This window comes from Pinus tabuliformis, chromosome 5_1, assembly GCF_031772625.1.
Source record: "Pinus tabuliformis cultivar Carrire ecotype Pingquan chromosome 5_1, CPIR1, whole genome shotgun sequence".
NCBI classification, from domain to species: Eukaryota; Viridiplantae; Streptophyta; class Pinopsida; order Pinales; family Pinaceae; genus Pinus; species Pinus tabuliformis.
In genome coordinates this window covers 410680263-410824441 of record NC_142305.1, presented here as the reverse complement: position 1 = coordinate 410824441, position 144179 = coordinate 410680263, and the positions used below count along the sequence as shown (strand labels likewise).

General features: G+C 36.5%; 1 protein-coding gene across 1 annotated transcript; it reads left to right on the top strand.

Moving 5' to 3' along the window:
* The first annotated feature begins 34516 nt into the window (after positions 1-34516).
* On the top strand, positions 34517-118995 carry LOC149165224 (uncharacterized). The gene is made up of 4 exons (XM_089429750.1): positions 34517-34546; positions 116260-116381; positions 116464-117853; positions 118021-118995. Exons 1-4 carry the CDS (start codon positions 34517-34519, stop codon positions 118993-118995), a joined length of 2517 nt encoding a protein of 838 aa, XP_089285876.1.
* Positions 118996-144179: the final 25184 nt, after the last annotated feature.

The window sequence follows — 144179 nt, the reverse complement described above, 5'->3', positions numbered from 1 at the left end:
AATGCTCCTTGTATTGGATGGCGGCACAACTTCTGTCGAAGTTGTTGTCGAACTGCCTAATCGACCCTTTTTCTCGCCATTCAACAACTGCGGGTTCCCATAATTTTTGTTCATTGTCAAAGTTAAAGCATTGTTTGGTTGCTTAGCACTTGACAACATTAGAACTTGGCACCCGGAAGTGTTTCCACTATCAACCAGATTTTGACTTGGGTCGGGAAAAGGATCAGTCAACACAGCTGGAGTATGCGGATTCTTTACGAATCTTTTAAACTCAGCTTTGTACGGGCAATCTGCCGTCCAATGATCATCGTCACATATGTGACATCTCCTAGGTGTTTTCTCCTTTCTACGAGGAGTTTTTCGAGGAGATGACTTTCTTTGATCTTTCTTCCCTTTGTTTTGATTCTTCTTGCTTCCTGGTTGATTGGTTTCTTTGCCCTTATCTGTCAATACGGCATCTACTTCCGAAGCGAGAACTTCTTCATGCGCATTTTGATTCGAATCCTTACGGGCCTTCTTTTGATTGGTCCTTTTCGGATTCGTGTTTGCCGTGCCAATCACGCCATCGCCGGCATGAGAGTCACTATTTGATTTAGGAGGAGGAGGGATTGAAAATTCAGGTCTAGGGGCGTCTGGTATTTTGTCATAGAGCATGCCGGACTGAGTATATACTAAGTCCAAATATTGTGCACGAGCGATAACCTGCTCTTCTGTTACGACACCCCCCTTTGCCACATCTTCCGTTATGGCTGGAAGTAACGACTTTATAAACCACTCAGCTAAAAGCTGATCAGGAACGTATGTTTTAACCATTCTTCGTCGACGTCGCCACTCATGTATATGATCTGATATATGAGTTGCGGTGGTCTGTTTGAAGTTGGTCAATATCTCTGTTCCCATTTCATACCTTATTGGTAATTGAAAGTGGGTTAAGAATGTCGTGGCAAGGGAGCTAAAATTGTCGAACGAAGCTCTAGGCAATTCTATATACCATTTTGCCGCTGGACCTGTCAATGTCCTCTGAAAGAGGCGAAGCCTTATCGAATCGTCATTTAAAGTGTTCGACGAACACCATAGATGAAATGTCATCACATGATTCGACGGGTCTTCACCTGGATTTCCATTGAATTTAGGAATGTCGGATGGAAGTTTGTGCGGAATCACTGGCCACCATGGGGCGTAAGCAATTGGATCATTGGTTAACCGATGTAAATCAGGCAACTCTAAAGTCGCCACGAATGGTAACTGTTGATTCAAGTTAGGTGAAGCGTAACCAGGGTACGATGGAATCGCTTGAACAGTTGGTCTTTGCATACCAGCATAATGGAGTTGATGTTGGTATGACTGATACGGTTGATGGACTTGACCACTATAAAGTGGTTGATTTTGACCATTTTGGATATATGGTTGTCCCGTATTCGCAAAGATTTGCTGTTCAGAACCCTGGTACACTTGTTGGAATTGCGGCTGTTGGTATTGTGCTATCCATGGTTGCGACACCATGGGTTGTTGCGCTATACTAACCATTGGACCAAGATGTGGGGTAGTTGTACCCGATTGTACTTGTGTTGCCCCACCAGTAGGCGATTGTGGTTAGGTCGCAGGGTCAAGGGGCTGTTGCATGAGAACCTGAGAAATCTGAGGTTGACATACAACAGGCATTGTTTGAACTTGCGACACGGTCACCATAGCCGGTGTAGTTGGGATGTTTGTCACAGGTACACACTGTTGCATAGAATATACAACTCTTGGTGGCTGGGATAGCATAGGTACCCAACTACTCGTTGCAATTCCACCATAACTTGAATAAGGTTGAGAACTCCCGTATGGGTACCCTCCCGGAGGGGGTAATGAAAGGGCATACTGCCCCCCATATGGTAGCAATCCAGAATTCAGGGCAATTGATTGTCCTGGAGGACTGGATGGCCTAATTAGATTCCCAAAAGGGTCAATTTGATGAGTCTCACCATGAGAGTTACCAGAAATTACTCCGGAACAAACAGGAACAGACCATACTGTCGAGATAGTCTCTTGGTGGACTCCTTCTAGCGACTGAGAGCTAGTTGGGACAGATGGTATGCCGGCGAACATTGTTGGATTTGCAGCAGGTAATTCTGTCGTCGCCGTGTCATTTGACACAGTCCTAGATGTCGACGGTTGTTCAGACATTTTTAGTCTATCCAATTGATTGCCTAGTGATTCTACAGGAACTTCCACTCGTGATGGACAAACTTCTGTTGTAGCAGGAAATAGAGTGACCCCTACTCCAAAATGAGTTGGAGTGGATACTTGCGGTTCCTCTATAATTTTCTCTATCGCAATCAGACCAGGTGGAAGAGGAAGACCGTCAGGTCCGTAAAAGGTTTCCGGTGCCGAAGAAGGGGTTGTATCGACAGCGACAGATGTTTGAGGAACAAAACTCTCTGGACCGGTTACAGATGGAACTGGTTCGGTCATACAAGTATTTGCCCCCAGACTAGGATCAGTATTACTGTCCCTCTATGGCGGTTGAACTTCTTCTATGGAGGCAGGGTTTCTGGAAATGTTTGGAGTAACCAGAATCTCAGAAGTTGTTGGAACACTTGTTCTAACTTTTAAAGGAGATTTTGAACTGGTTCGACGAGTTCGCTTTGCCCGGATTGTTTTCGATTCCGGAGACAAAGACGGTTGACTCGCCAGCCTCCGAGAACGACGGATATTCAATTGACTTTCTTCCACGATTGCGGATTACTCGATCAAATAAAATATAAAGGGGAAAATTTGTGTTTCCGATTTGAATGAATTTTATTAGACGCTTTTAAACATAACTTTGCTTTTTCATGTTTTAAGAGTCGAGAAAAAGCTAAAGATGACTCTAGTCTCCTTCGATGTATTAACGAGCCCGAAGTGACAAATGCTCGGTTGGACCTTTTCAGTTATAGAGTTTGAAAAGGGCCAAAAGAAACTGCTCTGGAGATCTAGGCAGAGGGTGTGCCAAACCTTTCGCGAAACCACAGAATACGTTTTACGGTACGGGTGGTCGATCTTCATGAATGTTGTGTTCATTGCATCGTGATCAGTAGGGCGGCCGACATGGCTTCCTATGGATAAAGGATAATTTCCTATAGGGGTCTCCCAATATATATGCGACGGTACGTGGGAGCACAAGTCCGTATTAGTGCCACTGACTCTCAGGAGGAATCACCCACCTTCGTAGAGATCGACAGTCACTATGTTTAACGACGCCGAAACACGTCTCTACCTAGACCTCTAGATGTTTGCGTTATGTTACAATGCATTTTTAGGTTCATTCAGTATATTTTAAGTTGATCTTTTTAAAGTTTGCCTTTCAAGGTTCACCACGAGATGTATATGACAAATTCCTAAATGCAGCCTAAGATGAGAAGCAAGCTTTTTCACATCTTTTTGACTGATGAAAATCTTAACTACTGAGGGAGAAGAAAGGCAAATTCTTTTCACACAGCTCATACAGCACAAACTAATGCACTTTCTCCTAAATCATCATGCAAACTTTTTCAAATGCAAAATGCACAATGCATGTATTTTCTTTTCCCTTTCTTAATGTTGATGGGTTACAAAAAGAAAGTTGTTATATAACTTTGATTTCGATTTAAAGTGAAAACAAACAAGCTTGTCCAAAATCAAAAGACACCTTAAGATTTACTTGCTTAATCACTGGAAATGCATGAAATCAAACCATAATGATGAAAGTAAAATGACTAATCAGCTATGGACAGCAAACAAGCTAACTCTTTAGACCAGCAAAATGGCTAACACAGGTTCAGATCTAAGAGGCCAAAAGCAAGACTAGTTTACTCTTTGTTATGGGAAATTGTAAATGATTAAGAAATACAAAAGAACAAGTACAATTTCGTTATATAACAGAGGCAGAATGATGGCAAGTAATGTTGGTTTCAGAACAGGTGCAAGACTGGTAACTGGCAGCCAAATCTATAGTGAAAACAGGCAAGAGAAAAGGAGGAAACCCCAACAGCACTAGGCAAAATTTGGCCAACGCAGGTGTTGCACAGCCAGTCTGGCTCTCAGCGCAGGTAGCCCCTTCGGGACCTGCGTTGCAAAGCAGGTAGCTTGTGTACTACCTGCTTTGGAAAACGAAAGTTGCGTTTTCACAGTTTCCGGGTCATAATTTTCTCAAAAATGCACAGTTTTTGCTCAAATCAGAAGCAATCAGTCAAGCACACTCAAAGGGATAATAAGGAAGGTGAAAAGCTATCACTAAGAGCTTACAAGGATCCTTGTAGATCAGCTCTTCAAATCATGAACTTGCTCAGAAATGAGCTAGAGTAGCTGCCCTCTACTTCGCTTTTGATATAGTCAAAAGCTTTTCGATTTGGTACTCTTTTGTTCAGGAAATGAATAGAAAAATACTACAAACACAATCAAACGGATACGATCCCCAGTGGAGTCGCCAGTTTGTTGTAGGGAAAAGTATCCGACTCGGATGACCCTATCCCACTCTAAGGGTGATAGTACCTCAGCAACAACTGTAAAGAAAACTACTTAAGGTTTACTTCTTTATGAAAGCAAAAGAGAGTGGATAAATGCACTAACCGTTGCCTTGCGCTTAATGTCGAATCCAAACTCTTCTCTTTGGCTGCTTGCTCCCAGCTCCTTGCTCTTTTGCTGGCCCAGCTACAATGAGATCCTGCAAAATAACAAAGAAGGAAACTACAAGAAGCATGCAATCATAACTGGTTCAAGGATTAGTGTAAACCAAACATGCAATTATCACAATATATTATTGAAACAAGAGCACATAGAAGAACCTCAATAGCTTTTATTAATGAAGAAGTAAAGGTTCTGAGAGTATTACAACCATTGAAGGCTCCAATCCAGCAACACCTCCCAGCATAAAGAATTTCTCCTCTTCACCTCTCTCAAACAATCACCCAATAGTTCTATAGTGAAACCAACAGCATATCATTACTTTGCACAAAATTCCAGCCTCCTAAGCTCATAGGAGAGAGCTCAATATATAGATGAATTGAGAAAGGATGAGTCAGCTTGCAACTGATGTGTAGCTGCCTTGTGTCCTCTCTCTCTTCAGTTAATCTTTAGTTGATCTTCAGTTCTTGAGTCCACTTGGAGAACCTTGCTTCCACTTGGAGAAACAGAGCCTCTGACTCATCACAAGGTGAAATCCCTGATCCAAGTGTCATTTTTGGAGCAATGACTCAGTGTGCCACTTGTCCCATCTCGCTCAGCGCAGGTGGCCTTTGTCCCACTTGCTTTGCAACGCAGGTACACCATGGAGGATCTGAGTTTCAGCGCAGAAGCCTAGTGGAGCACCTGCTTTGATTTCAGGATTGCTTGTTTTTTAGTGTTTTCAGGTGGAGAACTGATCTGAGAGCTGTTGGTTTGCTGACCTTGTTCCTGTAGGGGTAGGAACATCATGTTTAGGGAACTTTGGATCCCTTGGATTATTGACAATTCATGCCTGTTGCTGTAAGGCACAAAATTGTCTATAAGACATATCAAGAAGAAGAAGGTAATAGTGATGATTGTTTCAAGAAGTACCCATAATTTTATTCAATTTAAGATAACAAAGGAATTGAATTGCTTCCTATATCCAGCACTAGACTTTCAAGTGCATTGAAAATAATATTGCGGGGGTGTGAATCAGTATTAGCAAATCAATAACTTTTTCATTTTCGTACTCCAATTCATATATGCTACTTCAGTTCAGTGAACTAGTGTGTATACGCAACTGTGTTTAATGTAACTAGCGTATATCCCGTAAACTTATGATTCAGTTCATCCATTATATGTTGACCTTTAATCAAAGCATCAGAACTTCACTAATAATATAAACAGTAAATAGGTGTAGTAAAATAGAATAGATCATCACACATAAGAAGCACACATGAACACCATGATATAAGGTTGAAACCCAATGCAGGAAAAACCACTTGTTGTTGTTTTCTTTAAGATAAGCAAAACTTGTTTACAATCTTGTACTAGCATAGAATCATACCAGTACACAGGCACCCACCTGCAAAAAGCTACAACCTTCTCTCATTCTCTAGCTTCTCCTAGATGGGAGCTACAATCGCCTAGCTCTTGTACTAGCTGATATATTTACTAGTACGTAGGCGCCAGCCTACAGAAGGCTACGACCTTCTCTTTTCTTCAAGGGACCACATTTCATAAATTTTCAGACTAGATCGATCAATACGAAACAATCACCACTGCAATACAACCATCAACTATATCTGCAACATCAATCTCTGAATCACCCAACAACTAAATCACTGAAACCCTGTCATCAAAACACAGTCACGAGTACACAGAGCAGAACCTAGAATGCTGCAACAACCACTAGAACCAACATCAACCTCAAATATCAAATCTCATAATGTATATGCTACTTGGTTTTGTTGAACCAACGTGTATACGCTCTTTGACCAAAGGGAACATGCGTACAAATCTGAAAATAATTACTTATATATTCGCTGTAGTTTTTAACTTTAGATATACCCAGAACGTAAGATATAAAGGATAAGACATGCATCTGTATTTAGATATATTCATGATCATACCATATAATGATAATGCATTTTATTCTTCATGGTCCTGGTTCATCAACCTTCATTTGCCACATAGGTGCATCCTTAGCAATGAATCACGTACCCATAACGAGCATACTAGATCTCACACTTCATCATAGATTCATCACTTGCACACTTGTCATTTGGCCTAATGATCTTCTCCTCCTTATATAGGTTTAAGCCTCTCTCAATACCATGGTCCAAAACCACGTAGGACCAATACCTTCGACCCAATACTTGGGGTCAACACCTCGGACCAAATACCATGGATCAATAGCAAAATACCATGGACCAAATACCAAGAACCAAAACTTAGTTTTCTAACACGTACGTGCTTTCCATTCTATGAAACTATGTGTGTACAACATGTGCACCCTTTGTTCTGCTAACCCATATGTATACGCACCTTTGTCAAGGTGAACCAACATATACCTCTTTCTGATCATTAACTCTTTGCTCTTGACCTGTTGTACAATGATCTATCAACTGAGTGAGTTGCCATCAAGGACAACATTGTATCATGCTTATATCATAATTCCAACAATCTCCCGCTTTGGACTTGATGGAAACCACCACACCAAGTCACTCTCCCCCTTTGACATCAAGGGCAAAGGGTGGACCAAGAAATCCTTTCCCTTGATATACATTTTGCAGTCCATACTCCCCCTAAGTACATGCTGAAATTTCTGATTCAGCTCTCCCTTTCTACATGCCAAGATATAAAAATCCATCCACGCTCCCCCTAAGCACATGCAAGGTCTACAACAGAATAACATGACTCTATACATACATCGCTAGTGACCTTCCTAACACCAAAGACTCATACATACATCAATCTCCCAACCATGTGGGGATACACCATTTGCTCAAAAAAAGGAAACATTACATCATCCATCCCATGCATAGTGAGGTTACAAATCAAAGACCAGCAATCTAATCAAGACCATGATAGTCTTCACCAACTATCATACACCATATATGATCTGCACCATAAGCATCAACATCCAACCCTGTAACTTGCAATACCATTCTTTTGACCAACCAATAATAAGTAGCAAGATATATCATTTAGCCACATAAGCATCATGACCAAGGACTTCTAACCATAACGCCAAAAATGTATTATTTGAAGTATATGCTCCCCCTGAACCTATGCCATGCCATCATCAAAAAGTGACTGAACCATATTAGACTTCTGTACTGCTGCTTTTCTTCAGAACATCATATACGCGACTGTGCAATGTCTAACTCGAGTATATATGAAACTTTTCTTTATAAAAGTTGCATATGAAAATCAGAATACTAATGTTTTACACTTTCAGCTTCCCTTGGGTCTATTATGTCTGCAAATTGAGCTATGCCACATCTTTCTGGAAATAATTCCATATTTTTCAATACCTAGGATTGTGATGATGTATGCTCCTCTTGGTTTGGTGTCCGAATTTTGCTCCTTCATTCCTTTACTTTATGTCCAAACTTGTTACATGCATAACATCTTACATGTTTCATATTCCTTTTATTGCAACCAATAGCTTTGTGACCAAACATATTGCAAGCAAAAAAGTATCCCTCAAAGTACCTAGAACATGATGATCTTTCTGTGTGATCGTTTTGAACCATTCATCTTCTACATCTGGCTACAACATGTCCAAGATTATGACATTCATAACATTCAACATTACTCATCGGAGGAAATAAAGATCTATCCCTTCCATAGTTAGGAGCAAAAGATCTTCTTTGAAGAATTTCTTTCCTTGGTTGTTGCTGGGGTTGACCACTTATCTCCTTTTTGATCATTTCAGATTTTGCATTAGAATTACTTCCCTCACCCTGTGAGCTAGATTCACCTTCAACAGTTTCATAAAAGCCAATACCAGTTTTGATAGTAGGGGATCTTTGACTACTAAGAATATCATTCAAAATCCTAGTATTGTCTTCAATTTTTAACAGTTTATTCTTTTCTTCTAATTTACCTTCTAAGATATTTACCTCAACATGATGTTGTTCTTCCTTTTCCAAATATTGATTCTTTATGTTTTCTTTATGTTTTCTTCCTTCTTCCACTTGTTGCCTCAATTCGAGCACTTCATGTTCTTGTTCTTCAAGAGTTTCTTCATTCCGATTCTTTTATCTCCCAAGATCTTCTTTTAGAGAGAGGATCTTAGATTTGAGTCTCTGGATTTTTATGCTCTGATCTTTTACTACATCCTGTAGCTTCTCCCTTACTATGGTTACTGTCTCCAGTTGATCTTTTAATTTGGTAACTTCTTCTTTTTCTACGTCATTATTTTCGTATGCCATGAGAATTTTAATTTCCTGATTGTCTTCATCATTATTGGATGAGTCATTACTATTATCGTGAGTATAATAACTTCCATTACCTTCTTTAGACATCTTTCGTTTGTTATGAGGGCATCTAGCAGTGTAATGACCAACTCTACCACAAGAAAAACATTTGAATGGTAGCTTACCTTTGAACCTTCCAGATCCCCGTTGAAGATTATTGACAAAATTTACCTCATATTCTTCTTCTGAAATGTATCCTAATTCACTGAGTTTTTCTTCTGCCTTTGTTGATACTTTAAATGCGGCTTCTCTCATATCTGATGGTCCTCCTTTACCCATTTCACAGGTAGTTAAGATTCCGTGAAGCTGTGTCATAGTGATATTTTGCAGATCCTTCTTTTCTTCTATGGTAGACACTTTGGATTCAAATTTAGCAAACAAGGATATCAAAGATTTCTCAACTAAGACAACTTCCTTAATTTCTTCACCCAAATTCTTCAAACAATTTACAATCTCATCTATACGTAGGAAGCAATTAACTATGCTTTCATTACTATGCATCTTAAGAGTTTCATGCCATATTCTGAGGGTTTTAAGCTTAGCACATTTTTTTTATGTTTGTGGAAAGACCTGTGAACAATTTTTGAAACCAACATTTCTGACTAGCTTAGAATTATTTTGTCCCATATTTGTTTGGCTGATTTGAACTACATGACCTTGAAAAAATCTGATTTTGACAAACTTCCCAATAAGATAGTAACAACTTTGGCATTGAGTTCATATTGCTTTTTACCCACCATATCTGTTGGAATTGTTGATGGATAGGTATATCCTCCTTCCACGATTCCCCAAATATCTGTTCCAAGTGATTATAGATAGGCTAAAGTTCTTATCTTCCAGTAAGAAAAATTTCTCCCATCGAAGATTGGTTGTCGGATGGATCCCTCTATTTCTTGATTACTCATCCTAACAGATCTTCGTTCAAGTGACCAAGCTTCTTCTGAAGGACCTGCTCTGATACCAATTGTTGAAAATAATTCTAGGGGGGGTGAATCAGTATTATAAAATGAATAACTTTTTCATTTTCATACTCAGGTTCATATATGCTACTTCAGTTAAGGGAACCAGCATGTATACACAACTGTGTTTAATGCAATTGGCGTATATCCAGTAAACTTATGATTCAGTTTATCCATTATATGTTGACCTTTAATCAGAGCATCAGAACTTCATTAATCATATAAGTAGTAAATAGGTGTAGTAAAACAGAACAGATCATCACACATAAGAAGCACACATGAACACCATGATATAAGGTAGAAACCTAATGCGAGACCGAAACGACGTGCTGTTGTTTTCATTAAGATAAGAAAAACTTATTTACAACCTTCTCTCATTCTCCAGCTTCTCTTGCAAGAGAGCTACAACCCCCTAGCTCTTGTACCAGCTGATATATTTACTAGTATGTAGGCACTAGCCTATAGAAGGCTAAGACCTTCTCTTTTCTTCCTGGGACCACGTTTCATAAATTTTCAAACTGGATCCATAAATACAAAACAATCACCACTGCAATACAACCATCAACTATATATGCAACATTAATCTCTGAATCACCCAACAACTGAATCAATGAAACCTTGTCATCAAAACATAGTCACTAGTACACAGAGCAGAACATAGAACTCTGCAACAACCACTAGAACCAAAAGCCACCTCAAATATTAAATCTCATAATGTATAATCTACTTGGTTGTATCGAACCAGTGTGTATAAGCTCTTTCACCGAAGGGAACCTGCGTACAGATCAGAAAATAATTACTTATACCTTCACTGCAATTTTCACCTTTAGATATACCCAGAACATAAGATATAAAGGATAAGACATGTGTTAGTATTCAGATCTATTCATGATCATACCATATAATGATAATGCATTTTAGTCTTCATGATCCCGATTCATCAACCTTCATTCGCCACATAGGTGCATCCTTAACAATGCATCACATACCCATAACCAGCATAATAGATCTCACACTTCAATACCATGGTCCAAAACCACGTAGGAGGAATACCTTAGACCCAATACCTGGGGTTAATACCTCAGACCAATAACCAAGGATCAATACCAAAATACCAGGTACCAAATGCCACGAACCAAAACATAGTTTTCCAAAATGTACGCACTTTCCCTTCCGTGAAACTGTGTGTGTATGACATACATGCCTTTTGTTCTACTAACCCACTTGTATACACACCTTTGTCAAGGTGAACTAGCGTATGCCTCTTTCTGATCATTAATTCTTTGCTCTTGACCTGTTGTACTATGATCTGTCATCTGAGCAAGTTGCCATCAAGTGCAACACCTGTATCATAATGCCAACAAATTGATGGTTGCAAGTGGAGGAACCATTAATTTCTCTAGGAAGTTCGATAATATGAAGCTATCCATGGGAGAATATGTATTGAATATCCCAATGCTTTCTGTTCCAATAGGTGGTGCTGATGTTGTGCTAGGAGTCCAATGGCTTCAATCCTTGGGTACAATAGCTTTTAATTTTCAAGAAATTTTCATGAAATTTTGTGCAAAAGGAAAGGAAGTTGAATTAAAGGGTATTGTAGGGAAACGGGGAGATATAATCAGCTCTAACGGAATGACAAAGCTTCTAAAGAAGGAAAAATGAGGTGTAATTGCACAAATATGTTCGCTAGAGGTTCCCACATCAAAATCATCTATTTCTCTAGATATCAAAAAGGTCTTGGACAATCACTCTAAGGTATTTGAGACTTGCAAAGGTGTCCCACCTATTCATGATCATGATTCCAGGAAGTGTTCCTCCAAACATTAGGTTGTATAGATATCCCTATGCCCAAAAGAGTGAAATTGAACATATGGTTGCAGAAATGCTAGAGGCTGGTATAATTCAATCTAGTCAAAGTTCTTTCTCTACTCTAGTAGTATTGGTGCACAAGAAGGATGGATCATTGAGCATGTGTCTGGATTATAGGGAGCTCAACAAGCTCACTATTAAAGATAAATTTCCCATTCCTGTCATTGATGTATTATTAGATGAATTTCATGGATCAATTTACTACACCAAGTTGGATCTCCATTCAGGATATCATCAAATCAGAATGAAGACTAAAGACATTTCGTAAACAACATTTAGAACTCATGATGGTCATTATGAATTCTTGGTCATGCCTTTTGGCCTTACTAATGCACCTTATACATTTCAAGGTTTGATGAATTCCATTTTAAAACCCTTCCTTAGAAAATTTGTGTCGGTATTTTTTGATGATATACTAATCTACAACAATTCTTGGAAGGATCATGTTAAACGTGTTGAGAGGGTACTCAAACTATTGAAGGAGAAACAATTGTATGCAAAAAGCTCCAAATGTTTCTTTGGAGTACAAGAGGTGGAATATCTTGGTCATATTGTATCTCATGAAGGTTTTAAGGTAGACCCTAGCAAAATTAAAGCCATTAAGGAATGGAAAATCCCCACATCCATAAAGCATCTACGAGGATTTCTCATGTTCACAGGGTATTTTAGAAAGTTTTTTAATAATTATGGGAGAATAGCAGCACCTCTAACAACATTATTGAAGAAAGATGCATTTTCATGGACTCCAGAAGCAATAAAGGCCTTCAGACATCTTAAAAAGGTAATGTGCCATGCACCAGTCTTAGTTACGTCAAACTTCACAAAAACCTTTATTATGGAATGTGATGCTTCAAGGAATGGAATTGATTTTTTTTTAATGCAACATGAAAGACCCATTTCTTTCGAAAGTCATCGAATCAAGGGAAAGTATTTATAAAAATATATTTATGAGATGGAAATGTTGGCAATACTACATGCACTTAAGAAATGGTGACCCTACCTAATGGGAAGACACTTCAAGGTAAAAACAAATCATGATAGTCTTAAATAGTTTTTAGAACAATGATTATTCTCTGAAGATAAAAAAAATGGATCACAAAGATGTTGGGTTATGAATTTGAAATCATCTACAAAAAAGGGAAGCAAAATGTTGTGGCAGATGCACTCTGAAGAAAGGATGAGGAGGTGGAAGCATTGTTGTGTTTCATTTCTATTATCCAACTAGATTGGATAAACGAAGAAATGGAGGAATGGAAGAATAACTAAGAAGTGTGGGCACTCATTCGAAAGCTACAACAAGATCCTAGTACATCTCATACATTTAGCTGGAAGAATGATTCATTATGGTACAAAGATAACTTATACCTATGTAAGAATTCCCAACTCAAACAAAAGATCCTTGTGGAATTTCACACTTCTCACTTAGGAGGGCATCGAGGATTTTTAAAAACTTACCAAAGGGTTAAGAAGGATTTTTTTTGGATGGCCTTAAATCGGATATTCAAAAGTTTGTGGCAGAATGTTTGGTTTCCAACAAAATAAAGTTGAAACAATTAAGACCCTAGGTCTATTACAGGTTTCAATGGATTTTATCATAGGCTTATCCAAGTCCGAAGGAAAGAGTGTCATTGTGATGGTAGTTTACATACTTACCAAGTATGCATACTTTTGTGCATTATCACATCCACTTAAAGCCAGTACAGTTTCTACTACATTTATCAAAACAATTCAAAAGCTAAATGGAAACCCATAGGTTATTGTAAGTAATAGAGATCCCATTTTCATTGGAAATTTTTGGATAGAATTATTTTCTTGTCTCGGTACTCAATTAGCTCATAGCTCATCTTATCATCCTCAATTTTATGGGAAAACTGAGATAGTAAACAAATCTTTCGAAGGATATCTTCATTTCTTTGTATTTGATAAAGAGACAAAATCAGTCAAATGGTTGCCTCTGGCTGAATGGTGGTGTAATGCTTCCTTCCATATTAGAGAAAAAAGACCCGATTTATGGCACTTTATGGATATCATCCACCATCCATCACATTGAGCATCAACAACAAGTTATGCAACTCTTAAAGGATAACCTCACGTTGGCGCAAAATAGAATGAAACAACAGGCAGATCAATGTTGTAGTAAAATAAGTTTCAATGTAGGTGACTGGGTATTCCTACGGCTACAACCATATAAAAAAATGTCCCTCAAACAATCTAAGAAGGATAATAAATTATCACCAAATTATTATAGTCTATACAAGGTGTTGCAAAACATTGGTACTATGGCATACAAATTGGAGCTTTCTGCAGCTTCCCGAGTGCACCCAGATTTCCATATTTCATGTTTAAAGAAGGTTAGAGGTGACAAGCTCCCAGTTCAAACAATATTTCAAGAAATTGAAGAGGAAGGAAAAATCATACTGCAACCAAAAGTAGTCACAGAAACAAGAACTCGACATCTACAAAATCGATCAATTTTGGAGTATCTCATCAAGTGGAAGAACTTACCCGCTGAAGATTCCACATTGAAGGTTGAGAATTTTATTCAGAAGCATCTAGAATTACTCAAGCATTGAGGAAAATGCTTTTCGGAAGGAGAGGAGCATGTTAGGCCCCTATAATGCTAGTGATTCACCCATTACTATTGTCATTGTATACCTTATAGTTATTATTGTGTCCTTATGTTATTAGGTTTATGCTGGCTTGATTACATTGTGACCCCTTAGACTCCTATATATAGAAGGGAGGTTTAGTCATTTGTATCATCCAAAAATTGTTCATTGTGTAATGTAAAGGAGGTTGCCCTCTCGAAGAGGCTAAATTCTAAGTTATTGATCTATATTTTCTATCTTTGTGTGAGTTGGCTTCCTAACACAGGTACAAATCAAAACATGATGAGAGCCATACATTTTCATTATCATAAAACACATTCATAACCGACTCTTAAACAACAAAAATAAGGAGAATACAAAAACCATAAGGGCATCATATAATCCAATACATGTTCTCATAAAATACCAAGAAGAAATAGTTCTCATTAACGAATGAAAAATCCAACTGGGTATGAGACTAAAAGGTTCCACCCATATGTAGATTGGTTGAGCCAAGTCTCTTTTCATCCAATCGTCCCTGTGCCATATTCCAAGAATGATTGTGGTAATTATCACAAAAATCAACAAGTGCTTCTCGAGGCCCTACCACCTCACCATTAACAATAGAATGAGGCTTTACCGCAATCCCCACTAGATCACTAGGCCATAAACAATAAACATATAATATCAAGCTTTACTGCAATCATTAGTAGATCATTAGGACAAAACAAGCATGGATTCCACCAAATGTCTCCACCTACATAATGAAGAACATTTCCATCCCAATGTCTTTCCTTTACTGTGTATCCCGACATTACAAGTCAAGGGATTCCTAAGCCTACGAGGTCTCCACCCTCTGGGCTTTACCATGTATCCCAGGGTACTCAACACGTGTATCTTGCCATCATCGGTCAAGGGATTCCTACGCTCAATTGAGGTATTCACATTCATAGTTTACCATGTATTCCATCCCAAGACTCCTAGGTGTTGTGAATTACAATAGGACCGGCCCACTGAGCTCCAAGTCCATCCGGTAATCCATCTCAACTGCATACAAAAGAATCCACCACACCATTTTTATTTGAAAATGGTAACACTAGGCTGAAAAACATTGCCACACCTAGGAAAACCGACACCCATGACAACAAGATAACCAAGAACACACATGCATAGCCATGCATGCTAAATCTAGCAAGGAAATCACACATGCAAAGCATACACAATAGAAGATGTTGTTATGAAATTTTCTTTCACTAATTTATTTGAGATAAATCAATTAAAACAACGTAACTAAGTTGAAAATAAATTCGAACCTTTAATTTGTGTATGTTATTATGAATACACCAATAAATTCCAAAAACCCACCCTCCAAATAATCATAAATATGAAGAAAATAAAACTTTAATAACTATAATTTCAAGATACTTTATCCCTAACATATAATTGAATTATGAAAAACATATCCCAAAAACTTTTCGTGTGTTTTTGCTTCCCAAAAAACAATACACATTCTCATTATAACATAACCGCATACATCGCCTTCCAACCGGATGCCGAAAAAGTTGGCTCGTTCTCATTATGAGATTAGGACATATGTAGTTTTCCAATACAAACCCCTTAAAATCTACATCAAGTCATCAAACGTCAATCATTTGGGATTTCTCATGAATTTTAAGGGTATTTCTAACTCTTCAATAATTGGATCTAAAATTGTCCATATTGTCCACTACATAGAATATAAATCTATGATATTAACCCGAAACAAAATCATAAAGCTACCGGATTTTCAAATGTAAAATATCCGATACAATTCCCCACCGCACTAAAATCCTAAAGCTACCAAATTTTCAAATGTGAAAACTGTGGATACCCAGAAAGCGCAAAAAGATTAAAAATAAGAAGACATTGAGGCTATCTAACTCTGAAAGTACGCCTGCATAGAGGGCATTCGAGTTTAAAATGTGGTTGCAAGGCAGTCGACTCGCAATATCAGTGGAGAGCATATCATGACAAATGGTACATATGTCACCCTCGCCATCACCAGTACCCATGGATTCGACTGGAATGATAACTCTTCGGCAAGATTCAACAGCCGCCATAGCAGCAGCTGTGGGACAACTGTCATGGCGAGCAATATAATGCTTTCGCAAATGTGTATGAAGATCAAAACGGTCACCTCTCAATTGTATGGAATTACTATTGTCTTCCAACAGTTGCAGTACCCGACGACAATCCGCAAAACTTCCGCTCCATACGATTTGCTGGCTCCACACACTTCCATCTAGGCGGCTCCAATCTATGATAGTTCGCGACAAAACAACATTCGCGTCTTCAGCCATTGCAACGCAGATATTCCTTGGCCCACTGTAGTTCAAAGGATACCATTCATACCTGGCTTTCTCTCCAATGTCGTTTAAGCGACGAATCGACACATTATCCCAAACGTTCTCCAATTTCCACGTGTATCCGTCCTCTGTTTCAATCCTTGTAAACACCACGCTAGAGACCAAGTGTTGATTAACAGCACATTCAGCTGAAATATCATCCGTTTCCGTGGAATCCGCATATCTTTCCATACAGTCCCTCCATTTGTCCCGTTCCCGTTCAAATGACCGTTAATTCTCTGCAAAATTTCTGTGGCAAAAACCGTATTATCAGTTTGGCTTCCATTTCTTGATTGCTCCATCCTGTCGCTTTCTGAAAGATAGATATGTCAGCACGTGCCGCCAAGAAACCGAGAACACACGCCTTTGCTCCTAGCCCTTACGGTTTTATATACTCGTATAATTTTAAACTTAATATACTTACCACGGTGTTATTTTTGGCCAACCGACACGAAAAATCGTTACGTTTTTCTTTTTCTGTTTCGAAAAATATTCTAATTTTATTTTCTTCTAAAGCCGTACACAAATATATTTTTAGAATTTTTTTTAATTTTTCAAAGATTTACCATCAATTTCAAGAATCTCAGAAATAAAAAATAAAAAATTCTAACAATGTATTTTCAAATTCACACATAATTGTAATATTTTGGAAAAAAATTAGATTGTGTAATCAAAATTGATAAAAAATAAGTTTTGATGAGGTATATCATATAGGCAACAATAACTTAAGATCTATTTTATATTTTATTTTATAAAATAGAGTAAATAGAATAATGATTATGTAACCATATTTAAATTTAATTAATAAGCATGTAAACTTACAGTAAAAAAATATGTTTTAACAGTGGATATTCACGTCCACTTTCCACTTTGTGATAGATATTATTAACTTGTAAATAGGCGTGCTTACAATACTATGGGCCAATACCTTGCCTCATCAATACCACATGCCCAAAAACCATATCTCATTTCAACACAATACTTTATAAATAAATTGATATATCTACATCTCTATCCCATCAAAATATATAAGATATGAATAGTAGCTATAGATTAACATCCATTTCACCATATAAATTAGGATAATAATTTTCTAACCATATTTAAATTTCATTAATAAGCACCAAAAAAAATAATACTTACGATACAATGATATTTTTAACCATGGTTATTCATCACCAATTTACCATGGATATTATTAAGCATACCATACCATGGCCCAATATGATGACTCATCAATACCACATGCCCAAAAACCATCCCTCATTCCACAGTAAAAATAAACTCACCACACTTTATCATGGATATTATTAACCATACCATACCATGAGCCAATACCATGGCTCATCCATACCATATGTCCAAAATCCATTCTTAATTAACACTCAATATATTTTATAATTTCTTCTTATTTAATTCTATTACATTTCTGGGCCAAAAAATTTACCATACCATACCATTGAGCCAATACCATGGCTCATCCATACCATATTTTTTCTTGTTTTGCACTCAGAAAAAAAAATTGCACTTCCAAAAGAGATTTGCAAGACTAGAGATTTAATCCTTCTCAGTGGTTGATAAATCCAAAATTGGCAGCTTCAGAAATTTGATCCTCAAGTGCTAAATAAATATGAAATTAAAGTAAATCTCCAATAATTATATTATTTATGTAATATAAATATTTTTAAATTTACTTTTAACATATACATACTTTTACTTTTAATGTCATGTAATTTAATTTTATATATATTCACATATGATGAATTTGCTGATAATTTAGTTAAAACATTTCATTTATAAAAATATTTTTTAATCAAAATACTTTTTATTTTTTAATCAAAATACTTTTTCTGGATAGAAACTATTTTAAACTAGATTTGTAAATTTTATGGACGTATAGTAATTTGGTATTCATGTCTTCTCTTTGGCACTTTTCTTTGGTCTTTAGTCAATATTTTTCCTCGCTTAGACTTTTTGTACCGTGTTAAGAGACTCAACTATTTTTTGTTTGTGTGGTTTCAAGCGCCTTGTTAGCCTCATAGTTGGTTAGGATGCTTCATTAAGGTTGTCGTAGTCTTAGATCCATTTGGGAATGTAAAATAACGAGTTAACTTATTCAAGTTTCCATTTACCATTCCCATGGCATTCAATTGATGGATCACATTTATATGTTGGAGTTTTTGGAAATACGTGTAATATAGGATTCAGAACTCATAACTCCGTCTTGCCTGCTCTGGTCTAAGATCATTCGCTGCAAAACAATATTCGTTTGGCCTCCTGTCGAATGTCATCGGAGCGAATGTTATCCCAAACGTTCTCCAATTCCCACAGAAATCTGCTGTCGCGTAGAAAACAACGCTAGAGACCAAGTGTTGCTGAACAGCACCTTCATTTTCCAAGTGTTGCTGAACACTGGTATCGCTTCCATTTCTTGATTCCTCCATCCTCTCGCTTTCTGGACGTACCGCGGAGAAACTGTGAAGATAATAGCGCGACCACACAGCTTTCCTCCGATCACCTCAAATATTGATCCCTAAAAGGGTTTATATACTTCTGATACTTACGACGGTGTTATTTTTGGGGAGCCGACACTAAAAAGGATAAACGATTGGGTCTTCTTCTTTTCCCTTATAAAAATCTTACACAAATATATTTTTCTACGTGTTTTTTAATTACTTTTTCTTATTCAAAGCTCTAGCACTCATTTTAAGAATCCATTAATTACAAATAAGATACGGTTTTTCCTGATCATTACTCGATGGAAAAGAAAGTAGTAACATTCTAAAAGGTTCGATTTTTTTTTGTATTTATCGTTAATTAAAATTTTAGCTTTCCATACAAAATTAATTTTCATATTTTTGTTCATGTATATATGTTGAAGAGCAAGAAGTTTGAAAAACACAATCACGCTTTATGACATAATTCTTCAATATTCACTCATTTTATGACAATTTTATCTGTAAATTGTTAATTCTTTTTCATTTGTCATGGCACATTTTCAAATATCATCAATTCTGAACAATTATCTTATTCTTGTCCTAAAACAAAAAGATTGATCCCCTCTCTTTCCACGTACTTTAGAACCCCTTGTGATTCCCTATCAAAAAATATCCAAAGAAATCTCTTACCAATTTGTTTTAAACCACTACACTTAAAAATTGTACTCCTTATCATATAGGAAATCCCATTGGTTACAAATTTATTGGAGAAACAACCTCTTTCTTTGAGCATTGAAAGCTTCATGGCCATTCATATTCTCATGCCACAGTTAATGGAACAACGATAAAATACTTTGCTTGTGTATTACTTCCTCCATACCTAGATATGTTAGCCCATTGGCTACAAAATTTATTCGAACAATGTTATTTTTTATATAAATTAAATGCTACTAGCCATCCATATCACCCATACTAGTCTTAATGGAATAGCCTTGAAATTCTTTATTTGTGTATTTCCTACTCAATTCCTAAAGCTTACCTCAATAGAGTCCCCTGAACAAACATTTTCCAATCTTGTTACTACCTCCACTTCTACCACATTTTTTCTAATACTAAGAATCCATGATGAAATGACCATTTTTCTCATCAATGAGTCTTTAAAGAGCACATTTATGATGCCCTAGCCAATTCTCCTCAGTTAATACTTTGTCAATTAGTAAACACTACATAAAAATGTTTGTTTATAAAGGCATTTCAACATCGAGAGATAACATTAACACGTTGTAAGTTCTTTCCTTCCTTCTTTTAAGTTTAAAAACATATATCTAATGCTATGAATATTAACCCCCACAAGAGAAAAAAATAAATATAGTTTATCTTGATTTTCCTGGAATCAAACATGAATCATTCCTAAACATGATTGAAAATAATTCTTTGAAACTATTTCATTGCTTATTACGTCTGTCTTCTTTGTCGTAGGTCATCCCTGCCTTGATCTTGAAGTTGTAGGTGGATTTAAAATTTGTGAAACCTTGCAAGACACCATATGTATTAGTTATTAGATCATTTATGGTGGAATTATGTGGTTCCTTTAAATCCCATCGCATTCATCCTTTCCATCCTAGCGAATATGAATGCAACTCCCCACATGTACCTCTCAAACTAGAACCTAACACTTCAACCCACCACCTCTCACTTGCCCCCCCACCATCAAAGGAAAATCCTTCAAAATGGTCTTTCACATCACTAAAATATTGTGTTTACATTTGTCAATAATCCTTATCAAATATTTCATAGAATATTGATAAAATTAATTTTGAAGGACTAGTTGACAACACAACCCATCATCTCTAATAATCGTCCAAACACTCTTCACTACCAAAGATATTGGGAAAAGGAAAATGTTCTCAAGGAACCATTGTTTGAACAACATTCAGCAAAAAACATGAAAAAACACCCGAGAAAATGAAAAGTGTTGATGCTGTAACAACTTTGTTTTCTTTTTAAATTTAAAATTCCTTATTCTTTTTAGAAATGACATTAAAAACCAAAGTTTTATTCAATAAACAAAATACATGCAGAAAAATGAAATAAAATTGTTGATGTTGTATCAACGTTTTTTTAATGCTAAAATTTCTTTTTTTTCATAACGGTGACATTAAAAGCCAAATTTCTTGTGTAATGAACTTGAAAACCACCCCAAAACTAAAAAGTATTGATGTTGCATCAAGGTTTTTTTTGGTTAAAATTCTAACATTTTTAAGCAAGAACAAAATATCATGACTTTGAAAAACCTTAAAATTTCAATAATTTTGATCTATAACATCAAACATAAAATATCACAGTGCGAAGAGACTTAAAAATTACAATAACTTTCAACAATTAAACTTTTGATGTTTTTTAGCCATGGAATTAAAACCAAATCTCCTAAGCATAAAAGTCTCTAAATTTTCAACATATCTTAATTATATAATTTTAGAACAAATAGCGTGACTAATAAAAACATTAGAAATGAATACCTAAATCAAAGAGCTTATATTGAGGGTATTATTTTTTTAAATGTTGAAGAAATGCATATTTCAAAATCTTAACATAAGGTAACTTGATACATTGACAAATAGTGGGGGAAAGCTTGGACCATTGCAATGAAAACTTAAAATTGAACCATGAAAATGAAACACATTGGGAGCAAAATTGATCCATTGTAACAAAAACATAAAAATCAATTGTAAAATTGATACATAGTCGGGTCGTGTTGCTAATCGATCATCAACATAACCCTACAACCAAAAAAAGAAGTAAAAAAATAAATAAATAAATAAATTAAAATAGAAAAGAGGAAAGTTAAAATTGAAAAATAAAAAATTCAAGCATAGAGAATTTTAAGTAATAACCAATAATAATTAAAAAAACAAAAAGTGTCGCACTTAGAAATAAGTGTCGCTTTGTTGTCATTTCAAGGTGTGACTACTATTCATGATTCTTTTGTATTCCCTTAGCTTGTATTTATGGCTTTTATGCGTGTAATCCATGTTTGAATTGTATTTGGGTGCATTTCCATCTCATACTATATTGGTCTCACATTGTAACAACCATCCTAAAAATTCCATGTAATAAAAGTAAATAAAGGCAAAATAATAACCACAAATGATGTGACACTTATTCCAAGCTGAATTTCGGGAAGTATCCTAGTGATGGGGATCACTTATGATGTTTATGGCTAAGGAAATTGGAAAAATGGCATTTTTGGCAGATTTATTTATGAAAATAAAGGAAATTAGGAGAAAAGGGAGGCAAAATGTCACAGGTTGCAAGTGAGGTGGAAAATGTAGGAAAATAATGGAAAATTAAGAAAATAAAGGCCTCTTTCATACAAAGGCTTCTTAGGACCAATTTGTAACCTTTGGTCAGTTCATTTTTGGAGCTCTCTTTTTATTCTCTCTCTCTCTCTTTCATACTCTTGGAGACTTAGAGTTTTCTTGGGGCACTCTTGATGGGTGTAGCATACTTGGATTTTTGGAGCAAGAAGGCAAAGGAAGAGAACGAAAGTGCAAGAAGGCATTGAGATTAGTAGCTACATTAGATTTTCTTGCAAGAACCAAGTTGTGTGTATGTTTCCTTCACTAGTTTTGGCATTTATGGCACATGCATGCAATTTCTTGCTTATGATTTTTCATTGATATGGAGGATTGTTCAGATTGATAGTGGACTTCCTAGCCCTGCCATTTCATGGATAGCCACAGTGATGATGGATTTACTTTCATTATTTTCTTACCGTTGGTTCTCATGGTTATTTAGCTTGGGTTGAGTTATTCGTTCCTAGAAGCCCTAGTTGGACAATCACTCTAGAAGGCTTCTAACATCTTGGGTTGACTTACTAGTCTTGGAAGCCTTGGTTCGACAAATGCACTGGAAGCCATTTGTGGGTTGAGTTACTAGTCCTGGAAGCCTTTGCCAGATAAACAGTCTAGAAGTTCAATGAAAGTTGTGGGCTGTGTTGTGAATGTAATTCCTCTCTACGGACAGAGACAATCCATCTAGACCAATGAGTGGGTCTAGTAACATAAGTGACAATCAACTAGACATCTTCCTAGATTACAATTGTAAACAAGAACGAAGGACATGGCCAACCTTGTTCTGATGCTATTTTGATCTCCTTTGTTGAAGACCTTGAACCGCTTGTATCACGGGCTTGTTCTTGCTTCTCTCATTTTTTATGCACCTGCACAAATGATCAAGACACAACAAGGAATGCCAAAACAAATAGAAAATCCAATAGAAACCTACTTAATTGATCAAGGAATGTCAAGCTAAATGATACATGAACATATGCATTTTTGGAACATGAACCAACCATTATGTATTAATAGAAATTAAAGGGAATCTTACAACCAAAGTCTTGATGTTAATAGGCTCTCCTTGAGTGGTAATCCAAGTCCAAGCCAGGAAGTCTCCAGGAACTCGTTCTCTAAGTAAAATGAATAGCCTCTAGGTACAATCTTAGCATAAGGGTGCAAATAGACATCAACCAACCAACCACTAACCAGTTGGGAACGAGAGAGGATGAATTTAGGGGAGGAGAGGAAGTTAGGATCTGTGAAAAGAAAGGAGTAGGTGCTCATCTCAAGAAGTTATGTCATAGGGATAAGACCAAGAGGGCAGGTTGGGAGAATTTGACCTCATCTATGCCAAACAACCTCCATCTCGCTGCTCTGGATGCTTCTAGATGACGAAGCTTCTCATCCTCTTTGGGAAAATTACCTCTTTGGGATCATAGCGAGTATGCAAGGGAATAGAGTGATGCCATCATGGGTCAAGCATGATGCAATAAGTGACCATCGTAGTGTTTAACCTCATAATACCGATGAGTCTCAAAATTAGGGTTTTAGAGCTATTTCTCTAGGGGCAATCTGAAGGCATTTTCCAATCAATGTTCTAGGGAGGATATGAGTTGCATATTTGAATGAATACACTGCACAATGGTCATGTTTCGGGAACTTCAAGGTTTGTCACAAGGAAGTGCAGGAGTCGTGACAAAATAATATGTAATAGATGAAACCTAAAGCATGAAGGAAGAATGGGGAGTGATGACTGAGATGCTTTATGAGATTTTGGAAGGATGAGGTCACACACTGTTAAGAGACCTGCAAATCAAGGACACATATACGCAAGTTACATCCATCGCGCTATTTATATTTTGCACTGGCCTGAAGTCCTGTGTGCACCACGCAAGTTATATGCGCCGCATAGGTGAAATGGCGACCAATCCTCTCCAAAATGCACAAACACGACTTGCAATGATTTTCTCCAACTTTGGCATGCACAATGACTTGAAACTTCATTGAAAAACCTTTATATAGACACCAATTTGACTTTTGCCTCTTCCATAACCCACTTTGTTATGTTTTGCAATTGACACTTTTTCAGGATAAATAGAATTTTGACCTTTTTGTTTCCTCCTTAAATTTGGTTGAAATAATGAGTTTCTTTGATAATTTTTTGCAAGGATAGGTATGATATGATCTGGAAAAGGAGACCAGGGTTGCGCCTAGACATTTCAAGAACTGAATTTTTTGAAAATTTATTACAAAAATGAAATGTCGACTTATCTTCAAAACAGACTTTTGAAGAGAAGTCATAATCTATCCGTATAATGATAAAAATATCTGAGATAACAATCTAAGAAGGACCTCCCTCTGGCCTGCTGGCTTTATTAAACTTTGTCAAAGACCCATCGACTTAACCCTAGACCTAATGACCAAAAAAAATATTATGACCTAGAGACTGAAACAGGACTGCAAATGACTTTTCAAGACTTGATTTTTAAGAATAGACCTGAGCCAACAGTGCCAAGCATGAGGGGAATGAGTGACACAAACCTTTCCATCAGATTTATGTCATGCTTCTAATGAAATGCAACTGATCGAAACTGATGAGACACCTAAACATGAAATGCAAAAAAGAGTTTTGATCTGTGATGGAGGGATAACCAGACCGACTATAACATAGTGATAGCTGATAAATTAATAGGGGAAATATCCCTTTCAAGAGATTCTAATAAATGAGTAGGGGAAGTAGTCCATTTCACTCAAATACTAATAAATGAGCAAGAATATAATTTCCTTTGAGTAGGAACTATTAAACCTAGAAGTAGTAGCCTGTGTATATATCATGTGGTTGATGATTCTTATGCTTTACATGATTAAGTTTTGTTGTTCATCCAATACCAATTCCTAAAGTGGTTGAAAAGTATAATTTGTGAACAATTGTATAATATGGGTACAATACTGATTCACCCCCACACCCCCACTCTATGTAGTGTCATGGTTTCCATTACTTGTAACAATTGGTATCACAACCATTTTCCTTTATTAGATTACCTCAAATGGAGTTCCATTTTTGAATGGAGTAAGTTATACAGCATGAAAGGTACAAATGAGAATCTATTTGCAAGACCTTTATTTTGATGTATGGAAATCTATGGAGAATGGAGTAATATATGGTAAATTTGGTAACTAAGCCAAGAAGGAAATCATGCAAGGTTTGTCTAAGTCAAATATTGACAAGGTAATCTATTGTGATATTACCAAGGAGATATGGGATAAAGTGTAGTCCATATATGAAGTAGTCATGCAATTTTCATGTGACATCAAAAGGATTTCCTTAGATGATGAAGCAGAAAAAGATTGAAATAGAATTGAGGATCAACATTCAGAGAAGATGAAATCTACAAGAAAGTAATTGTCCTTTTATTATTATAGAATAATATGCCATTTTTGTTTGAACTACTTAGTTGCAATTACTAGTGAAAGTGAGTGTTTATTATCTAGTTTTGGTGAGGAAGGAGATACTTTAATAACACTCACAAATATGGACATTGGTCAAGAAGGAAATGAGTCCCACTTTCGTTGAATATGAAGAAAGGACATCTCATGTGTGAGAAAAAAACTCCCTAGATTCATGAATGGAACAAACTCGTTAACGAGATGTCAGTGAAATTGACAGTTGTTGTCAATCTAGTTTCTCCTCTATTGATTCAGAAGATTTTGAAGGAAATATTTATTTGCAGAGGCAACTCATATTAGCTGTTGAGGAGATCAATAAAATCGAACACCAATATGGATTTGGAGAAGGAGAATAAGATATTAGAATAGGAGTTGATGAATCTTTAGAAGAAATCAAATAATTATGAACCATTCTATGACATTGATACCATCCATTATTCCTCGCAAATTAAGATAATGTTTGAAGATGAAAAAAAATGAGCAACAACATTGAAGGGAGACACAAATTTGGTTAAAGGAAGATCTGATAGCATTGTAATGGTAGAGAAAAGAATGCAACATTAAGGATATAAAGAAACTTCGAGGGATCAAAATAAAGCTATGTGACCACTCATATGATTTCATTGTAATAATGGAGGGCACTTTCCATTCAATTGTCTAGAGAGGAAAAGGAAGGTGATGTCAGGCCACGGTAACTCCAGACTTGGCATAAGAAAACTGATTGATGGATTTCATTAGGTAACTATTGTTTATATATAGGAATGTGACTGATCAGTTCATCTACTTGATGACTGTTCACATTCCGGGTACACCCAACCGCTGAGGATTAGGTGTCCACAATTCCCCCCCTTAATCTGAAGGGATGTTGGTGATTCCAAGCATCGTTCTGAATCTTTCAATCTTTTCTGTTCCAAGCGCTTTGGTGAAGATGTCTGCAATTTTCTCATTTGTGGAACAATGACGGAGATGGATTGTTTTGGCCTCAACATGATGTCAGCTCAGATGATATTTAGTATTGATGTGCTTAGTACAATCATGGAACTTTGGGTTCTTCACCAACTTTATTGCAGAGGTGTTGTCAATCATGAGTGGAGTTGATTGTACTTGTTTTACCTACAAATCTTCAAGGATTTTCCTGAGCCACACAATTTCTTTCGTTGCTTCAGCTGCTGCCACGTATTCTGCTTCCGTTGTGGAATCTGCCGGAATTGATTGTTTGCGTGATCTCCAAGAGGCAGCTCCTGATCCAAGACTCATAGCATATCCTGAAGTAGATACTCCAGTTTCTTTGTCTCCATCGAAGTCTGAATCGGAGTATCCAATCAAGCTGAATTCGTCCACCTGTGTATACTTGATTCCAAGGTCTTGAGTTCCCTTCAAGTACCTTAGAACTCTTTTTGCAGCAGACCAATGTCCCTCACGAGGCTTTTGCATAAACATGGAGAGGATTCCAACAGCAAATGAAATGTCTGGTCTGGTAGTAGTGAGGTAGATGAGACTTCCTATAAGCTGTTTATACTTTGTTACATCCTCAAATTCCTTTCCTTCAATAGATGTGAGCTTTAAGTTTTGTTCCATTGGAGTAGAAAGAGGATTGCACTATGTCATGCCAAATCTGTTTAACAAATCTCCAATGTATTTCTTTTGAGAAAGAAATATGGATTTTGGATGTTGGGTTACTTCAATGCCAAGATAATAATGAACATAGCCCAAATCAGTCATTTCAAAACTTTTTCCTAATTCTTTCTTTATGGATGCAATATATCTTTCATTGTTCCCTGTCATTAAAAGATAATCTACATATACCACAAGATATACAACTGTTTTGCCAACTTTCTTGACAAATAAAGTTGCATCATCAAGATCAAAATGATTGAAGTTGAGTTTCAAAAGATGCTCTGTTATTTTTTCATACCAGGCTCGTGGTGCTTGTTTGAGGCCATACAAGGACTTCACAAGTTTGCATACTTTATGTTCATGTCCTTTCACAGCAAATCCTTCAGGCTGGGACATAAAAACATTCTCTTTTAGATCTCCATTCAAGAATGCAGTTTTTACATCCATTTGATGGACTTTCCAACCGTTCTGAGCAGCTAGTGCAAAGAGTGTCCGGATGGTGGCCCATTTTGTTGTGGGGGAAAAAGTTTCCTGATAATCGACCCCTTCCTTCTGTGCAAAACCTTTTGCCACAAGCCTAGCTTTGTGCTTGTCAAGTGAGCCATCAGCTTTGTATTTGTTCTTGTAGACCCACTTGCAGCCAATTGGTTTGGTTCCAAATGGAGGATCAACCAGCTTCCAAGTGCCATTCTTTATGAGGGCATCATACTCCTTTTGCATCGCTTCTTTCCATTCATCATGAGAAGCAGCTTCTTTGAAGGAAGTTGGTTCAAAATCTGTAGACAAGTTCAATTCACAATCATAAGTAACATCCATATCAACAGGTGAATTAGAGTCATCTACATCACCTCCATCTTGTCGGTTTGTATTTCTTGTTCCTGTTTTTCCAATTTCATCAGGATGAACACTTTCAAGTGTCTTTGTCAGCCACTTTGGGGGACCTTTCTGAGATGGTCCAGGCTGCTCTGTTGATTGAGTTGGGACTGAACCAAGATTGAGTCTCCCAATTCTATCAATTACATCACTTAAATCATCATCTGTTGTTGGAGTTTCATGCAAGGGAGATTGTTCTTCAGAAGACGATTCCACATGTTGTTCTAGTATAGGAATCCCCCCTTCAATATGTGGAATCTGATTATCAAATTCTTGAAATGATTTTGTTTTTGCGAATCTATCCAAGCAATCAAGTTGCCGCTTAACAACATTGTCAGATTTGGATGATTCGAGAAAAATGACATCTCTAGACAAAACAAACTTTTTATTTACTTCATCATAGAGACGGTATGATTTAGATTTGTTTGAATACCCCAAGAAGATACACTTACGACTTCTAGCAACAAGTTTGTTTCTATGTACCTTTGGTATTAAAGCATAACAGGTGGAACCAAGGATCCTGAGATGTTTTACCGAAGGAACATGTCCATACCACAATTCATAAGGAGTCTTGTTTCTTATAGCACTAGATGGACATCTATTCTTTATATATGCAACACATAGAACATCATCAGCCCAAAACATTATCTTTACATTTTTGAAGAAAAGCATGGATCGTACCATATTCAAGATTGTTCTATTCATTCTTTCTGCTACACCATTCTGTTGGGGATTATAAGGTACAGTTGTTTGATGTTTGATCCCATGTTGGCGAAGATAGTGTTCAAATTCATTTGATGTATATTCTTTTCCATTATTAGTGCGTATAGACCCAATATGAGATTGTGCATCATTTTCAATCCATTTATGAAAATTCTTGAATGTTTGAAAAGCATCAGATTTGTTCTTCAATAAATAAACCCAACACATTCTGGTGTAATCATCTATAAATGTCATGATATATTTATTTCCATTTGCAGAAGGAACAGGCATTGGACCACATAAATCTGAATGAATGAGTTCAAGCTTCCTATGTGCTCTTGAATGTGAATCATGAAAAGACTGTTTGCTATTCTTTCCTAGAATGCAAGCATCACATTGCTTATGTTTTCTAGGAATTGTAGGCAAACCAACAACACCATTTTGCTTCAATAAGTGGAGACTATCATAGTTTAAATGTCCAAATATAGCATGCCATAATAAACTTGATGGAAGTGTACCTTCTTCATGATGAGAAATATATGAGAAATGTTGTGCATGAACAGAGGTTCCTTGCAGTTTGAGAAGCCTTTCTTCTTCTATTCCCCTCATGACAAGTGAGTGGTCAGAAGATTTTCGTACCTCAAGCTTGCCATCAAACATATGAATGGAGTGACCTTGCTGGCGGATGTGGACCAAGGACAACAAGTTTCTCTTGAGCTGTGGGAGATATAGAACATGATCCAGAAGAAAGTTTGGAAGACCAGGCAGTTTAAGCCTGATTGTGCCAAGCCCTGATGGCTTGATTTTTGACTGATCTGCAAAGTATACTGCTCCATCAACATTGTCAGTGAAATCTTCAAAAAAATCTTTCATATGAGTCATATGACAGGTTGCTCCTGAATCAAGCAACCAATCATTTTTCGAAGAAGCAAGTGAAGCATTAAACAAATCTTCATTTACTCCAATGTTACATTGTGCCTCAATATAGTGAGCGGATTCAGGTGCTTTACCTTTGTCTGTATGATCAGTTTTACCTTTCTACTGGTTTCTTTTCTGCTCAATTTTGTCCCATGGTAGCTTGCATGTAGAAGCATCATGTGATCCATTTCGTTTGAAGCGAATGCAATGCAGATCTACTTTTTCTGCTTGAGAGTGTCTGCCCCCCTGCCTCTGAAGTATCTTCCTCTTCCTCTTCGTCCACCTCTTCCTCTTGTAGAATCATGAGCAGGATGCTTTTCTTTATGAGCAAGGTAGACAGTCTCTTCAGAAGATTCAGGGACTATCTTCTTTCCAAAGGCTTTCTCTCTTTCAGCAAACTTTTTCACAAGAGAGTCAAAGGTTATATATTTAAGATTTCCATTTGCTTGTAAAGACTCAAGATAATTGGAGTAATTAGGATAGAGTGCCTTGAGAAAAGCAATAAGAGGGATATCCAGCTCAACCTTAGTGGATTTGATATCATGCATTATGGATTTTACTTCAGATGCAAGAGCAAGAGGATCATTATTTTTTAGTTCAAGAGTGAAGAGTTTAATCATGAGCTGAACAACTTCAAGTGCAGAATGTGAGTCATAAAGTTCTTTCAGCTTTTGTAAGGCTTCAAAGGCAGTTGAATATGATGAAATATTGCAACTTACTTCTTCATTTACAGATGCTGCGATTAATGAATAGGTTTTGCTGTTCTTGTTTTCCCAAATGACGAGCTCTTTGTCTGATGTAGGCTGTACTGGGTCATTTTCTCATTCTCCGACACACACTCCCTTCCATAACTCATTGTAGATGAGGGTGTGTTTTACCATCCGGGACCATTCAGGATAGTTCTCCTTGCCAGTGAGAACTATTCCTACCATAGAAATGATTGAATGCATTCTGTAAAAAAAATTACTTCTGCTGATAAAAAAAAACTTCCTTACGTTACAGCCTTCAAATCCCTCTAACGTTTGCTAGAAGCATCAACATTGAAATGATAACTTTTCAATGCAGCATTATCATTCAAAAGAAAACTGTGCGCAATATCAAACACTTTGATTGATATATATAAACACTTTGAAGAACAACACAATACTTTGAATGATAAATAAACGCTTTGAAAACTGCACAATACTTTGACTTCTTTGAAATACTGCTTACATAAACTGCGTAATACTTTGACTCACAGCATTACCATTCGGACATTCACACTCTCACAGCATCAACGTATCTTGTCTGTCATATCTTGGGGTCTGTGTCACTTTGTCTCTTCACTCGTTTCTCCTAAAAAGACTGCTATTGTCGTGGGTTTGTCCCCCTTCCCAGTACAAATCCTCGAAACCTCCAATAATTTCAGGCAGAGATACATGCCAAATTGTGACTATTTTGGTCATCAATTAAACCCATTACATGGTATGCACTACCATAAGATCGAACGGGGTAATAAAGAGGTTGCATCGGGAAGTTTTAAATGGTCTGTCAGGGATAAATCTTCATTGACCGGTTTCATAACTTTCGGATACGAAGACCTCCTGGTATCAATCCATAAATCATATGTACATATTCTTCTGATAGCAGGCCCAGCTTTCTGGGTGTTGGGATCGATTTACAATGCGTTTGAATTAGACAAGAGGTACGAGGTTAATACAGTGATAACAATGGCTAATGGTTCTATCCCTCTCTCAACACTATCTTTTTGAGTCCCCTCAAACAGCAGTCGCTTTCCCTTCAACCGCCACAACGGATCTTTGGCATCGAAAGGTCAGTGGACAGATGCGTTAGTGGACAGAGCGCTGGCAGAGGCAGATTATTAAGAACAGAAGGGAATAAAGTAGAGGCGTTAACCAACAGATGCAATTACACTAACATCAGTAGGCAGATGCGTTATGGCAGAATATGGGATAGAGGAGTTACAAGGCACGCCAAAAAAAGGAACCTGGGACCTGTGCTCTGATACCATGTCAGGCTAGCGTAACTCCAGACTTGGCAGAAGAAAACTTATTGATGGATTTCATTAGGTAACTATTGTTTATATATAGGAATGTGACTGATCAGTTCATCTACTTGATGACTGTTCACATTCCGGGTACACCCAACCGCTAAGGATTAGGTGTCAACAGGTGAAACAATAGAGGTGGAATGCTCCATTTTAGCAAAATTAATCAGTTTCTAAGAGAAATTTAAATAACCAATCATCGAGAGGCTTTTCCCCTCAAAGGAGATATTTTCAGTGGCCCAAAACCCCAAGGAGAATGAGTATCACTTCCAAGAAGCTTGATAGACAATTTTTTTTGGTAATAAGGACAAGTACTTTGTCCCATTCTTGAGCAATTTTGAATGTCGCGATGTAAAATATATGGGAAAAAATCATTTACATGAAAATCTGGTAATAAAATGTATTTTCAAAATGCTGCAAACACATGTATGGATCATGAGGAGAGAAAGAGAAGAGAACTACGAAAGAGTTATTCTAGCACCCTTAAGAAAGGAAAATTAAATGGTTCATGGAGATAGTACATAACAATATTTTCTTTGGAGATAATTAGTATACATTTAACATATGAGAGTCCCAAATTCCTAGATTTGATCTTTCTCACACAACCTTTAGCGGGAAAACACTCGAATTAGTTAAAACATGCATCATCAACCTTGAGAGATCTCCAAAGGGACTCGATAAGAAAGAACAGAAAGAGGAAAATTTTATATTGGATTTAATGTGTGCTAAAAAATGGAACAGCTAGTGGTTTGTATGCTTAGGTAATTGTAGAAAGTCACTAAATCAGGAAAGCCACACAAGAAATGAACGAATATCTAGGTGTGCGATAAAAAGGAAGATAATCTACTTAGGGGGAGTACATAATTTGTTCCTCTTCATTGAAAATAAGAGTTTGGATTTAAGGAAGCCAAAAATGTAAGATGAAAGGACCAGAAAAAAAAACATACTAAAATGTTCATCTAAGGGCCAAGGGAAGTATTGAATGTTGTTGTCAAATCAGATTATGGATGACTTATTTACTATTGAATTTTATTTTGCAAGTATTAGTTGCATATTCCTAATGAAAATATGGATCATAGCCACAAGGGGAGTAATACTGAAGCAAATATTTTAGTAGCTTATTAGGCATTAACAATTAGTATCATTAATTGGTATCAGTTGTGTGTTGCAAATAAAAGGATAATGGCATTTGTTGCATATTATGTTTGAGTAATTACAGTGGATTATTGTTATGATGCCATTCTAAGTGGTAATTGGTATGGGTCATCAAATTTTTTGGTGAAAGGAGAATGACCAAAGGATGAGAACAATTAGTTATGAAGTGCTCAAAAAATGTTATCAGAAACATCACTCCAACCATTGACATCATTAATCACAAAGGTATTAATAGTTGGTATGAAAGGTACTATCAATTGGTATTTACTATAATTAGATTTGTTGTGCGAGTATAGTGTTCATGTTGTCAATATGAGATTGTAAGTATAAGTTTTGGTAAATTAGTATTGATTTATATGATTGGTTCTTGATGATTCAATTGTATCATGGTGATTCTATTTTCATTAGGTAGAAATACAAGATGAGTTGTTGGTCTATGCATGCATTGTTTAAAGTCCATCTATATTTGTAGAGTAAGAAGTTAAAAGTGTTGTAATTTATTATTTATCAATTTAAAAATTGATGGTGCCATGCATAGGAAAGGTTGTTCTTGTTCCTAGAGGTCAGGTGTATGTGTTTAGTTAGGCACTGTTATGAATGAAATCCTATTTGAGACTCAAAGTAATAGCGGTTTACTTCTTCAGTGACTCATTTGTACTAGCATGCATTGTCTTAGAAAGAGATCCCTCTTGATTACTTGAGGTAGAGATTGAGAGTAATTAATTCTTTTATTTAAAATCCATCTTCTATACAAGATAGAGAGAAAGCTCCTTAGAATATATCAAAGGTACCTACAGTTTTCAACATAACAAGAAGTAGGTGTTATATCCATAGGATTAAAAAGATAGAGGGAGATTGTCCAAACAGAGGAGCATCTTAAAATATTTCTCAATTATGTCAAAGGGGGAGAAGTTTTTTATCAAATAAGAGATGAAATCATAGAGAAGGACCCTAGGTAAAACTCACAGAGAAGCATCAACAAGGAAAAAGAGACAAATAAGCACACTTATATATATTTGGTTGATCACTGGTGATATATTTTTTTATCATGGTGTTGTCATCAATTTCAAAGAGGGAGATTGTTGGAAATATGTTTTAATTTTTGGTAAATGCAAATAATTTTTTAAAAGGAAAATCATGGAAACTTCAATTTAATTAATGATGGTGCTTCGATTGATGGTGTTAAATGGGCAATAGATGGAAAATGAGTAAAAGTATGCGTCAGAAGATTAGGTTCCAAGAAAAAGAAGAAGGATGAAGATGAACATGGATGATGAAGTTGCAAAGGCTTTGGAGGTATTTCATGTGTAGAATATCATGTTAGATGCAGAAGAAACCCATGAAGATGAGTAGAGATCTGAAAGAGCTTTCTAGTGGTATGTGGAAGTATGGAAACCACCTCCTAGTTTGAAAGATAGAGCCAGTCAAATTTAGGTAACTCCAAGGTCAAATTGTGTAGAGGTAAGGTTAGTTGGAGGTGCTTTGGAGCACATGGTTAGTTTAGCAGACCGCCAAATGTAGCGAAGTCCTTAGCAAAACCAAGAAAAAACATGATTGAGCTAACTTAGCATCACAACAATGTAGCAGCATCATTTTTTATTGGTGTAGGAGGAGCCCACATAATACATAAGCCCACTGTAATGACCCCAACGGGTGCACCTCGACTAAATAGTAAAGTACCCTACAAGATTTCAAAGCCCTTAATTTATTAAACATGATTCCTATAAGATGGGCATATGTCACCTGGCATATAGAAACGTAGGCTTATCATTAGGTTAGAGACATACGAGGGAGCCCCCCACATAATAGATCAACCTCTAAGTTCAAGCTTGGAGGAATGTACCCTAGAAGATTTGAGGGTAGAGTGAAAAAGGAGTGCCAACCTAGAGAATATTTAAGGAAAATAAGTTAAGAGCATTGAAAATTATAACAAAGGAAATATGGTGAAAAACTAGCCGCGAGACCCTTCTCTCTCCTCTTTGATAAAAGGGCAAAGGTGATATGGTCATTGGCTCTTAGGAGATACCAACGGCCAATGATGTCAGATGTGGTATAATCCGAGGTCAAAACATGGCAGAAATATTTGGTTTTTGTGGGTACCTGAATGGCCCATTTTTTAATGATAGGTGGGCCAATCATAGGTTGATATATGTCACATGTGATGTCAACATGACACCATCCTACTAGTCAAATCCTGGAAGGTTAAAGAGCAGTGCACTAGTGAAGTGTCAAGAAAGAGGCATTGGACTGATGAGGCTTTTCTTAGAGATGAGTAAGCCTAGGAGAAATGTTATTGGTTAACAGAGGTAGAAAAGGACCTTGCTAGGACAACTAATTCCACAAAATAAAATTTAGAGGACTTTTTAATGAGTTAAAGTGGAATCACATGGTAGTCGTAGTGGGTGTTGGTATATGTCAAATTGATAATAAGCATTCGACAAAAATTGAGATGGAAGTAATGCACACCATTCCTATAAATATGCCCACTAGGAGGAGATTAAAGATTTAAAAGGAGGAAGAAATGAAAATTCCAGATAAGAGGGCTATTGGCTTAGCGTGAGACACAAAAGCATATGTAGTAGTTAAAGACAAAGGGCACAAAGGAGTGATTAATGAAGAGAATAAGCCCTCGTAGGTGTTAAAAACGATAAGAACTTGAAGGCTTGAGCCAAAGCTCATGGGACATGGTACTAACGGGGAAAAGCAAACACGAGCCAAGAAAAAGGAGCTGAATATAAATATGATAGAATTGATAACAATTTTAATATAATTTAAAAAGAGGTCACACATAAATGTATTTGGAACATTACTAAGTGGTTGAGCTATAATTTAAATGAGGGTCATGAAGGTGTGTTGGCATTATTTTTAAAATTCTCAGCCTAGCTTGAAGTTTGTTTGGTGGTGGTTATTAATAAAATGCTTTGGGCCATTACCAATGGTCTTCTATGGCTGAGTCTATAGCTTAATGTTTTGCATGAATGAAATGATTTAGAAGCTTTTGATAAGTGATATTTTAGTGGTGGAGTTTGAGAGGTAAGAAAAACATAAAAGACAAAGCGTAAAATCCATGAAACAGTGAGAAACAATAAGAGGTATATTTTAATTTTTTAACAAATTTAGAGTCTCACTAAAAATATAAAATAACTGCTAAAACTTGTAACTCACCAAAATTCAAGAAGACAGTAGTTTAACTCATAATTTTTTGAAGTAAAAGGTGAGGAGTAAAAGAAGAGTTGAAGAGAAAAATTAGAACACTAAAGTGGAAAGGACAAAGGAAAAAATAAGAAATTGATGCAAGCATCAAAGAACAAGCTAACTAAAGATCAATTCCAAAAATATCAGTCTTGGAATATTTAAAAGTGTAATTCGAGTAGCAAATTTTTTTTGTGGATTGGTATGTGTAGAGGAGAGGTTGATTTTTTTTGTTGTAGCATGATGCATAAGGGTGGTATCCATAAAGGATTAATAAGAGATAAAATTTGATATCTAATATGTGGATGATGAATTTGTAATTATTTATTTTGGTGATTGATGATATTGTTGCATATAGTTTGGTGATTAGTTTAGTAATAATAATTTGCTAAAGGCGATGGTGTTTTTATCGATCTTCACAAATTGTCGAAGGTGTTTATAATGGGTCTTTTGATGAGAAGTTGTAGTAAAAAAAAATGTTTGGTTATGAGTTAAGAGGTCTATTTTCTATAGTTTCAAAATGTATCAAGGACGAATCAGGAAGGCCAGCAAGTGGTACCTTATATATTAAGGGTAGCAACTCCTTCTATTGGATGTGAGTAAATTCATAGGGTCAAGAGCCCCTTTCATTAGTAGTTGATAAATGAGCAGGGGTAAGAGTACATTTCAACAAAGATTGATAAAGGATCGGGGATAAAAGTTCCTTTCAGTAGCAGTTGATAAACCTACAAGTAGCGGATTGTGGGGAAATGATATATAGTCACAAATTTAAGCTCGTAATAAAAGGAAGATCGGTGTCTTATGTATGTGTTTCTCATGTGCTTGATTATTTTTGCTTTTACATGATTAAGTATTTTTTATTGATCCAAGAATAATTTTTAAAGTTATGGAAAAGTATAATTTATTAAGAATTGTATAATTTCATCACACTCCTGATTCACCCCTGCTCTTATTAGTGTCTTGGTTTCCATTGTTTCCAACATGTTCTTCAACCACTTAGAGAGGGTGAGCTATATTGTAAATTTAGTAAGTGTTCTTTCTATAGAGAAAAAATTCGATATTTGGTGAATGTAGTGTCTAAAAAGGGGTTGTTGTGGATGCATACAAGATTAAAGCGATTATTGAGTTTCTAGTGCCTAACAATGTAGTTGATGTTAGATCATTCATGGGGATGACAGGTTACTACAGAATATTTATAGAGGGATTTTCAATATGTTCATATCCTATTACCTTATTATAAAAAGGGGGGACAGAATCTAAATGAAGTAAAATGTTTTGGGATAGCTTTGAGGTACTAAAACAATTATTAACTATTACCACCATCATAAAACTAGCAGACCCCATTAAAGAATTTATTGTATGCACACATTCTTGTAAGGAAGGATTGGGAGGTGCTTAAATGAAATAGAGACATGTAATCGGTTATGGATCAAGAAAGCTAACGGAAAATGAAAATAATTATGCTACACATTACATAGAATTGGAAACTATAAGTCATGCCTTAAAAATGTGTAGACATTATCTGATTCAAAGTAAAATTCAATTAATGATAGATAACATTAGTGTCAAATATGTCTTTTCCCAACCAAACATAAATTTTAGGCAAGCTATATGGTTAGAATTTCTCAGTAGGTACGACTTTAAATATATATATATATATATATATATATATATATATATATATATATATATATATATATATATATATATATATATATATATATATATATATATATATATTAAAGGAAAGGAGAATAAAAGTGTTCATTCCTTAAGCAAAAAATTGCATTAAATATTCACATTTTCAACAAGAAATTATCAAACATATTTCATTCAAAGTATAAAAACAACAACATAATTTGATGAATAATAATGGTTGATCAAAAACAAATTATAGGAAAAGAAAGAATTAAGTGAAAAAAAAACTATTTTTCAATAAAACAATGTAGATTTGTTGTTGTTTAAAGACATAATTTACTTATCCAATGACCGAGAATTCAAAACAGTTGTGTTTGATGAATTACATAATAAACCTATAGTTGGTCATCATGGGTATCAAAGGTTGATAATTGTGGTAAGGAAGGATTATTATTGGCCTAATATTAAATCTCAGAGAACAAAACATGTGGTTATATGTTTATAATTCTAACAAGTGAAGGCTTCCATCAACATCCAACGTGATTGTTGCAAACATTGTGAATTCTAGAATGGAAACGAGAAACTATTTCCATGGATTTCACTACCGGATTTACAAGGACTAGAAAGCAGCATGAAAAAATTATGGTAGTAGTAGATAATACTAGCAAATATTCACATCCATATTAAATCTACAATTAAGCCTATCAACATAGCACAAAATTTTATGAAGGAAATATGTAAGCCTCATGGTATGCCCAAAATTGTAAATTTCAGACAATGATGTCAAATTCACTTCAAAAATTTGGAAGAGACTATTTGAAGTAATGGGGAAAATTTCAATTCAAGTACAACTTATCACCATCAAAGGCATGGGAAAACATAAATAACTAATGGAATTTTGGAAGATATGTTAAGAATGTATTTTATGGAAAAAACAACTAAGTCAAACAATTACATTCACATAGTTACATTTGTATATAATAATGGGTACCAAAATTCTTTAGAGATGAGTCCCTTTGAATTAATAGATGGAAAAAAATGCGAAGTACATATAAGTTGGGATATCCTAAAGATCAGTTAGTGTTATGACTAGATATGTTAAAGGAAATGGAAGAAGTGGTTAGATAGGCTAGACACATTTTTAAAAAAGCACAAGACCGCCAAAAGAGTTATGAAATTTTGAAAAAGGATTGAAAAATAATTCAATGTGGGAGAACATGTATGTTTGAAATTAAAATAAAAAAAAATTATGCTTATACATGGAAATTGTGTTGAGTTATCACTTATATAATATCAAACTTTCGAAGTCTTAGCCAGAATTTTACCAATGCCTTACCAACATGCCCTTCCAATAACCATAAAATTTCATAATACATTTTAGGTGTACTTATTAAAGTAGTATGTGCATGGACCTGCTCATACAATTTATTGGGATGTTGTATAAATTGAAATAGAGGGATAGTTCATAGCATAATCCTTATATATTATAGACTAGATGGAAGTCACTCTCCAAAATAGAGAAATAGTGCAATTGAAGATTCAATGGAAACATTTAAGTCCAGAAGAGGTAGCTTGGGAGTTTCAGGATTCTTTAAAATAAGCATACCCTTCTCTATTTTAATAAGTTGAAATGTATTCTACACGGTCAGTGATCATACACTGGGATGATGCCATGTTCATGTCGGAAAGGATATGATATCCCTTTGCTTTATGTTTTTATGTAATTAAATTGTGCATATGTGTTTTCCTTTTTAAATTTTTAAGTCTGCAAGACATTTGAATAATTCAATTATCAATAGATTGTTACTAATAATAATTTATTTTAAATATTTAATTGGGATGTTTTGTTTTTATGAATGAAGAAATATGGAAAATTAGATTTTGATTACATGTGCACGAAAGAGATGACGTTGCAAACTTTATTGGTGAATATTAATTACCCATCAATAAGTCATAGGAATCTAATATGGATGTTTATATTTATATACAAGTTTTGGAAATTCGTATATTAATTATTTCCTAAAAGACGAGATGTTGTCTTTAGGAGTGGGAAACAAAAGCTCATTAATGAGCTAGTAGCTACCTACGACGCGTCAGTGAGGTAGAGGTAGTTAGCAACCACCAAAGAGTGGTAGATGGGTAATTCATGAAACTCCTTTTATCTTCTTGTTTTTTCCCCATTCTCGAGAAAAGAGAAGAGAATGAAAAGAGGAAGGTTTGAAGGACACTAGCGGAAATTTGCAGACCTATTATGCTCGGAGTGATACTAGTTCGATGAAATATGACATTTGCAATGAGCCACATACTCACTATTAATTTTCTAGAATATTAATTTCAAGTCAATATTTTCTACCTACAAAGTTTATTTTCTTTCGAAAGAAAATAATTAGATATGTTTTATTTCAAGATTCTACACCTTGAAAACAAAAAGATAATTGGTTTTGTTTTTACTTGCAAACTATGAATTTGAAAATAAAGGAGCTAGTTGTATTCATAAGTATAGAATTTTTTACACTTGAAAAAGGAATACAAATTACCTATGCATTGACTTATAAATTATGTCCATCAAAAACAGAGAAATTTTCTATGTTTTCATTGACAAATCTGCATAGAGTATTGCAAAAGAATGAAAATTAGATATCGTGTTGAATATAGTATCACACTATAGCACATATGTTTATTTATATGTTTATATATACATATAAGTATAAACAATTAAGTAAGACTAGGCACTAGTCATGTTTAGAGAAAAGCTTTGTGTTCATATATATAACAAAGTTCAATAACATTGTCATATATATATATATATATATATATATATATATATTCCCATGGAAAATGTCGTAATTTCCTTTATTGATAAGAAAATTACATTTTGTAGATGCATAGCATTTTCGTATGGTAAGCCTACCTATCGATAAAAAAAAATAAAAACTGAAGTTCCACCTCAGAGATGGAGTTGTTCAAAAAATAAGCATTTGTAAATGCTTTTGTACTCTTCACAGAGAGACAAGTACTAAAGTAAAAACATGAAACTATGTGAATATTTACATATGATCATATAAATTAAGAGTCAGTTCCAAAAATTCTGATTATGCTTCAAGGTCTATGAATGGCATATGGTAATACTGATATGAGTTGTCATCTCTTTCCTCTTGAATTAACCAAGTAGCATCATTCCTGAGCATTGCTTCCTTCGATAGGTGGTCAGCAGCTGAGTTGTGTTCCCTGTAGATGTGGTGGCAAGAGGAGTCAAAATATGTTATGAGTATATGAGTTTCATCAAGAATATGCTTTAGAGAATATGCATTGCATTGTGATATTTTGTTTATCCAGTTGCATATTATTTTACAATCACCAAAAAGCTATAAATGCAGACACTATTTGATCAATGCATATTGAATAAGGTTTTTAGCTGCAAGAAGCCCGACGAAGCTATTTTTCCCCTTGCCCAGTCCCATTTGTATTTTGAAGTAGTGGGAATTAGATAGGTGAACTATTGTGCCTCCTCCACATCCAGTCTTCTGAGCCAAACCATCGAAAAAAGCCCATGGTTGGGAGGTATTGATAGATTCCGGGGTTATAATCCTATGAGATGGCTGGTTACCCTCATCAGGAATAGAGCTATAATCGGCTATGATTCTGGTAGATATGGAGGGCCTATGGGGGTCCTTTTGCTAGAAGATAATTTGATTTCTATCTATCCAGATGGCCCAAAAAATGAGGAGAGGGATATTCTTTTGATTATCTAATGCGATATTCCACCATTGGTTCCATGAGTCTACAAAATGAGTACCCTGTCATCAGTGTGAGGAAGGGAGCGAAGGAAGCATGTTGTTCCAAAGCTCTTGTGTGTGGGGACACGATAGGAAATGATGTTTTGTGTCTTCATTGTCGCTGCTATAAAGATGACGCCAAAAGTGGCCTACAAAGGATCACTTCATCGGGTTGGTGCTAGTTGGAACCTTGTTTCGGAGTATATACCACATAAGGAGTCTCGTTTGGGTTGTTGCTTTCAGCTTCCATAGATGCTTCCACCATTGCTCCAATGTTGGTGGATTATAAGGATCCATTAGCACCTGGTATCTGATCTTGGGTTAGTATACTCCATGTTTGGAAAATTCCAAAATAAGTTAATCATCCCCCTAAGTTATTCTTCTGTGGGCCTCAGATAATGCTTTTATGTAATCTCGCCACTCCTTGTGCGAACACCGCAGTAAATTTAGGACTACCCCTTATTTCCAGGCCTTGTGTAACAAAGAGGAGTGCACATCATCAGCAATGTGACTGATATGCGAGATCCATTGTTCCGATAGGTGTCTTCTGAGATCGCACGATAGCCTGTAGAGGTTGCCACACCCCACCTAGGGGTCTATGCCCAACCTCACCTGTGCACCTGACTGGATCCTCCAAGTCAATTCATTTCGAATGAGTTCCCTAGTGTTTATGACTGTTTTCTAGATGATGGATATGCTAGCAGTATTCCTGTTCTTGTCTAATCCAATCAATGGTATTTGAGGGTGATATATATTTAGAGAGGACCACCTTCGTCCATAAGTTGTGGTTGTTGAGTAATTGCCATCCTAACTTTGCTGCCAATTATTTTGAGAATATGTTCAGCCACTTGATCCGCCATCCTCCCCATCACTTTGGTAATGTCAAAGACTCCCAGTTTGACCATGCAAAAATTCTCTCGAACTATTTTCCTTTCCATAAGAAACGATAGCAAATGTTTTGTAAGTGGGCTAGAATGCCTCGAGGGATCCCTGCTAACGGCATCCATTATACCAGTGTTTCTTCCAGCACGAATTTAATAAGGACCAACCTCCCTACTCTAGACAAGTATTTGTGATACCGGATATTCAGTCTCCTCTTGAGTTTTTTTATGTGCCAAGTCCAATCTGCAATTTTATAGCCGTGAGGTTTAAGCCGGTAACCGAAATACCTTAGTCCTTCATCGAGTGATGCTTCTATAAAGGCAAATCTCTAGATGCCAAACTATAATTCATGTTTAGAGCACCCCATGGTGATGATGGTGGACTTTGCCTCATTTAAGACCATGCTTGTGGCTTTTATGAAAATTCCCATGGTACGATGGAAGGATGTGATGTCTCCTATCCCTCCATTAAGGAAGACAAGCACACTGTCCATAAATAGTAAATGGGTTTATGTGCATGAATCAATGATTTTGATTCCCCTTATTCATGCTTTCATATGTTCATCTGCAAGAGTTCTGATGAGACCCTCCATTAGGAGTAAAAAGAGTAGGGGAGAAAGAGGGCATCCTTGCCTCAGCCCTGTTATCAGGAAAACTAGTGTCCATTCAAAGCTGCTAGTTCCAATAAGACGGGTAGCTATCTTAGAAGCAAACAAACTAAAGTCACTTGTGTTTTCCTTTATGAGAGATAGATGAGAAAGAAGCAGAGACTACCAACCTCAGTCTTTCACTTGGTTCCTTGCTTGTTTCCTTTCCCCTTTGATAGAAATTCACCACTCTCTCCTCACTTGTCCTGCTTCAAAGAACACCTGTGGAGTCAAAGCAACATGATGCCATCAAATCATAGAGATCTATAACCATAAACAATATAGGATCAGATATATATATATATTGACCATACAAATGCATATATCAAGACAGGATTCAGACATACACAAACATCTGGAGGAAAACTCAAACAACTCTATTGATAGAAGTAGTAGAAGAGAGGATTACAACCCATTGGTCTAATCCAGCACCATCCTCCCAGCATGAAAGCCCTCTTCACCTCATGAAAAGCTTAGATCACCCAACAATGTTGTACAGAGAAACCAACAACACTTCCTTACAAAATACAAAGTTCCAGCCTCTCGATCTCTAAGCTGAGTGATCCATATATAGATGTTTGCAGGTGGGTGAGTCAGCTTCTGGGATTTTTATTAGTGTCCTCTCTCTGATAGTTCTTGGTTCCACTTGGAGATTAATGATCTCTTACTCATCCCTGGGCAAATTCAGAGAGGCAAGTGTCGAATGGGATGTTTCTAGAAGATTCTCTGGGTTTCCACCTAGTGAACTGCCTCTGCCATTTGTCTACTCTCGCTCATCACACCCCACATAAGGGATTTTCAGCATGCATCACACTTTTTGCATGTGGTAGGTGAGATGGATTCCACGCTTAGTACTGAGCAGTCTGTATGGTCTAGTTTTGACCAGTTCTGAGTAGTTTTTTAGGGAGAACTTATGGGAGATGATGTAATCAGCTTACCTTGCTCCTTTAGGGCATGAAACAACACTTTTAGGGACTTAGAAGACCTTGGTTTATGGACATATGTGATTGGGGTTGCAGTGCCAAAATATGTCTATAACAAATGCCCCCTAAAGCATGAGGTCATAAATCTTCAGATGTCGGGCGCAATTCTTTACCATGAGGATCTAAGGTTTTTCGAACTAGAAGGTGACCTGTAATAAGATACAACACAATACATTATCTTCATAATATTTTCATGGCTAGCTTAGGTGAGAGTTCCCATACTCAACTTTATAAATTCATTTTCATGTACATTGGACAAACAACTGTCTGTATGGCAGATTGATGATTTTGGTAGAGCCATCATCCTTTGGCTTGGATGATTATCTGTGTAGCTATGATGTACATTTGATGTGTTTATTTTCCTCAATATATCGTAGCCAGGATGGATAAAACTATATCCGGGGAATTCAAACTCATTCAATCTTCGCCCAAAGTACAAGTCGATCCATGTGAAAAGATGTTCTGAAGTTGAACATGGAAAGACATTTCCTAATTACCAGCCAATGATGTAAGCTGTTAATAGGTGCGAGAGGAATCAATGATAATGATAATGACCCTCAAGGTACTGTAGTACAATTCACGTGGTGTGAAAATGGGACTTGATGTCGAACACCATGCAAAATATTTCGGTCGAAGGCCATCGATGTAAACCTGTCACTGGAAGTGAGAAACTTTCCATTGAGGCATGCAAGCTTCAAAGTACTAAAAGGGTTGTTCCTAAGTCAACTTCTTGGATAATGAGCTGATGTCAACAAGAAGTGACCCATCATAGGAGGGCCCTAACGAATCCCACATCTACGACATGAAACGGAGCAAATGATTTTGTGGAGGTGAAATGAATCTGATGGTACAAGGTTCAGGGTGGCAGTCATGAAAGAGTGAAAGGTGAAGGTATTGCAGCGGATGAGACACAAGCTGGGTTGGTGAATTCTCTGAGCGACTTCTCTTGAACATATTGGTCACACTGAAATGGATTGGTAGCATTAACCCCAAAAATGGATGGTACGATGGACCAATGGTAATATGACCGGTGAATGAAATAACCAAACCCAACTCAATCATGGTGATGGAGTGAAAGTGTCATGTTCAAGACCGACCTGCTACCAATAAAGTTTCTTCAAGTTTTCTTCCCAATTTTTCCCGAGTCATTTCTGACGAGTACCTCTTTATTTTTTTCAAGCTTGAGGAGGATAACATATACTTGATCTATAATTTTCCCTTCAGGAAAACCCGTCGCTTTGTTTTAATGAGCCTAGTGATAGTGAAACTCGCTCTTGTCTGCATGGACAAGTTTGTCACTATTGTTTTAACGAGTTTAACAACAATGATAACTCAGTTTTTTTCAATTTTAGAGAGTCTGAAAAGAGACGGAAAGGAAACTCCAGTATTCCATTTTCGTAACGTAATACCTTAAGTCTGAAAAAGTGTAAAATAATATGAAAGGGATGACTTTTCGATAGTTTTAATGAGCCGAACAGGACAAATGCTTGATCTTTTTGTGTAATGATCCCTTAGGTCCATAAAGATTAAAATCTAGAGGAGGGATAGCACTTCCAATCACTTTAACGAGCCGAAGAGGCCAATTTCTCGGAAATATTTTCATATTTTACAAGTCAGATGAAAAGAGCTTAAAGGAGACTCGTTTTCTGAGGAACGAATGATATTTTCAGATAGCAGCTGGTTCCAGGTGAGGTTTGGAACTTTTCAATCACGGTAGTGTAAATAAGATGGCTAACAGAATCACTCGTCGTAGTTGTTCCTCAAAAGGGGTAAAAAATCAAATGGAGGCATATGATCAGCTAAAAAAGAGTGGAGGTGATGGTAAGAACACGACCAAGGTTTAAAAGCCAATAATTATGCGATCGCAATGGTTATTTACCAAAGGTGGGTTCGTTTTTTAATGAGCTTAAACTCTGGTGGAACACATGCTCATTGCTAGGTTTATTTTTTAACGAGCTTGAACTTTGAGTAAAATTGTTGATGTTCGGTTTCATGTTTACACAAGCTTAAAACAAAAAACTATGCTTGTTATAAGTTTGCATGCCCCCAGCATAATGAAACAAATTGAGGTGCATGCCCCCCAAGCTTCATTGCATTCAATGTGGTGGTTGGAATGAAGGTTTACCTTCAAGATTGAAATAATCGATTCGAAAAGGGAGTTGTTCCATTTTTTAATGAGGTTGACAAAGGATAGGAACCGTCCTTAGAATCCACTGTATTTACAATATTTGATAGAAAATAAAAAACTGAAGTATGATTAAGGTCACTAGAATAACCTTTGTGGTAATCGAAAAGATGGGAATGATGGTGGTAATATTCCCATGGTGCCTCTCCTATCATCATTGGCTAAATGATTCCTTTGTCTGTAGAATGTACATGTGACCAAGGATTTGAAGAGGTACCATATTCCTTAGACCTATCTATCCAAACACTTGATGATCATTGATTTGGATTTCCCCCCCAAGCCAAGAAAAATGATTGCCACAATATTTCTATTGGGCTTGGGGGAAATACTTGGCGATGATCCATGCTGACAAAATGTTCGAGAATCTTCTGAATCTTTTAGATATACAAGATATCATATTGCAGGTTTCCACTGTGGCCACTTCCGCCAGATTAATTGGAGGCAGTAGGGAAAAAGTACCAATTAAAGTAGGGTCTTTTAGGAGGCCTACTCTGATATTGTGAAGCAATTGAGAGCCTCCATGGATCATTGGGATGCTTCCCGTAACTTGTGAACTCTTGGGGAGAAAGTCATTTTGGTCAACGATTATAATTCCTCCTTGAAAAGGAAATGAAATCTTTCTAAAGTATGTTGAAACAACAACAACCATAGCATAAATCTAGGGCCTTCCCAGTAGGATCTTGTAATCGAGGTTTCCATCGATAACTTCGACATCAATTTCTACTGTTTTGTCACCCAGTTCAACTTGCAAGTTACTTAGAATCCCGCACGAGGTGTATGCCCATCCATCAAATGCTTTTAATGTCATTGATGATTGCGACAAGGGTGGTGAGCCTAATGTTTTCCAGCAACTCATTAACATAATGCATGTAGATATCCCCTCATCAATAATTGTTTGATGAACAGTTTTGTTGAGGGCTTTCACTTGGATGAGGAAAGCGACTTTAGCCAGTATGTGGGGTCATATCATTTATGATTAAAGGCCACAAGATTGGAATCCGCTGGGTCAATCCCACTTATTGCTGATAATAGAGCCTGCTTTTGGGAGGGGAAATTTTGCAATACTTCAAGTGTCAACAAAGCGGATGGCGATTGGGCCAAATCCTCCACTATATTATAATTATGTGTTGCTCTGGCATGAGGATTAAATGTCAATTTGTGTACTACTCCCTTTGGTGGCTTTATCGTTAGCTCAGGAATGATGGGTGGCACAACTTCGATCGAAGTTGTTGTCAAACTACTAGCTTGATCTGTAGCCTTGTTGCTCGACAATTATGGATTCCTGTAATCTTTATTCCTTGTCGATATCAAAGCATTATTTTGTTTCAAAATGGAAAATATTATCACTTGGGATGGGGAAGCATTGTTGCTAGCAACCAGATTGGTTTCTGGGTTTGGAAACAGATCAGTCAATACCGCTGAGGTTTTTGAGTTCTTGAAGAATTTCTTAACCTCAGCTTTATGTGGACAATCTTTCATCCAATGATCCTCATCTCATATAAAGCATGGATGACTAGATTTCTTTTTCCCAAAAGGGTTTGCAAAAAAAATTTCAGGAGACGAATCATCCTATTTCTTCTTTTTTATTTTCCCTTTCTTCTTGACCCCTGGTTGCTTCGGTTCTTTGCCTTTGTTGGTCGACACAGCATTAACATCCGAGGCAAGAAGTTATTCATTTTCATTATGAACAGAAACCGTACGGGCTTTCTTCGATGTAGCCTTTGTGGTTTTCGTGCTAGCTATACCTATCACACCATTGCTGACATGAGAGTCTTTGTTTGATTTAGGAGGAGGAGGAATGGAAAACTCTAGTCTAGGAGCATTATGGATTTTGTGACAGGGAGTGCCAGACTTAGTATAGATCAAGTCTAGATATTGCGCACAAGCAATGACTTTCTCTTCAATGAAAACCCATCCCTTAGCCACATCTTCTGTAATAGAAGGTAAAAATTACTTAAGAAACCATTCAGCTAGCAGCTGATCAGGAACATATGTTTTTACCATTCTACGATGACGTTGCCACTGATGAATATGATCAGATATGCTGTTGTCTGCTTGAAATTGATAAGAAGCTCCATTCTTTTTTCATACCTTATTGGTAACTGAAAATGGGTTAAAAAGGTGGTGGCAAGCATGTTGAAGTTATCGAATGAAGCTCTAGGTAATTTGATGTACAATTGTGTTGCCGGACTAGTTAACGTTGGTAGAAAGAGGCAAAGCCTAATCGAATCATAATTGAGAGTGTTAGATGAACACTACATATGAAAGGTCATCACATGATTCGATGGATCTTCACCTGGATTTCCATTGAATTTAGGAATATCTAATGGAATTTTATGAGGAATCGCCAGCCACCAAGGGTCGTAAGCAATTGGATCATTTTTTAGCCGATTTAGATCTGGTAATTTTAAAGTTGCAACAAAGGAAAATTATTGATTTAGGTTTAGCGAAGCATACCTAGGATAATATGGGATCGCCTGAGTAGTGGGTCTTTGCATACTAGCATAATGCATTTGATGCTGATAACTTTGATAAGGTTGATGAGCATAACCATTATGATATGTTTGATGGTGACTGTTTTGAATATATGGCTGCCCATTACCCGAAAAGCTTTGCTACTCAGGTCCTTGTTAAGATTGTTGGAATTGCGGTTGTTGATATTACACTAGACATGGTTGTGAAGCCATTTGTTGTTGTCCAATACTAGTCGTTTGACCAAGATGAGTGGTAATAGTACCCGTTTGAAGCTGAGTCGCTCCAGTTAAGGAGCCACTAATTGCCAATTGTGGTTGTGTCATGGAGACAAGAGGCTGTTGTATTATGACCTGAGAAAATTGAGGTTAGCATACAATAGGTAATGCTCGTACTTGTGGCACCACCACAATAGCTGGTGTAGTGGGGATATTCGACACAGGTAGACTTGGTTGCATTGAATATACAACTCTTTGTTGTTGAGGAAGTATTGACACCCAACCACTGGATGTGATTCCAGCTTGACTCGAATTCTGTTGTGAACTCTCATATGGTTATTCTCCCAAAGGGAACAATGAAAGAACATACTACCCCCCATATGGTAGTAATCTATTGTTCAAAGGAAAGATTCGCCTCTAGAGACAGGATTGCCCAAATTGATACTGCTGGGAAGGATCAATTTTCTGAGACTCAACATAAGAAATTCCAGATATTATTCCGGATGAACAAATGGGAATAGACTATACTGTTGAAATAGTCTCTGGGTGGACTTCATCTAGTGGTTGAGAGCAAGTTGGGACAGATGGTATACCAGCGAACATTGTCGCAGTGGCAGCAAGAGGTTCTACTGCTACTGTGTCAGATGACACAGTCCTAAATGTCGATGTTTGTTTATACATATCAAGTCTATCCAAAACATTTCCTAGCAATTCTACAGGAACTTGCGGTGAAGGATGACTAACTTCTGTCGTAGAAGGATATAGGTGGATCCCAATTCCAAAATGCAATGGGATATTGGATGGAAGATCCTCCCTAATCACTTCTATAGCAATCAATCCAGGTAGAAGAGGTAGAACATTAGGTCCGTAAAATATTTTTGGTGCTGAAGAAGGTGTAGACTCTGCAGTGACAGATGTTGGAGGGGTGACACCTTCCGAATTAGCCCTAAATGGAGCTGGTTCAGGAATAGAAGTGTTTACCATTACACTAGGATCAGTTCTAATGTCCTCTTGTAAATGAGGAATTTCTTCTGTAGAGGCAGGGATACCAGAAATAGGTGGAGTGACTGGAGTCTCTGAGGATGTTGAGACACAAGTTTCAAACAAACCAAGAGACTTTGACCCAGTTAAACAAGTTCACTTGACCTGGAATAGTTTCCTTTCTGGAGTCAAAGACGGTTGACTCATTAATCTCCACGAATGATGGAGTTTCGATTGAATTTCTTCCACGATTGTGGATTACTTGATCAACTCAAAATATGAAGGGGAAAATGTTATTCCGAATTAAATGAATTTTATGATGCTTTGACACAACTTGCTTTTTCAATTTTTAAGAGTCGAGAAAAAGCTAAAGATGACTCTAGTTGCATTCGATTTTTAATGAGCCTAAAGTGACAAGTGCTCAGATGGACCTTTTCTTCTAAGGAGTTTGAAAAGGAATGAAAGTGACTACTCTCGAAATCTAGACAGAGCGATTACTAAACCAATCGCAAAATTGTAGAATACTTTTTATGGTATGGTAGTCAATCTTGTTGAATGTTGTGTTCAGTGCATTGTGATCAATAGGGCACTAGACACAGATTCCTAAGGATAAAGGATATAGCCTATCGTGGTATCCCAATATATACTCGATGGTACATGGGAGCACAAGTCTGTATTGGCACTTGTCATCTCAAAGAGGAGGAATCGCCCAACCTACAATGGAAGCGATATTTACCAGGCTTTACGATGGCGGAATACGTCTCTAGCCTAGACTTCTAAATGTTGTGCGTTAGGTTCCAAAGAATTTTTATATTCATTGAAATTTATTTTATAGCTGATCTTTCTTAAAAAGTTTTCCCTTAAGGTTCATCGCGTGATGTAGATATACAATTCCTAAATATGCAATCTAGAATGATAAATAGACGTTTACTTTCTTTTTGCAACGAAAATCCTAGCTACTAAGGAAAGAGAAGTAAAATCCTTTCAACATAGAGCAGAGATCACACACTAAGATGCGTTGTCCTAAATCAATATCAGCAAGTAGTCTAAATGCAAATGCACATGCATGTATTTGTTTTCCGCTTTCTTAATGTGTGAATGACAAAAAGAACACTAAGTACAAATCTGAACTATCTTTTCTTTCAAAGCGACAGTACTGACACTTTTCTCTTCAAAAGATGAGAGAAAGATGAAGACGGCACTTTGCGATTTCAAATTCAAAAAACGAAAGGAAGACTAAGACGATACTTTGTGATTTCGAATTCAAAAAACAAAAGGAAGGCTAAGACGACACTTTGTGATTTCCAATTTGAAAAAAGAAACGAAGGCTAAGAGTGACAGTTTCAAGTTCAATTTGAAAACAGCTTTCGAGACTTGAAATACTATTAATTCAAATAAAATACAAGAGAAACAATGTAATCGTCTATCAAAAAGAGTAATACTCTTTTCTTTGACTTTAAACGACACTTGCGACACTTCCAAATCAAAAGACAACAGTTCGATTAAGCTACTTTTTGTAAAGGACAACTGTAAATGGCGAACAATACATAAAAAAATTCATAACTCTTTATACAATGGAGGCTGAATAATGCAAAGGAAGGGAGTTTCAGCAGTGGTATACTGATCACAGATAGCAAAACTCCTTAATAAAGCTGAATATAATGAAGGAAAACCTAAAATCTGGAGGCAGAAACAATATTATTTGATCATCGCACCTGTAACGCAGGGAAACAGGGATGCATCTCACCTACTACACATGGGAGGTGTGATGCTTCTAGACTGTCAAAAGGAGACAATGCAATGGTCCAGGGATGAGACTCGGCTTTGGTTTTTTCTCACAGTTTGCAGCTTAGTTCAAGGATTTAAGCTAGCCTAATGATAGTTAGTAAATACAAAGTGTAGGGGCTGATCTAATGAGGTTACTTGAGCTACCACCAGGGCATTTAAGATGTTTGCAAGTTGGTTGTTCAGTTTATAAACAAAACCTAAAGATGGGCTGAAGTAGCATTGATCTATTTTGAACTTGCATAGCAAATGCAGTTCGAAGGCTAGTTGGCTTAACTTAAGGCTCCGTCTGTAGTTTATAAAGCAAACAAATATAAACAAGCAAACAAGATATTTGTTCCCCAGTTGAGTCGCCATTTTGTTATCAAGAAAACTAGCGTCCATTCAGAGTTGCTATTCCCACTAAGATGGGTAGCTATCTTAGAAATAAGAAAACTAAAGTCACTTGTGTTTTCCTTTATGAGAGATAGATGGGAAAGAAGTAGAGAGTACCAACCTCAGTCTTTCGCTTGGCTCCTTGATTTTTTTCTTTCCCCTTTGACAGACATGCACCACCCTTTCCTCACTTATCCCACTTCAAAGAACACCTATGGAGTCAAAGCAGCATGATACCATCAAAGCATAGATACCTATAACCCTAAAAAATATAGGATCAGATATATATTAACCATACAAATGCATATATTAGGACAAGATTCAAAGATACATAAACATATGGAGGAAAACTCAAATAGCTTTATTGATATAAGTAGTAGAAGAGACGATTACAACCCATTGGTTTGACCCAACACCATCCTCCCAGCGTGAAAGCCCTCTTCACCTCACGAAAATCTTAGATCACCCAACAATGTTGTACAGATAAACCAACAACACTTCCTTACAAAATACAAAGTTCCAGCTTTTGGATCTCTAAGATGCAGGATCCATATATAGATATTTGCAGGTGGGTGAATCAGCTTCTAGGATTTTGATTAGTGTCCTCTCTCTGATAGTTCTTGGTTCCACTTGGAGATTCGTGATCTCTTACTCATCCCTGGGTGACTTCAGAGATGCAAGTGTCAAATGGGTGGTTTCTAGAAGATTCTCTAGGTTTGTACCTAGCCAGCTGCCTCTGCCATTTGTCTGCTCTCACTCATTGCACCCCGCAAAAGTGATTTTTAGTATGCATCACACTTTTTGCATGTGGAGTGTCAGATGCATCGCACCCTTAGCACTGAGCAGTCTGTATGGTCTAGTTTTGACCAGTTCTAAGTAGTTTTTTAGGGAGAACTTCTGGGAGATGATGTAACCAGTTGACCTTGCTCCTTTAGGGTATGAAACAACACTTTTAGGGACTTAGAAGCCCTTGGTTTGTGGACATATGTGATTGCGGTTGCAGTTCCCAAATATGTCTATAACAAGCCCCCTTTCTGCATGAAAGAAGAGGGATGCGGAGCCATTAATTAGCACACCGCAAGGGACGTTTGTAATGCAACACATGATCCACTTGATGAAGGAGTAGTGAAAGCCCAAGTGGGTTAATAGCATGTGGATGTAAAGCTAGTTGACTTTGTCAAAGGATTTAGAGAGGTTGATTTTCAAAATCATTCCTTTGAGACTTTTGGTCTGAACAGAGTGAAGGAGCTCCTAAGATTGCCTACTACCTCATGGATTTTTTTGTTCTGTAAAAACGAAAACTACTCAGGGGAAATGTGCAAAGACAAGGCAGGCCTAAGATAGTTGGTAATGATTTTTTCAATAATCTTCTATATGCAATTTCATAAGGAGATAGGTATGAAGTCATCAAAGGTCGAGGGGTTATCAGAGATAGGAGCTATGAACATGGAGTTCAGGCTTTCCCACATCCTTCCCTTCCTATGGCATTCCTCTATAAATTTTAAGAGATCCTACCCTACAATGTCGAAGAAAGCATTGTAGAATTCTACTATCCATCCGTCTAGTCCTAGGCTCTTATCCTTCTTTAGCCATTTAGGGCTTGCTTCCAGCTCTCCAAGGGATACCTCATTTGTTAGTTCTTGCTTTGCCACCTGATCTACAAACCTCAGGAAAGACTGTATAATGCACATGACTTCGGCTAGGGTAGCAGTGGGAGGCTTCTAGTATATACCCCTAAAGTGAGTATTTGCCAGGCTTGCCAATTCAATGGAGGATTTCACTGGGAGACCTTGAACATTTTTTAGCTCCAAAATTGTGTTGATCACATTTCTCCCATTTGGATTCTTGTGGAATAATTTGGTATTATCATCTCCTTCCTTGACCTCATGGCTCAGCTGTGGAGTATCCAACTCTCTTCTCTATCCTTTAGAATTTGTGACCTTTTTTGTAGGAGGGAGGCCATCTTGTCCTTTTGATCCGAGGATTATATGATTCCTCCAGTGCCATCTTCCCATGTGGCAATAGCCTCCTCTATTTTTTTGAGAAATTACTCTTCTCATTCTCTTTTCCTTTGTTTTTGAGAGGGATTTCAGTTCCTGCATCTTGTGTGCAAACCCTTTTGTTATGTGGCCCTCTGAGTCCACTGGGTGGGTTTTCTAGAAGTCACCCACTACCTTCATATAACCACCATCCTTTAACCAGGTGGAGTTGAATTTAAAGGGTGCCTTGGGTTTTTTGATGACATAGTGTATTTCCAGATAGATAGGTCCGTGGTCAGATAACACACCTGAGCCAACCCATTATCTAATGCGAGTGTCGTTGTTGGCTAGAGCTTCTTTAATGAGTAATCTATCTATTCTTCTGGCTAGGTTGGCCTCCCCCATTCTATTGTTTCTCCAAGTAGGCTGTAGTTTAGTAGAGGGGATACCTATACGGTTATGATCTTCCAGCAGATTCTCAAAAAATACAGATAGGGTGTCTACCTATGCCTATTGGCCCCATGATTCCACAAACCGCATAAAGAAATTCAGGTCCCCTCCAAGGATTATATTTTCATGTTGCAAGAGAGTTGAAGTCAACAACCTCCTCTAGAAGTCAGCCCTATCTCGGTAAGGGCCATAGATGTTAATGATCCTGAAACTGGCTTCCAAGGAAGATGAGAAGATATCCACAACCAGGTAGCAAATTCCCCCCCAGATATTAATCAGTTTGACGGAGTGAGTGTGGATGCCCAAGGCAACCCCTCCATATCAATTCGTGGCATCGAGTGAGTGAAAATCCCACCTTGGGAGCCAGGATTCAAGGAGAGCAGTGATAGAAAAATCAAGTCCAAGGGTTTCTTGGAGAAAGATGATTTCAATAGCTTCTGAAGAGAATAAATGTCTTAGGGCTAGTTTTTTCCTGGGACTGGCCAACCCATGGCAATTGAAGGAGAGTAGATTCCTTGGGGGGGGGGGGGAAGATAGGGTTTGCTCTGATCTAAGACCCCAGAAAATAGTTTTCTGTTTATCTGTGGTGATCTCCTCCCCAACTAGATTTTTAGCCTTGGTTAGAGAGGAGGGACAACCCCCAGGAAGTTTAGGAAGATAGGGAAAAGGCATCACTGCAAACCCTACCGCATCATGGCCTAGGTTTCGGAACATAGAGCATGTAGTATAGCTGTGGTCCACACAGGAAGGGGGAGTGGAGGAAGGGGGAGAGGGGGAGACCGGGATAGAAAGCTGATGTGAGGGGTAAACGAGGGGGAGGTAGCATGATTGAACAATGTCGATTGATGAGGGTTTGTTGGGAGGGTCTCGGTGTGGGGAGAGAGATCGAGGAATATGGAGATGTGCACAAGGAAGCATTCATGGGGAGAGGGACAAGAACAAGTGTATTTGAGAAAGAAGATGAAATCATTTTAGAAACAGAGAAAGCAAAAGAGGGAGAAGCGAATCTCGTACCCATGGTGGAAGCATCCCTTGAAGTCGCCCGGGCTCTCATCAATGGAGGAGAGGGTGGCTAGAGTGCAGCTTTTCCCCGCTTCTTCTTAGGACATTGTTCCATCTCCCAATTTTCCTCAACAACATCCTGCGTGGGCTGCTCCTCAAAACCCTTTGCATGTTGAGAGGGATCCTGAGAGATGTCAGTGTTTTGGGTGATTCCATGTGACCATCATCCCCCTTTGGCATTCAGTGGGTAGTCCCTAAACACATGGTCGACCTTGTGGCAGTGTCAACATCTATAGGGCACTGCTTCATAATCCATCATTTTCTTCCTGGTATAGGTCTGCCATTGAATGTTGATGTGCTCCTGCAATGCCTCTCTTGTGTCCATGTGCACCAAGACTATGGCATAAACCATCTTTCCATTAGATAGGTAGGATCGTTTGAAGCCCATATATTTAACGAGAGAATTGCCAATGCGCTAAAAAATTTCCTCCTACCAAAAATGAGGGGCGAGCCTTGGCAATTTGATCGAGATTGGGCCGACCCTTATCTGCTCTGCTTCAGGATCGAAGAGGGGTGACCGACGCTTCAAGAGAATGGGCACATGTTTAAAGTGCCAGTAGGAAGATAATACCTAGTTGGTGTGATCCAGCCTAGAAAACTTGAACACAAACCAGCCCCTCACAATGGTCTGAACAATAAGCAGGTCTACTAGGTGTTGCCCTTAGACCTCAATGGCCCAAGCTTTTAACCACTCCACTGAGTGTTTTCATCCCTAAATTCTTCCTAGCAGAACTCTATTAGCAATGTCCATGGAATCCACCTGTTGGATATCTTCCTCTAGCCATAGAAAGATTTCTTCAATTTTATATCTAAAGCACCGAGCCATCTTACAAGCCCTCAGTTCGACAAATAAGGTCTCCTCAGGATCAGTACTTAGCCGAAAGGTGGGGGGGTCCTCAGGATGAGGAGAGGGTGCAGATGGGAGGGTGTCGGATAGGGGAGGGATATTGGTGAAGCATCTAGAAGGTGGCGTGGGAAAACAAGACGAGGAAAGAGGCAACATATCAAGAGGAGTTGACAAGATGAGCACAACAGAGGAGGGTCCCCACGAAGGAGGATTGTGAGAAGGGTCAGCCTAGGACTTTGGGGGTTAGGCTTTAGGCAGCTGATAACAAAGCCTAACGAGGAAGGTGATACCGGTGGAGTGGAGAGGGACGGCCAAGTTGGGTGGTCATCTGACATGATTACTGGGTGGTTGAAAGGCCTAGAAATTAGAGGGAGGTCGGCGATGGCCTCATTCAGGTCACTACTGAATGGAACACAATCCTCCTTTATGGAATGTGGGGATGACTGAATATCTCCCTCCGGAAATGGGTCCTCCGAGTAATCAACAAGATCGAGGTCCATATCTATTGGGGGCTCAAAAATGCCAGCTGCCTATAACAACCAAAGAAACTACAGGGTGAAAGAAAAGGACGTCAAATCCTAGATAGAGGTTGCGAAGCAAAGATGGTAGAAACGACACAATAACAAGGTAAAAACACATAGCCGAAATGCTAAACTAGATTAGGGTTAGGACTTTAGCCTCGGACCATACATGCTAACATGGAACTGGACTGGTTTTCCATCTGCCACATAGTACTGCAACAACATCGAGTCATCCATATTCTCCATCTCATTACAGAGCCATCTTATATCTATATATATATATATATATATATATATATATATAATATTTTTGTAAGAAGAGTAGAAGGAGTATTATTATATTTTTAGAATAAATCTTGACTACTCTCATTTCTTAACTTAATAAAAAAGTATGACATCACAATACAAAGGTAATAGTATTTTACAATATATAATATCATAAAGATGGTTAAAATAGAATGAAAAACTAGAATACTAGGAAATATAAGTAAAAGACAAAAATTTAGCTTGCTAGTTAAACTTTTTACTAGAAACATTTTTTTAAATTTAACTATAGTTAGAACAAAAGAAATAGAAGTAAATGTAAACCATACTATAAAATATGGAAAATCAATATGATTAAGACCATGAGTATAATACAAGTATAAGATTTAATAGTAAATAGATCTCTCAAATTGTAATTAGAGATCAAATGAATGATAGTCATTACTCATACGTTTTAGAAACTAGTTTGAAAATAAACTCTTTGTGTGAGCTATATCTATCCTAAAAGAGTCTTTATAGTCAGAATAAAACACATAAAATTTTGAGCAATTCTACCTAGAAAATATTAATATAGAAAATATAATTATAAGAGGCTTGTAGCCTTAGATAAATATTCTTACATTTAGGAAGGAACATATATATTAATAAGAACTAAAAGAAAATTTTATGTTTAAGCGTAATTTAGAAAAAATCTGGAAACTTCCCTTGAAACATTGCAATCACAGTAGGCAATACGAAGGACCAAGGGTTGGAATGTCTGATCTAGAAAATATTTTCTGAAAGTTTAACGAGATGTAGAAGTAAATTGTGCTTGGAAACATCAAGGGAAAAGAAGCATCATGTTGAAGTATGTAAATGGTTACCTACATAAAATATGAATTTTGGATTAATAAATAACATGTTGGATTTTTTTAGAAGACAAAAGGGAAAAATAGAAAAGAGATGTTTATAATTACCTTCAAAGAAACTCATACTTTATAAAATCTCCAAGAAACTTACTCTATTAAAAATACAACCATGCTAATACATGTATTAGGAAATTTGAAAAAAAAAATTCAAACAATGACTATACATACGTATATAAAAATACATACGTTATCGATTTCAAAAAAAATTATGTTATACATATTCAAATAGTAATTTCAAAACTTAATGAAATATAGAAATGTACTAGGAGGACATTTCGCCTTGTCTTATGCAACTAATAGAGCAGAGCAAGGGAATAACTATCCCTATGAAAAATATCTACCACTGCAGGTGAAAGGCAAGTAACCTTATGTTAGAATAGGATCAAAGTAGCGTGACAACAGTAGGGGCGGAGCTCTCCTCCCTCCAATTGGAGTGTTCTGATTGACTGAGGAAAGAGTATGAAAGGGGGACCTAGGAACGTTTCCAAAAAATTGGAGGGATTGGTTCTGGAACCAATCAGGCTATGCAGTTGACACAAATCCTAATGTAGGAAAAGAAATAGAAACAGTGAAGGATAAATAGCCTGATTAGTCATTACTGAAAGGAAGATGCAAGCATATATTGGAAAACAAACCAAATGTGGTCATGAATGACCCAAAAACTGAGGCCCACGGGGATAACATGAAGACATATGCCTTGATCTACAAATTTATGAGGGTCTGGCCTAATGAGAAATTCCTCAGATCTTGGATAACATATGTTTGGAAGCCTAAAGGATAAGTGGGCCCTCACCTAGGCTCTAAAGGTTTTTTAACGACTGTAGGTTCCAACCTTAAAGACATGGATAAAATATTCAATGGAGGCCCCTATTTCTTGTCATCGATAGGATTATGCATGTGTGCCTAGAAGGAGAACTTCATAACAAAACAAGATACCTTCACCTATATCTCAGTGTGTATCAAGCTTTAATCACTACTGTTGGATTATTGGCTCCAAAAAAATATTCAAGCCATAGGTAACTCCTTGGGATGTTTTCTCAAGCTCATAAGGGTGACCCAACAAGGAAAATATGTAATACATCCCAGGATCTGTGTGGAAATGGACATCTATGGAGCCCCCTCTAAGGTAGTCCAACTCGAGTTCTAGGAAGATAGTTGGATTCAAAACATTGACTGTAAAAAAATCATGTTTTGATGCTGATGATGCCATGAACATGGGAACCTTATTAGGGAATTCCCCCTAAATTCCAAACCTGAGTAAACAAATCCTACTCCAAAAATATATGGCAATGGTTTCACAAAATTTGAAACAAGGGGGCAGGATGGAAGTAAGTCATAGAAATGAAACCATAGTGGGAACAAGGAGTCAAAAAATTTATATGAAGTGTTAGAAACTCCTCAAACAGAACCGAAGCAACAACTTGAGAAGGAGATCCTAGAGGAAGAAGCAAGAGAAAGTGATCTTCTCAAAAAATAAGAGATAGCAAAGTCACCTTTTTGGTTATGATTTGGGTTAACCCAGCTTCTATCTATACTACACACTAAAAAAACCCTCAATCATTGGTCCTTCCAGCAGTGACCTGCAAGCATATTATAGTTCACCCAAAGTGAGTATGGGAGGATGTATATTTGGGTTTCTACAACCTAGAGGGATGTGTAGATGTGTTAATTTTATATTATATTTTATTCTTAACATTCAAAAATTATTTCATCGCATTCGTTTAACCACTTAACATATGATATAAAGCCATAAATCATCACTGTACTAAAATAAAGTGCAATTGTAATAAATTTCTACAGTACAATAGATAATAAGAAAATATACACATGAAGGCACCAAATTACAATGGTTCACCCCAATGTGGGGCTATGTCCACATGAAATGTTGATAATATAATGATTTTTGCAAAACAAATAGTTCTTGACCTAGGTACTATGTTGCAAGTCATATGCGCACTTAGCTACAAACTGAGGCCTCTACGCACCTTACTACAGAGCCTCAACTTCTTTTCACAAAAAACATGTTACAAAAGTTCAACCATAGAATATATTTCAATCACAAATGATTATTTTGATATTATTTCACCCTATATATATTATTACATTCAGGGTCATATCATTACAATACGATGGTCCAAATACTATGAACTCCCTAAAAAAAGCAGATAAAACCATTGATACTTTACACTATCACATGTTTTCCCAAAAAGGAGGGGGTTTGACCCACTCTAATGCCCTTATACCATGTGGTATATTCCAACTGCTTCGCTACATGGTGTACATTGCACTATATGGCACTCTCCACTGCATGCTCCACCCCACAAAATTGGGATTCCTTGCCCAAAACTAAGCCAAGCTGGGTTCTGCCCAATAGACCCCAAACACTCACATGTGATTCATCCTGAGTCACTCAGTCGCTTCACCTCTAATTCTTTTTGCGATGTTCTTGTAGGCATTATTAAACCTATGAAAAATATTTATAAATTACTTTTATTCATTGTGTGCTTCGTCCAACAATGCTTATGTTACATCTTTTGTAGCCTTATGTACCATCCCTGTCTCCCTCTACAGAAGCTCTTGAAGCTTCTTATCTATAGCCTATGATAGTTGCAGAAACTCATCCTTCCATGGTTGATTCCTCTGTCTTAAAACATGTTCTTCCTTATTCAGTTCCTCAGTCTTCTTCTGGAGGGAATTCCCCTCATTGATGTTGGGGAGCTTCTACGAGATTGGTAAGTTCTTTGTAGAGGTGTGAATTTCTTTTAACTGTTGTTTCTTCTACTTAATGTCTTCCTGTAATTTATTCATATTGTTATTTTCCTACTGCGAAGTTTAAATATGTAAACTTTTATGCAATTTGTTTCATATTCTGGCACCCTTGCAAAGATATTGGCCACTGCAACCTTTAGGTTGCTCTCCCCCTTATCCCACACTTCCTCTAGCATGGTTGGTTTCACCTTCATTTGTAGCTCATTAATCTTAATTTCAAAATTAAATTTTACTGTAGTGATATTTGCCTTATATCCTTTCACTGCAAGGTCGGGCTTTGCGACCTTGTCCTCTATTGACTCTTCTTCTAGGATATCAAGGTCTGAAAGCTCTCTATATTTTTCTTCAATTACCTCCTTGATATTTTGTTTCTTCTGGAATTCTTGGTCCCTCTCCTAGATCATTTGGTCGAGCTTCTTCTGTTGTGAAGCATCCTCTTTTTCTACCTGAAGGTTCAACTACGAAGTGTGTTAGTTGTGAAACTTGCTCCTCTATTATTTCCAAGTTCAAGTTATGTAAAATCTACAATGGTACTACTGTGATGGCCATGGTGACATTACTCCACCCTTGTACTTGTTGTTGTACCTCAAATGGATTCAAACTGTAGGACTTCAACGTGTGTTGGCACTAACCTCGCTGCAAGTGTAGGCTCTATTATCCTTTCTTCTTCAATCCTTTCCTCTATCTCCACTAGATGTCTAACCGTCTGCACTTGTATCTTCAATTATGTGATGCACTCTTTGAAACCTATTAGAAGTATTTCATAAAGTTCTTCCAACTTATTTCATAGTTCTGATGTCACTTTCTCAATATTATCCCCAATATTCTTTAGGTCCCCATTAGTAAGGACCATTGGTGTTATATCCTTCATCTTATCTACCTTCTGATTCTTCTTGATCTTCATGGAATCATCCCCATATTCCTTCCTTTTTTCTATGATAGTTGGGTTTGTCTCTGTCTTTTCCAACTCCTTATTCTACAAATATCCTCCAGGAGGATCGAGGAGACCCTTGTCATATTTCTTCTCTTCCTATGATACATGCACATCCTTTTCTTTTTCCTTTCCATTCTCTTCGGCATGCTGCATTGTGTCCTCCTCTATCACATTATCTTCCTCCTATGTCTCTAGCATACCTATGCTAATAGTTCATCTTCTATCACTAAGTATGGTAGGGGATGCCATTTATTCTTCGTCTCCCTATGAGCCTATATATACTTTGTGGAAATCATCCTTAAAATTTGTGACAACTCTATACTGGTCATATAAGCTCGAAAAAAGGCAAGGAAATTGGTTTAGTAACATATGTATGTCCATATGATATAATATGAAAAATACCATGTTCTCCATTGCTCACATTAGTTTAGTGGTATACTGGAGTGAGGCATATTGCAGATCTTCACATACATCTGAAGCTAGTGGATGGAACTGTGAATCCTCCAACTCTCTCGATACCATCATTGCAATTATCAATATCAACCATTCATAACGGAATGTGGTACCTTTCTCCTGGACCTTGAAGTAGTTGTCTATGAAATTTTTGCAAAGGTAGTCCACCCAGTTGTCCTAAAAACGATTGGCACACTGCCTAACTAATGAAACTACCACAACAAGGACTTCATTAGCTCAACACTTTCTAATGATATTCCCAGCCAATATGTGTGTTGTGAGGTGAACTAGCTGGTCATTGATTGAGTTTATATTATATCCCCTCTTTCCTTTTGTCAAGCCAAACTTATTCTTCATGATGTCGACTATGGCGCATTCCAATGAATTCGTCTACAGGGTTCTTCCCTTGATATTTAAGTCTAGTGATTCTCCACAGAAAAATTGGATCTATAGGGATCCTATTTCCCATCCATAAGCATTCATTGTACACCAGCACAAGAAACTATCACCCAAAATCCATGCTCCCCAGACTTTTTTCAGAGTGTAGCACATTTAGAATGTTTGTCAATCCTAACTACAACAATCCATTTTCCCATTGTTATGTGTCTAAACTCATCACACCACTCTCCAGGTAGTTTACATGTTTCAAATATCCATCTGGTGCAAACTGTGGGTATTTCTTCCTGTCACTGAAGTCGCACTTTAGAAACTTGAGCTGCAAAATTTTCCCATGTATTTCCCTAGTAAATGGTACTTTATTTTGCAATAGGGGTGTGAAGGTGCCAAAATTTGCATCTTTTGAGTCATTTACATGTTTGGAATTTAGTTTTCTAAGTCAAATGTATGGTAGTAGACATGATGGAAATGTTGGGCCATCTATTTCCATTTGTACGTGCTTCATTTCTTCTTTGTTGTCATTGACTTGTTCAACTTCTTGTTCAGGCTTGACAGGTTTCTTATCGTGTTTATTGTTTGTTCTATGTTATTTGGTTGGTTTCTTTGGTGGATATCTCTATTTTTTTTCTGATGATGCTACCAAGGTCATACCAGTACTTATTGCAACTACTTCCATGATTCTAGGTAATCCCTTCTTATGAAAATTATGAACAATTTATTCCCAAGAATGCTCGGACGATATATGGCAATGAAAATTAATGTAACTTCTTCACACTATCAACACTCGAACTCAAAATCCAGAAAAGTTCCGAATCTAGGGAGAATGCAGATTTTTTTAGTAATTTTTAATATCTAACCCCATCATTAGCTTAGATTTTATCCAGATTATGTTAAAATTGTGTTCATTAATTGCATATCTATCCCTATATCTTGCCAATATGTCCTCATAAATGCAAATTTCAGTGAGTTTTAACGTTAGATTTCCCTTTTAATGGTCATATTTTTCCAACAAACTTTGACACATCCATACCATAGTGACCATCCCTTCTGATGTAGCGGTGACTACAAACTTTGACATAATCCAAGCTATAGCGGAACCCCCATCTTACATTGCAACTCCTATGAACTTTGACATAATCCAAACTGTAGTGAAGTAACTTCCTATGGCGAGGCTCTCTGCAATGTAGTTTATAGTTTAGTGCCCACTTTCAACTCCATGTGACACTAAGACCGTTCCCCTTTCTTCTTTAGAAAGAGGTTGTAAACATAGGTTTTTGCTTCTATAATTTCAACCTGCTTCCAGTTACTCTTCCCTGAATCAATTCTCCATCTAAATTTTCTAATTGAACTGTGCCTCCATCAGTTATATGCTTGATAATATATGGGCCCAACCAATGCATATTTAATTTTCCTGGAAATTTTACAAGCTTATTGTCATAGAGGAGAACAAGGTATCCTACCTAGATCTTCTTTTGCTTAATGTGTTTGTCATGCCAGGCCTTTTCTCTTGCTTTTTGTACCTATTCATGAAATCATGTTGTAAATCTGTCTTCCACCAAAGAAATCAACTATGACATTATTTCCTTCATTATGTTAGGGCCTTTCATATCTGGAAAATCTACAATCATCAAGCTAGGGATGATGTATTTCATGGGCATCATAACTTCTTTCGCATAAACTAATCTAAAGGGTGTTTGACCTATAAAAAATTTTCATGTGGTCCTATAATCCCATAAAATTGCTGGAATTCTAATGTCCCAATAATCTCTATTCACATTTCATAACTTACAAAGTGAATGTTCCAAAATCTTATTAAATTCTTCTACTATTCCATTGGCCCGAGGGTGATAAGGGATACTCTTTTGATTATAAACTTGTAATTCCTTAGGCAGTGCTTCAATAGTTTTATTAAGGATGTGGGAACCTTGGTCCCTTGTCAAAATGTTTGGACATCCAAATCTAGGCAATATATACTTAATAATAAACTTCATAGTAGTCTCTATAATGCAGTCCCTTACTAGTTGTGCCTTAACCGATATTGTCAAGTAATTAGTTGTTGTAATTATGTAGCTCGCACTAGTCCTCTTTCAAGGTGGGTGGACGTGTTCCAACAATATTAATAGCCCACTTATCAATGCCCCATAATGTAACTTGTGGTACCAATGGCATCTCATCACTCTTTGAAGGTTTTCCTCTTCTTTGACACATATCACATGATTTGTAATAATCCTTTGCATATTTATGTAGTGTAGGCAACCATCATCCTGCCCTAAGAAACTTCTGCACAATAGATTTTCCTAAATAATGCCCACCAGCTGTGCCACCATGATATTTCGCTAGAATCATCTGTATTTCATGTTCAGGGACATATCTATGAAGTCTTTCATCTCGTCCCATATTATATAACTGTCCTTCTATTAATGAAAATTCAACTTCCTTAACCACTAATTCCCTCTTTTACTGCACAATATACTCTGAAGGAGCCATCCCTGTGCTCAAAAACTGAATGATATCTGCAAAATGGTCATTCGGAACTCTAATTGAAAATAACTATGCATAAGGGATATTATCCTCTATGTTGGCTCATTCTTCTCCTGTTTCCAATATTGGTAGATGATCAAGTCCTTCATTCATTATTCCTAGTTTAACAATGATTTCAAAGTCATAATCCTAGAATAAAAATAGCCATCTACAAATGTTTCCTCCTACAACAATATTATTAACCAAATACTTCATTGCAAAATGATCTTGAAACATTTTGAAATCTGATCCCAGTAAATAGTGTCTAAACTTATGCAAAGCATACACCATGGCCAGTCCTTCCCTTTCTATAGTGGTGTAATTCTTTTCTGCTTTGGATAACTTTCTACTTGCAAAATGTATAGGATGATCAATATCTCTTTCACCAAATTGTGCCAGTAATACAGACAAATCTACACCAGAGGCATCCACATGGACATGGAATTACTGATTCCAATCAGAGAACACTAATATAGGCCAAACTGCCATTTTTTATTTCAATATGTCAAGCCTCTTATGACATTATTCATTCCACTAAAAAGTTACATCATTATTTAACAATTTCTCCATAGGCGCAGTGATTTATACATACCCCTTCATGAATTCCATGTAATATCGAGTATGTTCCAACGCAGTGCGAAGCTGTCTTACTCTCTTAGGTGGAGGTAAACTCACAATGATAACAATCTTAGTAGGGTCCACCATTAGTCCTTTCTTGCAAAAAACGTGTCCCAACAATATGCCTAAGAGTACACAAAATATGCACTTCTTTAAGTTCAAATAAATCTAATATTGGGTACATGTGTCAAGCATAAGTCTTAAAATTCCAATAGTTTTTCTTAACAATCCAAATACTGTCCAATCACCAAAATACACCTCTAAAAATTATGGATACTTTCCTTAAAAGATGCAACCACCACCCTAGATATTATAGCATGGGAATTATTGAATCCAAAATGGAATATCGTGTATTGATCTAAGCCCCATTCCATAGAAAATGTGCTCTTATGTTGATATTCAATTGAAATCCTAATGTGGTGATAACTTGAAAATCCATTTGTAAATGAGTAAGCTTCTTAAGCTACTACATTGTCTAGCACTTCATCTTTGAAAGGGGTAGGTAAGGGATCATGTAAAAATGCATCATTCAACTTCCTGAGATCAACATAGATCCTAATTTCTCTTTGAGGCATCTTCTCTTGCACAACCATAGAAATCACACATTCTGATTTTTCTACTGCTTGAATAATTCCAGCTACTATCATCTTATCAAGCTATATCTGTAATCTCTCCTATACTTTGGGTTCAACCTGTAAGGTCTTTGTTTGACTAGATTCTCATCATTCTTGAGGGGAATCTTCATAATTCCTACATCCCCTAGTACACCCTTAATCTCTGAAAACTTGGTGGGAAACAGTTGTTCCTATTCATGAAGTAACTTTGTAACATTACTAACTATCTCTTCATCTGAATAGTCTCCTATTGTTGCAAACTTAGGTTCCTTCTTTGATCCTATGTTCACCTTCTTAGCCTTTAGTGGCTTCGTTATACTTTGTATTTCTAGATCACGACCATTTACTTCATGGTATCCTTTTGATTCTACTACGTCGATGTTGTGAGGATCTTCTTCCCCATATGCAGTAAGGTTATAACATTCCAATGCATTTTATATCTCCACAACCCAATCAGGTTGTTGCCATGTGAATGGGGTTCCATTCTCATAAATCCTCTTCTTAATTGTCTAAAGGGCCAAATCTATGTATGGGCAATCGTCCTCGGAGTTGAATGTTAATATGAAGCCATCATCCACGTCTTCCTAGTTTATTGTACCATGTTGAAGTTGTGCTTCTAGGTACCAGTTCTTAAGGATTGTCTCTAATATATGGATGAACCCATGTACCCATTCTTGCTATGGAATCCCCTTTTGTGTTGTAGTGCACAGCTAGATATGCTTCCTAGGATTATTATAACCATCATATTTTATCTCCATCTCTGTATCTATTTGTCCAAATCTTATCCACGTCAATCTTGAAGATTCCTTCCACCTTATATCATCTTTTTGGGTGCATTCCACCATCTAGTAGGGATAGTTTTCATGGCTACATCCAAGGCTGATAACCTTTTATTTTCTGTAACTTGTTCTTCAAATTCACCAATAAAAGTATTTACAACACCTAAACCATTATAAGAAAGTAGGTTACATATCTTGGATATCATACAACAAATAGATTTAGTAACTCTAGTTTTCCAACTCTTCTTCTGAGTCTTAGGTACAAGAACTATCACGCTACCAACTAAATTTTCCCTCTACAGTAGGGTTAACAAAATCTTCTTCCTTTGTTTTCATTTAATATATATTCTCTATATCAACTGCATATTATTCTTATATAACTGGTTTTGTATATCTTACCCCTTATGTTGGATCTAAGGGAACAATTACTCTCACATTATTCCCTTCAAATATCATCTGTCCCTTCTTCACATTAATTATATCCATATTGTATAGATGCCCAATCAAGTCCAAGGAATTTAGGATAGGGTTTACTGTCATCAACAATCTCTATTAGTTCAAGATCAACAATAGTGTGAACTCCTTCAATTTCCATTGTTACACCTGGTAGTCTTCCTAAGGGGAAGATGTTTTGTCGATTTTCTGCCCTTAACTCAATAGGTGACCACTATAGCTTTGGCTCACCCATTAGCTCCCATGTCTACTTCGTTAAGAAATTAGCATGAGATCCTCAATTGAGGATAACTTGATCCATCTCATATACTATTATCTACGCACTAAACCTCATCTCTCTTCTAGTTCTTTTTTTTCAATGCAAGTTATTGACTACATGCATTTGACTTCGCAATGTTTTTTTGGATGCACGGGAATCTATCAATTCTTGAAGCCCTTCTACTACCCTTTAATCTCTTAATAATTTCATACATGTCTACAGAAAATTATTTAAAACACTTGCTTGATTTGCTAAATCTTTGTCTTGTTTCAAAGCTTTGTTTTTGTGTTGAAGTTGATTATGTGCGAAAGCTAATGAAGCATCATATCTAGTTCTCTACTTTGGCTGTGCACTAGAGGTTGATGCTCAAACATCCAGAAATCTTCACTTTGCCTCTATAAATACTTCTTTTTCCATACAAATATTAGAAACATAAACTTTCTCAACATTTTTTCTAACCCAAGTATATTCATATTGTTTCTTCTCATCTACTTGATCACTTCGGGTTGCAACTCCACTTCTAGTGACAATACTAATTTGAGGTTCGTCAGTCCTCCTTTCAATAGCCACCATTTGAATATTTTGTGTAAGTTTTTGGTTCCCTTTTTCTTGAATATTTTCCATAAGTGCAAGGCATTTTTCATGACATGGTCAAATGATTTACAGTACTTACATGTCGTTGTAGGGTTTTTACAATCTCTCGCAAAATGACTTGCCTGTCCACAATTATAGAAAATGATCTCCCCACGTCCTCAGCTAGCTCCAACACCTCAACCTCTTCCTTGGTAGCCTCCTCGACCCTCATGTTTTCCACTGCCATCATGTACATGTTCCTCTTCTTGCATTCCATAAGTGTGAGCACTGTACTCCATCAATAGTTCATAAGATCAATAATTATTCTCATCAAGTGCTACTAATTTACATAATTGGCAATATAGGTTCCTTAGACTATGTACATATTTATGTAACATGTAATAGACTTATGAGTGATGTTGGCCTCTAGTCTTACAGATATCACACCACAGGCTATTCAACTGTCACCTCCTCTCACCTGACTTTCTATGAACTTCTATGTAGAATTGGACTACAATCTTTGATGATTATCACATGCTCTCATCCCCTCAACCTCTATCCACTGTTTCCTTTAGTTCTCTTGATTTTTGTGTGTTGTGATGATCTATTCTAGACTTCACATGAAATTTATGGCCATCAAGTTATGGAAAGAGTTAGTGTGGGGTAGCCAACCTAAACTATCATTTTTTATTAGTATGCGTGGGAATCTGAACACCAATTTGTTGTGTATGATGACCTCTTTCTATCTGCACATTGTCGGCTTTATCCTGACATCTTCAGTGATTCTACCATTTCTGATTTTTCTGGTGAAAATTTACCCCCAGATATTTCCACTTCTGATCATTCACAGAAAATGAAATATGTATTTATGTCATTTGATTGTGGAGAGGATGAATCCTCCTTCCTGAATCCACTTTATCTCTCATTTTTTATTTCTATAAATTCAAAGGGTGAAAGTTTTTTCTCATCAACCCCTCTATATTACTCATCAGATCACGAGGATGTAGATGTATATCTCAAATTTTCTGATCGTGGTTTTCATGATCTTTTCACTCATTCATTTGTTCATAATCCTGATTCACCTACTCTATATTTTTCTAAGCCACCGGTATTTGATGTTCCATATTGTGATGAAGCAGAAACCCCTCAAGTTTTTGAGGCCTTTAGCCAAAGCTGATGGTTATGTCAAGTTCTTGCAGCCTTGAGTTCAGTTCCTCTTCCGATAAGAAATCAGTTGAATTTCCTCATGCTCCTCATCACTCTCTTGTTCACATTGAAAATCAAAATATTTTATATTTGTCACTTGCTCCACCAGAATCACACAATACTATCACTCATATATTAGAGAATTCATACGTAGGGAGCACTGTTGTGAAATGAAAATTTTCTTCCTTCTTCATGTTTGCTCATTTTTCATGTTCAAAAGAGTGTACATCCTTTCCATCCATGGGAAATGTGACACAACATCCTGATACGTCTGTTGGATGCCTTTCATGTGTTGGCATTATGATACATGTGTTTTCCTTCATGGAAACTCACTCAGATGGAAGATCATGGTGCAGCATGTCAAAAACAATGAATTACATATCAGACTACAAAGAATGAAGAAAGAGAGGTATGCGTAGGTTCACCTTGACCAAGCTGCATATACATGTAGGTTCCATGAACACAAGTAGCGTATACGTACACATGCACTTTCATAGAAGGAAAGGTGTGTATATGATGGAAAACTATGTTTTTGGTTTGAGGTATTTGGTCCAAGATATTTTGATCCATGGTAATGGTCCAAGGTATTTGGTCTGAGGTATTTACCCTAGGCATTTGGTCCAAGGCATTGGTCCTAAGTGGTTTTGATCCATGGTATTGAGAAGGGTCTAAAACTATATAAGGAGAAGAAGATCATTAGGCCAGTGTGCGCAAGTATCGAATATTTGATGAAGTGTGAGATCTAGTATGCAGGTTATTGGCTTATGGTGCTTTTCTTGATCTGAGCCAAGGATGAACCTTAGCAGTTGATGAGGGATAATATCTAATCGGGATCTTAAGGCTTGAAATGAATTATCATTATAAGGTTTGATCATGTGTAGTCTAGATCTGAATACTGATGCATGTGTTATTTTATAAATGTTATGATCTGGGTATAACTGAAGTATGGAATAGCTGAAAAATTATGAATTAATATTTACAGATGTGTACACTAGTTGGATTTGATACAAGCTTGTATACATGCTGATTTGACACAGAGAACCAACGTATAGATTATGAAGTATGTTTCAGTTGTTTCTATTTGTTGTTGTAGAGTTCTAGATTCTACTTTGGGTTCTGGTCACTGTATTCTAGTGACAGTGTTCTGAATGATCAAATTCAAGTTATGATGATTGAGTTTCAATGATTCGTTGTTTCAGATGTACTTGATGATTGTATTGCAGTTATGATGTTGTTGATGGGTCCAATATGAAAATTAAATGAAACGTGGCCTTTGGATTTTGGTGTTGTGTTCCAGGAGTATCCAGTGTGAAAATTCATGAAACATGGTCCCTGGAGGAGGAAAGAAGGTCGTAGCCTTCTACAGGTTGAAACTTATGTAATAGTAAAGATAACAACTATTACAAGAGCTAGGGAGTTGTAGCTACCTTCCAATATGAGCTGGAGAATGAGAGAAGGTTGCAACCCTCTACAGGTGGGTGCATGTGTACTGGTATAAGTCTACACCAGTACAAATTGTAAATATATTTTATTATTATTAAAAGAAGACAAAGACGATAGGAGCAGGTGGTTTTTACCCACATTGGGTTTCCACCTTATATCTTGGTGTTCATGTGTGTTGTTTATGTGTGATGATTTATTCTGCTTTTACTGCACTGTCTAATAAATCTTTGATATACTGGTTAAAGTTTGATACATGTTAAACTGCCTAAATCAAAAGTTCTCTCCATATAGGTTGGTTTCTTTAAGTATAGTCACGTGTACACACTAGTTCACTTAGCTGAAGTAGTGTATATAAATATGTTTGGGAAATAAAATTATTGGTCTGATAATACTGATTCACTCCCCTCTCAATATTATTTCCAACAATTGGTATCAAAGCAGGTAGTTCAGAAGAAGCTTGATCACTTGAAGGGAGATCCATCATCATGAGTAATCAAGAAAGCGTTGGATCCATCCAACTGGCAATATTTGATTGGAGAAACTTTGTTTATTGGAAAATAAGAACCACAACCTATCTACAGTCACTTGGAAAGAATGTCACCGAAATTGTGGAAGGAGGATATACATTTCCAACAGCAATTCCTACAGATACGTCAGGTAATAAGCAATATGAAATTAATACCAGAGATGTCAATTCCTTACTCTGATGTATGTCACATTCAGATTTTGTCAAAGTCATGCAGCTCAAATCATCAAAAGAAATATGGGACAAAATTATTCTGAGCTATGAAGGAGATTCTTAGGTAAAATGTGTTAAACTTCAAACACTTAGAATTCAGTATGAAACTCTTAAGATGCACCGTGATGAAAGTATAGCTAGTTACTTATGCATAGATGAGGTTGTTAATTGTATGAAGAATCTGGGTGAAGATATAAAGGAAGTTACCTTAGTTGAGAAAGTTTTGAGATCCTTGTCTGCTAAATTTGAATCAAAATTGTTTGCCAAATAAGAACAATAGGATCTGTAGACTATCACTATGACACAGCTTCACAGAATCTTAACTGCCTTTTAGATGAGGAAAGGAGGTCCATCAGATATGAGAGAAGCCACATTTAAATCTTCACCAAAAGGAAAGGAAGAACACAATTAATCAAGACATATTTCAAAAGAAGAAGATGAGGTAAACTTTGTCAAGAAGCTTCAACGGGGTTCCAGAAGATTTAGAGGTAAGCTACCCTTCAAATGCTTTTCTTGTGCTAGAGTCAGTCATTATCCTACCAAATGTCTTGATAAAGATAAATATGAAATATGGAAGGAATATAAAAAATGGAATAGAAAACAAGTTGTAAATAAAAGAAGTTACTATACTCGTGAAGATAGCGATGGTTTATCACATAGTGATGAAGATGAAAATAGTAATGACTATAGACTTCTAAAGGCTTATGAAAATGATAATTTTTGGGATGCTTCAGAAGAAGAAGACCTTCATGAAGAAATTTATAAACTCAAAATCTATTTAGAAGAAAAGAATATGATTATAGATACCTTGACATACCAACTTGCTGAAAAAGAAAAACAAAATGAAAAACTAGAATGTGAAATTGTGGGTATAAGAAAGGATGTTGAGAAAATGAAATATTTCAATATTATATTTGCTAAAGGATCAGAAACCTTAGATGAAATTATCAAAGTGCAACGTTCTCCTCTGATAAATACAAGTCCTAGATATATCGAAGAAGCATCCCAATTACAGAAGTCGTCAACCTCTACTGAAATCTATCTTGATGCATCAAAAACTAGTGAACAATATGACAATCATTAGCAAAGGCATAAAGAAGACCACCATGTAAATCAGACTCAATTTATTCCAAGGATGAACATAGGCCACAACCAATATGAGGTAAATCATACTCAATTTTCTCCAAAGATGAATATCAATAGAAACTATAATCACCAGGTAAATAGATTCGATAGTAATAGGAACTTCTTTAATGTGCCATGTCTTTCATGTCATAATTTTGGACACAAAGCTACTCAATGTGTTGATTACAAAACCATCATGACTAGAGAAGTATGAAATCAATGGAATGTAATAGGGGTCATGAAAATTTCCTATAATAACTTTTCTCTTCTTGAAAATGAAATATAATGCTCAATCTGTAACAACTTTGGTCAAGAAGAATCTGAATGCAGCAGCACATTTCGGCAATCATCTCAAAAGGAGAAAACTCCATTAAATCCCAAGATATAAAGAAGGAAAGAATCTCAAACATAAAGATGTAGTATAGCCTTTTATGTAGAAGGACAAGAAAATTAGTAGTATATCGACAGTCGATGCTAAAAACACATGACAGGTGGCAAAGAAAAACTCCTCTCATATAATGCCTTAGAAAAGGAAAAGAATGTCTCATTTGGAAACAACACTCCTACTGTCATAAAAGGTAAAGGATCTATTTTCTTGAAATAAAAGGTTAAAGATGGAAATGTTATGTATGTAGATGGTTTAAATCATAAGCTGTTGAGTGTCAGTCAAATGTGTGATCATGGAAATGAAGTGGTGTTTCAATCAAATGGATGTGTTGTTCGTGAAATTGATACAGGGAAGACTGTGATCAAAGGTACAAGAACTCCAAACAACTTATACATACTCAAGGGTGGACAACAAAAATGTTATCTAAGAAAAAGTGATGAAAAATGGTGGTGGCATAGAAGACTGGGACATCTAAGATTTTCTCAAATAAGAAAAGCATGCATATTAAGGCTGTTCGTGATCTTCTAGATATCAGTATCCCTAAAAATAAAATATACAAATCATGTCAATTTGGTAAGCATACTAGAGCTCACTTCATTGAAAAAGAAGGGTTAGCTAGTAAGCCTCTTGAACTTGTTCATACTGATTTATGTGGACCATCAATGAAAAAGTCATCTCATGGAGAATAACACTTTATTTTGTTCATTGACAATTTTTCCAGAATGTGTTGGATAGGTATGCTAAAGCACAAAGATGATTTGAAAAGTTCCAAGCCTCCAAAGCTTTGGTTGAAAATGAATCAGATTGAAAAATCAAATGCCTTAGATCTGATCGAGGAGGGGATTTTACCTCAGATGAATTCTTTTACTTTTGTGAACAACATGGAATAAAAAGGAAACTCTCCACTACAAGGACTCCTCAGCAAAATGGAGTGGTAGAAAAAATGAATAGAACTGTTCAACAAATGGCTTGAGCTATGCTAAATGAATCTGGAACTCTTGCAATCTTCTGGGGTGAAGCTGCATTCACCACTGTAACTATTCTCAACCAAGCAAATGTTCAGGTAAATAGCACTCAAACTCCACATGAACTTTGGTATGGTAAGACTCCTACTATAAAATAATTTAAAGTTTTTGGAAGAAAATGTTATATCAAAAGGACTGATGAAAAACTTGGTAAGTTTGAGCCCAAAGAAGATGAGGGTATTCTTCTTGGTTACTCTTCCCGAAGTAAAGGATATAAATGTTATAATAAAAGACTTGGGAAAATTGTTGAAATTATTGATGTTGTAGATGATGAAGCATGCAGAAATCCAAAAGAAACAGAAGATTGTGACAATGAAGAAGATGGGGAGTATTTTCCCACATCAAATCACGATGATATTAAAGAAGAAACAAATGAAGCACCAGAAGAAGAGATAAATATAGAAGAAAATACTCTGTCCAAGTATGTCCAGAAAAATCATCCAGAAACTCACATTTTAAGGGAAAAGGAGGCAGGTGTACACACAGGAAGAGATATTACAGAATCCTCAAGCTATCTAGCATTACTATCCTCCACCGAACCTCAAAACATAAATGAAGCATGCAAAGATTAATGTGGGCTCAAGGCCATGAATGAAGAACCAGAGAAAATTGAAAAAAATAATACTTGGGAATTAGTTGCTAGACCTCATGATAAAAATATTATAGGAACTAAATGGATATTCAAAAAAAAGCTGAATGAAAATGGAGAAGTCATTAGAAACAAGGTGTTATAGACATATTTGTTCATTATATTTCTGATTCCGTAATGATTATGATATAATAGTTAAAAGATGCTTTGACAGTTCTTTGTTACTTTGTTTCTACAGGTACTCTCCAAGCGGGATAAGTATAGAGACGAGTTTCAAGCTTTGTCAAGGGGCAGAGAGATCAAGCAAGGAGTTAAGCAGAAGATCGAGGTTGGTTCGTTTGTCTTTCTCTTATTTATTATACATATAAAAAATCCTGAATTTCCTTAAACTATTGTTTCTAGGGTAGCTGCCAAACCTAGAGGGCTAGTCGATTGAGAAGACACTAGTTTTCCCAGAAACAAAATGGAAACTCTGCTCTGGATCAAATATATGTTTGTGTGTTGTTGTTTTTTATTTTATAAACTATAGACAAAGCCTGAAGTCAGCTAGGTAGCCTTCGAACTGCTCTTGTTCTATAATTGAATAGTAGATGAATGTTGCTTCAATCAATCTCTGGTTTAGTTTATGAATTAAAAATTTGACTTACAAGCATTCTAGATCCCCTTTTGGTAGCTCAGTAACCTCTCAAGTCATTCCTCTGTAATTTGCTCTTTATTGTCCATCATAGCTCAACTTAACTCACTGAAATCAACTGCAAATTTGAGCCAAAACCCACTTTAGCTACACTCCCTGGCCCATCACACTGTATGTCACTGTGAACCAGTATGCATCACACTTCCCGAGTGTAGTAGGTGCGATACATCCTTGTTTCTATGAAGCGCAGGTGTGATCACTAACTGAACCTATTTCCATTCTTGAAATTGGGGGTTTTTGTCCTTGTTTTCAGTTTCATTTGGTTGTTTTGTTGCTTATGAACAATGCCTCCTTACTGAAGCCTATTTGCATCACATAGATCAACCTCCATTGATTAAGATTAATAATTTTTTTTATGTATTTGTCCATCATTTACAATCCTTTTTCGAAAACGTTTCTTAAATCGATCTCTCGCTTTGATACAAAAAGTGTCGTAACTGTCATTTCGTCTCAAAAAGAGATGTGTCGTTGATTCTTCCTTCCTTGAATAGTCAATTGAAATTTTCCTCATGTATTTGGTTTGATTTGTTGATACTTGAAGTGTCAAAAGAATTTTTTATTCAAAATTTAAAAGCATTGTTTAGTCTTCCTATCTATTTTGAAAAATAAATTGTCAAAATGTCACTTTGAGTAAAATATTTCATATCTTTACTACATTTTTTTTTCTTTTTGGCATTTTCCACATTAAGGAGAACGAAAAAAATACATGCATTTGCATTTTCATTTTGTTTGTGTGCAAAAAATGATTTAGGAAAGTGCATTAGTGTGTGCTCTTTTCTCTTTGTTTGAATGAAAATGTAATCTTCTTTCCCTAGTATCTAGGATTTTAGTTGATCAAAATAAACAACAATTGTTTATCATTGTAGATTGCATTTTCAGGAATTTCATATCAAAATCATGCGGTGAACCATTGAAAGGAAAATTTTAAAGAATATCAACTCTAAAATAAATCTCAATGAACCTAAGAACACTTTGGAACTTAACAGAACACATCTAGAGGTCTAGGCTAGAGACGTGTTCTGGTGTCGTAAAAACTAGTAATTATCATTTTCATCGAAGGTTGGGTGATTTTTCCTCCTCGATACAACAAGTCCTAGAATAGACTTGTGCTCCCCATACCATCATGTATATATTGGGAGACCAAAATAGGCATATATCCTTTATCCATAGCAAGTTGTGTCTGCCACCCTATCAATCGCAATGCACTAAACACAACATTCGAGAAGATTGATTACCGTACATAAGTCCTTGGTAATTTCTCTTTAGTTTATCACCAAGGTGTCTATCGCAGTTTTGCAATTGGTTTGGTAATCCCTTTGTCTATATTCTCCAGAGTAGTCACGTTTGTTCCTTTACGACTCTCTAAAAGAAGAGGTCCATCTAAGCACTTTTCACTTCAAGCTCATTAAAAATCGAAGGGGACTAGAGTCATCTTTAGCTTTTTCTCGACTCTTAAAAATTGAAAAAGGAAAGTTGTGTCAAAGCATCATTAAAATTAATTGAATTCAGAATAACATCTTTTTCCCCTTAGTTTTGAGTCGATCAAGTAATCTGTAATTGTGGATGAAAGTCAATCAAAACCCCATCGTTCGCGAAGACTGGCAAGTCAACCGTCTTTGACTCTGGAAACGAAGCCATTCTGAGCAAAACAATCTTGTTTAACTAAGTCCAATTCATCTGATTTATTTGAAACTTTTGTTTCAACATCGTCAGAGACTAAAGTTACTCCGATCATCTTTGGTACATCGGCCTTTAGAGGAGAAGTTCTGTAGTTACAAGAGGAAATTATAACTAATCCTAGTGTAATGGTAGACACTTCTATACCTGAAACGACTCCATCTAGAGGTTTTCCAGAGACTGAAGTTCACTTACCTGAACATCTGGAAGTTGAGTTTCAGAACTCGGAAGGTGTCACCCCTCTAGTATCTGCCACTGTAGAAGCTATATTTTCTTCGGCTCCAGAAATATTTTACGGACTTGACGGTCTACCTCTTCCACCTGGTCTGATTGCTATAGAAGAGATAGTAGAAGATCCTCCATCTAGTACCCCGTTATTGGGAACTGGGATTCATTTGTATCCTTCTACTCCTGAGTTTGGTTTTTCTAATCATCCCTCATCACAAGTTCCTGTCAAATCGCTAGGAAATCTTTTGGATAGACTAAACATATATGAGCAACCATCAACATCTAGGACTGTGTTAATTAATACAGCTATGGCAGAACTTCCTGCTGCCATTCCTACAACATTTGCTGGCATACCATCTATTCCAGCTAGTTATCAAACACTAGAGGGAGTCCACTTAGAGGCTACTTTAGCAACAGGGTCTGCTCCTATTGATTCATCTAGAGTCACATCTGGTATTTCTTAAGTTGAAACTTAATGAATTGATCATGCATGCCAGTATCCATTTGGGCAGACCAGTCTTCAAAGAACGATATATCCTTTGAACACTGGACTACCACCATATGGAGGGTAGTATGATCTTTCATTGTTTCCTCTTGGGGAACAACCATATGAGAGTTTACAACAAAATTTAGGTCAAACTAGAATTACATCTAGTGGTTGGGTACCAATACTGCCACAACAACCAAGGGTTGTTTATTCAATGCAACTTATCCAACCTGTGTCAAATATTCCCACTACACCTGTTATTCTGACTGTGTCACAAGTACAAGCAATGCATGTTGTGTCTCAACCTCAAGTCTCTCAGGTTGCAATACAATAGCCTCTTGTCTCCATGGCTAAATCACAACCTCATTTTAGTTCTTCCTTACCTAGAATGATTCAGGCTCAAATGGGTATTACCACTCCGCATCTTGGTCAATCTTCTAGTATTGGGAAACAGCAAATGGTCTAACAACCATGGCTGGTACAATACCAAAAATCAAAATTCCAGCAAACCCAACCTCAGTTTGGGCTTGGTCAATATCAAACCTACCGAGGACCTGAGAAACAAGGCTTTGTAGGTAATGGATAGCCGCATTTTCAAAATAATTATCAACAACCACATGATAATGGTTATGTTCAAAAACCTTATCAAAATTACCAACATCAGATACGTTATGCTGGTATGCAAAGATCTACTGCTCAGGCAATCCCATGTTATCCTGGGTATGCTTCACCTAACCTGAATTAGCAGTTGCCTTTTGTAGCAACTCTAGAATTACCAGATTTGAACTGGCTGACAAATGATCCAATTGCATACGCCCCCTTGGTGGCTAGCGATTCCTCATAAACTTCCCTATGATATTCCTAAATTCAGTGGAAATCCAGGAGAAGATCCATCGAATCACGTAATGACTTTTCATTTTTTGTGCTCATCTAACACCCTGAATGATGATTCAATTATGATTTTCCTTTTTTAGAGAAAGCTCACTTGTTCGGTAGCAAAATGGTATATTGAATTGCCTAGAGCTTCATTTGATAACTTCAGCACCCTCGCCACTACGTATCTAACCCACTTTTAGTTACCCATAAGGTATGAAATGAGAACAGAACTCCTTACCAATTTTAAACAGACCATAGCTACTCACATATCTAATCATATTCATGAGTGGTGGCATCATCGTCGAATGGTAAAGACGTACGTTCTCATTCATCTATTAGCTTAGTGGTTTATTAAGTCCTTATTACCATCTATCATTGAGGACGTGATGAAAGGAGGAGTTGTCACTTAAGAGCAAGTCATTGCTCATGCCTAATATTTGGACTTGATCTACACTCAGTCTGGCACAGTCTACGACAAAATTCTTGACGCTCCTAGACCAGAATTTTCCGTTTCCCCCTCCTCCTAAATTGAATAGGGACTTTCATGCCGATGTAGACATGATCGGTGCCTCAAGCACGCAAATCGAAGGGCTCCATCTGGTAAAGCTCTTATTGTTTCTAGTCAAAATAAAAATGAAAAACCTCTTTCCTCAGAGAGTAACGCTGTGTCATTTGACAAGGGAAAGAATCCAAAGCAACTAGGGGCAAGAAGAAAGGGAAAAATAATAAGAAGAAACAAGAGAATTCGACTCCTCAAAAATCTTCTAAGAACCCTACTGGGCCAAAGAAACCTCCTCATTATCCATGTTACATATGTAATGAGGATAATCATACGAAATATTGTCCACATCGAGCTGAGGTTGGGAAATTTTTAAAGACTTCAAGTACCTCAGTGGTGTTGACTGATTCATTTCCAAACCCAAAAACTAATCTGGCTGTTATCAATCATGCTTCCACATCCCAAGTGCTTATGCTATCCATATAAAACTAGAAAAATGATGCTTTGATATCAACAAGAAATAAATAGTATGGGAATCCATCATCATCAAACAACCAGGCTACAGATCAACCTAGTGGTTTGACAACAACTTTGCCAGAATTTTTTCCACCCATTAATCCTGAATTAACTATAAAGCTGCCAAAGGGAGTCATACATAAATCAACATTTAATCCTTGTGCTCAATTTACACAGAATTATAATATAGTGTAGTATCTCGCTCAGTCACCATCCGCTATGTCGACACTTGAGGTATTGTAGAATTTCCCCTCCCAAAAGCAGGCTTTGTTATCAGCAATAGGTGGGATTGATCTAGTGGATTCCAATCTTGTGGCCTTTAACCATAAAGGATATACACCTCAGTTATGGCACAACTCACTTTCCTTATACAGGTAAATCCCTCAATAAAACTATTCATCAAACGATCATTGATGAGGGGGAATCTACCTGTATTATGTCAATGAGTTACTAGAAAACTCTTGGTTCAGCACCCTTGTCACAACTCTCAACAACATTAAAAGCATTCGATGGAAGAACATACACTCTGTATGGGATTTTAAGTAACTTACAAGTTGAACTGGGGGACAAGATAGTAGCAATTGAAGTCGAGGTCATTGATGGAAATCTTGATTACAATATCTTACTGGGAAGGCCCTGGATTTATGCTATGGCTGCCTTGGTGTCTACGTATTTTAGAAAGATTGCATTTCCATTCCAAGGTGGAATTACAATCATTGACCAACTAGCCTTTTTTCCTAATAGTTCATAAGCTACTGGAAGCATTCCATTGATCCAAGGAAGTTCTCAATCACTTCAAAATGTTGGAGTAGGTCTCCTAAAAGACCCTTCCTTAATGGGTACTTTTTCCCTCCCACCTCCAATTGGTCTTGCGGAAGTGGAAACAGTGGAAACCTGTCATATGATATCTTCTACATGATTGGAGATAAGGAAGAGCTCTGACCATTTTGATAGTGTGGATCACCGTGAGGTTTTTCCCCCAAGCCCCATGGAATCTTGGTAGCAATCAATTTTCTGGGCTTGGGCAGCAAACCAAAATCAACATTCAACGAGTGTTTGGATATATAGGTCTCTAGAGTATGGTACACCTTCTTATCCTTGGTCTCGTATAGATTCCACAGATGGAATCATATGGTCAATGATGATAGGAGAGACATCATGGGAAGATTACCACTATTGTTCCCACCTTCAAGGTAACAATGAAGATTATTCAAGCGACCTTAATCATCTTTCAGTTTTTGATTTTTTAAATACTATAAATACAGTGGATTCTGAGCGAAATCTGTCTAATATTGAAGAAATTATCGCCATTAATATCTTGACCAAACCTAATGTTGTAGAGAATATTCAAATTGGCAAATCTTGTTCTCCATTAGAACTGGAAATTTACTGCGCTTTATTTCTCGAATTCAGAGATGTCTTTGCATGGTCATATGAAGAAATGCCATGCATTGACTCGAGAATCATTGAACATAAAATAAAGATGTATCTAGATGTCAATCCAGTATGAAAATGGCTTTGGTCTATCCATCTGATGAAATTCACTGCCATTAAAGTAGACGTTGAAAAAATTTTGCATGCTGGTTTCATTTACCCTATTCTTCTCACTGATTAGGTATCGAATATTGTTCCTGTAATGAAAAAACAAGGAACTGTTAGAGTGTGTGTCGATTATAGGGATGTAAATCCAAAGGACACTATCCTACACCCTTCACGACCAGATAATTGATGAATGTGGTGGATGTGAAATCTTCTCATTCATGGAGGGATTTTTTGGATACAATCAAATCAATATCTACCCATAGGACTAGTCGAAGACTGAATTTATATATCTGTGGGGCACATTTGCATATTGCAAATTACCTATCGTTTTGAAGAACGTAGGGGAAACCTTTCAGAAGGCAATGAATTATGCCTTCAATGACATCAAACACATCATTCAACCAAATCTCGACGATCTACTGGCTCATTCGTGAAAGCGGACTGATCATCTGCAGCATTTGAGAGCCATATTTCTACATTGCCGACACTACAGGATACGACTCAATCCACACAAGTGTGTGTTTTGTGTTGGTTCTAGTCGATTTCTTGGTTTTGTAGTTTCTAAGGATGGAATTTGAGTTGGTCCATTTAATGTTCAAGCAATACTTGACATGCCTCCACCTTCAAATTTGCTTCAAATTCAGAGACTCCAAGGGAAACCTAACTTTCTGAGGAGGTTCATTCCACTTTACACTGAACTCGCTAAAGGTTATACACGTCTTTTGAAAAAGGAGTACCCTTCCACTAGGATTAGGTTGGAAAAGGTTCCTTTGAAACTTTAAAAGATTCTCTAATAAAGGAATCATTAATGTACGCTCTTGACTATGAAGAAGACTTTAACCTGTATCTTGCCATTGTAGATACAACCATCGCCATGGTTTTAGTGCATGAAGTTAATGGAATAGAACATCCTATATATTTTTTAAGTCACAATCTTAATGGTATAGAAAGCGAGTACTCTTATGTTGAAAAGTTGGCTTCAGTAGCCTTTCAAGCGGTACAAAGGTTTTGACACTATGTTATCTTTCGCATAACTACCATTTTTTCAGATTGCAACCCTATGACCTACATTCTGTTGCGTAAATTACTAGGGGGAAAATATTCCAAATGGATAGACATTTTGCAAGAGTTTGAATTGGAATTCACCAAATCTAAATCAAAGAAATCTCTCATCTTTGTGGAGTTACTTTGTGACCTTCCCTCGTCATCCAATGATTTAACATCCAACACATCAATTGTGGATGAGTTTCTATTTTTGATATCATCAAGTGATCCATGGTATGGTGATATACTAGTCTATCTCCAAACCCAAACTTTTGGGCCTAACACCCTCTCCTCTGAACAAAGGCATAATCGATACCAAGCCAATGATTACCTGATCATTGGTGATACACTTTAATATCGTGGTGTCGATATAGTTCTACGAAGGTGCCTCACGCATGAGGAAGCCGAAAAAGTTTTTAATGATTATCAGGAAGGTGCTTATGGGGGTCATCTATCTGGTTATGCTACTGCACAAAAGATCTTACGAGTTGGTTACTTCTAACCCACTATATTCAAATATTGCGTAATTGTAGTTAAAAGTTGCCATGTTTGTCAGATTTTTTATCACAAAACTAGATTACCACCTGCACCACTGCATCCAGTAGTTGTTGTTAGGACATTTTCTAAATGGGGCATTGATTTCATGACATGTAACCCCACCTCGGCTAGGGGGCATTGGTATATTATAGTTGTTGTTGACTATTTTACAAAATGGGCTAAGGTCACGCCTACATTAAACAATAACAATGAAATGGCTGCTCTTTTCTTTTTTAATCATGTAATTTGTAGATTTGGTGTACCACAGGCTATAGTCACAGATCATGGGTCACATTTTCACAATCACATGATGATCGAATTAACTGCCAAGTCAGGATTGTCCCATGGTAGTTCTACTCCATATTATCCACGGGCTAACGGACAGGTTTAGGTAATCAAGAAAGTCCTTAAGCGCTTACTACAGAGAATGATTGGAGTCCACAAATGGAATTGGCATTTAATTATGTACTCAGCTTTGTGGGCATATAGGACTTCAGTGAGAAATGCAACTAGATTTACGCCCCTTCAGTTAGTGTATGGTCTGGAAGCTGCATTACCAATTCAGTGTGAAATCTTGTCCCTCAAGCTTGCAATTGATCTACTTCCCAAAACTTTGGAAGAAGAGGCTCGTTTCATGGAACTAATCCACTTGGATGAAACCCGTCATGATGTCACGCTGGCTAATGAAGCACATAAGAAATGTGTCAAGGTGCAATATGGCAAAAATGTCAAGCCTCATGTCTTCTCAGAAGGTGACCTGGTTTTACTTTATGATCAGGACTCGAACAAATTATGAGAAGGTAAATTCGAACCATTATGGATGGGCCCCTACATTGTTAAACAAGTATAGAGAAAATGAGCCTATGCGCTGGTTGATTACGATGGGATTGCACTATTGCAGCCTCAAACCAAGTTGTATCTTAAATGTTACTATGCTTGATTAAGTGTAGTAAACTCATTGTATAGATGCCTTTATTGCATTTTTTAGTGTGTTTTCTTTTAGAGTTGTCATTTTGGTTAGATAATCCACTTCGCATTTGTTGCAAATGTCAGACTTGTTGGAACCATTTGTTGGTTACACTAACGGAGGTAGTCGTAGTACACAAAACCTATCTTCTGTGGCCTAGGCCATTTTTGCTTTGAGCAGCGAGTTAGTGAGCTTCAGGGGGATATGTATTGGTCAATTGACAAACAACATTGTTGAATATAGTGCATTGATTGAACTTCTCTCTAATACCATTTCACATGGCTTACACTGACTCGTTGTCAGGCTAGATTCACAACTCATCATTCTACATCTTACTGGCGTTTATTCCATTCGGAACCTAGATATTAATCACATGTTCCTAAGAGTCAGGATTTTGGAAAGACAATTTGACTCCATTCAATATGAAAACATTTCTAGAAACTTAAACACATTGACTGATTCATCAGCAAACTATGTGTTAGATAGGCATTTACAACATTTGTAAAGAAAGCATTTTATATCAACATTTGCATCACGATTGCATAACTTAACCAAAAGAAAACTCTAAAAATCAGAAAATATATAGCTATTTATAGTCTTTTACAAAATGTTTTGTGTCCGGGACAAAATCGGTCGTCTGACCAAGAAACTAAAAGGAATGTAGAAAAGCATCCTAGACTAATGATGCTGGTGATAACATGTCACCGCCTGTGTGATCATGCGCAGGAGCCTAGTCCATCGACTTGGCATGCTAGTAGTATGGCGTTGTAACCTCAAAGGTAACTCATCGGTCCTGACATCTTGAATACCAAGAGTGAGGCCCTCGATCTGATCCTCCAGCACTGCCAGCATCTCCAATATGTCCAGATCCCGAAGGATGGCCCTCCCTACAACCTCTCCTACTAGAACATCATCGGATGGCTGTGGGCATGCCACTGATCGCACTTGTCCAATATCTGCACACACATATAAGTTTGATGAGCCTTGGTAACATTAAATAACAAAAAAACATTATAAAACTAATAAACAAAGATGTGGTCGAATCATTTTACCTATATCACTCCACTGCTCGACAGCTGGTTTGTGGGGTCCAGTATTGCAGAAATGATGTTGCAACTCCTGGAACTCCCTTCTTTACTTTTATCGACACAGTAGTTCATAACAAACTTGGAAGTGACGGTGCTATATGCACAAGTACTAGCTCTTGCTGTAGCTATCACTTGATTAGCTAGCACAAGTCTGCTAGGAGCTTAAGCCAACTTCTATGAGCTCTTACAAGAAGCTTTTAACTGTGATGGATGTAAGCTAACTCAAAATAGGCTAGTCTACTTGCAGAAAGAAGCTAAAAGCTGAAAGGAAATGCAAACCCTAGCAAACCCTAGTTTTACCGACTAACCCTACTGGTGCAAGAAAGAGATGGAAGCAGTGGAAATGGATGCCATTGACTTTTAGAAAGGTAAAATGCATGTGAATAAGCTACTTCTGTGGTAAAATCTGGAGAAAACATCTTTCTGTATTTTTGAGTAATCTTGTAGAATTATTATGTATGTACTTTAACTGTTTTTGACTTTGCATAGGTTGATTGGCGAAAGGAAATGGGGTAGGCACTTGCAGGAAGTTGGGAAGGTGATAAGAGGACCCAAGGGGTCCCTAAGACCCTTCTAGAGAGTTTCACAGTGATTAGATCTCAAAAAACCGCCCACGGGAACTTCTACAGGAAGTCTGCAGGGGTTCTACAGGATGTTCTACAAGAGGATCCAAAACAGGATTTTGGAGGGTTGATGGAGGAAAAACGGCACGAAAGTGGAAATGGAGGTTGGATAAGGATGTTAAGGAGTCTAGGACCTGGTGAATGAGGTTAAGGAGTGATTAAGGTGATTGGATTTGTTCAAGGATGGATGGAGAAATGATGCACAAGAATGTAGAAATTAGGGCAAAGTGGGAAAATGTGGTAAATGAAGGGAAAGAATCTGAGTTAGGGGACGGATCAGGTTGTATTGATGGAGGAAGGGTAGGCAGGGAGGTATCACAGGTGTTCTGCATGTTATTTTCCAAAACTGATCAAACGAAGACTAGGAAAACCAAAGATCTAGCTATTTGGACCTAATTTGACCTAAATACCAGAAATCATGATGGACAAGAGTTTATTGGCAGAAAATCATGTAAAAAAAATTATGAAAACCAAGAAATAATGTATTTAAATATGTAAGCACAACTGGTATCAACTTTTCGAACTAAAAAATCTAACACTAGCAATTGCATTGAAAGGCAAAACAATGTTTTGTGGCAGCAAGTATGCCTTGGTCTCAGCTAATGGTCCCAAGGAGGGAGAGATGAGATCAAGGATTTCTTGGTGGCTTTTCTGTAGGTCTTTTCCTTTACCAATCTATCAAATCAACTTGAAGCATTATTATCTATTTCAATCATCAAAAACAACGCAAGTCACAAAGAAAGATCTTAATCTAGATAACAGAAGTTATTCTATGAATGCAACAAAGACACATAAAAGTACACAAAGGAGGTACTGGCACTCGGGGTTGGCCCAAACCAAAGAGTTATAGCCTCCTAAGAAAGAGTAGAGCTGGAACAAAGCTGGATTCTTCTTTATTGATCAAAAAATAATAGTTACATCCCAAAAATTGTCTACAAGAAAAAGCTCGAAAATGTGTTGATATTGAGCTGCACTAAAGTGCTAACCTACTGACTAAAATCTAACTAAAATCTATCTAAAATCTGACTAACTCCTGACTAACCCAAATGAGGCCCTGAGCCTTCTTATTTATACAAATTGAGGACCCCAACAGTCCTCCTAGACTTTAGGGACTCAGCTGCCCAAACTTGCAGTTAACAACAGTCCTAATTGACTTGCTTGGCTACCCCTTGTGCTCTAAGTTTTTGATGGAGAATTCAAGGTAAAGGCTCATAAATGAAGGGGACACCTTCCTACAAATCGTCTCCCTTTTTCTTCCACGAATTTGGCTACCGAGTGCTCATTTAAGCCTTTGATTTTGTCTCAAAATTGAGCAAAAATTTGCATAAAGCACACATTAGACTTTTTGGCATAATGAATAACTCAATTCAGTCTATTAGCATAAATATAATAAAAAAAATGCAATAAACTAATGATAATGGTGGATTAAGTCGAACTACGAGGCTAAATGAACCCATATAATTACCCAGTTTTGGGGCTCATCATCACCCCCCTACTGAAAGTGTTGCTCATCCTATGAGCAACTAATCTATCTCTTCATCTTTGATGGCCCTGGTGGCCTCCTTATCATCCCAAGATTCTGATGTGGTCTACTCATGTGTGCCATAAAATTTTCCTTCTTTTCCATGTCCTTCCACTGCTCCTCTTATTCTTCTTGTTTGAATTCTTGTGCTTTTCCTGGCCTTGAAATACATGGATGCATGCCTTTTTCTTTTTTTCTTTTTGTTTTGTAGGTGTGCTTAATGCAGCAAACATAGCTACTAATTCCCTTGCCAACATTTCAAGGGATTTCTCTTTCTTCTATTTTTTTCCCTTACTTCCTGTAGAAATCTCTATGCCCCCTGTTTCTGCTTGTGTCCCTGATATCTCAGGGTGTGTCTCTTCTTCCTTTCTTTCCTCTTCTTTTGTCTTCTCTGCTTCTGTTAGCTTTGCTTCCTCACGATTTGCTTTGGTTTTCTTATCATCTTGTTCGGTTTCTGCCTTCTCTGCTTTAATCTTTTTCTTTTCTATTCTGTATCTTTCTTCTCATCTTTTGTTTTTATTTCCTCCTCTGTTTCAAGTTCTTCTTTCTCCATTTTTGTCTTTTCCTCTTTTTCTATCTCCTCCTCATCTTCCCCTACCATATTTCTAAAAATCTCCCTATCATGATGTGTAGTGACTACTGGAAATGTTCAGGTGAGGAGGGAGGAAACAAACTTTGAAAACTGGAAATAGAGAAATGGTTGAGGTTTGTCTTTCTAGAATTAGGGATTTCTCATGTTCTTCTCTTTCACAACGTCAATTTGCAATTTTTTCTTCAAATTGTTTCCAACTTGAATTTGTTTCTTGGTTTTTGAGAAAAATCAATACTTTTGACAGAACAGAGAATATTTATAACACAATGTTTTTTCTTCAGAGAGTGGACAATCTTGCAAATTTGGTTTTCCATAGGTTGGCTTCTATGGTTGCATCACCTTTCTGTCAAAAGAATGTGAGAAATAAAAAGGCAGATTTTGGATGCAGAGAAAAAAAATGGAGAGATTTTGTACAACTCAAAGAAGGAAAAAACAAAAGTAGACTTTTAAGCTTCACTTTCATTTCTTTCAACCCAATACCATGTTTTTAATCTTCCACCTTATATAAATATATCATATGCATAGTAGTTTCCCGAGCCTACCTCTTTTCAAGCTCGAATTTTGAAAAAATCTCAAATTTTCTGGCTCCAGAACTGCTATCTACCCTTCCTGTAGAAATCTTCCTGTAGACAGTGTTCCTATAGAATGAAAATGTACACAGGTTCTTTTTCAGCACATTGATAGATATGTAAATTCATTTTTTTCACGCACAGTGTGGCATCTACTGTAGCAATTTTTTTTTTCTAAACTGATGAGGAGATTTTGGAATGCAGAGAAAGAGCTGGGTAAATTCAGTGAAATATGCAGGCAATATTTCATGGTTTGTTCAATACACAGGTAGAATTTTCCTCTGATTTTCCAATCTGATGTTGTTCAATTCACCACCTTGCACAAACATACCATAGAGGAATTTTTCGAGCCTACCTCGTTTTGAGCTTGAAATTTTCTAAAATTCTTGCTTTTTCTTTCTGCATGGCTATTTTCTGCCCTTCCTATAGAAGCCTTCTTGTAGAAGGCTCTCATTTCTTGTAGAATGAAATTGTGCTTCCTATAGAGCTCGATAGGTGGGAGACTTTAAAAAACATGCAGAAATCTCGAAAATCAGGCAGAAATCTCAAAAATCAGGCAGAAATCTTACAGAGGACCACTGGCTAGCTGATCTAAAAGTGGTGGACACGTACTCCAATTGGGAACGTCGTGAAGGCACAGTGAACAAAGAGTGGTGAATGTGTTAACTGAGTTGTCTTTTAACTGTGGACATGATTCGTGGTGAGAAGATGAGGTGGCAGAAATGTGCGTTGTCATTATTTGGAACGTTGCTCCCTATTGTAGTGTCATCATGGGACTAGATGTTTTCTACCTGTAATCCCTTACCATCAGTTGCATTGGAGTTCAAAGCATCTACCACTACCTATTTTTAAATTTCCCGTGAATGACTATACACGTGTGCTGGGTGATCTCTGGATGAGTGAAATCGAACCAACTAAGGGTGTCAAGTTAACTGGTCAGCTTTCTGGCTTAATCCAACAATTTCATATGTTCATGCACTTTCGAATCATACAGATGCAAATAGAGGAACTGGTTTAGACACTTACCTATAAGTCAATGTACTGCCTGGTTCTTTTTGTTACTGCATGCTCATATTCCATTGCCGCACGCCTGGATCCCTTATGTTATAAGATTTTTGCTCTCTAATGTGTGGCTATTTTTCTTGTGCAGGTATCCTCTAGTTAGATCTAAGTTGCAGAAGTCTGTTTCATCCTTCAGATTTGCACCCTCATGCTGCTGACGGTGGATTTTTGCAGGACAACGACTTGTTTTCTCTATAGCTCCCAAACAATATAGCGGATTGACCTGAAACTTTGTGAGCATGTTTCTATCATCATTATGCACCTCCCATAGCAAAATTGTGGTCAATGGATATACAGATTTCGAGAGGAACTAAAAATGGCTGAAGGTGACAAAGGTCAATTTCTCAAAAACTGCGCACTGTAATTGGCTGAAATTGTTTGGGTAGGTTACTATCACCTATATGCATCTCCTGATGAAACAAGTTTTAAAATGGATTTTCGGATATGGAGAAAATGTAAAATTGGGTGAAGGTGATGGAGACTAATTTCTTGGAAACCATGCACTAGAATTGGCTGAAATTGCTTGGGCATGTTTCCATCATCCCTATACAACTCGCCATAAAACAGTTTTTTAAATGGATGCATGGTTTTCAAGTTAGGGAAAAAACAAATTTCTGTTCTATATATTTTTGTTTCAAAGAATTCTGCATGCTTTTTTGCACAGTAAGAAAAAATGAGCTTGGGCTGTGATGCAGGCATGGAAATGATGAAAGAGGGGTTTGAAGATTGCAAAATGATTTATGAACCCTTTATGAAGCTATCATGTTCACCAAACTGCTTTTTAAAATCGATTTCTAGCTTTCTGTAATTTCTACAGGAATCTCCTATAGAAAACACAGTTTTCCTAAAAGAAGCACAATGAGGTGGAAAAAATGATGGAGAACGGTGAGGGATGGAAACAGGGATGTCTACAGGCCTAATATACAGATTCTCAACCTTCGGGTCCTCTTCTAAGATCAATTTTGGCTTGTTTGCAGGCTCTACAGGATCTTCCTGTAGAAGACACAAAACTTCCTATAGAAGAAACAAAACTTCCTGTAGAAGGTGAAATATTAGTCCAAATGAAACCAAATTTTGGGAAAGGGTAGTGGTCATGTAGGAATGGATGGTGAGGGATGTCGGTAGCCTAGTACTGACCTCTGTCCTTGTTTTTTCTGATCCTCCTAACCTGCAATGTCCTTCCTGCAACCTGTAATTATTCAACAGAAATTAGGTTTATTTTTCTTTTTCTCTTTTCTTCTTTCTTTTTCTCCTTTTTCTTAAGAACAACTAGGGCACCTCATGGAGGTTTTCGCCCAAATTTCCTGCCATGGGTGCCTCCAAGGGAGGTTTTCACCTAGGGACCTTATTCTCTTTTTCTTTTCTCTTCTTTCAAACCCATTGACTGCCTCATGGAGGTTTTCAATCAATGAGCCCATCTGAGGTGCCTCCTAGGGGGTTTTCACCTTAGATTTTTATTTTCCTCTTAGTTTTTTTTTTTTTTTTTTTTCTTTTGTCTCTTTTTTTTATACCCTACCCTACTTGAAAAACAAATAATTTCAAGTATAAGAACACTTCCAATGGAGCCATGTGCACATTGAGATGATAGACAAAATGATGTGGAGGCTTGAAATGCATGCTTTGACAGGTATCTGGATTTCAGATACCAAATGATTTGACTTTGAAGGGATCAACCATAGTTGAGGAAGAGAGTACTACTGCAACTTAGTGACCGTCTGAAACCATATCTCAATATAGGTCTGATATCCTTGGTCCTTTTGTTGATCTGGATCATTCTTCATGTCACCTTCTATAATGACCTTCACATCCTCCTCTTTTTGCTGATTTTTCTCTTGAATACATGGAGGATATAATGGTAACCATGAGGGAGCTCTATTGATCTCTAATTTTGTTGTCTTCTCTTCATCAAGTGCAACCAATGGTTTTTTGATCTCCTCTTTTGAATCTTCTTTTGCTAGTTGTGGTCCTTCAATGTTGTCAATATAATCTGTTTTTTGCAATACTCTTCCTGAGCTATAATAAATATCATTGAGCTCAAGAGGAGTTGTTTGGAAGTATTGTACCTCAACTTTGCAATTGGGTTGAGCTACTCTAATGTGCGAGTTTGGAAATGGTGGTATGGGTAGTTGAGTGGGGGTATATATTTGAGATGGATGTGGATGGGGTTGTGGTTGGGCAGGTGGTGGAGGAAAAGGAGTGGGAGGGGATTTGTACTGGGACCTCCACCCCTGATGAGGTGCATTCCATTGAGGTTGTGGTTGAGCATAGGGGTGAAATGGATGTGTATCTGATCGAGCATGATATTGAGATGGATACGACCAAGGAGGGGGCATGGATAAGGAAGAATGAGCAGGGGGACCCGAAGAAGGCATGGAAGTGGTTTGATTGGGGTTGTAATAAGTTAGGATGTCCCTTTCATTCCTTGCTGGTAACATATGGGTCCATGTCGCCTCCTTTGGTTCATATAATAGGGTGTGGCACCTTTGGCCCTCTGATATGCAGCTTTAAGCCCGGGCAAGGAAGGGCACGGGCACTGATTCGTAGGATGGTATTCTTCACAGGAAAAACACACTTCTATGGAGTGCAATGGACATTCATTCCTAGAATACTTTCTAGTGCACTTGGGAGAAAAGATGGCCAAAGCCCTCTCGGCTTCCTCTTGCTTCTTTTGGATCAGCAAGGTATCCAGTTGCATGGTGAGAAACTGCCTCACCTTGCTCTTGAAATCTTTCATCTAATTTGAAAATTCATTTTTGGATAAGGTACTACTCCTAATATTTCTGTTTGTAGCCATTTGCTCCAAAGGAATGTTTTCTTCTTCTTCTCCCCTAGAGGTTCTTCAAATATTTCTTGTTGTCCACCTAAGGGTTCTTCTTAATCACAACCATCAAAGAAGAAAGAAGGTTGGCTGTGTGAAGTAGTGGGGGTGTTGTGCAAACATTTTTCTGAATTATCTCTAATCCTACAAGGCATGAAAAGAAATCTTTTTGGCTGACTTTTTTTTTTTTTTTTTTTTTTCTGCTTGTACTTGCAAAAATGAAATAGATTGAACTGCAACTAACTATCTTGCTAAAATGAAAATGCGGAATTGAAATGAAAGTAGGAAAGGACTAATCTATTTTGCTGAAATGGAATTGCAGGAATGGAATGCTAGGCTACGCATGTAGAATTAAAATTGTAGAACTGAAATGATAATTTATCAAAGTGGGAAATGCTAATATACTTTTGCGGAAATGAAATTGCTGAATGGAAATGAAACAATCTACTCTACGCTTGCTGAAATAAACTACTTAGTAGAAGGTTATAGTAGAAAATAGAAGAAAAGCAACAATCACTAATACTCTGACGCTTCCTCGGCAATGGTGCTAAAAAGATGGTAGGCTCGAGCACTGCGGCAATGATGTTGCAAATCCTGGAACTCCCTTCATTACTTTTATCAACCCGGTAGTTCGTAACAAACTTGGAAGCAATGGTGCTATATGCACAAGTACAAGCTCTTGCCACGACTATCACTTGATCAGCTGGCACAAGTCTGCTAGGAGCTTAAGACAACTTCTATGAGCTCTTAAAGGAAGGTTTTAGCTATGATGGATGTAAGCTAACTCAAAAGAGGCTAGTCTACTTGTAGAAAGAAGCTGAAAGCTGAAAGGAAATGCAAACCCTAGCAAACCCTAGTTTTACCAACTAACCCTACTAGTGCAAGAAAATAGATGGAAGTGGTGGAAATGGATGCCATTGACTTTTAGAAAGGTAAAATGCATGTGACTAAGCTACTTCTGTACTAAAATCTAGAAAAAACATCTTTTTGTATTTTTGAGTAATCTTGTAGAATTATTATGCATGCACTTTAACTGTTTTTTACTGTGCAGAGGTTGATTGGCGAAAGGAAATGAGGTAGGCACTTGTAGGAGGTTGGGAGGTGGGAAGAGGGCGTAAGGGGTCCCTAGCACCCTTCTAGAGAGTTTCACATTGATCAGAGCTCCAAAAACTGCTCACGTGAACTTCTACAGGAAATCTGCAAGGGTTCTACAGGATGTTCTACAGGAAGATCCGAAATAGGATTTTGGAGGGTTGATGGAGGAAAAACGGTGGGAAAGTGGAAATTGAGGTTGGGTAAGGATGTTAAGGGGTCTAGGACCTAGTGTGTGAGGCTAAGGACTGATTAAGGTGATTGGATTTGTTCGAGGATGGAGGGAGCAATGATGCACAAGAATGTAGAAATTAGGGCAAAGTGGGAAAATGTGGCAAATGAAGGAAAATAATTTGAGTTAGGGGATGGAATAGGTTGAATTGATGGAGGAAGGGTAGGAAGGGAGCCATCACAGGTGTTTTTCATGTTATTTTCCAAAACTGATCGAGTAAAGACTAGGAAAACCAAAGATCTAGCTATTTGGACCTAATTTGACCTAAATACCAGAAATCATGATGGACAAAAGTTTATTGGAAAAAAATCATGTAAAAAAACTACGAAAACCAAGAAAGAACATATTTCAATATGCAAGCACAACTCATATCAACTTTTCCAACTAAAAAATCTAACACTAGCAATTACATTGAAAGGCAAAACAATGTTTTTGTGGCAGCAAGTATGCCTTTGTCTCAGCTCATGGTCCCAAGGAGGTAGAGATGAGATCAAGGATTTCTTGGTGGCCTTTTTGAAGGTCTTTTCCTTTACCAATCTATCAAATCAACCTAAAGCATGAAAATTTATTTCAATAATAAAAAACAACCTAAGTAGCAAAGCAAGATCTTAATCTAGGTAACACAAATTATTCTATGAATGCAACAAAGACACACAAAAGTACACAAAGGAGGTACTACCACTTGGGTTTTGCCTAAACCCAAGAGCTACAGCCTCCTAAGAAATATTAGAGCTAGTGCAAAGCTCGATTCATCTTTATTGATAAAAAAATAATAGTTACATCCCAAAAACTGTCTACAAGAAAAAGCTTGAAAATGTGCTGATACTGAGCTGCACTAAAGTGCTAACCTACTGACTAAAATCTAACTACAATCTAAATAAAATCTGACTAACCCAAACAAGGCCCTAAGCCGTCTTGTTTATACAAATTGAGGACCCCAACAGTCCTCCTAAACTTTAGGGACTCGGCTGCCAAAACTTGCAGTTAACAGCAGTCTTACTTGACTTGCTTGGCTACCCCTTGTGCTTTGAGTTTTTGATGGAGAATTCGAGGTAAGGGCTCATAAATGAAGGGGACACCTTCATACAAATCCTCTCCCTTTTTGTTCCATGAATTTTCTACGAATTGCTCATTTAAAACTTTGATTTTGTCTCAAAATTGACCAAAAATCTGCATAAAGCACACATTAGACCTTTTGGCATAATGACTAACCCAATTCACTCTATTAGCATAAATATAATAAAAAAAGTGCAATAGAATAATGAGAATGGTGGATTAGGTCAAATTAGGGGGCTAAATAAGCCCATACAATTACCCATTTTGGGGGCTCATCACTGGTAACGCCAAATCTGAGTTGGCTCAGAAATCCATCCTGACGTATGGATACTCTAGAAATACCATCTCCTGATAGTCTAACCACTCAAAAAGGGCATCAGAGAAGGAAATCTGTGACTGACAGGCATGTCTAACCATAAGGTCAACCCATCTCTACATCTGTGGTTCCCTCAGCGCTGGAAATCCCAGTGAAATGTTATGGGGCTGCATCAATGGAATCCTCTCCAAAGGAAAACCACTCAATATGGAACCACAACCAAAATTCTTGGTTCTTCCATTCTTTACTTTGGAGAGTTGTTCTTTTATGACATGAATTACCGTCTCTTACTAGTTGAACACCTTTTGTTCCAGGCATTCCATGGCATACTGCATGTAAGATCTGTTGGCGAAATGAAAGGATGCGCTACCAACCAGCCAATCTAGCACGAGTAAATAAAATGGTCCTCAAAGGTTGACCAGTGACATCTCAGATATTGATCTTTCCATCTCTACTGGGCTGAGATACATCTCTGCAGAACTGACGAATATAGTGTTTCACAGATTCACCTCCACGAGTGAATCTTGATAGTGAAAGAGGGGCACCACGCCTAAACAACCCCATCAGAAAATAAATGTCCTCAACTGTCAATGAAATAGATTTACCTCTAATCTAGAACACCTGGTCAATCGGATCCCAAGCATCCAGAAAATATTGTAACAAGCTGATCCATTGCCTCATGTTGGATATGTGGAAGAACTTCAGCAAGCCACAATTCCTCAATGCAGCAACTGTGCCCTAGTCGTGTAAAGAAATCATGTCCTCTTCCTCATGTTTTTGTTCACACCATGTGACAACCATCTTGATCCAAAAAAAATCTGAAATGTAAACAAAGGATGAGTTAGGATGTAGATTTAAGCAAGAACGGGAAAAAATATGATGAAAAATCACTATGTAAAGATGCTCTTCTGTGCCCATCACACCCTGCCTTTTAGCAAGGTGGGATGCATATTGACTGGCTAGTTGGCAGCTCAGTATGAATCACATCTTTCGATACTGGCTAGGTGCTATGATTGGGCAACAAGATCTTCAAACCCGAAGGGCCCAGAAATGTGAAAAAACTTGTTCAGAATCAAGGAAAGATGGAATGGAAATGAAGAGGTCAGGGTTAGCTCCTACCTTGTCCTAACGGCACAGAGAATAGTCCACCAGATCTCCTGAAACTATCTGGTGAAATTTGAGGGGGAAAACCACTCCAGAGCTCCAAAATCCCAAATTTGAAATAAAATGATTGAATTGAAAGGTAAAACTACTTTATGTTTACTATTCATGTACTTTGAGTAAAATGTTAGTTTTAGTTCATTTTTCATACATATATATGTATTTCAAATCAATTTGATGGAGTGATTGAGTAGGTTGAACGACTAAAAAAATAATATGATGTGCTAAACAGTGAATTGAACATCCTTGACCACCAATTCAAGCATAATTTTGTCATTTAAAGCTTGTGTAAAAGTGGAATTGACAAGGAGCATAGTTCCCCCATGGTTCAAGCTCATTTAAAAATGAACCCACCCGGAGTAATTAACCTTTGCGATTGCCATGCTATCAGCCTTCTGAGACTTGGTTGTGTATCTCTCATAACTTTCATTCTTTTGCCGATCATATGCTTCCACTTGGTTGTTTACCATTTTTTGAGGAACATTTGCAATGAGTGGTCCTATTAGCCAACCTCTTTCCAGAAACGACCATGTTTTCAGAAGTTCCAAGCTTACCCGGAACTAGTTGCTACCATAGACACCACTCATTCCTAAAAAACGAGTCTCCTTTAAACTCTTCTCAAACTCGTTAAATATGAAAATATTTTCGAGAAATTGGCCTTTCTAGCTCGTTAAAGTGATTGGAAGTGCCATCCCTCCTGTACATTTTAATATTTTTCGGCCCCAAGGGATCGTCTCATGAAAAAGTTTGAGTGGTTGTCTTTTTCGGCATGTTAAAGTGATCAGAAAGGTCATCCCTTTTGTATTATTTTATACATTTTCGAACTTAAGGGATTATGATACAAAAATAACTACTGGAGTTTCCTTTTCATCCCTTTCCAAACTCTCTAAACATTAAAATGACCAAGTTATCCTTGTCATTAAACTCATTAAAACAATAGCAACAAACTTTTCCACCTAGACAAGAACGAGTTTCACTGTCGCTAGACTCGTTAAAACATAGAAACAGGTTTGCTCGAAGGTAAAATTATAGAAAAAGCATATGTTATCCTCCTCAATATTGAAAAAAATAGAGGTACTGGTCAGCAATGACTAGGGAAAAAGGGAAAAAACTTGAAAACTTTATGGTAGCGGGTCGCTCTTAAACATGACACTTTCACTCCATCACCATTACTGAGTCGGGTTGGGTTATTCCGTTCATCGGTTATCACCATTGGTCTTTCACACCATCCATCTTTTGGGGTTAACGCTACCAATCCATCTCAGTGTCGCCGACATTATCAAGAGAAGTCATTCAGTTAAGAAACCATAAACCCAGTTGATTCCTCATCCACTACAATACCTTCAACCTTTATTTTTCATGACCGCCATTCCTGAACCTTGTGTTGTTAGATCATTTTCACCCCCAGAAATCGTTTGCTTCATTTCTTGTCATAGATGTGGGATACATTAAGGCCCTCCTATGATGGGTCACTTCTTGTTGACATCAGCTCATTATCTAAGAAGTTGACTTAGAAACACCCCTTTCAGTGCTTTGAAGCTTGCATACCTCAATGGAAAGTTTCTCATTTCCAGTGACAGGTTGACATTAATGGCCTTCGACCGAAAGATTTTGCGTGGTGTTCAACATCAGATCGTATATTCACACCACATGAATTATACTATAGTACCTTGAGGGTGATCATTATTATTGGCGATTCCTCTCGTGCTTGTTAATAGCTCAAATTATGGGCTGGTAATCAGTCGATGTCTTTCTGTGTTCGACTTTAGAACATCTCTTCACACATATCGACTTGTACATCGGGTGAAGATTGAACGAGTTTGAAGACCCTGTATCTAGTTTCATCCATCCATGGCGCAATATATTCAGGGATATGAAGACATCAAATGTACACAAAAGATGCACATGTGGTCTTCCGAGCTAAGGATGATGACTCTACATTTGAAGAATCACCAGTCTGCAACTATAGACAACTATCTGTTCTATGTACATGAAATGAATTTATAAAGTTAAGCATGGGAATGTATGCCTCAGCTCGATCATGATAATTATATTATGATGATGTATTTTGTTGTATCTTATATAGTTCACCTTCCAATTTGAAACCTCAGGTCCTCATGATAAAGCATTTCACCCGACATTAAGATTTACGACTTCATGTTTTAGGGGGCAACTGGTATAGACATATTTGGGCACTTCAACCCCAATCTTATATGTCGATAAACTAGGGCTCTTCAACCCCTAAAAGTGTTGTTTCATACCCTAGAAGAACATGGTCATCTGATTACATCATTCGCCAAAAGTTCCACCTAAGAAACCATCCAAAATTGGCCTAAAGTGGACCATACTAACTACTCCATTGTTAGGGTGCGATGCATACTGACTTCTAGACTAGCCAGGTGTGCATACTGATTAGGCCTTCTATAGGGTGTGATGGACGAGGATGGACAAATGTCTGAGATAGTTTGCAAAGTGGATGCTCATGGGATCTTCTAGAAGCTTCTCCTATGACACTTGACTCTTTGAATTTTCCCAGGGATGAGTAAGATATCCAAGAAATCTCCAAGTGGAACCAAATGCAACAAGTGGAATGACACTAATCGAAGCCCTAGAGATGACTCACACCCTTGCACACATCTATAAATGGATCCCTTATCTAAGAGATCTAGGGGCTGGAATATTGTGAATTCTAAGTAAGTGTTGATAGTTTGTATTTGAGAAGGAGCATTGTATTTTTGGTGTGATCTTGCATTTTCATGAGGTGAAGAGGGATTTATTCTAGGAGGATGATGCTGGAGTAGGCAACTAGGTTGTAATTCTCCCTTCTATTTAATAAGTTCTTCAAGATTGCTTCCATATAATTGTGTACTTTTGAATGACCACCATGAATTGAGTTATTGATTGAATGATAAAGACATAAACAAAAATTTGTCATTCCCATATTCATTTCTTTATATTCAATTCCATTCATGTCCTTATATTCAGTTGTTGAAATATAATACATTTATCATAACTTACATTTTCACATAACATGTCCTTATATTCAATGACATTCATGTATTCATATTCAATTCAATTCAATTTAGGGCGAACAGATTCTATTGAAAACCAATAAAGTATATTAAATCAGATTCCATAGGAGAACAATAAAATGTATTAAATAAACACTGGACATACAAGGTTAATACAACAAACTAAGCCTAAGGAGAAACCTAAACCCTTTGAACTGCATACGAAGTTAAGAGACCAAAAAAAACATATTTCGAGGATGTCGTTAGTTCTAGTGTGGTACACTAGTATTTTGGCTTTTGTCTAATAGATTTTTGTGGGACCAAGTGTTAATGAGTTGGGAGATGTGGGCAGGCTTGTATACAACCACCCCGCCATGACTAATTTTATTGAACTCCATTACTGCGAAATAGTTTTTTAGATGGATGGGAGAGAACCATATTCTAAATGTTGCTCGGTTAATCAAATTATTAGTAGAAACTCTTAGCTAAGCACACCTGTTCAGGGTAACTATTCCGCTATCATAGGATATTTACAAGCCTAGTTTCCTATGTTAAAACTTAGATATGGTAGTGAGAGGTTGCGGAAGAATGGATACCCCTCAAAACCTGTTATGAAACCAAGTCACCAAAAGATATAAAAGATAGATAAATGACTTAAAAATTAGCCTCTATGAGGGGGAAACCTCCATTACACAAATGAACCATTCTTGGATGATAAAAATGAAAAGAACTCCTTTCTACATATAGCAGTCTAAGGGGTCATAATATAATCAGAGCCGACATAACAATAATAATGTAGGAGCACAATGATAAAAATTGTGGACTTCTATGGGGCACAATAATAACAATATGGGGACTACATGGGCACAACAATATAATAAGGGGGTTGCAATAATAACAATAAAGGGTTACACTAGTAGTATAGGGATTTAACATTCCCCTCTCATTCAAAAAGTGTTGTCCTCAATGCTTGAGTAGTTTTGGATGCCTCTGTATAAAATTCTCATCCTCCCATGTGGAATATTCAGCAGGTAAGTTCTTCCACTTGATCACATACCCTAAAATTGATCGATTTCATAGCTGTCGATTTCTTGTTTTTGTGACTGCTTCTGATTCCAATTTGATTTTTCTTTCATTGTGAAGTTTTGGAAATATTGTTTGAACTGGGATCTTCTCACCTATAACCTTCTTTAAGCATGAAACATGAAAAACTGGGTGCACTCGGGAAGATGTAGGAAGCTCCAATTTGTATGCCATAGTACCAATCTTTTGTAACACCTTGTACGGACCATAATACATTGGTGATAATTTATTCTCCTTATTATCTTGCTTGAAGGACATTTCTTTGTATGGTGTAGTTGTAGAAATACCGAGTCACCTACATCAAAACTTCTTTTGATGTTTCTTGTTCATTTTCTTACTCTTGTTCCCGATCTATGTAAATTAATTTCTTCTCAACACTCTTATGACCTATAGTGTATTTTCTATCACAATTGTAATAAAGCCCTTTTTATCTTTTTTCTTCCAATTGTTTTGGTGTCAACCTTGTAGGTGATGAAAGGCTAGGACTAACAACAATTCCAACTTTATAGTTATGAGTGGTAGGCTTCCTTGTTTCCATACTTTTTCTTTCAATTTTTCTTGCCAAGCTATATGCCTTCTCCAATGAATCAGGCTCCCAACGGAAAACCTCATGTCGGATGTTATCTTTTAAAATCAATATGAATACTTCAATCCTATGCTTCTCTGGAATATCATTTACCCTTATATTCAATTTTTCTAAGTCGTCAACGTGCCTTACCATTGAACCCTTTTGTTTGATATTTATCAATTGGATAAAGAAGGCGTTTCTCCTTTTATCCTCATAATTTGTTATCACTTCCTTTATGAAAATTTACCAAGTGAAAAGTGGTTTATGAGAAAAAAACCCTTTATACCATAAAAATTGATTTGATTCTAAATATAAATATGCAACATGTACCATTTATAATAGTTGCACATGATGTAGATCAAAATATTTCTCCATCTGTAGTATCCATGTTATGGGATCATTGCGATCAAACTTCCTCATATAGATATTTGGCATATTAAGGGTCTTCAATATAATCTAATATTCTATGAAATCATGATCAACATTTATTTTCTTCTCATCATGAGTTTCCTCTACTAGCTTTTTGTCATTAGGAGGCATTTCATGTACCAACTTTGTCCCACATTCCTTCAAACCTTCCATGTCCTTCCTCAAATATTACATGCCTTTCTTCCAATATGCTTCCATACCATTGATATTAGCTTCCATGGCACAGATAAAACTATTTGTCTACGCTTCGATCACATTCTTCAAATCATCCATCTAATTTTGATTACTTGGTGTTTCTATTTTCTTGATTCGAGTCATTATTTTGCTTGCTTTTAGGATATCGATCTTAAATCTATTGTATCTCAGATGTTTCGGATCTCCTAGGTCTAGAATTGTGACCTACATTATCCCTCTATGTCCTCCTTCCAATGCCACATGTCTGATAGAAATTGGATTCTCCAAGAAATATTTATGCCCAATCTCCCAAGATGACCTAATTACATATTCTTTTAGTAGAGATAAATTATATAAAGTTCCACATGTCACTGTTTCGACCTTCAGACATGAAAATGATACACAGATAATTGCAGTCCATCCTCTTCCAGTAGATTCTGATGAAATTTCAATCTCATGCATAGAAAGAAAGTTATGACGATTTTCCCAAGGTCAACTATTTGGGATGTATTTTGGAAGCTTCAAAAAACCCTAAATGTCTTGGACCATATCTTTTAAGATATAGTGAAACAAGATCTGAAATTCAAGCTTGAGATTCACTAAGATTTAGGCTCAAATGGGTTTTAATTTTAGATTTTGAACCTTCGTAGAAACAAATTATAGTGAAAATTCCATGGTGACATGTTTGAGATGGAATTTTGGAGCTTGCAAAAACCCTAACTTTCTCAGATCATATCTCTGAATATATTGCAAGACAAGATCTGAAATTCGTACCCAAGGCTCAGAACGATTTCAAATCAAAATGGGTTTATATTTTTTAGCGTCTGAAACTTTGTAGTGAAAAAATTATAGAGAAAATGTCATGATGACTTGTTAGGACCATCGAAACCCTAGAATCCAAAGCTCTCATAACAATTGTTATAAAACCATGTCACAAAAATATAGAAAAGATAGATAAATAAGTTAAATATTAGACTCTTCGAGGGGGAAACCTCTTGTACATTACACAAATTAAAAATTCTTCGATGATACAAATCACAAGACCTGCTCTCTATATGTAGGAGGCTAAGGGGTCATAATATTATCAGAGCCGAAATAATAATAATAATGTTAGGGAACAACAATAAAAATTGTGGGCTTCTATGGGACACAGTAATAACAATAGAGGGACTACATCGGCACAACAATATAATAAGGGGGTTGCACTAATAACAATAAGGGGTTACACTGGTAGTATAGGGACCTAAAAAAAACCATTGAAGTCACAAATCTAAAGAATCAAAGCTTTATTGCTAAAATATGGAAAGGTTAAGTAACCAAGAAGGTTAAAAAAAAAATGAAAGCGGGAAATGGCAACAGTTTAAAATTTTGCAACCACGAAAATGTGTTTGAGTTGTAGCTTAGTGCATAAGGCAAAATTGAATCTATAGAATGAACATCGTAGAATGAACACAGGGAAAAGCAGTAAAAAAGCATGAACATAGGAAAATATAAACCTATAAACCCAACTAACCTATGATTGCAGCTCCAAAATTGTAGACTTTAGTTGGAAATTAGTTGTTCCCTACCTCTTCAAAAACCTCCAAGTTCTATCCAGCTCTCTTCTATCCATGAAAAAAGTTGTAATTATATAGAATCTATTGCAAGCCCTAAACATCTTTTACCACATAACCAATTTCTCTCGAATCTCTCAAAATATACCAAAACACACCAGTCAACAGAAAAAATTTGGTGCGAAGAGCCATCGTCTTGGACAAAGCATCTAGTTTTCATGGTAAGTTTAGAAACAAGGTAAATCTAGAGTGGACATCTTCGCAGTAAGAATAACCATTTTTCATATAAACAAGGTTCTTAACAAGTTTTCACGAGGTAAGAATAACCAGTTTTCGTGGATAAAAATATTTGGTTTTCATTCAAGGGCTTTCATATCTAGTTTCACACCCAACTTTTTGGTTTCATAGCCAGTTTTCATACCTAGCTTTTGGCTTTCATGGCATGTTTCCAGTTTTCATGAAATGAACATTACCTTATGTATGAAAAATTAAAAACAATTATCATGTATCAATTATTAAAAACAACGTCCATTATTAAAAGCAATTAAACCGTTATAATTTAATTTTATTGAAATGAGTTTTATTTGATCATTAGTTTATATATCCACTATTAAAAATTATTTATCATTAATAATGGTTTATATATCATAAAAAATTTAAATAAAATTCATATGTAAATAATAACAAAAGTTCATAATACCATTAAAAATTAAAGAAGATTCATATCCAAAAATTAATAAAACTTTATAGACCATTAAAAATAAATTAAGGTTCATATCTCTCTCTCTCTCTCTCTCTCTCTCTCTCTCTCTCTCTCTCTCTCTCTCTCTCTCTCTATATATATATATATATATATATATATATATATATATATATATATATATATATATATATATATATATATATAGTTTATCTATTTAGTATTTCTCAAATTTAAATATGATGATATAATACTAGATTTAAATGAACTCACACTTTTAACATAAATCAATGAAATTTAAAAATTAAATTTTATGGCCAAATAAATATAAATATAAATATTAATTTGACTATATAAATATTACCTTTAGTAAAATTATAATGAAGACATTAGTGTAAAGTAGATATATGATACATGCAACTATGTTAATTGTAGATGCATCCATGTGCACTGCTAAACTTTAGACACAAAAGGGTATTCAAAATTTTAACAATCTAAATAGATTTAGAGTCCCCTTTGTCTCTAAATTCTAACACTACAGATGGATTCAAAGACTGTTGTAGTGAAATGTAACACTTTGGTATCAACATTACAATTTTCCATTTATGGAGTGGTACACAATTAAAAATTACTAACATAAATTACTAATTCCTATACTTGTTGTATTGTTATTTGGTCATATTTTTATTCTTGGACTATAATAGTCATTTATGGTAAGAATTATTAATTTTGTCACTTATTATCTAGCCACATATTTTAATTGTAGATTAAATTAGTGATTTAAGTTAGTCTCTTTTAGTTTAGTCACTTATTATCTAGTCATATATTTTATCCCTAGACTAAATTAGTCATGTAAGCTAGTCATTTTTAGTGCGGTGACTTAAAATTCCTCAAATTTAGTAGTACTTCAATTGAAATAATTTTGGTGAGTAACATTTTCTGTCACCTAGTGATTAATTTTATCATTTTCTGCTATTGAAGAAGAAATACCTCAATAAAATTAAATTCTTTCATTTCCATGAGTATGGACACTATGCAACCAAGAGTCCACATAAGAAATCTAGTAAGGAACCACCAACAATGATAGGAGGAGATGCTCTCACATCACAATTAGAGTTGGATTTCATCTACATTTCTTACATGACAAGCACATTAAGAGGGAGTGAGTGGTACCTAGACTCTGGTGCTTCATATCATATGACAATAAATAAGGAGTTCTTTAAAAACCTAGAGGAGAAGGACCTACAATTACCCATAGAGCTTCGAGATGATGGAAGATAAAGTACATAAGCGATTTTCATTGTCACCTTTAAGAGGGAATCAAGCTCCTGTATTCACTTGAAGGATCTAATGTATGTGCCTAGTCTGAAGAAACATCTATTTTTTGTAGATGCACTTGAATACCATGGATATGATGTGTTTTTTGGTAAAGGGAAAGCTTTTTTGAAGCATGTTTCTACTAGAAAAAAAATAAAAAATTGGTGTTTGAGTTAAAAATATCTACATGTTAGAGGTAGATGTTGCCATGCATGAAACTATATCTCCAAGAGTGAGGTGGGGCTTTGTAGAACCTTAGTCCCAAAGTTGCAAATATTTGGGCTCGGTCTATAGGAGAGAAGCAATAGTTGTAGTATATTCTTCTAATGTATAAATACCCTTGCTATAGGGGCCCACAATATTTAATAGTAAAAGGGTCAGTGTCAGAGGATGCAGTCAGATCTTGAGTAACAATTGAATGCTAGTAGGGGTTAGAGACTCAAGATGCAATTACAACTCATAGACGTAGTTGGTTAAATATTTTGGATAATTCTCAGTTGTAGTCATTGCAATAGAAACAAAAATAGTGAGAGGGAGTTTTATTACAGTACATTCCTATAGGAGTAGGATTTGGGTGGTGTAGAACGTGTTTCTTGCTAAGAGGGATTGTTATAATTGTAGCAAGAAAAGACTTCATTTGACTTGTGCCTTAGTCAAATGAGGAAATTCGATTTTCCACATCACAAGGATTGTAGTATACCTAGGGGGGATAGTATGCGGTATAGAGGGAGGTACCCAAGGGAATACTGTAATAATGGAATGGGCCATAGTAATAAATAAAGTGGTTAATCTGTATCATGTAAGGGACCACAAGTAGTTAGAAATAATGTAATAAGCCCATGGTATTAGACAGATGGTATTGAGGGAACCATGGTCATGACCCATGTTATTGTATGTATGAGGTCTATATAGAGGCTAGAGACTCCCCATTGAAAGATGTCAAAGATTATTGTATGAACGAGCATATGGCTTGTGCAATGTTCTCCTTCCTAAAGGAGTGAATGTATGGTGTTGCCCTACCTTAAGGGTTTGATTAATAAAGTGAAGCATTTCTATATTCAGATCTTGTTATTTTTGGGTATATTTCTATTATCTTATACTTTTAGATCAGATCTATAAGAAGTGGTATCAGAGCACTTTCTTGGGAAACACAAAGATTTTTATTTTATTTTTTACAGGAATTTTTTGGGGCAGCGAGTTTGCAGATCAGATATATACGTTCTGGTCAAAAATTTATAGAATCTCATTACAGATTTCGTTTATTTGCAAAAAATACCCAATTTGAAAAAAAAAAGGCCGAATCAGAGTCCAGATGAGGGAGATATCGTTGATTTAAAAATCGGTTGTGTTGTAGACATTTTTCGGGGTGATGAGTTTGCAGTTCAAATTTGTATATTTTTGGGTGACATTTACAAAATCTAATTGCAAGTATTAGTTCTTTGCAAAAAGATACCCAATTTAAAAGAAATCAATGGAATCAAAGTCCAGATGAGGAAGATATAGTTGATTTAAAAGTCAGATATGTTGCAGACATTTTTCGGGGTGGTGAGATTGTAGATCAGTTCTATATGTTCTGGTGAAAAATCTACAGAATCTAGCTGCATATCTAGGTTTTTGGCAAAAAATACCCAATTTAAAAAAAAATATTGGCCGAATCAACATTCGGATGAGGGAGATATCACTGATTTAAAAATGAGTTGTGTTGAAGATATTTTTTCGGGGCGACGAGTTTGTAGATCAGATCTGTACATTTTAAGGCAACATTTACATAACCTAACTATAGATCTATTTCCTTGCAAAAAAAGACCCAATAAAAAAAATCAGTCGAATCATAGTTCGGATAAGGGAGATCTTGTTGATTTAAAATCAACTCCTTTTTTAGAAACTTTTGTGATGGTGGGGCAAATGAAGCGCGAATATGAAATTCTAGTGCCTAGATCAGAATTTGATGAAGATGTAAAAATTTGATGGCTCTGATCCAGAAATATGGGTAGCATAAATGGAACAATATTTCTCTCTGAATCACATCATAGATGATGAAACTAAACTACGTGTGGGAGACCTTTACTTCGACCAAGAAAGTCGGAAATGGTGGTAGTCACATTCTAAATTCTATCTAAGGACAATTACTTGGCAAATGTTCACAAAATCCATTTGTGACCACTTTGATCATAAATCTAATTTTTTGGGTCCTCTTACTAAGCTCAGATAGACAGGCACACAACCTAGCAAAGATTTTATTTTTACAAGAAAGAAGGAAAAAAAGAAACCTAAAGGGTTATTTTCTGCTGGTATCTCCTTATTGTAGGTCCATGGATTGATTCAGGAGGAGAAGATCATTGTGTTTAAATCCTACTTGCAAGCATAATTTTATCAATGTCAATTTGGTAAAAAAATTGCAAGTTCCAGCAAAAGACATTGAGAACGCACAGGCTGATAATGAGAATGTTCAATTTATAAAGATTTTAAGCTTTCTATGGATAAGTGTGTGTTGTATTGTGATTTTTATACTTGAGATATGGATAATATCGATGTTGTTTTGGGATATCATTGGATGGAATATGTGGGTACTATCAATATTAATGTGTAGAAGAAATTCCTGAAGCTCCGATATAAAAAGAAGAAAATTACATTGTAGGATATTTCCATTAAGGCCCAAGCAGAGACTATGGAGGAAGAAGCACAAAGCTCTAATGACACTAACACACCAGATGATGAGCCTTTGATGGTTGAAAATCAAACAAAAACATCAAACCAGGTACCAGAAAAACATGTAGTGTCTAAGGAGCTTGAAGCATAAAATGTTACAAGTATTGATACATCAGATGAGGATTCAATGGTTGAAGTGATATTGGAAGATAAGAAATGACAGCAGGCACCACAACATGTACCGGATACCAATCAGCCTCAATTAGGTGGTGAATTAAAGAAAGATACACCGTTGGTTAACACTTCAGCATATCACCACCCACATCACCCCACAAGAAAACAAGCAACAAGATGGCAATGCATTAGCCACAACGACAACAACCCCCGCATGAAAGATAGAGAGGGGCAATAATCCACCTGTTACAAATCAACACAAAAGAGTCGCTAGGGTCAAGTTCCATCTCAAGCGAGCGAGGCACCAGCTAGATCGAGGGTTCACCTTTCTCTAGGATGGCTAGATGCACATGCATGGTACCAGTGGACTACTCTTTTCAGTAGATCTTATTATTTTTGTTCTTCTTATGTTTTGGGGATGAAACATGTTTACGTGGGGTGGAATGTAGTATACCTAGGGGGGACAGTATGGCTTATAGAGGGTACCCAAGGGAATAATGTAATAATGGAATGGGCCATAGCAATAAATAAAGTGGTTAACACGTATCATGTAAGGGACCACAAGTAGTTAGCAATAATGTAAAAAGCCCATGGTATTAGATAGATGGTATTGAGGGAGCCATGGTAATGACCCATGTTATTGTATGTATGAGGCCTATATAGAGGCTAGGGACTCCCCATTGAGAGATGTCAAGGATTATTGTATGAACAAGCATATGGCTTGTGGAGTGTTCTCCTTCCTTAAGGAGTGAATCTATTGTGTTGCCCTGCCTTAAGGTTTGATTAATAAAGTGAAGCATTTATATATATAGATCTTGTTATCTTTGGGTATATTTCTATTATCTTAAACTTTTAGATGAGATCTATAACAATGATAACTTGAATTGTAGTTAGCTAGAGTGACATGGTTTTGTCTGTTAGCTAAATAAGTACAAGTTTGTAATGTAGAAGTAGAGTTGTGCATGGGTTGATTGCTAAAATTTAGTAAATTAGTCGAGTTATTATTAGCTAGACTCAGTTATTTGAGTTCTAGTCATTATTATATTCACTAGGACTTTAGTTAAGTAGTTATGACAATTTTTATCTCACTGATCTCTCAATTTACTAAAAATAAACCTAGTCATGCATGGAATTCAAATTTCCTAGTTGAGTGCAGGGAAAAATCATAATTTATATATGTTGAGAAATCAAGGGCATCAATGGTTAAGTGATTAATTTTCTTATGATAAATTCTCGTGATATTATTTTGGATCTTAATTACAATCTTCTATTTTCGTGTAATTATCATTATGCTCTTTTCATCGAGATATTTTCCATATCATGAAAAAACAAAGAGACAAGAGACCGAATATATAGGCTTTTTGGTGAGGGCCAAAAACTCTCACTATATGAGAGGAAAACCAGAAAAACTCTTCTTATAGGTGTTCAATTGATGGACAACAATACCATGACAGTGACCCTTTAAATAGTGTCCTCCCAAGACCAAGTCACTGACCTATTTCTTACATTTCTTCTTCCTCTTTCTCTTCTCGACTTCCTTGAGAAACATTGTCTCCTTCTTCTTGGTTTCGTTGAGAAGCTAGGTCTCCTTGAGGTCTCAGGAGAGATACCTAATGTACTTCTTCTTCGCCCTTTCTAGTGAGGTTCGCTTCTCAACTTATGATTACATTGATGCAACTCCAAAATATTCTATCTACTTTTGGTGCCTTTGTATCTTCCTCCTTCACACATGGAAGGATGTAATACCCAAAATCGTTCCCCAATTAACTTCACTTCTGTTTCTTCTTTTCTTGCTAAGATAAAGACTCCTTGTCATACGTTGTCGCACTTCCTTGTAGAATTGCATGAGTGGATGATATATTTCCAAGTGAGGTCGAGTACTTGTATATATACACATTTTCCCATCTCTTTTTCGCCAACATTATCTTAGGAATATGCCAACATTTCTTTGGAGAGAGGGCGACATCATCTTCTTGGTTCTTCCTTCATTGTAGGTTGAATTCATGAGGGCTTGTGTCAAGGTCTTCAAGGATGAATTTACATAGACAAGTTTGACTCTTTACAATGTGTAACATGACTTCATTAGATGACGATGACTCTTTATACTTTTATGACTAGATGATAAAATTCCTAAGGGCTCTCAATGGGAGCCCATACTAAAAATAAAATATCCTTTTCATACAACCCATGATGCAATAATTACAATAATTTTATTTTTCTTCTCTACATCTCTTACATAAAATTATGATTACATGTCATTATGAATATTGAACGTGGTTACAATTAAAAACACTCCCTCTCAACTAGGGAGGTATTCATAATGGTACTTGGCCATTCTTAACACGGATAATTTCTCATTAGAAGAATCATATTGGTAACAAATTTGTTTAGCATCATATAAACTACCATTTTCACATAGCAAGGCCTTGACAAACAACTCTATCTCTCCACAAGATCTGAGCACAAAATTAGTGAGACCTAATTATTTATAGACTCTCTTATCATCATTGTCTCTCTCATAATATAGCCCACTTGGGTTCTCAGGGTCTATTCCATGACGATTATTCTTATATTGGGTTACTGGACCCACAAATAATATAAGTCTTCCATGACTCCTCTTATTTTAGATGTCCTATCACATCATCAAAGGGTATCAGATGCTAAATGATTACCTAATTCTCTATTATGTCTTCTCGAGTGAATACAAGAATATTGTATCTATCTCTCCCTCCAAATTAGGGACCTAAAAAACTTGCTTAGCTACAAGAAGAACTCCTTACTAAGATGTCATGTATTTTGCTTTGTTCAAGGAGTCTTCTTGCTTTTGGGACTTCTACATAGGGCACATACCATCTATCACTTTCATCCATGACTTAGTTAGTTAACCATCCTTCTTATTATAAAGTGAACTATTGGTCTACATCTAGTATTGCTTCATGGTATGCTACCTTCATCGTGCATTCTTTTCTAGGAAATTATTTCATCTTTCAATGTGGTTATCTAGGAATATTTCAGTAGTTCTTCCCTTTGGTAGTCCCACATAAGCTCATCAAGATACTAGTTCATAAATAAGTAATGAACACTTAAATCATAATTACCTTTGTGAAGGTTTTTCGCCATGAAATATTTCTTAAGGTATCAACATCATGCATACACTTTGACACCTCTCCAATGATATGAATTGTCAAGGGTTTCCATATTTTTTAGACTTTCATCAAAGTAGTCATATTCTTCTGGGAGATATCATAGTCAAATCTTCTTTTTCTTTTCGATGTTGACTGTATTTACCATTGTTTCATATTTCATTATATCTTCCTTCCTTCCTTCACACATTTCATTCTTAGGAGCTTCAGAGTTTCTATATCGTGGTCAGCTAGCTCATACACCATAAGAGGGAAAACTATGTTGATTTCATTTAGAAAATATGTGACACATGGAAATTATAATCCCTTTCAGTTCATCAATAATTCTGGTGATATAAATTTTACTCTAATCCACTACTCAGGTCAAATACATGCCCATTTAAAGTTAGTATTTCAATATCTACCACATAGTTATGGACCTACCACATTGAATCCTCATGGAAACCACACCTCTCCTTGATGGATTCTACATCATATGAGGATGGCACATCATAGTGGCTACATCCATGTAGCATCCACCATGCCACCGAGCCTTACAAACCTAAAAGTCCATTTCATAATGTGAAATGACAAAATCTGACATTCTGGTTACCTCTTCAGATATTTGTATCTCCCATGAAGTTTCAATGAACCAAAGCTCCAAATTCCTAGATTAGTTCCTATAGGCACACACCTCTAGTGTGGTCCACATTTGAGTTGTTCAACCTTTCTCTCGTGCATTCATCTAAGATGTCGTAGGCATGTCTAACCTTTTAGAATATGACATATCCAAACTTACCACACTATGCAATTGCTTAAAGCTCCATTCTCTTAAATAAGTATGCTTTCATAAAGAATACAATTTTGGACATTATTCCACTAGGGGTACCACCCCACATCTTTATTTCAATCTAACTTATGATGGATTTCAACACCTAAGTGCCATTACATCCTTCTAAAGAAACCCCATACTGGATCAAGAAGATATAATATATTGGACATCTACCTCTACCATGTCTAGCCTTTTTCGGGATCGGAACCTACCTTGAGTCACCACTCATCGAATCTCTTTAATGCTTTCACTCTCAGACCTGCCCATACTAGTGTCAGTACAACTTCGAATGCGGTCATTTTTCCACCTTGATAGGTCAAACGAATTGATTGGTTTTCTTTAAATGTCTTAGGGGTTTGACCAAGCTTCCAATAATAACCTGTTTTTGTATACAGTAGACATAGTTACATGAATGCCCTGAGGAATAATGACCTTTGTCTCTTCCTCCTCTTCTGAATGAACATAAAAAATAACCACAAGACCTTCGCCCAAAGCTTCCCTTCTTGGTTATTATGTTGCAACAAGTTCTTTTATTGTTAACACCTCTATAGGGTGAAAAATAAATTGGTATTCATCCATCTCACCTATTGGTTCTTGTGTGTCAACAGGGAATTCTACTTCAAACATCTCTATTGGTCCTTGTGAAACAACATGAGTCTCTCCTCGTTCTATAACTCCCTCATATTTTCCCCCTACTATTTCTTGTGTTGTATTATGGATTTCTTGTTTTACTTGTTGAGATATATATATATATATATATATATATATATATATATATATATATATATATATATATATATATGGTGTACCTAATTCTCCTTTCTTCGGAACATAAGGTTTCCTCTTCATCATCCTCAATAATTTTTTATGGGGTTTACTAATGATGATTTTCAAAACATTATCCTCATCCTTCTGTGGAGCTACATAATTACCTTCTAGGGTTCATCTTTTCAATGGGAATAGATGGTATATATATATATATATATATATATATATATATATATATATATATATATATATATAATGGTGTACCTAATTCTCCTTTTCTTTGAAACATAAGGTTTCCTCTTCATCATCCTCAATAATTTTTATGGGGTTTACTACTGATGATTTTCAAAACATTATCCTCATCCTTCTGTGGAGCTACATAATTACCTTCTAGGGTCCATCTTTTCAATGGGAATAGATGGGTACTTAATGGTGAAGGCAATTTCAAAAATGAACTCCTCCAATACAACTATAGGAATTGCAGGAGTTGTAATTCTAGGAATTTAACCATTTTCATTGCATGGTGGAGTTACAACTTCTGCTTCTCCAATTGGTAGAGTTGTAGCTTCTATAACTCCCATAGGTGGACTTGCAACTTGTGATTTAAATAGAGCACAAATAGCCTCATTCCATCTTCTCTCTTCCTAGTTTGGGGCTCATATGAAAATTAGTTTTATTACACTATAGCTGGAAAGAGAAGGCTTAGGCCGTCAGTTTTCTTTACTTTCTCTCTCATTGTCCATAATTTTTTAAGGGGAAAGTATGTCATGTGGAAGAGTCTACCATGCATTATATGGTCCATTAGTTGAACAACTTGGAGGTACACAACTCCATGGAAATCTTCATAAGTGATATAACTTTTCATGACCAAGGCTACACCCTCCCATCGGTGTTTTAGTGACTTCCTATCAAACCTGAATCCCTTCTTCACTATGGCCTTCCAAAGATCCAAGAATTTTTCTTTTGATTTATGGCTTTGGAATTCTCTTATACTACCATGTCTCCTTATTCTGTGGCAACTCTATTACCTCATAAAAAGTTTATTCTATGACCTTAACAATGGTGCTCTCTACCACTTATTAATTTTACATGTCATTAAGATAAAAATATAGGGCTCCTTCTTCATTTTATCCTTGCAACCTTTAGATGTATTCAATCTAGTCCCTGTTAGAAAATATAAAGTGACCAATTATTAATCCTATTTTCCTTACAAATAATATGTTCTTGTGAACTTATTATCTTTCTTGTGTTCTTTTAGTTAGATATTTCATAAAAAAATATTAAAACATAAACAACCAAATTAGAGGACACATATATTAGGCTCTTAGCCAGGGAAAATTCCCTGCAAAAGGAAAACATGAAAACGGTTATGTTCTTACAATTTACTTCAAATGAGAAAAACAGGACCAAACCATCAACCGATTACTCCTCCTAGTAGTAAGTCGTCCCTTCCCCACGTCCTGCCTGGATTTTGTGCCAAACTACTACACAATACAACGTCGACCTACTGGCTACGATACTGTTACTCGACATGTAGCTTTGACCCTACAACTTTGGTCTTGAAACTTCTTAGGAAACCCTTGATCAACATCTTCTTAAGACCTTACTGGAGCAAGATAACTCCTCCTAAAGTCAACAAGGTCTAGATAAGTATCCTTCCTTCCAGTTACAAGATGATGAACTTTGTCCTCTAGCAGCTTGGACATAAAAATTTCGCCTCTTCCTCTAGAAAATAAACCCTAGAATTTCTCACAGGAGAAAGAGAGATAGAGCCTAAGAATAATAAATTTCATCCTTCCATATTCGTTATGACTTTCATTCTTCTTCTTCTTGCTTCCTAGCTACAGATTGAAACCTTTCTTGCGATATCGAACTTGTGAGTGAGTGTGTCACAAATGAGGTAAAATTTGACTTTTAATTAGAGGTAAAATGAGTGTGTTAGAAATATTACGAGGGGAGTGAATTAGTATTTCATATAATTATTAATTTTTCCATTTTAATATCTTTAAAACACATTGGTTTACTAATGTGGTTGGCTATGTTCGACTATTTTAGGCAGTCAACACTCTTCAACCACATTAGTAGACATTTTCAAATAAAGTCAACATTTATATGCATTTTCTAAATAGTTAAACATGATCAAACTTGTTCAACTCTATCTTCACCATATTTAACAATAGTCAATATTATTAGATCTTAGACTTTTGTGATCCATATTGATGATGAGATTGTCTTTCGGATTAATCACATTATTGATATTTGATCAATGTTTTGAACCAACTAATGTGGTTCATCCTTAGTTAATCTAACTCAACCATATTAAACTATAATGAACCACGGTTGATCAAAGCCAACATTTTCAACCTTAATCAACTAAGGTAATCCTTGGTTAGGCACAATAAAAATTTAGAAATGCTTAATTAAAAATATAAATATTAATGAAGTTGACTAACAATAATAATAATAATAATAATAATAATGATGATGATAATAATAACAATAACAATAACAACAACAATAATAATAATAATGTGATGTCGAAATGGTACAGAAATCTATACAATGTAGCAGTGTGACAAACATTGTCACAATCTTACATTACATTGCAATTTATCCAACTTTCCAATGTGACATTAGAAGATTATTCAACCACATTTACTCATGTGGTTGACTATTTTCAACTATATTTGACTATGTTTAATAGTTACCAATCTTCAACTTTAGTCAAACATAATCAACTATTTATATTATTTACTAATAATAAGAACAAATGTTTTGACATTAGAATGTTACAAAAACTATCCAACATGATATTGCAACAAAAATTATCACAATGTTACAATAATTGTCATAATGATACATTAAGCTCAAATTTATCCAACATCAGATTGCAACATTAAAAATTTAGTCAAGAATACCAATGTGATTCACAATGTCATACTATGTTTGACCATGTTCGTTAGTTAACACTCTTCAACTTCAGTCAAATATAATCACCTATTGCTATTATGCATTAATTAGAATCATCAAACATAGTTAGCACATTAGTCAACATAGTTAAATGAAATCAACCCTTATAGTCATTATCTAAATAGACTACCATAATCAAACCTTGTTAACCCTAGGTTTACCATATTTAACAAGAGGAAACCTTGATCAAACATAGTCCTCCTTAGTCAACATAACTCAACCATATTAAATTATAGTGAACCATAGTTGACCAAAGTAAAACATTGTAAGCCATAGTCAACTAAAATCATCCCTAGTCTATCATAATCAAGCCTTAGAAATGTTTAATAATAACAATTTTATTATTAATAAACTTGACTAATCTTATTAATAGTAATAATAATAATAATACTTATAATATTGAGATGGTCTTAGTTGCACTTGGCTCTGAGCTTTGAGAAGCGGCTCACTTGCAACGACAAGTCTGCAGAACAGAGGACTCCAGAATCAGATCGTGACAACGCAGATAACAAAAGATTGGGGGTTTTGACCGGCGGGTACAATGAACCCCCATCCGGGGGAAGGAGGGACGCCTCCCTAAAACGGCAACCAACAAGGGAATCCTGAGGGTTCCGACAGAGAACGGGAACATAATGATGGAAGCACAGTCAAAAGTCAGCAGCAACAGACTGAACAGGCACAGCAAGATAAACCGAAAGTCAGCTCGTCCACATGCAAGCCAATAGCTGCACACAGACCAAAAGTGGAACTACCCAGTCACCGTATAAATGCCAGAATTCAATGCATGAGAGATCATGCTCTCATAGGCAAATTTATCGGAAAATGGCTAAATGAGAAAGCATTGAGAGCATGGATAAATGTCAAATGGCATCCAAAGGGGCACATAACCCTGCATCTAGGGCCGAAGGGTTTCTTCACTGCAGTTTTTAACTGTTTGGAGGATAGGAACAGAGTTTTGGAAGGAGGGCCTTATTTCTTTAACTCTACTGGGATATTTCTCAGAGAATGGATTGAGCAGTTCAACCCGGATAAAGAGGACGTAAGTTGGGCGCCGGTGTGGATCCGGCTGTACTCTCTACCATTGGAATATTGGGAAGAGGAGTCCCTCAAAGCTATTGGCAAGGTTCTAGGCGACTTTGTCAGAATAGCTGAAGATACAAAGACACAAAGATATACCTCATATGCAAGGATCTGCATCTACATGGACCTGAAACAACCTCTGCCAGATACGGTAAGTCTCTTTCATGAAGATGTGGAATGTATTCAGTTAATCGATTATGAACATGTTCCCTTCAGATGTAGGAAATGTCATGACCTAGGTCACCTCTTCAGAGACTGCCCATTAAATAGCAAACCTACGACTCAATCTGAACAGGAAAACCCATCGGTAGATGGTTTCACCAAAGTGACAAATCGCAGAAGAGCGAGTAAAAAACCAGCTGTTACTATAAAGACACCCCCAGGAAATCAATCAAAGCCATCTACTAGTAATAGCTTTGCAGTACTAGATAATCAGGATTCGCAAGATCCAGACGACTCAACCCATAATAAAAGAGGGCCTACTCAGGAAAAGGAAAAAATGGATCGATCCCAATCGAAAGAAAAAGAAAAGGAGATAGATCTAGAAGGTAATCAGCCCAAGACAGCCTCCAAAGACTGGAGCCTTCCTGAAATGGATATAGATGGCATAAATCCCAGCATAGAAAATGAGAAGGAAGGCGATAGTCACTCTCAGGAACCACAAATCATGGAGGAGGATTCGGAATCAATAGACATTGGTGAGCTAGATCTCTTGGGATTAGAACAGGCTTGTAAAACAGCGAACTTCGACAAAATACCTGACAAACAAGTGGACAATCTAGTGAAAGTCCTCAATAAAGCCCAGAAAAAATATTCACTAGGGGTTGAAATTGGTAGCCAATGGGACGACAAATTCATTACAAAAGACATCAAAAAAAGGGGAAGGAAAACTACCTTAGAAAGAACCATCAAGATTGGAGAAGTGCTGGTAGATTCTGGTAGATATGCCAAGCTAACCAAGTATTACAACATCAATCCCAAACCTTCCCAATGAATTTGATCTCATGGAATATCATAGGGCTTAACTGCCCAAGGAAAGGAAAACTCTTAAAAAACATGTTAATGGAAGAAAAACCAATAGTTCTTTTTCTACAGGAAACAAAATGTAATTCGATAGTTTTGGAAAAAATAGCAGCTAAGGCCTGGGCAGGGGGGATAGTAGCAGTTGTTGATGCTCAGGGCGCATCTAGAGGACTTGCAGTGCTTTGGGATGCAAGAAAGATTCAAACAACCAACATACATGAAAATAAAAATTTTATCCAAGCAATATTCCATATAATAGGAACCAACATCTATGGGCACATCACTAATGTGTACCTTCCCCAAGAATCCCAGCAGAAGAATGAAATTCTGGAGGCTTTAACAAATCTTAGCACAGATAGGCAATACCCGTTATGGATAGCCGGAGGAGACTATAACATGATCGCTTCGGTGGAGGAAAAAAAGGGAGGCCGATGCAAAACAAACAGGGACAGATCTCTATTAAATAATTTCATACAAAAAAATTGGCTTATAGATATTCCTACTAATAATGGCCTCTACACCTGGAACAACAAACGGACAGGTCCAATGCAAATAGCATCGCGCCTGGATCGCTTTTTAATCTCTGACAATGCAGTTCATGTAGGTGGAGAATTCACAGCTTCTATTCTCCCTTCCTCTGGTTCTGATCATTGGCCGATAGCCCTCCAGTGGAATCGTCTTGGCTGCCATATTAGACATCCCTTTAGATTTGAGGCTTTTTGGATGTCTCACCCAGACTTCAACGAATTTGTTAAAGCAACCTGGGAAAAATGCAATTTTACGGATGGTACAAAAATGGCTTCATTCCAAAGGAAGCTGAAATATCTCAAAGGGGAAATTAAAAAATGGAATCACTTTGTCTTTGGCAACATTTTTAAGGCTAAGGAAATCCTCAATGAAGAACTGAAAGTGGTTCAGCAAAGAATGATAACTGAAGGACTCTCGAAAGAACTTAGCAAGAAAGAGCAGTCCTTAGAGAATCAACTCCTCGAGCGAGAGTCACAGGAGAAACTCTCTGGAGACAAAAATCGAGAGTTAGATGGCTGAAGGAGGGTGAGAAGAACACGAAATTATTCCACAAATCTACAGTGCAAAGGAGAATGATTAATCAAATTTCCCGGGTGACCAATGAACAAGGAGGAAACATCGAAACACATGAAGGGATAGAATAGGTGTTCCTCAACTACTTCAAGAAGATGAATCAAGAGCCGGATATAAACAGAACAGAAGCTATCGGGAAAATCATCAGCAATATTCCCAAATTAATCACGGATGAGCATAACACTCTCCTTCTCAAACCCATAAGCCTCCAGGAAGTTGATGATGTTGTTCATTAACTCAAAGTAGGAAATGCTCTGGGACCCGATCGCTTTACTTCAAATTTTTTTCATCACTTTTGGGATCTGGTCAAATGGGAGGTGTGGCGAGTGGTGGAAGAATTGCGTACCCTCAGATGGATGTATCCAGGACTGAATGCAACATTCATAGCTTTAATCCCTAAAGAAGAGGAACCATCCACTCCGGATAAATTCCGTCCGATTGCCTTATGCAACATCATATACAAGATTGTCTCCAAAGTGATAGCTTCCAGATTGAAGCCCCTGCTTCCACTTCTCATCTCTCCAGAACAAATTGGTTACGTTGAAGGAAGGCAAATTACGGATGGGATAATTCTAACCCATGAGATAATCCACTCTCTCAAGCACACAAAAAAACCAGGTATGTTGCTCAAACTCGATTTATCTAAGGCTTTTGATAGTATCAGTTGGGAATATCTGCAACAAGTCCTTCAAGCCTTTGGTTTTGCCCCCTCTTGGATTAGATGGATCAGTAGTCTCATTTCCTCTTTGTTCTTCTCTATTCTCATCAATGGAATCCCCTCATCCACTTTTCGTCCTTCCAGAGGCATCCGCCAAGGGGATCCTATATCACCCTTCCTGTTTGTCATTTTGGCTGAAGGTTTAGGTCGTAGCATTAAAGAAGCCCTCCGCTCTCATCATCTCAAAGGTCTAGCCTTCCACCAAGTCCCTGCTTTTTCACACCAGCAATTCGTTGATGACAACCTGCTTTTTGGTCACCCGTCTGTTCAAGAAGCTCGAGCCCTTAAATCTATTCTTGCAGACTTTTCGGAGGCCTCTGGTGCCCTCATCAACAAAGTCAAATCCCAGATCTTCTTCTTCAACACTTCGCCATCCATCCAAAGAACTATTGCCTGTATCTTTGGTTATTCCATTGCTTCCCTTCCGTCTAAGTATTTGGGGGCTCCTTTATTTGCCACGGCTCTTAAGCATGCCTCATGGAACAATCTTTTAGAGGAACTGGAAGCCAAATTATCCCTGTGGATGCATAGAGCGCTCAATATGGCAAGTAGGCTAGTTCTAATCAAAGCAGTGCTTCAAACCATGCCTCTTTACCTTTTCTCCATATTGGCAGCACCTAAATGGGTCCTTAAAGCTATCAAACAGCTTCAGAGAAACTTCCTTTGGGGTAATTCGGGACCTAATCGAAAATGGGCATTAGTTAAATGGGAGAAAGCATGTCTTCCCAAAAAGGCAGGGGGAATTGGAATAAGAGACCCAGAACATAGTAATATGGTTATGGGGGACAAAATCTGGTGGAAATGGCTAACCAATCCCACAACACCTTGGGCCTACCTTTGGACAACAAAATATGCAAGCAACAAATCCATGGAGGAGAGACTTAGAATGTCAGAAACTAGTAAAGGATCCGTGATTTGGAACTCAGCCATTCAACACAGGGATATAATTTAGAAACACAGTTTTTGGGAGGTGAAGGATGGTCACACGGCTAGATTTTGGGAAGACTCATGGCAGCAGCTCCCTAACCTCAGAGACACAATTCCAGGTATTGCTGATCAAGACATACAACAACATGAGAAGGTGAGTCGATTTTGGGACTCACACAACACTCAAGAACATAGAAAATAGAAAGAGGCCAGGCACATAATACCACATAGCCCGGAGCAAACTCAACTCTCCCTCTCCACTGAGCTTCAAAAAAGGAAAATACTCACTTCGGCAGGCTGGGACACCCTTAGATGGGGATATGAGGAAAAAGGCACTTTCACCACCAGGGAAGCTTATAAAATACTCATCAAAGAAAAGATAATGAAAGATCAATTATGGGATCGGATATGGAGCCCATCCATATGGCCGAACATCTCAACAGCTTATCTCTCACAACAGAATTCTCACATGGGACAATCTCAGGAAAAGGAATTTTTCTGGACCTTCCATTTGCCCAAACTGTAAACAGGAAGAGGAATCAGCATTACATCTTATGCAATCCTGTCCAATGGGAAGGAAACTCTGGGAAAAAATTGCCTTCCGATGTCAGAAGGATGGAAGAGTGAATGGAGACATCAAAGGGACTCTCCGCACCTCACCCCATGAGCCGTATAAAAGTAAACTCTTAAACACACTATGGCAGCTCATACCAGGATTACTTATGTGGAATATTTGGAAGGAAAGAAATAGAAGGATATTTAAAGATCAAGCTCAATCAATTGAACAAATTTGGCAAGGACTGCACCAAAACATTAAAGAAAATTTGTCTGTTAAAGGATGGTCTAAAGAGGACTTCCCATCTCTCCCGCAGGAACAAGCCATATGGGATAACTGGCAGATTAAATTACAACATCCGTTAATATCAAAGGATAAATCTTCAAAGCATCTAGAATCTCCATCAAGTTGGACACCTCCCCCAAATAATGAATACGAGCTTAACTTCGATGGAGCCTCGAAAGGGAATCCAGGAAAAATAGGATTCGGAGGAAGCATCAGAAACTACCAGGGACTCCCCCTAATAACCTATGTTGGCTCAATTGGTTGGAATACCAACAATGCGGTAGAATTGGAGGGCCTATGGAGAGGACTAAAGTTGGCACAGGAACGGAGACTCTTGCCTCTTATAGTGGAATGGGACTCCCAAATCATCATCAACATGGCCTCAAAGCTTATGCAGGGATCTCAGGTATATAAGGTCAGTAGCAGCTGGAGATTGGCCACTAGGCTAGAGCTTCTAAAACAATGGTTTACCAATCACCAAGCAATTTCCTTTAAACACATTAGAAGGGAAGGGAATAAATTGGCTAACTTTCTTGCAAACATAGGGGTGGAAAGTGGAAGGGAATTCTTTGAAGGCTCGATATCCAGCATAGTTTCAGAGAATCAACTCTCCATCTTCAAGACTATAGTTACTAGTGATATGCAGCCGCAGGAGAACTCGCACCCAGATGCGGGTGATATTATGAGCAGTTAATGCCCATACGAGCGACACCGGCATTGGGCACCATCGTAGAGCAAGTAGGCGACTTTTGGCAGCACATTAAGTCCCATTAATGAGGAATTAGGAGTACAACATGGGGAGTAAGTACTTCAGGATGATGAGCATACGATCTATTTCAATTGCCTAGAGCTTGACACTCTCTCTAGCTCATTCTAGCAGAGACATTCCAGGTCGATTTGGTTCACAGGAGTTAGGTGTAGTACTAAGCATTTGGAAGCCATCAGGGCTCCATCGAAGACCGCAACAGGCCAGCCTCAAGCATCTAATCACAATTCTTCTGGCTCGCATCTGGTATGGTCATTGCTTTTTCCTTGGGTATATAACTGCAATTGGTCGGGTCACGGAGTCTGTTGAAGCTGTTTGGGCTGGGTGTGGGAATCATTCAGACAATTCTGGTATTTATTTCGGGGTTCTGTTTCTTATCTGTGTGGTGCTTTCTCTGGGAACTTTCTACTCTGAGTACTGTTATCCACGGTTTATTTCAAATTGGGGTGGGGCGTTCTTCTTCCTCATCCAACCCTTTTGTCCTCCCAGTTTATCAATCATTGCTGGTATGGCTCGAACTCGAGGAATTTCCTAGAGGGGCACACGGGGGGGTGTTAGAGGAAGGAGAGGTCCTATTCCTCGACGCATCTCCCCGCTTGTTTCTGTCTTTCCAGCCTCTCCATCATCTGACCACTCTAGTTCGTCCCTCTCTAGTTCTTTCCACTCCTCCCGTTTCACTTTTAAAAGCAAGCTAAACAAGCCTACTATCTCTGCTATTATCACGGTCATCTTCTCAGAGGAAGAAGATGACCTCCCCGGATCTGATGAACATTCCATGGACAAGACTCTCTCTCAGAATTGTAAGGACTCTCAAGGAGGCAGGGTAGAGGATATCCCCATTCTTCCAGAGGGGCAACAGGATGAAGGTCATGAAGAGGATGCGCGTCTTCAGCAAACTTCTTCACACGAGGAGGTCATTATTTGTGCACCGGCGCAGTTCTCTGGCACTGTTCTGTATCCAGTGATGCCTCCTGGTCGCAATATTACGGATGTTGAAGACAATGTGATGATTGAATGGGTCAGCTCTCCGTGCAAAGCCAACAACGAAGATGCAGAGTTACCACCTCAGGCAGAATCAATCAACGACAGAGATTGATGGAGCAGATCGGACGATGGTGGAAGATTTCGGAAGGCTCTTTCTGGCAGAACTTTACGTCCCGAAAAGTCATAAATGATGACGTTAGTCGAGAGCCACACGTCAACAGAAGATTTTATCGGGCTCGTTCATACGGATACCGCTCGCGGGTCGACAGCGGTCCGATAAACTAGTGGTTTTTGTTAAGCAATTTAATGTTGCCGCTGATGTCCACGTCAATTTTTTTCAGTGTAATTCTCCATCGTCTTCTTGTTTTTTATTTTTGGTGGTGGTGTCTAGTTCTACAGAGTCCTGGGCTCTCATTTTTTATCTATGTAAAAAAACAATTAAGAGCTGATGGCAGATGTTTTCTTAACAGAGGGTTGGCTTTAGCCCCCTCAGAGGTTACAACCTCTTTGTAAATATTTCCCTCTTTTATTTATACATAATAGAATAGTCTTTACTCAGAAAAAAAAAAAAATTAATACTTATAATATTGTGACATTTTAATGGTAAAAAAATTTATGCAACCTCACAATGCGACAAACATTATTGAAATATGGAAAAAATCGACAGAAAGTTACATTACATTGCTATTTATCCTGTCACAATGTGACATTACAAAATTAGTTAACCACAGTAGTCCACAAAGTGAAGCAAAGTCAACATTTATAGTAATTGTTTAAATTGTTCACCATGATCAAACTTTGTTTCAATTTGACAATCATTGTCACAATTTTACATAACACTACAATTTATCCAACATCACATTGTGGCATTATAAAATTAGTCAACCACATGTATGAATGTGGTTGGCTATGTTTGACTATGTTTGACCTTCAACACTCTTCAACTTTGATCATACATAATAATCTATTACTATTATTGATGAATAATAATAATGAAACATAGTTAACCACATAAGGAAAAAATAGTCAAAGAAATTGAACACTTACAGGACCAATGTTTAAATAATTGACCATAATCTTCAAATTTAGTTAAACATAATATCCTATTAATATTATTGATTAATATTCATAATCAAATATCTAACATTACAATGGCATGGAAATCTATCCAATGTCGCATTGCGGCAGACATTGTCACAATGTGACAATTACTGTAACAATTTAAGACTACATTGCAGTTTATGCAATGATGCATTGTGACATTACAAAACTAGTCAAAGAAATTAATATTATGATTGACTATGTTTGACTATGTCTATTGACTATGTTTGATATTCAACACTCTTTAACTTCAGTTAAACATAATTTTATCTTATTATTTTTGTTTAATATTAATTTTGAAACATAATCCACCAGATTAGTCAACCAAGTGGAACAAAGTCAACCTTTATAGTCATTGTTTAAATTTTTGACAATGATCAAATGATACGAAAATTTGACAAACATTGCCACAATGCCATATTACATTGCAATCTATTCAACATTCCATTTTGACATTACAAATTAGTCAACCACATTTATTAATATGGATTTATTATATAGGGTTTAATATGTGAGGGTGCATATATCAAGGATTATTATGTAATGGATTATAATATGCACTTTAATAGTGGGCTTTATAATATTGGGCTTACAATATATGGTTTATAAAATTAAGCTTTAATATTCAGGTTTATATTATGGTTTAATACTAGGGTTCATAATATTTGTTTTAATTTTATGGTTTATAATATTAGTGCTTACTATTTTGTTTTATAATATTTTGGTTTATAATATAAGTTTTAATATCATCCTAGATCCATCTTAACCTGATGTCAATCAACCACTGAGAGGGACCAAATCCCTTGAGGTGCAAACCTCCTTTTTGAGTGTAAAGCTTCAAGAATGGTATGCACCTTGACATATTTGATCCCTCTAAGTGCTTCATATATATGGGGTTAAGATGGATCTAGGATTATTTTTATATACATACATACCATATATAGGTTATATCAATCTCTCTATCTTCCCGTGTCTCCTCTCTCACTCACTATTTCTCTACCTCTTACTTGATACTCCCTCTCTCTCTCCACCTCTATCTCTCTATGTATTTATTATTCTCTCTCTCCCCCTTCGAAACCATCTCTCTCTTCCTCTCTCTCTATTTCTATGTATCCCTCTCTCTATTCTTTTTATATAACTATATCTCTCTTATCTAATACATCTTTCCTCTTATTCTCTCTCCCACAATCTCTCTCGATATCTTCCCTGTCACTCCCTCCCTCTCTACTTGTATTTATTTGTCTTTGTTCTTCCCTCTATCCTTCTCTATCCTCCCCATTTTCTATTGTGAAATGTGTTTTATTTTTTGGGAGTGTGGTATTGATAAGCCATGGAATTGGTCGAGGGTATTGTGAAAAAAACTATTTAAAAGTTAATAATATCAACCTTTGTTTATGTTTGTTCAACACTTATGTATGAAAAAATTCATAAATCTGTAAAATTTCTAGTGGTCGTTACCCACAATGCTTCTGCAAGTTCTTTGCTGGAGCAAACAATTTACTTACCCACTTCACATCTCAATGTATTAGTTCCTAAATAATAATTTCTAACTTTAGTTGGAGGGGCTAATCTTCAATGTAAAACAAAATTAAAATATAACCAATTGAATATTATTATTTTTATTACTTATTATTATTATTATTTGTTCACCATGATCAAACTTTGTCGCAATCTAACAATCATTGTGAAAAGTTTACATTACATTGCAATTTATCCAAAATCGCATTGTGATATTATAAAATTGGTCAACCAAATTTACTAATGTTGTTTTTTATGCTTCACTATGTTTGAAAATCAACACTCTTGAACCTCGATCAAACATAATCATGTATCACTATTATTGGTGAATATTAATAATCAAACAGAGTCAACCACATTAGTCAAATATAGTAAAAGAAAGTCAATATTTATAATCAATGTATAAGTAATTTACCATAATCTTAAACTTCCATCAAACATAATCTCCTATTAATATTACTGATTAATATTCATAAACAAACATGTAACATTAGAATGGTACAAAAATCTATCCAATGTTGCATTGTGGCAGACATTGTCACACTTTTACATTACATTGCAATTTATGCAAGAAATCATTATGTCATTATAAAATTAGTAAACCACATCTATTATTATGGTTGATTATGTTTGACTATGTCTATTGACTATGTTTGATAGTTAACTCTCTTCATCTTCGGTCAAACATAGTTTCGAGGCAAAATTTTAAGGATGAAATTTTATCTTAAAGTTTAGCAACCTTGGCGAATCTTACTACTCCCTAATATCCAAATTTTAAAATGTTCGATGATATTTTTCTAGAAAAATTTAGATTTCTAATTATTTTATATTAGAAAATATATAATATTAATGATTGTTAAATTAGAATAATTTTATACTATAAAATTTTGATGAATTCATTTTTATAAAAATTGAAATTGGCAAATCTTTTTTTGGAAAAAACATGAAATATTAGCCCACCCGTGAATATTAGTGCCTAAAATTTTCCCTCATGGTTGCATATTATTATTATTGTTTAATATTAATAGTGAAACATAGTAAATTACATGATTCGACAAAGTCGACATTTATAGTCATTGTTTAAATTGTTCACCATGATCAAACTTTGTCTTGATTTGACAAACACTATTGCAATGTCACATTACATTGCAATTTATTCAACATCACATTTTTGCACGAGGTTTATTTCTATCGGGGCAAAGTTTTTGTTAACGAAATACATCACATATGGCTTGTTCTCTTCATATTTCACTGCAAGAAAAGAGGTGATTGGTGAGGGTCATGCCCATGACAGACCTTTAAGGTCTGTTACAAATGTCGCATATGGTGACGGTCTTTAGAAAAACAATTTTTTAAGTGTATATAGTGATGGTCCTTTAAGGTTTGTCACCAAAGCCATTTTCAATGACAATTTTGGTGAGGTTTGTTAAAGGCCCGCCACCAATTCTCCCTTTCGTGACACTTTTTGTGAGGGTCGTTAAAGGCCCATCACTAATTATCTCTTTGGTGACACTTCTAGTGACTATCTTATATTGACCATCACCAATGATATTTTTGGTTACTTTTGGTGGTGGTCAATAATTGTTCATCATCATTGATCATTGCAATGAGTTTTTGATGATGCTTGCTGCCTATGACGGACCTTTAAGGTCGACCACCAATGTTACATATGGTTATGGTCTTTAAAAAATCATTGTTGTAAGTGTATATAGTGATGGTCCTTTAAGGTTTGTCACCAAATCCATTTTCAATGACAATTTTGGTGAGGGTCATTAAATGCCTGTCACTAAGTCTCTCTTTGGTGATACTTTTGTTGAGGGTCATTAAAGGGCCATCACTAATGCTCTCTTTGGTGACACTTCTAGTGACAATATTTTATTGACCCTCACTAATGCTCTTTTTGGTTACTTTTGGTGATGGTCAAAAAATATTTGTCATAATTAATCATTTCAATGATTTTTTTATTACGCTATGTACTTGTTATTATATTCTTTGTCAAAATATAATGATTTAAGACCATCATTGTGGATTCTTTTTCATTATGTGTCCAAGGTCATAGTGGTCATAATAGACATTCAATTTGTTAAGAACTAATTAGTGTATGTCATTTCCCTCAAGTCATAAGAATATAGTTTTCCTATGAGTCAAGACATGACTCATCTCTGTTAGATTTATTATCTATCAAATTTACTTTAAATAAAGTTCCACTAGTGTGTGTAGGAACTATATTATTTAATACATAATCAAGTTGTGTCAATTCAATTAATAAGAGAGACCTAGCACTCCTCAACATTCATGGCATACCTTAACATGCTTTGGAATAATGCACTAACATTCCTTGGCACCTTGCATGTCTTGGAACATATTTGTACTTGGAACATATTTGTACCTAGAACATCTTTCGATGAGTAGGACACCCAAGCACATGTTGGCATGACCTAACATACCATAGAACTCACCTATCATGTCTTGGAATGTGTTGTAGTCCCTAGAATGCCCTGGAACACCTTGGCATAATATTGCATTGACAAACATTAGCACACCTATAACTTTTTAACACTCCCTATAACACATGTACATTCATTCATTTACATGTAATTGAAATGAGTCCTCCCTTGTGTCCTTGATAATCCCTAGCATGTGTTGGCACCACATATTACAACCTAGCACAACATTGCATGCCTTACCACTTGACATGTCTTGACACGCCTAACATTCCTTGGAAATTTCTAACATGTGTTAGCACTTCCTGATATTCCTTGCACAGCTTGGCACTCCCTAGTTTTCATGCCCTCATAGATAACCTTACTTTTTTTGTGACTTGGGAACCCAACCAAGTCAGTGAAAAAATAGTGTTGTGCCTAGACCAAAGTCTCCCTTTGTATGAAACCAGTTTTTCCATCCTCTTATCAGAATAATAGGCTTTTCCTCCTGCGAGTGCTAATATGAAATTCTCCTAACACACTTCATCCATGGGACACCTAGAATTCACTCACACTCCCTCTCATAATCTCTTATTCATTCATGTCCATGCACTTTGACCTAGTTCTCCCTTGTGATTCCCTGACACTCCCAAACACTGCTTGACATGCATTGACACTATCTGGGCATATGTCATCATGCCATGGCACTCCTTAATTATCATGCCATCATAACTACCCCTATTTTCTTTTAGACTTAGGAACCCAACCAAGTCCTACCTCGACTATAACAACTTTACCAAGTTACATTTACTACAACTAAACTATGCCTTGTTACCCTAATGGCCTATAACTCATCTTAGGCTTCTCATGTCCAATCATAACTCATCCCACTTAACAAGTTACCAAGTCAAGGCTCATATCTAGCTGTGCCCATGAAACAACTAAGCAACATAGTTTACATCTTCACATGCCATAACATCTAGAATGTATAATAATCCATAGGCACCACATGGAACACACTATCATCCCATGCATTCCTTGGCATGACTTTCCACTCCCTAACAGACCCTACCACTCCCTAACATGCCCTAACACTCTAGCATGCATTGGCACTCCTTAGCATATAATCTTGTCACTCCCTCCTCAACAGAATTGGAACTTGATGACACTATGTATCATGCACTCTTATCCATTCATTTCCATGCATTTTGAACTAGTTCTCTCATGTGCTCTCGTGGAACTCCCCGACACACATTGTCACACCCTAGGACTTGCCACATCTTGGCATGTCACCCTGGAACTATAACATTCCTTGGAGCTACCTAGCATACCTTGTCACTCCATCCTTACCACACCTAGAATTCACTAAAAATCCCTGTCACACACTCTTATTCATTCATTTCCATGCATTTGAATCTAGTGTTCCCTTGTTTTTCCCTAACACTCCATAACTCTCCCTGGCATGCATTGGAACACCTTAGCACCTAGCACATCTTGTCATGTTTCCCTGGCCTCCAGAATGCCTTAGCAATATCTAGAATACCTTATCACTCCCTCCTCAGCACATCCTAAAATCACTGACACTTCTTGTCACAAATTCTTAATCATTCATTTTCGTACATTACTTTCACATAGTGCTCCCATGTGTTTCCCTAACGCTCCATAACACTTCCTAGCACTATTTGGCACACCTTCGAAACTAGCACATATTGGTTGCATGTCACTGTCACACGCTAGAATGACTTAGTGATGGTTAGCATACCATGTCACTCCCCTCTTACCACACCTGGAACTCATTGACACTTCCTGTCACACACTTTTATTCATTCATTTCCATGCATTTTGACCTAGTGATCCCTTATGTTTCCCTAGCACTTGCTAACACTCAACACACATTGGCACACATAACTGTAATGAGTTTCACTAACAGTCAATCCAAAAACCCTTCCAGAGTCTAGCTAGTTACTTCTTCACTAAGATATTAAGGTTAAGTTTATTGTATAGTGTTCAATGTGAAAATATTATTAGGTGTTTTTATTGCCTTAGTTGGAGGGTGGCTAAGACACAAGCATGACGATAAGGTTCTTGAATCTCAAATTGTAAAACTAACCAACAATTACATGACTATAAGATCTCTGGGAAATTGTAGTTCTCTAAAGAGATTCATGATAGTGATATTCCCATTGTGCTAGACCCGAGAACTTGATTGTTAATTAGATGTAGAGAAGTGGTAATTTGATGTACTAAATATAAAATGTACAGTTCAACAACATGATGGAGGCTTACCTCTAACATCAGAATTCAATTTGTTATCTTCATGGTGCAAACCCCATCATGTCAAAGTGTGACACCCTCACTGCAAAAACACCCTTTGAGTAGTTACCCAGTGACTTCCTTGCCTTTGATTGCCCTCTCCTCATCTTGTTCACTCTTAGTTCCTTCTCCCATACTCTCCTCTCATTGTTCTCTTTTTCTTCCTATTCTCCTTATCACAATTTATCTTCTCTTTCTACTTCTCACTCCATCCTTCTGGTTAGTTATTGCTTGGCTAAATGGATTTTCCCTTGCTTGCCATTTTCCTCCCATTTTCTCCCCATCTGTTGTTTTACGTCTTCTTAGGTCTATTCTAGAATCGACAAGGTGTGATGGAGGAGAAAAATCCATTCATGTGCGCTAATAGGTTGCGAAATATATCCCCGCCTTCATTGATTGCATCAAGGCCTTTAATATTATGCGTGTGAGTGTCTGTGAGTCACTTCTTAGGTCTTGGGTCAAATTATTTTTTCTTTTTTCAACTATATGATTCATGTTATATTCTCTTTAACCCCACCATTAATAGAGTTTCTTATAATTGTATCAAGACCCTGTAATAAATACATATGTATAGGTTATTATGGTATATGTTGAACTCTGGTTATTACCCTCACCTTGAAGTCATTGAGGTTCCATCTAACTCCCCCTAGTTAATACAAGGTTCATTGAGTTAGAAAAATGTGCCATCAATAATTATAAGTGGTTACCTTAAGAAAGGACCATTGGTTGAAGCCTCATGAATGGAGATTGGGTCAATAGTTAGGGTTTTGATTAAGTTACACACTATTCACTATTATATTTTTTGGCATAGAGTAATTATGATCTTCCCCGTGTATACAAGGATAATTGAGAAGTGTTTCCCATAATCATGAAAGTGGAAGTGCAACATGTACATTAGGGTAACCACAAAATATTTATCATATTTATACCATGCAAGGCGATCAGAAAATATTTACATTATTTACGTGAATTTACTAAGATCGGAACCATTAGCATCATATCTAGATATTTACCATAAGACAAGGGTCATTACAACCCCTTAAAAATAGCCATAAGGCCATCCACTTTTGCAGCTTCATTCCTTTAAATAATTGTAGGTCAAGGTAACCACTTCAAGCCTTTGAACTTAAATATAATTTAATATTCGCAATTTGTTACAATAATAAGTGCACTATGCACACTCCTCATCTTAGAGTTGGGTAGAGAGGGAGAATACTCGATTGATTCCAACCTTGTAAATGAACAACTTTCCCTACTCATTTGTTGGACTCTCTAGTACTGGTTTACACCAATAACACACACCAAAAGTCCAGGATACCCATAAGATGTGCCCTACACCCAAGGGCTTAGACTACACTTCCATAAAATGTACCTTCAACTTTAGATGTCCCAAAAAAGTAATATCCTAACCCAATATATCCTATTTGTTAGATTTTCGTATCTTTCTCCTTAACTAACACTTGTTTTTAACTATTTAATCCACTTACCATATACCCTCTCTTGTTTTCACCCACCTTGTATACAAGAACACTTATGTTTTTAATACAACAAATTTAAGAGGGCATGTTTCTTTATTACATTTAAATGTTTTCAATACAACCAAGTTAAGAGCACTTGTTTCCTTTTCAAATTCCAAAAGTATGACATGTCTATATCTATAAACTAACAACAAAATCATTGCATAAAAAGGGTAAGATTAAAATTAGATTATTATTATTATTATTATAAATATGCCAAATATGGAAAAAATATTTTCAAGAACAACCATTAAAAAAAGTATTATTTTGTCAAATACAACTACAAACTTATTAAACCAGCCTAGATCCATCTTAACCTAGATCTAGCAAGCGTCGAGAGGGATCCAATCTCTCTATGTGAAAACCTCTTTTTTGGCATTTGATAGATCCAGGTTAAGATGGATCTAGGCTGGTTATATAATACTGCATAATATCTATATTTGTATCTATGTGTCTCTTTCTTATTCCCTCTCTCTATCTCGCCCCTCAAACATACACACTCTATCTCCCTCCCTCTTTCTCTCTACCTCTCTCTCTTCCCTCTATCTCTCCTCTCTCCATCACTTCCTTGTCACTCCCTCTCTCTCTTTATGTTTTTCCCTCTATGTCTTTTTACTTCCTCCCCTCTATCTCCCCCTCCAACTTTATCTCTCCCTCCTCTCTCTTAGTCCTCTCTCTGCCTTTCTCCTTCACCTCCCTCTATCGCCCCCCATCACCCTCTCTCTCTCCCCCCTCCATCTCTGTGCCTCCATCTCTCTCTCTTTCCCTTCTCTCCCTATCTTTATCCCCTTCTATTATCTCTCTTCCCTCATCTCTTCTCTCCCTATCTTGCTATCCATCTATCCCTTGTCACTCCCTCTCTCTCTACATATCTACCTCCCTATCCCTTATTTCTTTCCCCCGTCTCTTTCCCCCTCCAACTCCATACCTCACTCTCCACCCCTATTTTCTTCTCTCACTCCCACTCCAACTCCATATCTCTCCCCCGCCTCTCTTCTTCTCTCTCTCCCCTCTCTCTCTTCCTACATCCTTCCCTCTGTCTCCTCCCATCTCTCTCTCTCTCTCTCTCTCTCTCTCTCTCTCTCCAACCTCCATGTTTATCACTATCTCCCTCCCTGTCTCTTCCCTTCACTTTGCTTGCTGTCATCACTTGGATCTTTAGTTAAGATAGATCTATGTTGGTTCTTACTAATATTTGTATTATATAAATTTCACATCTTTAAATATAAAAGTATTCCCATTTTTAATTTTATTAAAACCTTAATTTAATTTATATGGGAATAATTTTAGGAGTCGTGAGGATAGAGGGTTTATATATATCTCAAAACTAATTACAACCATTTTTCTATTATCTTCAAATAAAAAATGTTATAGAATTAGATTAAATTAAAATATTTTTATTGTGAAATAAGTTATGGTTTTTGGGCATGTGGTATTGATAATCCATGGTATTGGCCCATGGTATAGTAACAAAGCCTATTTACAAGTTCATAATATCTATGGTAAAGTGGGGGTGAATATCTTTGGTTAAGAATCTTGTCATATTGTTATAAAATATTTAGATTGTTAAATAATATATGTTTTTTTGCCACGTGCTATTGATAAGCCATGGTATTAGCCCATGCTATTCTAACAAAGCTTATTCACAAGTTCATAATGTCAATGACAAAGCGTGGGTGAATCTCCATGATTAATATATTCTTATAAAATATTTTAATTTTGAAATAAGTTATGCTTTTTGGGCATGCAGTATTGATAAGCCATGGTATTGGCCCCTGGTATTGTAACAAAGTCTATTTACAAGTTAATAATATCCATGGTAAAGTGAGAATGAATATCCATGGTTAAGAATATTTTCTTATTGTTATAAAATATTTCGATTGTGAAATAAGTTATATTTTTAGAGCATGTCGTATTGATAAGCCATAGTATTGGCCCATGGTATTATAACAAAGCCAATCTTTTACAAGTTAATAACAAAATCAAAATATAACAAACTGAATTTTATTAGTTTTATTATTAATTGAGACAACATATAGGTTTTTTCACTCATCCTCCTACTTTTCACTTTTATTATTATTATTACTATTATTATTTAAATAAGCTGATATTTCTAATTGTTTACATACTTACATTACACCAACACATCTATTCTATACTCCATAACTATTGTAATTATTGTTTTTTACGGAGGGAAATTTTAACATATTTTAAAAAAATTAGCCTTAATTTTGATAACTAAGCCCTCCCAATTACAATATTCATTTACGTTGTAAAAAAGTAGTATATGTTCACCTTTCATAGAGCGGAGGGAAAAACGAGTAACACATTTTCACTTTTCATAGGGCGGGAGGGAGAACGAAATTAAAGACAGTTGTGAATTAAGGTTTTGCCAGTAGAAGACTCATATCGAACCCCACCATTGGATCTTCAGTTCATTAATGGCACCAAGATATTTTCATTTCTAACCTCGCTGCATTTCCACCCAATTTTTAGTCTTCCTCCACACAAGGAGTACACACACCTCAGATCTCTCTTTCAAAATTCACTGTTTGTTTCATCCTTGCTTTTTAATTTTATGATTTAATCTATGTGCCACACTTTCTTACTATTTGTAGAGATAGAATTGGGATTTGATGACTTTGGGTGGCAATTTATCACAATAAAGAAGCAGTGGAAAAATACCCAAATGAGAGGCTTAGATGTTCAAAATGTCTAACATTGTGGTCACCAGGGCTGTTATGAGAATACTGCACACCTCACTAGAATCTAATGGAATAAAAATGACGCTATATAACCCTGCAATGATGTAATCATTAGTAAGCTCCTATTCCTCTTATTCATTTTTTTTATTTCTAGATCATTGAAATCACCTTTAAATTATGATAATTAGTAGAATTTACTTTAAAACTTGTATGATTCATAACTAAAAATTACTTAAATTTTTTGTAAAGACTGAAATAAGTCAATACTCTCTCATCTACTCACTCTTTCTCACAAACTCTAAGGCCCACCAAGATAGATTCTCTACATATGTCGATGCCTGCCTACTAAAGCTCTTAAAATTGGCGAAATGTGTTTAGTTGTCATTTGGATCATTGGACATCTAATGTGCATTAAGGGAATTTCAACCTTTATATTTGTATGTGCCATATTCCATCATGTTGGTTACATTTATAGGTGCATGTGAGTTTCCTTTCTATGCAGAGCTTGACACAATCATTTTGGTTAGATTTCCAGAACTTCCTATTTAAAGTAGTTCTCCTATTCTATAGGAGCTAGATTTTAAGGGCCTGCATGTCAAACATAGCTACATGGTATTGGTCTATGCATGTAATATACCCAATAACTTATTTGCACTTTGAGGACGTGGTACTTCAGTTTACCACCCAAATTCACACAAATTTATGAAGTAACTAAAATAAATTGTTTCTTTTATTAATTATTTACTATTGACATGTATGAAACTATATATTTATGCAACATAAATGCACACAACCATTCCATTATTCACGAATCCATAAATCATAAATGCAGCTAACAGAAGTAGTTAGAGAGGCAACCTAAATATTGCGGAAGAGGAAAGTAATATCACAATGATATGACCGAAGATCAATCACTGTTCATATTTTACTCAATCACTTGCTTCATCATTGAAATTAGCACTATTTCACTTGATCACAGGATCCATTGTTAGTAAGATATTTGTTTGAAAATAGGTCACACATAAGGGCATGCAGACGTATTGTCTTACTGTTCATAAGCATCCCTAAAATTTAATCTCTTCACGAGTATAATTAATGCCCTTTACTATATTGGAGCTAAGTAGTTGCTAAATTGAAGATTAATTTTTGCAAAGCATAGTGAGTAATTTCACTGCCTTTTTTATATAGATCTTCCTCCCAAACCTATAGTTGTTCCTGGATGATAGGTACAGACAAAAAAACATGATGCACTTCTTGTCTTCACATTATTGTTTTTCAAGTTTGTGCTTCGAGTAAGACATAATATATCTTTTAATGATAGAAAAAAAACACTTAATGCTTGGTGAATAATTTGAAGAAGCGCCTTGGTTTTGCTATGCACAAAATTATGGAAAAGAACAAGAAAGTGAAAGAAAGCTGTAAAATTGGTTAGAACATAGGTTTGTTAATATCCATAACTAATGATCCCACAATGTTAGTAGATAAGAATTCCTTAAAATAATGATCCTCATATGTCTCAGGTTCCTTTTGTTTTATTCCACCTTCCATGGCGGTGATCTGTAATGTGGAAGAAATTTTTTGATGAAGGTTGGTAAATTAACCCACCAACTTCATAGGGCTCCAATTCACATTCTTATGTAAAGATTATAATTTCTAGTCTTTAAGCTCTATCTCAATGGTATATATATCTTAATGGGTCTTTCGAACTATCTATATAAAAAACTAATCTTTCACTACATAGACAACAGAGTTAGCAGGCTAAAGTTTTCTATCACATTGTTATTTTAAAAGAGAGTCATCTAGTTCTTCTCTCATGGTTCCTCTTCGTGTTCCTTCTTGCCCTTCATGTTGGCTTCCATAATTTACTTTGGCTACAATTTTTCTCAGCTGGGTTGTTTGTATGGTTTCAGTGTTGTAGTAATTATTCTCAACATCTCCGTAATGTTTGCATTTCTTCGATATATGCTTCTCCAATTCACATCCGAGACATACCATGCTTTTCCTCTTTTCACAATAGGATTTTGGTCATCATCTTACCAGTTATCATCGTGGAGCTACTTCCCTCCCCTGAATCTCCTTTGTTGGACTTGCAACAAAGGAGGGAGAAAAAATATGCTTTGTTGGATTTGCCTCACTACAGATTCTTCCTGATTTAATACCAATTGATGGGTGCTGGAAAATGAAAAACCTACAAAAATGCACACCAATCTACTGTAGGTAGATAAGAAATAAAATTTACTACCTAGCTCAGCGAATGGTGTCAATCACAATCAATGTACTTTGCTAAACAAAGGCCAAACAATTCAACATGACGATTTTATCGTTAAACTTGTATTATAACATTCAAGTAAATTAGTGAAATAATAGTGATGCTACTCAATTATATTCACTCTGTAGTAGAAATTGATCCTCATGCATGGGATTAAGAAAGGATAAATAAAAAGAAATACATTGTTTCTCACAGAACGAGGGGTTGCACAGTTTCTTGTTTAGGTAGAGATTCCATGCTAGTTCTCTTTCTAGGAGTTTACGCTTCTTTGCTCCTTGGTAATTATTCCTTAACAATATCCTTCATTTTTAAGTGGAGTGATCTTCCTCAATTGCCTAGTGATATGCCTCAACTGATCGAAGGATCTTCTTAACCAATGATTATGATCAATTGCAGTTGTGGAGAATACAGAAGCCCTCTATAGTAGCATCATCAGATGTGAGTACCAAATACACGACATTTCCATTCTCTAGCACAAATTTGGAAGCAAGTTCCCCTTCCAACAAAGCTATAATTTGGATCCACTTTAGAGATATGCCGAGGGAATAACTAGCATCCAACCTCTTCTCTCCTAGCCTTGTATTTTCCATAATGATGGCCTTGTTAGACTGACCACGGTATCTCTAAGTGGTTTTTTACCAGCTATACAAAAAGGGCTCTAGGGTCTTGCTAACTTCCAAGGACTAAAAAAAAGCTTCCACAATGGAATGCTGAGTAGGGTTGAATCCTCCATGCCAAATCAAATGGACATCCACAGTAGGACTACTAGTGAGAAGGGGGCCATTATGATAAGTTAAAATAATGGGTTGTTATTCAACCAATATGGAGGAACAAAAATCAATTAGAAGAAGTAGGCATACAATAAACATAAACCCTCCCATTCCCAGAATCAAAGAAACCGTACAAACCTTATTGTTGTTGGGATTTGTGTGACAGATAAGAAAGGCCTAGATTTTTTTCTCCCTCCTTTGTTGGATTTGCCACACTTCAGGTTCTTCCTGCTTTAATACTAATTGATGGGTGCTGAAAAATGAAAAACCTGCACAAATGCATACTAATCCGCTGGGGGTAGGTAAGAAATAAAATTTACTACCCATCTTAGTGGATGTGTCGATCAAAATCAATGTACATCACTAAATAGAAGCCAAACAATTCCACATGAGGATTTTATCATTGATCTTGTATTATAAAATTCAAGTAAATTGGTGAAATAACAGTGATGCTAATCAAGTACATTCACTTTGTAGCAAAAATTGATCCTCATGCATGGGATTAAGAAAGGATTAATAAAACGAAATACTTTATTTCTCACACAAAAATGGGTTGCATGGTTTCTTTTTTAGGCATAGATTCCATGCTATTTCTCTCTCCAGGAATTTACCCTTCTTGCTGCTCAATGATTATTCCTTAACAATCTCCTTCATTTTCAGTGGAGTGATCTTTCTCAACGACCCAGTGATATTCCTCAACTCCTTCAAGGATATTCTTTCCCAACTATTGTGCTCAATTTCATTTGTGGAAGCCGTTGCCTTCTTCTTGAGAGAGTATGTTGATTCTCTTACTTTGTTTTCTTCAATGAATATTTCCACTTTAGCCTAGTTATTTCTGGCTCAGTGATCTCCTCCTTTGCAATCAATGTCTTAATTATTGCCGGAGTTGATTTTTGTTTCATCATTCAGCAAGATATTTATGCAAACATCAAGATCTGTGATGCCATGCCACCACACCCTATTGTATTTTTGTTAATTCGGTATCTCTTTTTTTTGTATTATTTCTCTAGTAGCAGGAATCCATCATCTCAACTCCTCTTGTTTCTATTGTGGTTCCAGTGTAATGGGTAAATAAACTAAGTACACTTTATCTTCCCTTTCCTTCCAGCTATTTTTAGAAATATCATGTTTAAAGTGGGAATCGATGAAACTAAGAGTGATCTCCTATGGGCTCATGTAAGTCTCACAAGCACAAATTCATGATTAAACATGAACAAGATGTTGGAATTTAAACACATTTTTGGTGATGCAAGAACACTAATGGAGTGGGGATGCTCCTGCATAACTAATTCCAATGTCCAACAGATAGCGTCTGTTTGAATATATCTTTTGAAGTTACAATTTATTTATCATGTGGCACCATTTGGTGCAGTTATAATAGATTGAGTATACAGGTAGATGAATAGATTCAATAGCGATGTGTATCGAAGCATGAGATTCCAATGGTAGTTTTATTGATTTCAATGATAGGAATTGGATTTGAAACATGCCCCTGATGTCTTTAACTCCTTTCAACTTTGCCATTTGACAACATGTTTATGCCCTGGTTTGAATGGTAGAATTTAGTTATTTTCCTAATAACTATTCAGAGTATTTTATGTTTTATTTGAAGAAGTAATCTTTATTTATCATGCTTCTTTGAATTTATAGGTTCATGTTTAAATACAAATACATTTCAGTTCCCCTGGGTCTAGTTCATTTTATTTCATCCTTTTATTCTATAAACCCTTATGTTTGTTGCTCATTTACAATTTGGTGATATGACTTTCCAGCTGCAACACCTTGTTTGATTTCTTAAAGATATTTCCTTGCCTTTATCTTACCATCTTTCCTACGAAGCATCGTTATTTATTTGCATATGTAGGGTTGAAGTTTAAGCAGTTTGTTCTGCATTTGAAGGACGATTTTCATATATGATTTGGTTTTCTTTGGCAGGTATATCAACCTTAAGAAGAGGAAGAGATGGGATTTCTTGATCCCTATGTAAATATAGTTTTCTTAGATTGTAATGAGGATGGTGATGGTGATCTTTTATTATTGTGTCATTGCTATGATTTAAAATATCATACATATTGTGTTAGCCTTAGAAGGGCTATCCCTAATGGAGATTTGTATTTTCAAGGTTATCAAACATCTATGCCAGGAAAATCCAGCACACATGATGGAGATGGTGACGATTTTATTCCTAATTTTGATAATGGGGATGAAGCACATGAATCAGAGGATTTGTGGAAGATGCTCCAGTTGGCATGGTTGTAGAAATAATAAACATAGAGCTCAATTTATCACCATCTTCTTCTTCTTCTACTCCTCTCGCAGAGATAAGGCCAACTCATGTAAGAATAATTCACAAAATGATTTTGCGATGAAGCACTCCAAATCCATCTCATATATTTCCAGATGAAGCAAGGGCTTCACATAGGAAAACTAAAGTATTTGGGTCTACATACCAAGTATCCATTGTACGGAAAAAAATTCTCTCAGGTCAATGCACACTTTAGGAACGTGTACAAGCTTTACATGACAATTGGTCTGCACCAGGAAGAGGATTTTAGCAGTTTTCACCTAGCTCTTCCCTTGTAAGATTTTGGGCAAGAGATGGGACTGATGCAGTTGTACAACCCACACCCAAGAGCAGGTCGCTTCTCTTTCATGAATCAACATGGATAAGTAATTTAGCCCATGTTTTAGAGATGGAAAAATATACAGTTAAATCTAATGTTGATCAGGCGTGAGAAATGATGGAACATACTCTAGCATCAAAAGAAGATAATATAGGTCTGACTAATTCTCAGAAAGATGGTAGACATTGGCAAGGATCTTCTTCTAGCCATAAAAAATGATTTATAAGAAGTGATGGGAAATACAAGGTAAAGTTTTGTGAGCATAAGAATCTTAACTATTCATGTATGACCAAACACTAGCTATAGTCAAGATAGACACATTCCTGCAACTACTAACTATTTGGAAAATCCAGAAAAGATAATAGAGGAGATATCATGTAGGGATGTTGGAAATAATATGCTGGCAACACCTAGTGTTCCAAATGAGATATTAGCTATAAGATTATCTGAAAGAAGTAATAGTTTACATCATCATCTAACTAATGGAACTTCATTTAGTAAACCTCATGGAAATGGAGTCTGCAAAGTTGAAGGTGCAAAGAAGACAATGATCTCTATGGTAAAATATCACGTGAAGCGCACACTCATATGCAAGCATAGCTAAAAGCATATATATTTTTCTTTCTTTTATGGTTTGTCTCTATAGATTTGATTTTACTGGTTGTATAGTGTATGCATCTCAAAATTTCTCTTTAGGAAATCCTATTATTATTCTTTCCAAGAAAAACTCTCTTGGGAATCCTAATGGATGTTTCCCCACATTCATGGATGGCATCCATGGTAAAACCATTGGAATTGACTAGTGCACCTCACCCGAGGGATTTTGAATAGGGCACCTAACAAAACAGAACTAGCCAATTACCCAGTAACATTAATGACGTTTGGTTGTGCTAAGCCCTTGGGCTCAATAAATCATAATCAACTACACTATTTGCCATATTAACATATTGATCATGTTTAACATTTTGTTAGAGTAACCATAACAATCCAAGCCTATTCCTATTTTTATTTTGGTTTTTAATTCCTCTTTTGGTGTGGCAACAACTTTGTATGATTGTATACATCTTTATTCTTGTCAGAGTATATGTTGAAAATTAGATGCTTTCTTACATTCTACCTAGTCGCTTATGTATTGATGGAGTTCAGTTTCATTAGTTGTGACTGAAGAAATATGTCAGGAATGTCTACAAGGATTCTTGTATCACTATTTATAAACTGAACATTGTCCTAAAAAACTCAAAGTATATCTTTAATGCTATATGTTTGCATCCCAGGGAACTTCCAATCCTAATAAATGAGGTGAAGTTTAAGTGTTTCTAGAATCCAAATCTCAAGTTTTGTGAATTCACTCATATATGGTCTAGAAAAGCAAAGTGAAATTTAATTTCCAAAGATTAAGTTTTGTGAATTCACTCATATTTGGTGCTCAAATCTTTTGAGAAAAAAGGAAGAATTTATTTTAGTTGCATTCAAATTTTCCAAAAATAATACTAAATTTCTTGCTCACTAAAATTCTCCCTAAAATGGATTTGGGATTGAAAATCTTGTAAATATTTTTGGCGAAAAAACCCAAAATACATTTTCCAGCTTAGAGTTTTATAATAGTAGGTACTAAAAGAGTCTCCTATTTTCTACTGCAAATGTCTGACAGAGTCTTCATAGACACTGGTCAAAAAATTAGGTAGATGCGGTGGACGGACTATATAATTTTGAATGAATAGTCACTTTACATAAATGATATATTAGGTTGCATAAATATATAACTTAGAAGCATGAAATGAAGAATAAATCTCAATGAGATTGATATATTCTTAATTGAGTTGAAAGAGGTCAGGAATAAATTTGACTAGAGGGTGTTGAAAATGGCATAATTTTGCTCTAGTTGGATAGATTTAGAACTTGAAACCAACGACTTTCTTGCTTACATAACTTGGGAAGATTTTTTTTATCTCAAGTATCAACCTTATTGAATTGTATGATTTATGCCTTGCAATGTTGTGATATGTTGCGATACCACTTGCTAGTAACCTAAACACTTTGGATGAAAATTTAGTTGTGAATTTTACTTGCAAAAGATATAAGTGAAAATATAGATTAATTGTCCTTTGTGTAGAATTTCCTTGAAATTCTGCTATTGTTTGAATGAATAAATTTGAAACTAATTGTTGCACTAGGACAAAAATTATCTCTACCAATTTGCAGTGGAATAGAACAGAAATAAAACACAGTCACACTATAGCAAAAAAAATGAAATTTTCTAGGGAACCCAACTAGGAAAACCCTCTGCAACTATAGAAATTTAAAATCCTATCCATATTAGAGTTTCAGACACCTTCTTGAAGACCAAGTTCATCGATTCTTATTGCTTTCTATATTCAATTTCATAAACATTAGGGTTATTGTCCGTCAAAACAGAGTAGCTAGAAAGTGTCTCTTTGATCTTAGAAAGTAGATCAAGATCAAATTTTTCCAAGAATCACCTAGAAAGTAGATCAATGGTAAGAGGAAAGCTGATTTTTTGTTCTATTTCATCACATGCATCCATCATAAGCATTGGTTTGTCTTCATTTATTTCACAATCATTTTCAATGTTAGATGAAAAAGGTAATTTAGTATGATATAATCCTTAGGTAACCAACCTCAGACATATCGTTGATTAATTTATGTTGTTTGAAGATTATTAAGTTTGATTTTTATCACGACACTACTAGAAGCGTACTAGAATGGGTGAGTTGATTATCTTGATAACAATGTTATGGTTTGATCTAGTCCTTAAAAGGAACTTATAGTCGATGGTCAAGATTTCACATTCCTTTGATTTTTTTATCTTCACATATAACAAATATCTTTATGTTATAGCCTCTAGCTAGATATATACATTAACTACCACTCAGAAGTTGGATGCCATCATTTTGGAGCATGTTCTTACTCAACTTAACTTTGCTTGAGTTGAAAATGTCATTAGATCTCATTATATCATCTATTGCAGAGCATGAATCCAATTTACCTTTGTTTCAGTTAGGAATGTGATTAGATCTTGCTATATCATATTTTGTAGAGAATGAATCCAACTTCTTAGAGTCTGTTTGGTTGAGGTATAAAAAAGCTACTTTAATTCATTAAACTTACTTTTCATATTATTTTTGATGATTGTGATTTTGCAGGCCACATCTACATTGGAAAAGGTGCATATTTAATGAAGTGTGTAAGGAGAGCGAAGCTATAGTTATGTCCTTTCAAACATTCTAAGGTATGTAATAAAATTTTTAAGAAAATCTCCATAGAATTTTGTGCTTTAATTTTTTCTTTTGATAAAGGATTATTTATGTGATCTCCCCTCTATCACACACATCCAGAGTCCATACATACATGGTTTTTTGGTATATGTGGACAATGGATAGATTTCGTCTAGCCATTTATCTATAAAATTACGTTGTAGAAGATTAGGCATTGACAGTTGAATATTTCCTTGCCACTAAATTAGAGTTGAAGAATTGGGCTACTACTTGTCACGCATATACCTCAGTTTTAAATCAATTTATTGCTAACTCTATATAGACCTTCCATGGGAGGGCAAAGAGTGATCACTACCATTGCTTAATATTTTTGTGGATCAAGTAAAGATTACAAATGTGTATAAATTAGTGGCTCCTT

What these genes read in the sequence shown, in the direction of transcription:
- LOC149165224 (XM_089429750.1), top strand. Translation starts at nt 34,517, where the DNA reads ATGGATGATGAAGTTGCAAAGGCTTTGGAG. An exon ending in AAGTTGCAAAGGCTTTGGAG is followed by an intron (nt 34,547 to 116,259) that starts GTATTTCATGTG and finishes AGATGGTCTTAG; the next exon opens with TTGCACTTGGCTCTGAGCTT. An exon ending in TCAAGATTGGAGAAGTGCTG is followed by an intron (nt 117,854 to 118,020) that starts GTAGATTCTGGT and finishes CTTTTTCTACAG; the next exon opens with GAAACAAAATGTAATTCGAT.